This window comes from Falco biarmicus, chromosome 9, assembly GCF_023638135.1.
Source record: "Falco biarmicus isolate bFalBia1 chromosome 9, bFalBia1.pri, whole genome shotgun sequence".
NCBI classification, from domain to species: Eukaryota; Metazoa; Chordata; class Aves; order Falconiformes; family Falconidae; genus Falco; species Falco biarmicus.
The window spans coordinates 4056324-4178219 of record NC_079296.1 but is presented as its reverse complement, the minus strand read 5'-3'; the positions used below and the strand labels follow the sequence as shown (position 1 = coordinate 4178219).

Sequence of the window (121896 nt, the reverse complement as noted above, 5' to 3'; positions counted from 1 at the left end):
AGCCACCAAGTGAGTTTGGGCACGTTCAGGCTAAATACAAGCCTGCAGGGAATGGGGATGTCTGGATTGAAACTCCGGGCTCGCTTGCCTCAAATCTTCCTTGGATGACTTACACCCGGTGAGGAATACCAGACCCAGTGCGTCTGATAATGCGAAATATTTCACCGCTATGCAATCTTCATATACTATGTCATAAATGGAACAGGGAGTGCTGTGTTGTTCTCTAAAAAGAATATATAGAAAAGCACTATTAAAAAAACAACTATCAACTACTACCTTTCATGTATTGTTTCTTTTGCTAGAAAGCTACCTCACAGGATGAACAGATTATCAGTGCATTAGCATTTTTGTTCTGAATAAAGTGCCTGGTCATTTTTTTGCGTGTGCACAGACTGGTAACTTAAGGGCTATGTGAAATTGCCTTGGATGCTAAATAACATTCAGAGGAAATTGCATTAGATGGGAGAGAAGAGAAATGTGAGTTCGCCATTAAATCTCTAAAGTACACTCGTGTTTTATCCCCGCTCTCCCCCTGAGAACAGTATGGCATTCAATTTTCTAATTACATAAATACATGAACACTGGATTACTAGAGGCAGAAAATTGAATATTTGCACTATTCTACAAGGGACCCTTCATATTTGAAGTGCGAAATAAATAGGGCATACTGCATCAGACTGCATATGCACAGGCTATAAAAATCTGTAATAGATCCAGAGAATATAAAGATCTCCAAAATATAGAGAGATCTTACCAGTGTTCATTATATACAATAGTTAATTTATTCCACTGATATCAGGGTAACTTACACAACAGCAAAACTTGGATATTTTGGGCCATAGATTGTACTACTTGAAAGCTGTAAGGAAAGGCATTTGCAGCTGTAGCATTTCAAATCCGACTCTTATAACTCTGTCTTTACAGGACATCAATCACAACATGAGAGAAACTGTAAGCTATTTTCTAGTAACACACTGCCAATCGCAAGACAAATGTCAGATGTCACAAAACAAGAAGTAACCATTTTTCAACTTGTGAATGTCTTCAAATATATTACAATGAAAGTGTGAGGGGGGGGGGGGGGGGGGGGGGGGAAAAAAAAAAAAGACTTTCGGCTTCATTTGTTCTGACAGATGCCAGACCTTGGAGTTTGGCATTTTATCTTCATACTGCAATAACCTTTATGAAACTTAAACAAGGCTGAGGGGCAGTGGCATTAGTTACAATTGTTGTCCTATGTACAATAGGTAAAATTTCAAACAGTCTAGGCATTGAACTAAAAAAGATCATCTACTCCCACTCCTATGGATGTTGCAGAAAAAGACGAAGAGAAGGGACAGCCAGATCTGCTATTAACACATGCTAGGTAGTAGTTTTCTTGTGGGCTCAGCTTGACTTCTGCATCGTATTGCCATGCTGCTGATTGCCACTTAGGAAAAACGCATGCTGCTTAAAACTAAAATCAGGAAAGAAACCCTAAACTTCTCCTGAAGTAAAAACTCCCTCAATACCACGTGTGCATTTAGTCCACGGCATTAAATGGGTGGGCCCCCTCTGCACCTGACAGCATCATTCCTGTAAGGTCACCTTTCCGATACACCAGCCATTGGAACATTTTGACATCGAGCTCCAGCAATGTTCTTCAATCCCAAAACTAAATACCCAGATGCTGTGCCATCTTACTCCTTCGCAATTTTTGACAGTATGAAGAACACTAGAACATAAGCAGATTCATTTACATTAAAGAATAGAACAGAGGAGGAAAATCAAAACTCTGATGTAGACACACATTATTATAATAATATGAGACCAAAAAGAATTTGACTGAACAGCCCTGAAGTTCCAAGTTATTCCTGTCCTTTCAGCCAGTCCTCATGTCCTGATTAGCTGCGCCCCCCCCCCCCCCCCCCCCCCCCCCCCCCCCCCCCCCCCGCAAAGAATGTGATTATGGAAGTCATGGTTCATTTCTTGAAAAATAAGGACTGCTCAGTACAACTCCAGTGGTACAGCCAGCATTCTTGACAAAATACCCTGTTAAATAATACAGATCTCATTTGTACAAAGTTATACTGTTATTTAAGGGAAAAAATTAAGAATATGTGCAAAGACAAAAAATACAATAAAATCTACTCTAGATGTTACTGCAGGTCCAAATAGGATAACAGACACACAAAAGGCAAAAAACAAGCAAGCCTAGAATACAATTAGTTTAGCCTAAAGCCAGTGGCAGGATTGGTTTCACTGGAATTTCAATAATGTCTTAGGCCTTTACACCGTAAAACTTTTTACAGAAGCAGTGCTTAGTACCTGAAGACAAAACCACCACTTAGTTCACCAAATTTGACTTAATGAAGTAATTTTTTTCTGTGAATAAGTGTGAGCTTATTGGTTCTGTGGAAGCAAAAGGATAAACATCTTTAGTTTCTTTAAAAAATTAACAGTTCTTGTCATGGCAAAGACGTGTACAAAGAAGTAGAAGCCAAAATATGATTTCACTGTGTTTCAAGACTGACTTTAAAAAAATTTTAAGTACATAGAAAATGACCAACTCCATATTGATTCCAACATGTGCAGTCCAAGCCACTGAAAGAAGAGGGTCAAAGCCTGAAGTCTGACCACAAACGTAATTCCAGGTTAGTTTTCCGAAGTCCACAACTGGTATTGGAGGCTGCAGCTCCTTACTAGATTTCCATGATACATCTAGTGCATACAAAGCAGCGTAATTCCTTTGATATGAGCATTACTCTCCACCAGTACAACCAATCCCATGATGCTGGTTATCATCCCACTGTATTTTGGTCCTTATCTTCACAGTCATTCTCTATACACTCGGGATAAAAGCAGAATTTGTCACCTGAGGTGTGCTGTAGGTCCAACAGAGGAGTAAATAAATAGCCATCACCAGGATCATTATTTGAGAATGGGAGCTTGCAGTAGACTTTTTTGAAGAGTGTTAATAATTAAAAAAAGCTGAAATAAATAATTGCAACTATCAGCTGAGGGAATTCAGGAGTCTGTCTTTCCTCCTGCAATATACGTACGTACCCGGGGATTCATTCTCAATTCTGTCCTGGTAAATCAGCACCATTAATAGCGATGATTTTTACAATCTGCAAATTTACTAGCCGCAGCCGTGCGATTCAAGAGGGGTGCATGTGCAGCTGGTGCAAGGTGAAGTCCATCTGTCTGACAAGGAACTACTGCACTTCGGCGCTCCACAATCCCCCAGCCACAAACCAGGCGCTTTTCATCCAGGGCAGCCAGCTGATACTCACAAAAATCGATCAGCGACGCCACTTGCTCGTGTAGTGGGAGGGACTTGTATTTTTTCTGAGCCAGACAGAAGAAAGCTTCGACAAAGGCTTGCAAACACATTCCTGCAAGCAAAAGGCTCTTTTATAAGAGATCCATAGCACAGCGTTTTCTAGCAAACTACATTCTTTAGACGTAACACTATCTGGTTTCTTTTGGCAGCAAGGCCAAATGTGTATGTGCTGGGTGTGGACACATAAAATCATGTTTAGTTAACATCTTTTAACTTAAACAGCAGCCACCTAGAGTGCTCACTTAGAAAAGAAATTGTTCTTCAAAGACCAAAAGAGGTTTTATTTGTGTGTAACACACATGAGGTCACTTAGTGTTTTAGTACAGGGTAAGCCCCAGCCCGGTTACAGACAGGCGATACTCTCCATCACCAAGGCTATTTCTGGCTTTGCAGACAGCAGCCTGACCAGCAGCCTGGCATCCAGAGGCAAACCGGTACAGCAACAACCAATTTTAAGATATTGTACAATTAAACTGATGTAATATCAGCCTTGATTTCTGCTGCCTCAAATATTAAACTGAAACCAAATCAGGTGCACAGTAACATATTGAGCTTCAAGAAAAACAATCTACCTTGGAGAGAAAAACAAGTTTATAATCAGCAACTGAACTGGTTTATTTAGATGGACCTAAAACAAAAGTTCAAGTGTAGAAATACTGAAATAGTATGTCATTTCAGTCTGTAGCACTATAAAGATAACCCCATTACCAAGTATCACCTTATCACAAAAGTGAGTTTATTTGATCTTCTCTCCTGCAAAGACCATACCAGGTCCAAATCCTTAGCCTTCCTTTTGAAGGTGAAGAGGCTTTTTTCCCAGCCATCCCCAGTAACTCTACAATAGTAGTTTTGTTTCAACTGAATGAAAAAACAAACAGCTGAAGTGTGTACGAAGGGAAAGCAGTGCAGTGCCAAAAAATTTCTCTGCTATAATAAAACTCCCCGCTCTGCTCCCTCACCAACAAAAGTCCCCTGCAGAAGCCACATGCTGCAGTACAAGCTCTTCAGGGTGTTGTCTGAGCACATCTCACTAGTGATACATTACCACAGCCAATGGAAAGAAGGGCTGCATATTAACACTAATTATTGTATTTAAAACTTGAAGTAATACCTACTTTAATTCTTAATTAAGAAGGCAGATCACAATTGGTTTTGCAGAATGCCAGCAACAAGGAACCGTTATAGCTGCTTTGTGCTTTTAACTGGCTCTCCCAGTTTAAACATACACTTAAAATTCTTTTAGGAGGAGATACTGAAAGGTTTGGGGTTTTTAACTTAATGTGGGCTTATTGATGCTACAGGAAAAACATCTTTTCAAAATATTACAATTAGATTCTGAAGTATAATTTCTCTCAACGAAGGCTGCAGCTGGGGTCGCTCACAATCTTGGCTGTAAAATAACTTGCAAAGGAATCGTTGAGTTATCTGAAAGCAGCAGCTGCCAGCTCAGTAAATTATTTTATCAGTCACGGTGAGCTGCAGGCAAAGAAAGCACCTTTGGTAACATACACACTTTCTCCTCCATAAGTGACACTGTGGCGAAACATACAATCAAAAAAGTTAGAAGCTGCTGGTTTACAACAGCAGCAATAGTTACCGTATTGGTTACGGCTGGAGTGGGCAAAACACAAAGCCAAGAGAAATCATTGGACATTTTGTGTTTCAACACCTAGGAAACACCTCATTCATTGAGACTGTCAACAAGTTGCTTGATTTCTGAAAGCCTGAAGATTCACTTGCATTTCTATTATTTTTGCTAGTCAGATTCTATCAGCTAACCACATAAATGACTTGACACCCACACTGAAAGGGTATATGCAAATACTCAAATTTTACATACCTGTGAAACTAAGGTGACCCTAAAGTAGTACAGGAGGTCATGCATAATAAGCCATACTATCTCTTCTACACTATACATTCATTTTCTCCCTTTTAATCTTAGGTCTGGATTTATTCTTTTTATCAGCCATGTGAAAAGTCTATTTTACTTGTTCTCCTTTTGCCTTACCTTATCTCACTTTGTACACACAGACTCTACAGGATATTATAGGATACCTAAGTTCAAGCAAGACAAAATAATACTTACTTACCTGTTTCATACAAATACAAGCTTCATTAACATTTCTGAAGCACAATCAAATATTCAAAACAATTCTACTGCTATGATACCTGATCATACTCTCACAAATTATGTGTATCACTGATTGTTGATATCTATGCAGGAGGTAACTGCAGATATATTTTAGGGGGGTGGGATAACAATAGAAAAGTCAGTCTCAACTTGGAGACTACTTTTGATTCTTCTGCTATTATAGCATTTAAAAAAAAATGCAGGAGTACATACATTGATGTCCATGTTCAGCTTCTATATAAAAACATATTTTGAACCAATTTCTGGGCAAATGCCAGCCTGCAGCTCTGTGACCTGCATGCTAGTTTACACCAGCAGCGCTGAGGTGGATTTCTTCATCCCACACTGATTTAAAGGGAACCTTAACAATACTTGATGGCCACAAGGCACAGTGGCATAAAACCTTTCAGAATACTGCAGCTGCTGTTTCCCTGCTATAAATGGCTCCAAAAAATGTCATCAGGAACATTCTATTTCTTTTTTTTAGATGGGAATACTAGTGCAATTGAAATTATCCAATGTTTTGCAAAAGCTATGGAAAAGTTGCCAAATTTATGGACTCAATTTCATATAGAAATGTAACAGCAATTTTAGAAATTAAGTTATATATTAAATGGTGTATTGAGGCCATCAATATAATAAGAAAACAATCCCTGCACTCTGCCATTTGATAGATTACTGTCTCAGATCTAAAAATGTGACCAAGCAGATGGGGAGGTAATTCACTACTGAAGGTTAGGTTGGCTGTTCGACCTAGCTCCTGTATGAAAAATCAATTTACAGCAAGGGGTGCTTGTTGCAACTCGTCCTTAGTAAGAACCTATTTAAATAGCACTGTGGAAGTTTGTGAAAAAACCCAATTGTCCTTTCTTCACCCATCACAAAGACAACAAACATGAAAAAAAGAAGCATACTGTTGGGTGGTGGGGTGGGGATGACACAACTCTCTGGGAAATGAAAAGTAATACAGGTAGTTTCGTTTGTCCCCAAAGTAATCTTGCCGGGGAACACAAATCAAAGAGAAGTTAAGCATATTTATTTCTAGCTCCTGCACAGCTTTTGGTATGGTTGGGTTTTGCTAAACCACATAAGCTACTCTAATATGGGCGTAATTTCTTAACACTGCATTAAGTTGAAGGTTCCAGTGGGAATAGTTTTAAATGCTTCTCTGCAAATAGCAACAAGTCTTCCAAATGCAAAATTGTAAGCATAAAAATGGGTTTGAGGAAGACTTGTTCCAATAAATAAACTGAAAACTAAGAGTTATCAGTTCTGTAGATAAAGGGAAACTGCCACAGAACTAAACAGAAGAATTTGTTGTACATGTACATGCTTCAGATGTACATGCCTTGTTCCCATTTTTTTTAATTGAACATTTGAGGTGTGCTTCAGCTACCAAAATGGCCAACCCCACCTCCCCTGGCTTCCATAGTCTTGAACTACAAAACAGTGTTACCTGATTCTTTGTGGTCGATTCCCATGCTGTTCCACCTTCTTGTGATATCAATATATAAGATATCTACAGAAGCCATTGAAAAATTGCTGTTGCTCAGTTTGCAGTTTCTGTTAAAAACAGACAAAATGAAGAAGAAATTCTGATTACATCTGAACTTCCAAGTTAGGGAAAATTCTGCAAGGGCAACTGAGAGAACACTGGGAGAAAAGTTTAGCAATGTCATATGTACACACCCACTGTAACATGTTTAGGCTAATAACGCATATACAGCAGAGAGCAAACAAACCGGAGTTCATAAAGTGCACGTATCTGAAATGGTACAGGCCCTGCATGCCTGGGAAAAAAAAAAAAAAAAAAAAAAAAAAATCACATGCAGAACTTGTATGTACCTAGCACTGCTGCCTGTCCAGATCACACTGGTGGCATAGAGGCATGCACCCAAATACAAACTGCACATGCAAAGTCACATTGATCTCCAGACACAAAAGGGCAGCAGATGAGATTACAGATTAACTGGTTTATTTTGATTTTGTGACAAAACAGAAAAAAAAAGAAAAAGGAAGAAAAAAAAAACCCCTAAATATTTCAATTAAAAATGACTTGACTGTTACACACAGCTTCTCCTAGGCTGTACTCTAACGGTACATTGTGAAAGCCAACACAAATCTGCACAGACTATCTACATGAGGCAGAGTTTGCACAGAGAACTACTTTTTTGTTTGACTGACTGATCCTGTTTGAAAAAGGTTGGAGGAAAGCTTTCAGACACAGAATTACTTCTTCATGCCTGAAGGCCTAACAGATTTACCCTGTACGTTACTGAACACTGCATGGAAAAGAGCAGCATCTCGGGATGTATCTCAGGCATCTGGTGATAAGCACATGTAGGAAATCTGACACTTGTGTGGTCTGAGCCTGCAGTGTAGTGTTGATCTGTGTATGAGAATTAGCCATCTGTCCAGAATTTCCAGATGTCTGGCAGCCTGGCTAGAACCAGTGCACATGCCAAAGAGCTGGCCAAAATTTGTAGCCAGAAAAGAAAGAAAACAAAAAAAAGAGGGGGTGGGGGGTGGGAGGTGGAGATAAAACCCCAACAAAAATACCCTACCTGGATAGTTGAAAAGAATCTTAATTTTCAGTAGTCTAAGCAGAGGTCCCTTAAAACAGAGTTAAGGTCTAGCCTAGATCCCAAAAAAATCTTTGGCAGCATCCAAGCAAGGACTAGAGACACATTCGGTATTTCCCTTTTAGTTCTTGTTTTAGAATGAAGAAATTATCAAAGGGGAACAGATTTTGAGTAGCCAAAATTTGAGTGGATAGTCTCTGTGACCACTTGCCGACACACACATGCACGCACACACACAATCACACTTGTGTACCATCTTATTCTTGAAAAGTGATACAGCTCATGTCTTAAAAACATGGCCTTATTTCTGAAATGAGTAGTAGTGACAGCATTTCAGAGAAGGGCCATAGAGTTGGTATAGATCCTCTGGGGGCAGGGGGAAGGGGGGAAGACTGTATTTAAAAGTTTAATTTAACATGCATTAAGAAACTGCAAACACCATTTCATTGGGATATGGCAATTTATTTTAATATTCTTAAAAGAAAACGCTGGCATTTATTCTGTGTTCCTCTGTCAAGTGCCAAATACAGGCTGGACTAAACAATAGAAAATACAGAACTGGAAACAATCCTGTACTGGTCTGCGGATAGAGCAGATGTCTTCAGTCATTTTCTATATATTGTCATTTGTATAAGTCAAATTGTTTATATTCATTCCTGAATGCAAAATGCATCTGCATAGAAACAGGATCTGTATTTTAAGAATACATCTGCTGCTGCTTATTTCTTTTGTCATTGTCAACGAAAAACAGAAAATGAGATATTGGTACCATGACTAGAACAGATATATCCATAAAAAACAATGAAAAAAACAACCCCTCACAAATAAAAAGTATGTGAAAAAATAAATTGAGTTCCTTGCCATTGCAAGTTGCAATTTCACAATGCAAATCCTTAGTGCACAGTGCATCAGCAACTGGCATTTGGAAATCCTTTCCTGTGGCCTGGGGCAGATGGCTGTGTCCCCACAGCCAACAGAATCAGATGAAGTGACCCAATTTCAGTTGTCACTTTCTCACAGTACTATTCCTACAATTTACTAGGAGCATGACATGTTGACTGCAAATAGTATCTCCCAAAGCATCGCGGTTCTGCTGCAGAATAAAGAACCCTAGGATCCTACCAGACACAGTTTCACAGAGGTCAGGTGTTTTGGGAGCTTGGAATGACAAAAATACACCTTTTTTTATAAAAATGGTCTGATGGAACTTATGGGGAAAAGTTTTTTTGGAAGGCACTACTAAACCTACAAGCTAAAAGCGTACCACTGTTAGGACCTGCTTTTATTCAACAAAACTTAAGATAAGCTCAGGGACAGCAGTGCTAGCCCAAGGACCAGGAGCTTCTAACACTTTGATGATGCTTTAAGCAATTTCTAAAGAAACCTTCAGTTTACTAACCTTATAAACGTTCGGAAACCTGTCGGCCCCAACTTTGTCGTCCCTTTTACACCAAGAAATCGGATAAACAACGCAGCCACTCTGTCCACAAGCCGCAGATAGTTAAACTGCTTTGCGTACTTGGGGAACACTTGCTTGAGGCAAAGGGAGGGGAGGCCAGGCTCTGGACTCCTGGGGGCATCAGATTCAGGTCTCTCTGCTGCTCCAGCATCTAACAGCTCTTCATTTGCTTCTGAGACATGCTCCAAAGGCTGACACCTGTGGCACATAGAACAATTGTATCTCACATTAACTTTATTCTTACAAGAGTCAATATTCTGAGGTTTTGTGGTTGTTTTAAATTATAAAACATTATTTTATGTGATCTTTACAATAATAAAAAAAAAAAAATCAAGAACAAATACTAAGGTTCCCTAGGGCAGAAATCACGTTATAGGAGTTAAAAGGATAACAAGCAGACCATTCTCTGATGCTAAAAGTCACACCTATAAATATGATTGACAGAGATGCCCCATCATTACCAGGTTAATTGTGAGAACTACTGTTAACTCATCACTCCCCTTGAAAGGACTGGGAGCTGGGCACCATCATACTATTTTTCTGTAAGTTTTGAGATTTTGTCTTTTATACTAAACTTCTCCTTTGTCCAAATCTTCGGTTACTCCTTCAACAAGGTAAGAGCAGGTGCCTGCTCAGCACACCACCACACAGTCACCCTGGCCCTGCGTGGCTCCTTTTACATGGACCTTTGGCTATTGTCTCCTAGGAAGGGTCAGCAGTTTTCTACACAGGTATTAAATTGCCACAGATTCTATAGCACTGCCCAAGCTATAGAAACAGATGGAAAACATTACCAGTGTTCAGAAATTCAGGGAGCTGGCTATCAATCCAGCTACCGAATTATATAAATGAATATTTTTTGGATAGGTGATCTTAGGACTTCAAAATTATGACAGTTTAAGACATTTTCCACATGACTCCTCAGCATTTTCTGAAAGTCCTATTCCTTTGAATTTATTTCACCTAAAACATTCCAAAAGTGAAACACTGACAACAAGGTACACCTCCCTGATACCCTTACAATGCTTAAAAAAAAAATATAGTGCACTCATTGATAAAGACATTTTAGTTTCTCTTTCATCACAGAAAGCCGGGATGGACATCAGATTGTGTTACTCCTTTCTGCATCCCTGATCTGGAACAATATTTTTCCCCCCCCACTTCCCTTCTTACTTTTCCTTGTCCTAACCCGTAATGCTCCTTGGATCACTTAAAACAGCTCAGGTAACAACAGGTTCTCAAAGAATCAGGCCCTACTGAGTTATTTTTTTTCTAGAATGGCAGATATTTCTTTTTAATCCAAACAGCTAAACATTAAAAGCCATACATCTCAACTTTCCCCTCCCATAACACAGAAACAGTGCTCCTCAATGTAGATTCCTTGTGATGCTGTAAAATATCCTAGTCTTTTCAATAAATCTTTACAACCTCACAAAAGATAACAGGCTAACTTCCTCCGCATACCAAAGGAACCATCAGATAGTACCAACATGCAGTTACCATTAGCATCAAACAAAATTAGGTATGTAGAAAAAAGATAACTTGCATGGAATTTCATGGAATACTTAATGGGAAATGCTGAGAGACTGTAATAATCTAAGACTAAACTTATTTTCCAATAATGATTAGAAGCCTTCACCTTCCCTGACAAGTAAGGTACAAGAAATACAGTAAGGAACATCAGCAAAGAAGGAACTCTAACAATACATACAGAAGCAACAAGGTTCACACAAATGCATACTGGCACTATTCACAAGGCAAACTTCTGAGCAATCCCATTATTTTTTCTTCAAATCCTCTGTGCATACTGTCAAAATACATTATTTCATCTTCATTGTTGCCAAATTCCCTAAATAAAGCCGATCAAGATAATGGTGTTCTGAAATAAATGTTACATGTTTATTCAGCATGACATGTTTACTTTTTCTCTGCATTTGACAGATCTAGATAAAATTAAGGATTGCTGTTCTCATAAGTTCAGAAAGTCCAATAGCTGACGGTAATTATTTGGCACACACTAAGCACATGCAGGTTTTCATTTTCTTTCCAGTGATTTTCCTAAGTACCCATCATGAAGAGTAAGTATAATTCACACTAGGTACTAAAAAAATTAGTGTTTTTACTACGTTGATCTTTCGTGTTCCTGAGCAGATTTAGTATCCTTCTGAAAGTTCTGTTCCAGCAGAGGACAAAAATCAACATAGTTATTATCCACCCACAGCACTGTAAAAGTTAGGTCAAATCCACAGTAAATCTGTACCTTCTGACTTAGCAAAAGGCAGATTTCCTTACCCCTCTTGCAGCCATCCTGCAGCCAATCATCCGTAAAAAGTATCCCCATGGGATTTGTAGGCTCTCTTTTCTACGAAATTTCCCTAAAAGACATTAATCCATTGCCACACTGTGTCCCCTTTTAGTGTGGAATACTTTGAAGTTATACCTTTACCTCCTAGCAAGAGCTATGTTGAAAATAAATGTATGGCAACAGGAAGACAAAGAGCCCTTACGGGGGGGGGGGGGGGGGGGGGGGGGCGGGGGGAAGGCAAGAACAGCAAAAAAGTTTTCAGTACTATGAACCAAATTGCAAAATCTAATTTCTGAAAGACATTTTTGGGGCCAAGTTTTCAACCCTGCTTGAATCTGGGCTCTGAACTCATTCATACCTCCCAATGTTACCTGCAAACGGCAGCAGCTCACCACCCACTGCAGCCCCTGCCCAAACTGTAACCACCACATGCCAGCTCCAAGTTTACAGAGATGAACTTTGAACGTTCACAGCTGTTGCAACAGTTCTTTGTACAAAGCATTTGTGTTCAGTGTCTTTGGTGTTTAAGTCCTCCAAACTGCCAAGCCCTGGCTGCTTGGATGGGACTGTCACGCTGCGATTCACAAAGCATCTGCTTTTTTAAGACTATTGTTACAAAACTTGAAAATAACAGTACTTCTTTTGTACCCACACTTAACTTCACTGATGTTGAATATCTATAAATAAATGTGATCATTTTTCAGATAAAATATTCTAAAAAGTCTTTAAAAAATAAATACAAATCTTAGGTAGTGCTTTGATAATGTTCCTCTGCTGTAAATAGCAAAGTAGAAAAATAATGTTATTTTTGCCATTAGTTAAGTAAAGCTTAAAGTAATAAATTATTAGTTTGGATGGTGGTTTCACTGCCACCAAGTACCCTCAGGTTGCCAAAAGAGTGAGTACAGCCAAAGAACAATAAGCACACAGGCTTCTATTTTTGTTCTTAAAAGGTCTGCTCGTGAATTTAGAAATTCAAATTTTCAGCCAGTTGAACTAGACCTTGACCAAATGTGAAAACTTGTACTCAGTAGGAGAGAAGGTTGTGTTGTTTGAAACACAACTCTTGTGTTAATGACGCCTGGAAGCCCTGAACCCTTTATCATTCTAAATTCAAGAGTTTTTTCAACTGCACATTACTCATTCATCAGTAACATTCTCAGTTAAAAAAAGTATAAAGCTTTACTTTAAAAGATGCAAGCAGAGCTGAGGAGATTTCATTAGATTTCATTTTTCACAGAAAACATTGAAGAGACTGTTAAAAGGGATCGGCTTCAGAGAAATTCATTACAGCGCCAGTGCTTTTGGTGCCTGTGCTGCCCAGCCACAGAAGGGACGCTGGAGTGTTGTCCATCTGCTCCACACTCCTGAGACAGGTCTGACCTGTGGAGCAGCATCTCTCAGCGTACCCTTCAGCTGCAGACCTGGGCTTCCTTCACAAATCCTCTTTCCTGCAGAAGTAAAAGTCCCTGGAACTTCTGAGGAAGTACAGTAGTTTAAAAGAGGTTTTTTCCAGCCTTCTGCTTTTCAACCCCTACCCTCAAAAGAAATGTGAAATGGTCATGAAGAGAACACCCAACCCATAATTGTAAAGAAATACTCTGGACACGTTACTGCTGGGAGTCACAGAAGACACTCTGCCTGCTTAAGGGGGAATGGACATATGTCAAATTATTAAACTATGTTTGGGTTGTATTAGGGTCATAGAAAATTGTGTTTATAGACACCACCCTGTATTATGGTTAAAAAAAAAAATCTGAATGTAATAAAGCAGAGGCTCTACACTACCACTTAGAACTTCCTTCTTCCCCTCCTTTCTAGGGAGAAAAGCCTACAGCTGCCTTTGAGGTCATGGATAAAAACCTCAAAACCAGCATCTCATTTCAAACTAACTGAACTAGGTCTTAAAACCGTATTTCTTATTAGAAAAGTATTTTAAAAATAAACCCAGCTTTTTTGTATCCTACTGCATCTCTCATTCCTTTCCACTTACACATTGGGAAAGTCTACAAAATATTTAAATCAGAACAAGTAAACTTAATTCTAATCTTTATTGACAAATCTTGTACTTCCATTAAGTAAAAAAAGAGAATATTTGCTTTTACAGGTTACTGCTTTTATGAAGTGTAATGATTTGTTTTCATTCTTTATCTTCCCCCCCTCCCTCAAGGTTTCCTTTCCTAATGCTTACAGCTTAATTAATTTGATCATATAATTTGGATTAAAGTGAAAGTTATATTTTGCACTTTTATTAAAACCTCAGACTCTCCAAACCAAACCTGCACAAGAACTTGTGCAGATCTGTAAAACTGAACTGATACATAGACTTGCCTACTCTGCACACTCACCTTAACTGCAGGTATTTACGCTGACTCTATTCAGAGTGTAATTCTCCACAGACACTACTTCAACACGAGTTTATTTTCTGTAGATCTATTCAACACACTTGTATGCACCCAATCCCAGTGTGGGCTCACCACGAGCAATTAAGAACAACTGCCTAGCTGGGTATTACAGCCAGGCTCTCTATCTATAAAAACAGAGTTTTACTGTGATCTGCACATCTTTACAAGGAAAGAGTGCACAACCAGTTTTTTGCCCTAGCACTAGATAAATGCTACTCACTTGCAATGCACCATTACATTTTCTTTTGTGTTTCGCTGCCATCTGCCATCACCACACCATAAGGGTGAGGCGGATGCATAACTCCCCAAGGGTCGTGCAATCAAAGATCGGTATAAGCACTGGCAGTACAGCTACACACAGCCCAAAGCCCAGCAATAATGAAAACGTAAGAGTGATTTTCACCTCCATTCCTACCATTAACTCATCGGTCAATTGGAAAATACAGAAGTACACATTTTTGTAGTGTTACCTGCCAGATTCAAAGTGTTGCTGAAAACTCCTACACATACTTATCATCCAGTTCTTTCTTACTCCAGAATGTGCCTTCCAAGAAATTCTTACATACGCTGTCTCTTTCAGGGCTTCACCTTGGGAGTCTGGGTACAACACCCAGGGTTCTCACCCTTGGCCCTAGTCTCCCTGAAAACCTTGAAAAAATGTCTATGGACAAGTGCCACAGGGGAGTTGTGGGGAAGGGACGAGAAACTCCAAAATGCTAAACAAATGTCCAGAAAGCGAATTTGCGCAGGCTCCCTCCATTAGCTCCTTTCTCACAGGATTTCCAACAGGCGAGGGGAGGAGAAGCAAGCTGAGCCCCACACTTTAAAGCTGCTCCTTCGAATTAATTGTGTTGACTGACACAGCTGAGTCAGGCTAAATGAATGAAAGGTCAAATATAAGGTAATGCTTCTGTTGCCATACAGAATAAAAGCAAAGCTTAATTTACATACTAATGTCTGACCTCAATACATTAATTTCTCTAATTCCGCAGCTCATGACAGATCTCTCTTTAGAAATTATCAACTGTGCAGAAAATATTAACTGCATCTTTAAAAAAAGAATTTCAATTTTAATAAAGCTTATGGAAATGACATCTAAGACTACTTATCTTTTATACATGATTACTAATTTATTAATGTTTCCTCCATCTATGTTTTATCCCTTTCATTCTGACCGGCCTTAATCTTTATGCAAATACAAGTTGCTAAGGGACAAACAAATTTGCAACTACTAATTAAAGGCTTCAAAATTTGCAGCATTTTGTATACTTGTATATAAAATTTAGCTGTCAAGTTCAGTGTAAAATAGGGTAAGAACTGCAGTATTAATATTTCTAAGAATGCTCACTTGATACATTTAACATTTAGGGCATTGCTAGAAGTATATATTAAGCAATTTTGGTATCAGCTGACAACTGCTTACCTAATAAAAGAAAATATTAGGTTCTGAATTCTGAAGCTATAATTATTCCCTCAGCTGAGCCTCTATTCTCAAAGCAAGGACTATGTTAACATAGTTAAAAGCAGAGAGTATTTTGCATGACTAATCTATCTATCCACCCATTTATCACCACAGTATATGGACCTCCCAAGAAATTGGTGTTTGTTACTGGCTTGTGTAGGTATGAAGTATGTTTCTGTGCTCATTCTCAGAAATAAATTGTTTAGGAAACTAAGCCAAAGCCAGAGCAGTGTCTCTGCATTATCAACCATTCATTACTTTTCTTTTATGAAGTAATCCAGTTAATTTTATTAACAGAGACTTCCAGTACTTGCAGTACACGATAGCAAGAAGTTTCATAGTTGAACTGCATGTTGTGTGAATAATCAGCATCTTTTGTTTTATACCAGCCACTTGTGAGTTTCATTTGAAGAAACTGAATATTCATCTCCTCTTCACCCCCTGGCAAAGTAAAAAACATCAATAGCAGTAGCATTTCCTCCTTTCAAAATAATAATAAAGTTGCACAAAAACAAAAGAATATTGAACCCCACAGAGTAAGAGATTTTTGAAATTCTGCTAGAAACATTATTGCTCTTACGTATAGTTTATTCAACACTTCCAAGAATGCTTTGAGGCAGTCAAAGCAACCACAATAAAGAGTCCATATTTCAAAGAGCTGAATCAATCACATTAAGAATAAGGATTGATAATCACCACGTTGTTGGCAGACAACTAACTTCACATCATACAAAAAACAATTTGAAAATGCAGCAGCTGTCCTGTCTCCTGGAAGCAGAAAGTGCTGAAAACAATCAGAATTTCCATATCTCTCTCAGAAAAAAGAATCCTTATCTCAGAGAAATAAAGCTGTTAAATCACCTCACTTAGATTTTAACCTTATTGAGAACATGACCATGTCTAACTTTGCCTGCACCTTCAAGGCCCAACATTGCATTCATTCTGGAAGGGGGGAAGAAAAGGAGCGTACCAAGTTTTTTTTCTGAGAGTTGGCCAACACATTTTAGGTGAACCCAAGGTTAAATTAAAAAATATACTCCATAGCTTTGCCATTTGCTTAACGAAACCAAAATAATTTAGCAGATTCTTGAAAAAGTTAAATCGAAGTCCCTGCAGTCAATCATCAACAACCACAGCACCTCTCACACACAGCATCTGCTCGCTGCAGACTTCCCATTTTCTGTCCCATGAGTGTTATTTGCTCACCATGTGCCATACTCAAGCTCCACAGACATCCGTCCCCTGAGAAGGATGGCTCGCTGCCTCTTGAGATTAGGTGGACTTATTATAAAAATAAGCACATCTCATTAAAGATTGAGTAGCTTTTGAAAGAAAATGGAAGATTGCGAAAGTTTGCCACCTGAACACATTGTTAATGAGTCTTTCCAAGACGTAGAAACCTAGTGGTGGTCCCGACTTGCTCCACGTCAAGGGCACAAAGCGATGAGTGAGAATATTACTGACATTTTCATATCATATGCAGGAAAGACTAAGCCTTCACTTCAAACTTGAAACCCAAGACAAGCTAACGTCCTGTCCTACACATTTTGTCTAGGAAGAAATGCAGTTTGTATCGGGAAACATGTCCAATAGCCACGCAAGCAACGCTACGCTTACTGCAGTTATCGACAAGTATTATTCAAGGATTAATACTTCCCTTTCAAAGGAGTTGTACAGAGTCTTTCCTGTCTGAATCGTGCATCGATCAGAGGAATTTCTGAAACAGGAGACGGTGCAGAGGCAAACCGTGCCCAGCTTCCCACTTTTAGCCTATACAAATGCGGCCGTGTCTGTTCACTCCTAGATGAAAGCATTCAAGAAGCTGTTGTCCACTCTTATGTGGAGAACGCTACAGAAATAGCTTCAAATATCCTGTAATGTAAATAAGCTTTCAGATTCCATTGAAAAAAATCACAATATGGGCAACAGCTAACACAGTTGTGGCCATCCATAAAGTACCAGAGCATGGGGAACAAGATATTTACATCCCTCCCTTGACAACAGGGCTGTGGAAGGATTTCAGAAGATGAACCCAGACAGAGAAACCACCGGTTCACAGAAACCCGAGAAGCCCAGAAGTCTGGAACGGATCTTACCCGCCCTCATTAATAAGCGAGGATTTGTTCCACTATCCTCTGAAAAATGTATCCTTCTAGACAATATAGGCATTTGTGATCTTAGTATCTTCCGGATCAGAAAGTGCTTAATTTTAGGGTGTTTTAAGGAGACACATGTATGAAATGAAGTGTTTAGGTTTTCAACAAGCCTATTACATAAATCAAAAGTCAGAAAGGCTGTGTTAATTCCCTTGTATTTTAAAGTAAAGCTCAATCCAATAAACAGTTTCAAACCTGATATCCAATGCTCTAAGTGTTCACCAGTGATACTGTGATTAAATCTAGTTTTGTTAAACTCCACCTTATTCAGTGATGACTGGAATCAGTACAGCAGTACACCAGGGAGAGGAGACGTCCTTTAGAGATACAGCGCAGATCCTGCACACCTGAGCTGAACATCCAGCTGTATGTAATGGTTGCACTTGAGCTCTGTTTTTATTTCTACAGCACCCCCTAATACATAGTTTAAACCATTAAAGTGAAGAAATGCATTTGAGGGGTCTCAGGTGCAATGTGCCAGGAAAAAAGCTATTTCCTAATTATTAATTGAGATTCTTTATTTCCAACTTTCTCTTTTTAAGAATAATGGTAAAATTAGTCTGCATTAGCTAAAGATTTATTATTTTTAACATAACAGAAGCATGACTGCTTATGCTATTACCTATATTATCTATTTGAATGCTGCAGAAAATACGGCATTAGTAAAATGAAATAATGGATAAGCAATGCAAAACCTGCATTGAAAGAGTTTGTTCCACTGTAGCAAAAAATTATTATAGAACAAAGATCATTAAATATAGTCCCAAATTCTGTATTTTTTGTGGAGGTAGCTTTTATTATTCCTAGTAGATTTATTTGTGTTCACTATTTGCTTTTAAAGGTACTTACGTGCCTCATTATTTCTCTAGAGCTTCCTTTGTTCCATTAGAAAACTGCCTTAAAAATAGTAATACAGGATACTGCAAAGGCAAACCTGTTGTAAAGCCTGGTAATATATTGAAACCAACATTAAATTAGACCACCAAGTGTCTTACAGTAGAGTAGAAAAAAAACTAAACCCCATGGTATTTCTCCCCATGTGGAAAATCATTCTTAGAAAGCAGTCATGATTATGTTAGGATAGAAAAGGAGCTTTACCCTGTCATCCAATAGAGTAGAAAGCAGAAGTGCAATTGCATTTTATCAGCAGTAATCCTCCTATTAAAGCAGGTGAATTCTACATACACAAAATAACACCACTGATGATTACACTGCTGTTAAGTAATATGGCTTTATGCTTTCATTTTCTGGCAACTGGGTGCTAGGCAGTTTTATTGCTTTCTCATTTTTTCAGAGACTGGAGACCAATTATTACTTAAAAATAAGCCAATCATCTCTCTTGCTAAAAGATGACTAGCAGCAGAAGTTAAATTATAGAGAACATCACTGCCCCCAATACATTAATTTCTGTCACTCTGTCACTGTAAAAATTTACAGCAGATATAATCTCTTTGAAGGGGGATCAAGTCATAGAAAGTACGAGCCTAGTTTTAAATAGAATTTTAATGAAAGCTTCGGGGAATGATGTTTATGCTGCTTATCTTTCATACCTGGTGATTAAGTTAATTTATACTTAATGGAAGAGGATATTTCTAATCCCCAGACAGGCTCAACATCTGTCTGTGACTATGTTTTTGGAAGCCTTAAGCTGCTTGTGATTGATGTAATAAAACCAGGATCCTGCAGAACTGACACCTGAAGGATATCTGTAAGAGGGAAAATGTTATTTTTCTGCTCAGTGCCTGCACTTAAGTCAAGCCAAAAACCCAAGCACTTAATCTTGCTGTCCCTTAAAAACCTGTTTTGCCATTATTATGTGAGCATAAACAGGGGAATAAGCAAACAGTTCTCATATACAGTTATGATCTAATATTCATACTCATTATGTGCAGTGGCTGAGAACACGTAACTTTCTGATGGCCTGAAGCTAATGAGAATAAAGCTCCTGCAAAAAAATCAGAGAAATAACCTCCTTCCTTCACTTCTTACTCATGTCTATTCAAGACCAAATGCTAGCAAAATAAATGCTTGTATTTACCCTATAGTTATAACGGGGTGGGGGGGAAGTCTTGAAAAGCAAACATCTTGCCAGAAAAAGATCATTTTCAACTTTGTCTCAACAAATCACAGAATTCCTGCAGAAGGAAAAAAAGCAAACAAACAAGAAAATTTTTATTTCCAGCTGCTATGTGTATCCATGTTATTTTAACATGGTGCTTTTCCAGACAGGAAAGCAGCTGCCAGACAGTATTACAGAGCAGGTCATCAATACTGTCACTGGAAAAGTCTAAAGAAGTTCAAAGCGCCACAGAACAGAGGGAGGACCACCCTGCGGGTCTGAGTGTTTAACGTAAAACTTTCTGAACAGGGATAAGATAGCACCCACACCTGCCCAAATAAAGTCTCCCTGGAACAACCAGCAGCTACACGTTAACCAGTAACACTGGAAACATGTTCAAGGAGTGCAGTAGTATTTAAACTCCAATACTGTATCAGGTGTAAGAATGCCTGATATGAATTGCTATCATCTCCCCAGGCCTAAAACCCCCTTGTTATAGTAAAAATACCCTCAAAAATCTTATTGTTTACATATCAATTTCATTTTTAGTATAAATTATAAAATTTTCTCTCCAGTAAAGAAGTTTAACACTTTGAACATATTAGCAGTACAAGCTGGACCCATTTCATGGCTCTGGTCTCTGACATACTGGTTGCACAGCCACCGACTGGGACCATCCTGGCACAGATGATGCCCTGGCGACTGGGGAAAAGGCAGCACAGACACGATGCTCACTTAAAGCAAGGCTCCAGATGTAGAACAGTGAACACACGTGTAATGTAGCACCATACCAACCAACATACAAAGCATGGAACAGTGAACGTACTTAAGCACGTCCCAACAGAGCGCAGTGAAGTTTGCTTTCGCAAATTAGGACCCTGCATTTGAACTCCAGCACTTTCTAGCCACGCAACATAAGGAACAATTTCAAGCTGAGCATCCACACATAAATGTCTACTCAACAGGGAAGTCTCACATTTTCCTATTCTCTCAGGTTTTAGCTCAGGGAATCTCTATCTTATTCAGGTCTCCCTGCCTTCTACTTCTGTGATCCCTGAGGTTGATTTTGCTTCTCCATCTGGTTATTCTCCAAGGATTACCATGCACCTTGCCTTTTACAGAACATACTTGTACAGAGTCTGTAATCCCTCTGGTTTTGGTATTTTCTTGGGAAGGAAAAAGACCCTACAACACATTTGATATTCCACTTCAGAGGTTATTTGGGTGAAGAAAAACCTAGCAGTTCTTTATTTTATTCTAAAGCAATTAAGGTATCAGCAACTTCAGTTGAAAAAAAAAAAACCTAATGACTGCATGTGAAAACCAGCAAAATTAAATTTGCAATAAAAAACAGGATCCTTTCTATCTCCCTCCAAGCATCTTAACAGGTTTACTCAAAACCTTGTAAAAGCAAGGGGGCTTTTTCAAAATAAACTCTTCAAACTGAAAAGAATGTAACAACCTCATTCAAAAAATACTGTCGCATTTTTAATATTTAGAAATACCTAAAAATCATACAGAAAAAATTTACTTCCATTAAAATTCCAATTTATGTTAGAATTGAGCTGACCTTTTCAAGCGCTCTCTCCAAACCATGCATCCAAATTAGCGAAACCTGCCAGCCGAGACACACTTTGCAGTCAATGAGAAGTACTATCAGTTACTTCAGTCTGTCAAAAAAAAATGGAGTGGTTTTTGTTCAAACTAACAGTACCAAACTTGGGCTTCCGTGTTACTGTACAGAGAATTAACAGTTTGCACCAAGTGAAAAATACATAAATGAACTGTGTTATTTCTTATAATGACATGCAGTAATTAGATCATTAAATCCGCTCTATAATTCATTACTGCACCAAGACTGACAACTATTTGCTATGAGTCCTCCCATTCTTAACCTCAACATCCACATACATTGCAAATAAATAATTCTTAGGAGGTATTTGCACGTAAGAACTTTCCACTGGTGTTCAGGGTTATAATCCATGTGTATGCATTCATTTATTCCATTTTACTGTTACCTTAATAAAACACTGACTGTTACGTGGCCCAGGAGCCCTACTCCACAGAAATTACTTGTTTCTTTTATTGGTAAGGTGATGTACCTTAGCATGCCCTTGGCTGATCGATTTGTTATAACATCTTCTAGGTTGCATGAAATCTTGTTTTTTTAAATCCGTTTGTTCATGGGCCGTGCTCTTCTGGAGGGAACATAAAGTACATATTGCAACTCAGCAGTTGCATGAAGAACTTAAAAGATATAACTGGAAACCAAGTAAAAGTATTCAAGGCTCACCCCATGGATTTCATGCAATCAAAACTATCACAGTTGGTCATAGTTTTAGCTACACAAACATATATATTGTGAAGATGGCAAGGAGACAGGTAAGAAGTAAGACATTTTTATACTATATACAAATACACTTATGGGTAGGCATGCTGTATATACAGACTTACACACCCAAATACACACTATATTACACTATAATTTACAGTAAACACTTGTGCGCTTATTTCTTGAAAACTATCTGTTGGGAAGCAATTTATCAGAAAGAATACATAAAATTAGAAGTTACTGGAGTTGACCTTATAGACCAACCGGAAGAAATAATTTAAAAGCAGAGTTGCTTCTGTACGGCACAAACATACATTGCAAAAGGTAAAAAGGAAAAAATGTCAAATTAAATAAACATTTATCCTTCATTTTAGACAAGCCAATTAAGCTAATATTCTGAGAACCAATTTTATTCAAGAAGTGTTTAACTGCAGGTTAGTAATGGAAACTGTGCCTTACACAAAAGCCATGAAAAAGCTCTATACCGAGGGGTGCAGCTGGATCAGGGCTCCTGCAGTAAGTCAAGATACCACCCAAACCCCAGAGTATGTTAGCAAGCTGCAGGGTAAGCAGAGGTGAAAATTTTGCTGATAGCAAAAAATCAGCTCAAATTATTAACATATTGAAGCATCAGGAAAAAAACAATCTGCACTCAAGCCTAACAACTGATCACCTTGCCTGTATGAACATGCAAATTCAGTGAACCCACTTGGCCAGAGAAGGCACACAGATGTTGTCTCAGCACCGTACTTTTAACACAAAGAAGAAAAAAAAAGCGGTTTTAACTTCAAACCATAACAGCTTTCCTGTATTGAAAACTAAAGAGGAAATTATAGCAAATCCAAAGAAAGAAGATGTAGTATTCTCTTAAAAACATACTTGAAAAAAATTAAGTAGTTTCCTTAACAAAGGAAACAACTGCTCATTTTCCTCCTCTTTGCACTAGACAGGCTGCGACTAAGGCAGTCTAGCACAGGAAGGAAGGAGACTGCAACTGTAGAAGAGAAGACAGAATAAACTTTCTTTCCCTACATGAAGAACAAATTAACTTCAATTAAATCAATTTTATAATCAGAAAGTTACTTCTTCACGCAAAGCATTTCCGAACAGCCTGTTTTCCAGTTAGACAGCACACTAAACCGTGTCCTCCTCTGCCCTGGTACTCTAATCAGTGGATTCACTATACACAAATATATTTGTTTAGCTTTTACTACATGACAGTTTTTCAACTTAAAGAGTGAGTATGGATTAACACTCTCTGACAAAATGTATTGCACTTTCAGAGCTGGATGGATGCCTAGATCACTGAGGCAGAGAAGCCCAAAACAACCTGAGCCAAGTACCGAAAATTAGTTGGAAATTAAGCTCTTGTTCAACAGAAAAACACTAACCTCAGGCTGAAGAGATGTCAGCTCTGAAGGCTACACATGAGAAGCCCTGAACAGTGGAAAAAACACTTAAAAACACTGACTTCTCTACCACGTTATTTCTGCAAGCCAGTTTATCTCTGAGGTAAAAGAAAAAGGTGAGCAACCTCAACAAGTACAGTAATTTCACTCTCTCAAAGGTACAGAGAGCTAACTCTACAAAACACTTAAGTGTACACTTAAGCACTTGATGAGTTAGATCAAAATTCCTGTTTGTTTTATATCTTATCCAATGTAACCTGAGCAAATTTCTGACCATGCTTAATCTTAATTTTCACTGCTTTGAGCAGAAGTTTGCCAGCAGCAATGGCTGGATACAGCAAACATCTGTGCGCAACAAAGCTCCCAGGGATGCTTTGAAGTATTGCCGAGTTTATGTTTAAAAAAAAAAACCCCAACCAAACAAAGAAAATCCCACCACAACAGAACAAAACAATACAAGAGAAGCTTACTTCATCAGAATTCAGTCAAAGCAGGAGCTCACACCAAAGGAGCTCCAACACATATGCTGTCAGTTACGGAACAAGGCTTGAGCAGCCGCCTTGCTGTTGGGCTTTTTGTTCTGGCTCAGTGAAGTCCAAGGGACTCCTCTTGCCCCAGCCATTAACTGCAGGTTACGAGGGATGCAAAACAGAGCGTGCCTTAAGCCAGACTCTATTACCAGACTCACTTATAATCTCTAATCAAATAACTAAATTCGAAAACATATTTAGACCCACTGCTCCACGTTCATTTTTATGCCATTTGGAAGGAGACAAAGCAGCCACCTAACTTTATGCCTGACCTCCCTTCTTTTAGGGCACACCTTGAAGATCACAGCAACTTCTGTGGCTGCAGTACAAAGACTAGAGGAAAGTGACATATTCTGATAAAAGCTTCCTTTTCTCAGTGTTTTCTTTTCATTTAAGAATCATCATAAGGAAAAAAAAAGCGCAAAGGCTTCTTAATGATCAACTTAAAATGTAATACTGTGTGAGTAAGATGTAATTGCTATAGCTCATTATGATATATTAGAATGTTTGGAAAGTTCAGATTTTATGGAAACACTCTTGACAGGTCACATTCCTCAGCTGATTTCCAGTCCTTCCTCTGCTGCTCACTAGAAATTTTAGAGAGCAAAAAGAAAGAAAAGCGATGTCAATAAAAATGTAATTAGATTAGCTGCATCTCATACCACTCTGATTCAAGTCTAATTGGACAAACCCGTCTCCATTCGCCATTTGATAACATAAAACCAGACTTCACACTGGAGCTAGGGGCACTGCAGCACACCAATTACTGCAAAAGCATGCTATGGTTTTGGACCAATTAATTTCACAGTGCTGAAAATGAAGCCTTTCAAAATTATGCAACCCATATCAGTTCTTGTCCCTCAAAATTTTTAAAGGAACTGGGCCTGTCATCATCTTGTTTGCTTAGTACATTCTAAGCACTTCCAGCTGTCCCTCAATATGGGGTCATTTCAAGACATTCAAACTAAGACCGAATTCACTCTTTATGTGGAAGTTAAAATACAGTCTTTACATTCAAGACGTTAGTGCTTAGATTACAATATATGAGCAAAGGCAGACCAACCTGCAAACCTAGACTAACAGCAGTTTCTTCAGTGGTGAAGGTTAAAATGGGAACAATCATAAATTAATCTGTTGTCAAGCATGGGGTTTAGTGCTGGTTTGTGTGCATTCCAATGATATTCTAGAAATTCTCCATTTTATTACAAAGGACTGTAAAAATGAGAAGAAAGATGAAAATAACATCATGAAAGAATGACATTGAGAAAACCTCTTTTCAAAATCCTAATATCCTGAATATTCAAATAGCACACCATGCACCAAGTTATGATACTGCATAGAAAATGCACTCTATGCAGTCTGTATGGGAGAAAGTAAAAGATGAAGAGATCACTAATGACAATCAGGCTGGCAAGAGGTGAAGAATGCTTTGGAAACCTTAGTAACCACCAGGGGTATTTACTGAAAAGTATAGCATCAGACCTAGAGTCTTCCAGAGAAGAAAACCGAAGCTCTTCTGTAATATTGTTACGTAACAATACATAAACTGGCCTCGTATACTACAAAGCATAATAATAGGTCATATCCTGAACATTATTAATTCAGAAAGACTGGCAATGCATGGGAGAAGCAAGGCACCATCCTCTTTTCACACAATGAAAATGGTAGCAAAAGGAAAATGGTTTGTCTAAAGGTCACTGAGTAAACTGGCTGAATTGGAAATGGAAACTGCATCTTTTATGCCCTATGCCAGAGTTATTTTCACAAGACTTAACTTTTCCTCTAATGGTTTGATAGAGAAAAACATTTATGTGAATTACTGAATTCCTACTGTATCTATGCTAGGGATACGGGTTTAGCCATTTTTGAAGAAAAGTTATTATTGCTCATGCATTTACACATTTTTAGTCAATTAAAACATTTCAGATTATGTGTGAAATAGAGCCACTTACAAACTAAAAGATCTGACCTTATTTCTATCAGCAGATTTTATTTTCTCTTCTATGTGAGGACTGCTGCCACAGCACATTCAAATTATTTGCCCCTGTTCTGCACTCAGTATTCTATTTTCTGTTGTAGTAAACACTCTTGTGGCACTTTCCTCTAAGTGGCTCTTAAAACCAATGGAGAACTATTCTGTGAATCAAACATTACCAGCTCCTTCCCTTCCCTTTGTGGGGGGACGTCTCACATTGTAGTCTGCAGAATTTCCAACACAATCTGCCATAATCGACAGGAGAAAGGTTAAAAGCTCTTAAGGATGAAGCAGCTAAACAACTGGAAAAGCAAGAACAGAGAGCAAAGACCAAGGCACCTGTAACATTTGCTTTACAAAACCCAGAGTAGTTGAGGCTAGTTCTTCTTGAGCAGAGTGAGAAATAGCAGTAGAAATAAATACTCTCCAACTACAGAAAAACAAAGTTAATGTTTCAGTAATCTAAACTGAAGTAACATTGACAAACATCACATTTAAAGTCTCCCTCACATGTCTAACTCATCAAAAGCCGCATGGGCTAACGTAACAGACAAGAATTGATACTGAAGCTGGCAGATTGCCTGATGAAGGAATAAACCAAAAAGCCCTCTAGGAAAGAGAAAGGGTCTAATTCAATGTACTTTCAAAGGGCTTTGGCAGAATGATCCTCAATATGAATGTTGGGTCATTTTGACTGATGGAGAAAAAAATTGTGTCAGCCTCCAAAGTGAATCACAGTAGAAAGATCAATCTCAAGAAAGCCGCACATATGAGTTCATACACTCTCGGGCAGAAATAAGGCTTGGAATGAAGAGGTGGTGCCTGAGAAGCATTTGAATAGCTGAAAACCTGACCAGACTTCCAAGTGATCACAAAGGGATACAGGAATCAGCCTAAAGCTCTAGCAGTCAGCTCATCAAGTCAATTAGCAAACGGAAACCAGAATAGTGATACTACCATAGCTAGGTGTATTAGGTGCTTATTTTTATAAGTGCTAAACTCACCATATATTACACAAAAGGCGCTGACAACCCTGAGTTATTAATTCTTGTGGAACATAACACACTTACTCACAGAAGCAGAAACTAAGATAGAACAAGACCAAGGAACAGTCATTATTTCCTGATCAGGGATAGCTGCAATGCCAGTATTCTCCCATTCAGTATTTCCATATGTTTGCACACTGAGTTTCTGACCCTCTTAAACCACTCCATCACACAATCATAAGCTTAGCATAAATACAGTGAGATAAACACAGTAATCAATGGCAAGTATGACTTTATCATCATCAAAATCTACGATAAACATACTCTCGACATCTTTGCACAGTATATTTTCATATGTCCATTAAACATGACAACCATCAGGGGAGGTTACCAAAATGAATACGAAATACTTGGAAAATAAATGGAATACAGCTCCACAGCTGATTCCCTGACTTGGTTTTCCTTCTTTAAGGAAGTACAAAATTGCTCCTCAATATCAAGAAATTCAAAATAGCATTACGATTTGGAAAATGTCTTTGAAACGTACAAAAGAGAAGCATTACTGAAAAGCCTGTTTAAGTAAAGACCCACATTCCTCTTGCAGGTTAGTAGGCACAGTTAGACACATGGGTTGCTAGCACAGCAGGAGACACCTCCTGAAGAAGTTGCCACTTCAACGTAAGTTACATTTAAGGCAGAAAATACATAAGTAGAATATCCAGAAATTAATTCACATTTTCATTTAATACAGATCACATATTCTCCACATAGAAACTATTAATTTTACCCTGCATCAGAGAAAGAAATCTTAAAGTGAGAAAGATGTGTAATTCGCACAGTAGAAAAAGTTACCTATCTTGTTCTGTGCAGAATTTCTTGCTAACTACATAACACTTAGAGATAAAAAGTCAAACTGACATACATTAATATTTACAGGGTGCTCTCTGAAGAGAGTGACATTAGCCAGCGTTTGCATGCTGATCTTGCAAAAATTTGAGAGAGACCACATTGGGGTTCTTCCTGCTCAGAAAATTAGTTAATCATATTTGACATTTGCTAGAGCAATGAGACATTTGCTAGAGAATCCAGAGATCTGTCAGAAAGAACAAAAAAATACTCAGAACATCACAACTAAGTTTCAAGACTGAACTCAAATAGACAAACACTATTTTTCAATTTCTAACACAAAGAAGTGGCATGTACAGAGAGTATCACCCAAGAAAAGGAAAACTAGGAATGCAACAGCAATACCATAAGAGGTAATAAAACAAAAGCACTCATTTTTGTGGGCACAATGAATTGATTGGTTTTGTAACAGCCACAGATTAAATTACATTTCATTTCCAAAGCATTTCAATTCTTTCTTCTGTCAATGGCTATTTCAGTGCTGAATAAAAGTAATTACATTACTTAGGAGGCTGCACCTTCACCATCTTCAGCAAGTCAAAAGCAGATTTTATTCCATGAGCAACTCATATTTCTAATGACAAGCATGTCACACTACTATGCTTTCTTTGTCAAAAGAACAAAATGCTGATTTTCTGTCTTGAAGTATGTAAGAAACTAGGCATGTAAATGCAAGAGGACATACTGGGATAAAGAATAAAAAACAGCAACAAAAATATAAAGAAGTTGCTTATTATTGCTGGATTAATTAGCATTAGTAAACTAGAACACATATTTTTGACAGGACAGGAAAGCAGGCCATTAGCATTGATGAGATGATATAAATGATCTTCCCATGACATTTAGAACAGACCCACTCCAAACGATACTCACAGCTTGCAATTACACCACCAGTCAAATAGTTTAAATCTAACATCTAGTTATAGATTATAGATCCAGTGAATAATATAGTATTTGCACACAAGACTGAGACTCTTTTGCTCCTCAAATCTAATGCAATTTTAAGAAGAATAAATTGCTAATAACTAAACAAACACTGAAACTGAAACCTTTTCCTACTATAAGGATTCAAAACTAGGCAAAAAAAAAAGTTTGTGAAGCCTTGTAAAACACATCTTCTGTTGGAGGCATAACATCAACAATGATTTGCATCAGTGATTATCTTAATTAAACACTGCTGTTTACACAAGTAACGTTGATTTACTTTAAATGCTGTTCGGTGTTATTAGACCATTCACTTAATAGTACAAATTTCCTTTAGCTGAAGTCTTGTCCCACCTTCAGCAGGCTGTGAACAGTACCCTCTGCCGCAAGAAGTAAATCCAGAGCAAATTTAACACTATACAAGCTTTATACAAGTTTCTTTGTAGAAACGTTATTAAGCACAGTTCAGCCCCTTATCCTATATTACTACTACGTGACAAGTACATCGCTCTTCAAGTCAGGTGTAGGCAACATGGTTAGAAAATTTGGCAATTACAGGCTTGGATAAAAATGCACACTGTCATCCTATGAAGGGACACGCACCACCCCTATTATACACAATGCTTTGAATATCTTAAAAAGAAACTACATCCATTCCCCCTCTTTTTCTTTTTTAACATTATATTTCTCACTCAAGGAGGAACGCTACCTCCTGATGACACAGTGACCAGCTGGTTAAATTGGTAGTGAAGGTCTTCACTAGATCACAAATTCAAGTCAAAAGAGCTACCGTGGCTGAAAGAATGTTAGATGGAAAAACCACCACAATAATTCCAGAATTAGCAGTAACAGATGTTCAGAACAGAGATTAAGATTACTGGCCATCACTACCCCCCTGAATTCACTCTGTAGTAACGCTAGAAGAAAGTAAACTTTGATAATATTTAACAGATTGACAGAGGAGTTTAAAATCCCATCTTTCCAGGAAAACAATTCAGCCACAAATAATTGTGTTTGTTCCAGCATGTCATCATGCCTGGATAATTGCAATGATCTACTGAAGCCTTAAAATCCACGAAACAGTACTGCCACACAAACAGAAGCAAAGAGTTAGTAACTTACATTTTATTTCATTAAATGTTTTAATTTCTCAATGATATGCGAAATGAGTTCCAAATTAAGGATGCCTACAGAAAATAGGACTAGTCTAGGAACCAAAGCCAGGGCAAAAAAGGTTCTACATAAATCAGAAACCCTCTTTTTATAACAGTGCACTTTAGCTGATTTAAAAAAAAAAAAAAAAAAAAAGAAAAAGAAAAAAAAGTAAACCAAAACACACAACATTTACTTGATTAGCTGCCGCCTTTAATTTCAGAAAGGGCTACCGAGACTGTACTTGATCAGGCAAAGCCAGACACCACTCACCCTCTGGGTTACAGAATGGCTTGAAAACAGTCTAACAAAGTAACCAGCAGAGTCACTTTCAGATTCTCCTCTTGGGAGGCTCTGACCCATTGACATACATCTCCAGCCTGCAAAGCAGTACAGGGCTCTAAATCTCTCTATTAATAGGTATTTGGAAACTGCTGTCATCTGACTTTGGCTACAATTGCACTAAGGCAGAGGATTTGGAAGCAACAATTAAATTAATGCAGCAAAGCAGGACATTAACCTTTATAGGGATACCTACTGCTATCAGGATCCTGACATCCAGAATAGGTCTTCTGTGTACATCCGAGGTATACAGGATTTGTCCAGCGGGGCAAAGCCGGTGCTGTGCAGTACCCACCCTGCTCATCCTTCCCAAAAGCCTCATATGTGGCTGTGTCACTTTTTATTCTGTTTTAATTCCCTATGTTTTTTGCACCACAGAATAACACAGGCTTCCCTCATCTCTACAAAAGAAGGTATTTCCTCTATTAAAAAAAATAAACCTTTGCATGAATTTGAAGTTTCTGTTTAAACATGTTACGTGCACAAATTATTAACTACACACCTCAGTATGTAAATGGCCAGGACAAATTCTGAAAACCAAGAAAAGATCATTATACTGTGGAACAACAGCCATTAAGTATATTTAAGTACGTTCACTTGGACTTGTGTCACTGCAGAGTTTCAATGACTACTTATTGGCAGTGGCAAGATAATTACTAGTGATCGGTGCATGTAAGGACTGGAATTGTCTTGGAAAAATTAAGAGATATGTATGGCACAATAAACTGATCTTATTCAACTTTTATTTCAGTATTATGTCACATGAAGGAGAAAAAAAATCATAACTCCATAAAGATGAGAAAAAAATAAACTAAAAAAAAAAATCTCTGAACTATTTATCTTTCCTGATAATAAAGTACTTCAGGATGACTTCTAAAACTCACTTTTGTTTATATGCTTCATTTATTTTAATCTGGGAGATAGAGGGAAATCAAATCCATCTCCATAGCAGAATATTTACCCGAGATGCTGCTCAGACTTCTCAGCATTCCCCCTGTGTGTTCAAACTCAGCGTTATATATATCATCAAAACTTTGTGTCCATTACTTCATTAACATCAAAACTAGAGTCTACAATGTTTGCTGCTGGTTAGCTGTCAGAATAGGAACTCTTCCAGTTGTTTCGGGTTTTTTTACATTAATAGGCCAAATTTTGCTTGCCCTGCCGCCAAGCACAATTAGACTAGCAAAAGTGTAACAATGGATAGGTACACTGTCAGTTTTCTATCTCCAGTCAATTATTTAGTGATAATCTTTGTCCTGCAAACAGGAATGATGCCATTTCTCTGTGATTACTGGTAGGAGTGTTTGGAGAAGGAACACAGGAGCACATGTTAGAACTGGTTGAAACGCACTGAAATGAGCGAGAGCCAGGACACAAGGCGAAAGCATTGCAAAACCTTTGCTAGGGAAAGGGGTGGCAAAAGCAACTGGTGCTCAGTTCCTCCCTCAAATGCTTTTGCTTTGGTGTAAATCTCCATAGGTGATCACAATGAGGTCCTTTACTTGAAGCTGACAGTAATATCATGTCTCCCTCAAGAAGTTCCATGCAACATCCCCAGTTCAATAAAAAGTACTTGGAAGTAGAAGGGGTTAATCTCAGCTGAACAGGCAGGCACTTGTCACACAAGAGTTCCCGTATATCCACACAAAAAGTTATCAGAATAGTGCTCTTTGCAGCAAGAAACAGGATTGACTTATGGTGAAGAAATGTAGATACTCATCAGAAAGATGCTCTGTTAACCAGATTATCCTGGAAAAAAAGCTGCATCACAGCAAGAATTCCTGCTGTAAAGAGCCAATAGTTTATCTCACCACCAACTAATCCTGTTATAAATTATTTAGTACTCAAAATGTACCAGAGAAGAATCCTCAGTTGAATGAGCATTCCACACACTGGCATTCTCCAAGAATTTATGTGTAATCACCATTTGCCTTTTTTCCATATCTAATATGTAGTTAATGAATGCCTGACATAACTTCAGCACACAGAAAAAAAAAAAAGACATGACTAGTTACATAATTACAGGTTAAAAAATTATCTTTTTTCAGCTCCATGCACTGAAGTAATCTTAAGGGTGAAGGTTAAGTACAGGCAACACGCAGTATAGATTGCTTTGAAAAATGTTCTGTATACTGGCCACAGCAACCTTTATGTGTGCCACTGCCTCTGAAAAAAGTCTGATCTTATAATAATATTGAATAATACGGAACTTGTAAATATTATCAGTCATGTCTTGTTCATGGGACTGTCTACAAACGGACAGCAGATCTGTACTTGAGATCATTATAGAACATGAATAACGTATTTAAGATTGCCACTAAGTGCCAAGAGAAGAAACAAGATAGATATTCTAGTATGGAGGCAAGCCTATGAGCAAGACTTTCTAGGGACAGGGAAAATAAATAAATAAATTAAAAAAATCTCCCTTTCATGTCTCCAAGGAACTGCTTAAAACAAGGTCTTTCATCAAAAAAGAAGATACTATTTCTCTCAGCCTGCCTGCAACAAGCATTTCTGTGCAAGCTGCTTCAGGCAGTTCCTCTCATTTCTAGATTTCATAGATTTAACTATGTTTATTATCACAGATCAAGGAAGCAATTTCTAAATACAGTATTCATACTTTTCAGCTCCAATGGGGCAATTCATGCAGAGTAATTTGTGTCTTTCAAGCAGATTAACACACAAATTACATCTCATGACTGTTCTGAATTAAAAATAAAAAAGTCCTCAAGTAAAAGTACAAATAAATAAATCTGGGCTACTAAATTGTTTGTACCAGTTCTGAATCAAAGGTAGGATGTTCCAGGGGAACTGAAAAAGCCTAATTTACTGTCAGTTTGTGGACTCCTTCAATTCCTTGAGCTAGAGCACTTGCATGGCTCCCTCCACACTTCCACCAACCCTGTAGGAAAGCAGCATGTGAAACTCTCAGTGCCGAGCTGTGAGAATACCACACTTCGGGGACTTGCTGCTACTAAACAGAACGTACAATAAAATGGGTTTTTTTTCCCTGACCTTCCTCTGGCAGATTTACAAATCCAGGTACTCTTTTTGTGCCATGCCACCAATAAATATCCTAAAAGCTTTTCTGAAACAGTTAACACTTGTAGATGCAAAAGGAGTTACACAGACAGTTGGGAACTCATTGTCCTGGATAAACCAACATAACAGGAAAAAAATACTTTACACTTTGCAAGGCACTGATGCAAAAAACAGACAGTGAACACACTTACTGGGTATCTTTTCTCTTTTTTTTCTGAGGGTCCACTAGACGAAGAGTGTCTCTGATAACAGCCACTTTCACTTCTTCATCAACAGGGCTTGGGACATTTTCAAATACTCCAGGAGAAAGCTTTAAATTACAAAGGGATACAATTACTCAGTATAGAACTAAGGATTATTTATTCCACATTTGCACAAACTTCATCCATGTCATACGTGTTTTAGATACACGATGATAGATTACAAAATACTTCCTAAAGGATACACAAATACAAAACTGAAAATGTTGAGGTATTACAGCGATTTTTGGCAAGTTTCTCTAGTAAATTGAAATATTAAAAAAAAAAAGATTGTTGCCAATGTTATCTTTATATTATATATACAAACATGAAAAAAAAAATATTAGCAAACCCCCAAACACAATTAACTCAACTGCAGGGGATGATGAATAAATGTATTTATGACAAAGATGATGGAGAGCTTTCACAATTCCAATAAATCATATTTCCACTTTATAAGATTAGCAACGATTTCAAAGCAGAAAATTACAGAGAACCATGGAGGTTTCATATTATCAGACAGCATTCATCTTTCAAACAAGGAAAAGGACCAGAAAACGAAACCTAAACAATTTTATTCCAGTATCACTATCGTGTTGAGAGGTCTTACCTCCTGCTCATGTTCTATTCTCATGCTGGGGTTTGCATTTACTTCTAGTAACATGGGCTTCAAGTTTTTCATTAGGAGAATGTCAAACCCTAAAATCTGTGCAAAACAAGCAATGTGTTACTGCAGTTCTACTCTGTGTCCTAGAGAACGCAATGGTCATCCATACATCAACATTCAGGAGGAAGAAACATTTGAGGGACAAAAGAGAAATAACTGAGCAACACGCTATATTGTTGAATTAATTACTGAAACTGTTTGTCTTCAATACTGATGGCTAATTTCACACCATCCCTATCTCTAAATGCTGCATCTGTCAACGTGGAATCTTAGCACCTATGACAAGTGGCTCTTAAAACTGCCATCATCATAGCTGCATTAGGAAGCTGCAAAGCTTCATAGTTACAACACCCAGAAGATGGAACGAATACTGCTACTAATGACTGATACCCATTGAAAATTCCCCGTATATGCTTATGGCTATTAGGTCAGGAGACTGAGATTTGTAGGGCAAAACTTGCGTGAGGAGAACCTAAGCTCTTATCTCACACAGTGCTATTCAGTCTGTGCACTATACCCAACCAGTGTTCAGCAACATAACTAGAGAAAGCTTTTAGAAAATTAATTGAACACTCAGAAAATTAACCCACGCATAGAAATAACTGCATTTCTGGCAGAAATTCCAGCCTACCTGGAAGCAAGTTGGCCCAGGCTTTCCTGCTGGTATGTCAGACTGATAGTAAACCTTCAGTTCTGGTGTCAGTGCAATAATGGTTTTAATCACCAGTGATATTATATCTGACCACAGCTTTTTGACATCAGCTCCTCTGGAAGACAGTCTGCACAGAATGCTTGAAAAAGTCCTCTTGCTGCCAGTGTTCACATTATCAGAATGGATGAAATTACCACTATGGATATTTAGTGAATAATTGGTTAAGTGCATGAAAACCTGGTGCAAATTTTTTAGACTGGGTTCTTGATAGGGCTCTGTACAAAATCTAGAAAGTCCATCTTTGGCTATATAAATCTCTAAGGGTTCTAAAGATTTCAGTAAGACATAAAGTCGAATATCAAATTTCAGTTTGTCAACAAGCAGTGGTTTGCAAATATATTCCTGGACCACAGCTGGCCGGCTCTGGATGCTTCCCGTCAGTCTGATGTCACTTGGGTCTTTAATGAGGTAGATACCATCCCCCTGGCACCCTCCATCAGGTTTTACAATAAAAGTGGGCTTCCAGGATGGATCGCTGTCTTTCATCATACGGACCTAGAAGGAAAAGAACTGCACTGAAAGACACTAAATGGAGGGGAGAAGACTAGCTGATACTGTGAAAATCAACGAACTGCATTCATTAACAAAAATACATAAAAATAACATGATCACTATAGTAGTAAACACTGTGCAAAAAAGGTAAAAGATAAACAGTGCCAACAAGCACAAAGACAACAAAAAAGCATGAGTAGGGAATTACTAGTGCAGGCAAAAGGTCATTTTATTTAACAAACCATTGTATAAACGATTTCAAGATCTTCTTTTCAATGTTATGTACCAATTTACAAAATGAAATGCTGTATATCTCATGAGCTCCATTTCATTAGTCAACAATATATATGAAACCGCAAAGTTAAACTTTCATGCTGCATTTTGAATGACTAAAATGACAAAGATAATCATTAACCCAAGGAAAGGCACCTTATTTATTGAGATATGAATGCAGACAGAACAGTATGGGAAGAAGAAAAGATAAAGTAAAAATCTGGCACTGATAATACCTTTTTCCACCACTGAGTATTTTTCACAATCAGATACCCAGTGTTAGTAAAACTAGGGAATGTTGAACCAAATGTACAAAAACTTAGAACATGTATAGATATTAAGCAAATACCACTAATTTACTAAGCAAAGCACAGTGTTTATGCTGAAGTTGTTACCTACCAGTTTTCCAAAACGAAGGGTTTTCTAAATTATACCAGAATTCCCTTCAAGCCTGACATGCAATTACAACTTCTCTATCCAATGCAAGAAAGAAAATTTGATCACGATTTCAGTAACTCTTCTCAGTGGCTTTGATTTGTTTAAGGAAGATCTGTTCATGACAATTCAAATACTTTCTTTAGATGTACCTAGTGTAAAATCAAGAAAGGCAAGAAAATCGGCAGAGAATGTGAGGTGTCTAGTACCAAATCTAAACTTTTGGATGAATCTACAAAGCACTCCACACCTGGCCTGTCATTTCCTCAAGACAGTGCATGTGTTCAGATGTTCACCACTGCTGTGCTGGTTCAGCATGAAATACGGTGCACTCTAGCGTACGAGCTCACGAACAGCCAGCACCAGCATCTACACAGCATAATGCATTTTAATATGCAAAACGCTTAGAAAAGCCACTAGACAAGATACATTTCACCTCTTTTACAGAGAAATGTTTGCAGATTTCTTAAAAAGTTGTATCAAATACTCTTTACTGCTAACAAATTAGATCAATAGAATAATTCTGGAAAACGTTTTTTCCAAAGACACATACTGACAATTGAACTTACTATGTACGGGATGGTGGGAGATGGCCCCCCACTAGAAAGGAACTAGCAGGTAAAACATTTTCACACCTAATACACTGTGAGGATATGTATAAAGATCATCAAGACACAGAAAGAGCAAGAGAGGGGCAGGGGAAAGAGGAACAATTAGCAAACCAGTACCTTTCAGTATCAGTTTCTATCCATTGTTTATAGTGCCTTGCCACGAAAGATCTCTGTTTGTTACAGCAAATTTAATACTTTGTAAGACTGTCACTGGAGGACTGTATGACCTATTTCTGCATTGTTTACAGCAGCATGAGCCTCGATACTTGTGTATCCAGTTCTCTCACTGCTTTGTAGATATCCCCGAGTACATTATAAGCCGTTATAGCCATACCTTGAGGTTTTTTTCCACATCGTGCCCTTAATTCTTGGGGCATGCAAGGGAAGTGGTTTACCACAAACAGAAATTGTAACAGTGATGGGGAAGTATGTAGCTGTCCTACAGAATCCTAGATGTGGCCTTAGTAAGATGAAACACAAAAGTAAATTATAGGGAATTATAATACTAGAGAGAGGTGTCTGCATCCTCACTCAGAAAGTGAGAAGAATAAAAAGGAAGAAAGTTCTAAAACTCTGATCTAGATCCAAATGTCTCAAATTCAAAAGGCAATTGAATCTGAACTTTTTGCTCAATCCCACCATTGTTTCTACACACCAACATCAGCAGCTTGATTTCTGGAGCATAAACAGGGCTTGGCACTGTAAGAGACAACAGCCTTTTATAGAAACTAGCTTCTTGGAAGCAACGATAAACATCTTTGGAGATTTTGGTTTTAACAAACTAATAGGAGGTACATAAAGAATTATAAAAAAAAAAAAAAAAAAGAAATGCCCATTTTTCTTTCCAAAAGAATCAGTTATTTTATCTGTGAGAAAATTAAACAAACACACCTGTAACAGCCTGTTAATAGTTGGTAGTCCAAAACATGATTATCGTAATAAGGTTGTTTTGGCCTTTGAACATGTTAAACTGACACATTCATTTAGCAGGGAATGTTTGGAGACTAATGTCATTCCCAACTGGATACAGTGAGTCAGAATTAAACATGGCACCAAGAACTAATCACTGGATTCAAATGTGCACTTTTGTAAACTGCATATAATCACTCAAAACTCTCTCAAAAAAAAACCCCACCACCCAAACCAAATATATTAAGGAATCTTTTTACATCAGATAAAAGAGCAATTACACAATCTAAATTGTCTACAAAACTCACATTCCCAAGAAGCAAACCTTAAGTTTGCAAGCTTCAATGCATTTTATTTGAGGACACAAAAAAACCAGGAAGACAGTAACTAGGTCACCATAAGGGCCTGACACATCTGCTGAATATCTTTCATGTACATGCATATCTCCTCCTGCCTAAATAAATTTTAGTTTATTTACTACTTATATAGCAAAAATAAGAACTGCAGAGATTTGGCTGCCCCAATTATAAGTAGTGAAATTGAGAAAGAAAGTCAGGAAGGATTTAGAGTTATCTTAGAATAATTTTTTTAAATTCATAAAATATGGCATGTTTTACAACATGTAGAAAGGAAAGAATATAACCATGACTGTAGCTCATGAAATTCCTAACGGCACTGGCACAGGGACTCCTAACAGAGAATGCAGCTAAAGAAAACACAGGATGTAGGCTAACACCTTTATCAGCTACTGAGGGGATTCAGAAGAGTAAAGCACTTAAAATCTCTTGTCAAAATGGAGGGATGTCACAGTACAGATCATACTTTTCTTGCATACACGTTGTACCGCGCCAGACCTGCAGCTGCTATTCTCTCCATTCAGCCAGACACATGCTAAACGAAGTCTGTGATCTGGTTTTACGCAGCCCTGCGGCTCACCAGCAACAACCAGAGATTGACTTTAAGAAGCCTCAGGACACAAGCTAACAAAGAAAAACCAATCAATTGCCACCATCACCCCTGGCACTGCAGAATGAAAGAGAAAAAATGAGCACACTGGAGCAGGCTGAGCACCGGTCAGATCGTCGTGACTTCTAGAGAGCACCCCTGTGCCTACATCAGGCTGCTGACCCGCATGTAAGGCACAGCTCTGCTAGCGGCGATGTTCCCAAGGCCTGAAGGACTTCTGGCTCCATCCCATCCAGTTATGTAGCTCATCGAGAACCACACCGCTAAAAGCCTTCCTTCTAACTACAGCAGAAATTCAAGAGTAATTATTGAGACCAGGATTTCTCTCACAGACAAATGTCATACTAACTCAATGAAAGATCCTTCTTACAAAGAGGTCACCTTGAGGGATAAAATGCCACAACAGAGATCAGGCTTACATAAACAGCACATGCATAAATAGGTCCAAGTAGATCAGCAGGCCTACATATGCAAAGAAGGAAAATCAGGATTTATGCCCTAGTCTTTTTATCGCTAAAGAATAATCTTCCCCTGACATGACATTACTCTGCATACTAAAGGAGCTTCTCTGGTTCACCATTGCTAAAGTCAGCATCCCAGAAAGGCACTTAGTTATCAAACCTCCATGACCAAACATACCCTACTATGACTCTAGTTGTGCATACGAAGTGCCCATCATGGTCTACTAGTGCAGAAAGTAACAAAGACCCTCTATGACACCAGCCAGGGCATCACCTGCCTCCCATTCCCATTTCTGTCGTTCATGCCTCGGGCTCCTTCTGCTCTGCTACAGCAGCACTTTTTCAAAAAAGATAACGCCTTCCAAGGACTATTGTTAAAGAAGCAACAGCAACCTGCTTTTGAAGTACTGCATTTTAACAATCATTGGTCTCATAGATCTCATAGTTAACTCCTTCCATTTAGCTGCAAAGGAAGTTATATTCTCCATCATTTTCTAGTCCTTTTTTTGATGGACTAGAAGGCCTGGATATTATTCAGGCCTTCTAGTCCATCAAAACTTACACATGACAGATGAAGACAGGAGGGTGGGGAACGGGGGAATAGTAATCCTGAGCCAGTTTGTTTTGCAGCAGATTGACTGTCTTGAAGAAAACAGATGGTTTCTTGATCTTCAAGGAAATTCCTGACAGCAGTCTTCAAATTCTCCACAATCCCCTCAACTATATTCTTTCACATTCTCATTATGAGGAGGCTTGTCCAGACTCAGACAATTCAGTCATGTAGGAAAATTAGTTCACACAGAATGAGATATTTCTGTGTACTTCGCTTGACAGAAGGAAGTTATCTTTAAAAACATGTTAACTGTTTACAGTCAACAGCAAGAGGAGAGTATGACGTCTAACGGTAGGAAAATCTGATCCATTTACAGGTTTGCCCTTCATGAGGGAGCACAGGCTGAATGAATTGAGTGTTACATTTTATGGGCTATAAGATTTGACAGCACAAAGACTAGAACATTCATGTCTATGCCTAAGAGGTATCCAAAAGCTAAAAACCTGATTAAACCACAAAAAAAATGCTGCGCTGAAAATTAGACTGTCCAAATTAGATTCTTATTAAAAATTAATCATACTAGGCCTATTCATCATCCTCACAGACGACACAAAGAAGGCAGTATGAGAACAATCAAGGTCCTGGTTTGAATCCCAAGCTAGTTACTTTTCAGAAATTGGAATTTTCTATTAGAAATAAATTCTTAGCACATAGATTCCAACAGATTCTTCTCTGTTAGTGAAGGGGTGATTACTGTAGCACCTGAGAAATTTGCTTGTCCGCAATTTATCATCTGTTACAGTGACATGTTAATACAAAATGGTTTAGGAGATAAAAAAAACCCCAAAGGTGAATACTGAAAATAGTTAAGTATTATTTACTTAGTAAAATGAACTTTTAAGCCTTTGTTAGAAATACCTATCACTGTTTCATTTCAATACAAATGACACTAAGGGAACCACCATTTTGTTGGTATTTCCCAATATGAAGCTCATCCACAACAAATTCAAGAGTGCAGCTTTCTCATCAATTGCTGGCTTTTAAAGGACAGAAGATTAACATTGGATTAGCTGTAGTGTCTTCTACCTGGATTTAGGTATAGGGGAAACTGGGAAAAGCTGACAGCATTTGATGTAGTTATTGATACAAAGGTATGACAAAAGTTCTTGATCATGTCTACAGAAGTGAGGCAAAATAAGGATACTTGAGAAAAGTGTTTTGAAACGTTACAGTGCTTCAGCAGGTAGCCATGAGAGTTAAATTCTCAAGGAGTTTCTTCTTTCAGTAGTCATTTCTATCACAAATAAAACCTCTTAGGTGTTCACTTCTTAGTCCAGCTCTGTGTGACAAAATCTTACACTACAAACAGCACCATCTTCTCATGTCTAACCTATACCTACACAGACACAGAATCTGACTTGTGGTAGTTAACTGTGCCCTAAAGGACTTGAATACTAGTACCAGTAGAGGTGCAGCAACATGAGTTTCAGCATGACAGATCTAGAGCTACGTGCTTAGTAGCTGCAGCCCATGACAATACAGCTTTAATTCCAGAAGTGCCAGAGAGAGATGGTTAAAACGATGGTCATCTTTTGCTCAGGTAAATGTACAGATGGCACTCATATTCAAGTATATGCCAGGTCCTATACAGGTATGTCTAACATGCAGGCACTGCCAACGCTGTATTGTACTCATTTATTAATAACCTGAAAATTCAGTCTCTGAGCACTGGCATTTTTAGCAGCATTAGGATACCTTGGTTCTAAAGCAAACAAAACCATATATAAACAAATAACAGGAAAGACTGGAGAGGCCCTACTGAGAGCTCATGAAACTGCAAATGAAAGTGTTCTGAACCATTTATAGTTCACAGCGGATTTGGAATTTTTTGTTTTGTATTTTTTCTTGTTTTGGAGGGGTTACATTACAAACTTGTGTTAAGTAGAACATAAACTCTTACAGCATAAAATATAATGTTTGATAACAAGAACTATGCTTTTCTCAAACACAGATGGAAGAACATATGCAAAGGAAACTCCTAGGAGCATGCTACCGGACATCTGTTATTCTTGGAACAAAAACCGAATCATTTTCACTCCAGTAACTGCTCAACCAGAGAAAAGTATTTATTTGCAGTGCCACCTGCTGACAGCGTGCGGGTCCGTGCGTTTAACCTGCTGTACGGACCACACGGCTACGCGCTCTCAGTTCAGTGCCTTGTAACCAAGACAGGCACAACTCCCAAAACAGTCATTGCTGGGGCCCCAGTGCACCATTTTGAAAGTTCACTTCCAAGTTATTTTCACTTATCTACCTGTCACTGCTAAATTGATCGGATAACTTATACTCCTTTTACAAATTGGTCTTACATCTAAAGCAATAAGGCTAAAGTACTGTTGGGATTTTATTCATTTTTGCTGTTAACTAGCAGTGCCATGGCAGTGACCCAGGACACTTGAAGAGTATATATTAGAAGATGTTCATGAATTTAATTGGATTGTGGATATGGCAATTATCTAAAAAGTGACACACAATATAGAAGTCTATTAAAGTCCATACCTTTTTCTCTCACTTTTCCAAGCAGAGGATACTGGAGAATACAAAAAGGCACTGGGCGAGTCAGACAGGGTTAAAACAAATACATACAATATTTAAAAAAATATATATTTGTAATAACAGAACCAAACGCCAACACACAGCATCACTTTTTTGGAAAAAAATAAAGCTGAAAAAGAATGGCATTTTATTACATTCTGAATATTTAAACAAAGCAACAGTCTGACAAGAGATTCAAACAAACAATTATTCAGGGAGATGCGAGTATACCTAATGATGCACAGTCCAAAATGCTCTTTTGAAGGATTTGGATAGAACAGGCCAAACGGACTAAAAAGACTTCAGTGAGAGTGAACATGGTGAAGTACCACGCTGCACACACTGTACTGGAACCTCCTCAGCCCTTTTAAACTCAGTGGAATATGGAAGGAAAGGGCTTATGATTCTACCATGTTTAATTTTCAGACATCTCTCCTGGCATTGCAGAGAAGCATTATTGCTTTTAAGTTTACTCTAGAACATAACAAACAAAAGCAGTTCATCCAGACTATGTCTGATCTCAGGCAAATTGAAAAACATGTAATCTAAAGCACCCAAGTGTGATTTTAAATAATCTGGTAGGTATGAAAGACTAAGAACTAACAACAAATAACAACAAATAACTAACAAATGGCAACAATATCCAACAAGTTATACTGTTCTGAGAGTAAAAGTAATCTACCTCAGCCACAAAGAGGGGAAATTCTTCTGGCAGAATCCAGGATCGAGGATAGAAATTATATTCAAGAGGAAACAGATCTTGCATTGTTCGCACTGCCCGACTCAGTGTAATTTTTCGTACCATCTCTGTCATGCCTAGGAAAAGAATAGAGAGTGTCTAGAAGTCATGAAAAACCTGCACTGTAGTTCATCCTAGAAGTAAATTGTGATATTATTGCTCACCCTACTAGTAAGGCACTCTAGTCATTGCTTTCAATAAAGCTGAAAACCTTTCAAAATTTTTAAGATCTGACAAAGTATTTGTAGCATTCTCCTGCCCTATTTCATATTGTATGTATTACTGTATCATATTAAAAAAATAATTAGGAAAAATACAGCTCAGAATAATAGAGGGAAAGCTTTCATCAAATAGTGACTACTGCCTTTACCGTAATCCAAAATTATTGCCCTAGCCTGCTATCATTCCAGGACAGATAAAAATTTCCTTTAAATATAATCAACCACTTCATGTTTACTTTGCATTCATTTAAGTAACTACATCAGAAAGAATAAGTTATTTTGTGAGCAGACAAACTTAGCTGCTTTCCTGCAGCTTTGAATCTCATGCCTGGACCAAGCCACACGCAGATCTGTGTGAGCTCTGGCAGAAGTTTTTCGCAAGGGCTGAGGCAGTCAGAGTTACTGTTGAGTTGTTTGTACGCTTTCAGATATTACAGCTTACAAGGTTCATGCTGCAGCTTCTTTCTCAATGAGAACATCATCTGTGGGCTTCTTCCCTACAAGGTCAGCAAGTTTCCACAAAACCTACGGGAACACAGCAGTCTGAGACTGCAGATCTTTCTTTATTGAGTGTGGTTGATTTTGGCCAGAAGATTCCAAAGGTACAAGGAGGACATAATGGGCAACACACACACAATTGCTGAGTCTTGTTTCCATTGGGAATGAGACTAAAAAGCTATTTTTATGGAAAAGTTTTAAGTCTTCTTGCAGACCAACCCTTTCAGATTCTTTGAATCCTCTCACAAGTGACTAAGAAAAGCATCCAGATCTCTTTTGGAAAAGAAAAAATATAGTAAAACCCAGCATCAAGTTAGCACGATGTTCCTGGAAGCCAGGTCTAGTTCTGAAGGACTCTGTTTTTGACTACCATGCGGGCCACTTGCTTACCATGTTCACCTGGCACAGATTTAAACCACCAGAAAACTACACCATCCAACACCTGAACGTGAATTTCCTCCAGACAGGAGAAAGTCAGGGTAAACAAAGCATAAAGTTCAATATCTGAGGGTTCTTCTCACAGCATACTAACAGCAGCAATAAATCTGAAGTAAAGGGCTTTGGTAAGTCAATACCTAAGCTCTTAGGTCTTATTTAGAGAGATATCAACAGGGATTAAATGAGAAAAAAGGGAGCTTAAAAAAGTAGAAGAGTCATCATAAGATGAGGACTGACGTGAACTCTTCAATATTAAAAAAATCCATTTGAGGAACTCTGCTTCGAGCTTCTCCCTGAGATAGGCCAGAGTACGAAACAAAACAGACTCTTGCCACTTTGAATCAAAACCAAATCCAAAGATACAGCGCTGTTATCAGTGCTAGATGACCAACAAGAATTGCATACGTCACTTAAATTGTAGCCTAACACTCTTTATTTTTCCTTAAGTCATACATACGAAGCATTTTCTTCACCAAAACCACTTTCTCTCCGAAACAAATTTCATTTCAGATACTGTTCAAGACACCCATTCTGATATTCTTACCCCCTAAGCAGAAGCCACCTACCAGAAACAGTAATATGCTAAAAATGCTAGCAGCTGATTAGGCAGATAATTCACATTAAAAAACAGTAAAACACAGAAACAGTTAAAATCATCATGTTTTTAAAGCAGTTGTTTAAACTCTAAACAGAAGTAACATACCTGGAAACTTGTTGACTTGACCTGAGAATATATTATTATCATGAAATGATACCCCATGCCAATAGATATCGCACGGCAAGCGTCTGCCAAAAGGAAACTGGAAAAGAGACAAGAGACAAGTTTTGAAGCAATCTGGCAATACCCATTCATTCCTTACTTTTCTAAATGCTCATGTTAAGCATAAACCATTCAGGAACAGTCTTCTGACTGTCAAAAGAAAATATGCTCTATATTTTGGTTGCAAAACTAAGAATATTTTGATCAGTTCAAGACTCTAAAGCTCAAGATGTTAACAAACCAGGAAAGGTTTCTAAAACTAAAAACAAATAACTGAGAGACATGATCTGTACTGAGAAACTCTAAGCTTGTTATCAACCACAATTAAGGCATGACTCATTTGTCATTTAAAATACTATTACAGGGAATAAAATTTCATTAAGCAGCACTTAATTCCAGCACATGAAGGCACAGCAATAGCAAGTGTTACAGCTGGGAAGTAAACAAAGTGTGACAGTGTTTTGCATTGGGTTGGTTTTTTTTTCTCCCCCGTTTCAGGGATGATAATCAACCATCACGGGAAAAAAAAAAAACACTAGAGGTCATGGAGGAATTGTCATTACTGGCAGTTACTAAATCGACTCCTAGTCTTAAAAAGATCACCATTTAATGCAAAGTCCTATGCCCTATATTTACACTCCCTCTCTGCAGCTTGGTAACCCACAGCCTTCTCCCAGATTGCACCCATACCCGTGGTGGCCCTTCACCCCCAACCACGTGGCATCTCCATGTGCTCCCAGTTTCCCATCAGCACGAAACATTTCTGCTAGTAACTCATTTCAGGAAATACATATAGTTAGTAACATCATTGTAAATTAATAGTAGGTTGTAACTGCAAAGCACTTTCCGAGCAAGCTGATTTACATTGGTGTCTAAGCTGCAATAAATTTAAAATGGATATTCAAAGCAAGATATTTAAGTGAAATAACTGTATTATTCATTTATGCGTATTCAGTTATATGTATTAGTTTATACAGTATTAATTCCTTTCTGGTACTAATAGCCTGCAATTAACAGAAAACCTCGCAATTCAATTAATCATTTGTTGAGCATATATATTTAAGCTATTAATAACGAATGCAATTATTTCAACAGTGTTAAGTATTCCAGCCTCTTCTCCCATTCACACAAGGTTTCACCATAATTGGAAAACTGTATAGGTTTTTTTTTCTATTAGCAAAAAGATCAACCTTTTTTTAAGCAGTCTGAAGAGCTCTGAAACAGCACTGCCAATTACTGATAGCAGCAGGTTCTAGTAGTGGTAAAGTGGGTTTAAAAAACCAAGAAGCTACCAGCAATAAGACCAAAAGCCCCATGAATTAGCAGTATCCAAAGATTAAAAAAAAAAAAAAATTACTAAGTTAAAACCCAAACATTTGTAATCCATGTTATAATAAATATTTTTGTGTGTGTGTGTAAAAAAGGATACTCTTCTTTTTCACACTTGTTCTCTTAGACACAGTCCCATTTAGCAATCAAAACCCCCATTATATCTGCAACTCCATGTAGATACCATTTAAATACCACAGAGAATATATACACAGGAATCTCTTCTATTATTAGGCTACATCTTTTTCAAATAAATATGCTGTATTTCTGACCACAGCATTTTTAGGACACATTTGTATTAAATATCTACCACCCTCATTACACAGCAACTTCCATACTATTCACTTATTGAAAGAACCACAGTATTTTGCAGAAACCACTTGTTCTTTACTCGAAATGTAAATTTTCTTGCTTTAAAACATTTCTTTAAGCATTGGATTTTTTTCAATATGACAGAAAAGTCTCATAAAGCTTTTGAGTGAATTACTTTATTTGCTACTCTAATTAAAATTTCAGTTTCCTCAGTAAATAGCCTTGAAAAATTAATTTAAAATGCTAATTGAGCAATGCATCCTTCCTCTGTTTCCTTACTCATAGGGATGAGATACCCAATTTAACAGAGCCAGTGGATTCTTCACTTATTTCATTATTATTCAGCCTGCAAAATCTGTTTCTGTACAAGTGAAAATTAATTCTGTTAGGCTCTGAAAGACAATCAGTGGCCTTAACCTCTCTCCACAGGTACATCCAGAATACAGATGCAGCATTAGGTCTCAGAGTGCCCTCCCCACTAAAACCTGAACAATTTATTTATTTATTAAATGAAACTGAAATGAAAGGAATGAAATTTGCATTTATATAACACCTTTCATCTACAGAGGATATCAAAGCACTTTACAAACACTGTGCAGAAATCATTTCACAACAGATGAAAAGTGAGCAGCTCTGGACTGGAAAATGGAAGCACTGCACCCCTGCATCACCGACTAAGATAGCATAGCTACTTCCCTGCTCCTGACAAATCAAGATTATTTGGATTTATCCAACAAAGGGATCAAATGCACCTCCTGAATGAGCTGGGAAGGATTCTTTACCATCTGCAATATACTTTTACATAAGAATAGTGTTTGGAAAGGAACAAACAAGTTCGATTTTTTGGCTCCCTCTGGCAGCGCCAGGCAGATATAGATTAATCTTAATGGTGATAAAAGAGGCCTTTCTGCCACCTCCCCAGCTCCTGCTGCAGGGGACTAACTAAAAGGAGAAAGCTGGACAATTGAAGCAGCCTGCTGTTCTCGTAACAACTTCTGTCTTCAGCTACCTTGTGTCAGCTGCAATAACCCCAGATCTGCACTAACCTGTGCCAAAGCCAAGATGCTCGCAGCCACGGGGAATGGAGGCCATAAACATGGGGCCATCCTTGCTACAGCAGGCCCATCCTGTACAGAAAAACTCAGCCTGGTCCTCGGATCAGTCACTGCAAACAACTTGCAGGTTGCAATCAATTCACTAACTCTTCAAACAATTTATTTTAAATCTTTTTCATCTAGATTTGAGCAACACTTGTCAGAACAAATAAACAAGGAGCCACAATGAGAACAGAATTGTTTCCACAACTTTGACACAATTAATCACAGTCAGATTTGTCTGACAGGTCATTTCTACCTTTTGATTAGAAGCCAATAATTTAAATTGTCTCATGGGTCACATCAGTCTGTTCCATCATGTTTAATGACAAGTTAAATGACTTGTCTTCTAGTCAGGTTTTCCCAGCATAAAATTTCAAACTATTTCTACACTTCCATGCAGCTACTGAACAGCGAGACAAATGAAACGCTTAACGCTGGGATATTTGATGCCCAAGACATCTGCTTCTTCCATTTTCCTAGTAATTGAAAGCTAGCCGAAGAAATAATTTATTAAGTGATGAATAAACTCAGGATGCAAGCTCAATTTGTGCCTATTATTTCATTTGGCATATCATGTTCATTTAAAGAATCTGACACACCAAATCAGATAGTCCAATCTAGTGATGGGAGTAATTGCTTCACTGGCATGCACATTAAAATTCTGCAATGCTTTTTAAAAGGTCCTCCCCTGCACGTTGCCCAGGCAAAACTATCATGGTTGATAATTTAATTTACTCAAAATTCCTACAGCTGGAAAAAAAACCAACTTTTTTTACTGTGTTTTGCTTTTGATAACAGAATCTCAACAGTCAAATCATGCTCTCTCAGACTTACACCTCTTCCTCATGTATCAGTGCCATAGAACAAACTGTTGATCAATATTAGCCATGTTTAGAGTATTGGGATTTTTTTGGTTTGTTTTTTTTTTTTTTGTGTCTTGTAATGGCATTTACCATATGTTAGTTTACTAAAATGAACTACTACCATGTGGACAATTCTGTACTCACATGGTGTGTTATGTCATACTTCTACAAATTATCAGGGAACATACTATTACTCAAACAAAGCTCTTCCAGCAAGTCAGCGTAACTACTGCAAGGAGATTCCAGAACATACAACTTAAAACAAACAAACAAACAAAAACCCAAAAAAAACCCCCCACCAACCAAAAGCCTGTATGACACTGTAATGATGGTATCCATTAGACAGAAAAAGTTATCAATAAAAAGGAGCTCGCTTTAAAAAGCCTAGCATAATGTCTCCTGCCCCACAAAACGTTCAAGCCAACACAACCAGCAGCAAACACAGAGAAAAACAGAAACAAAGCAAAAGCAGCAATGGGGAAAAAAACAGTGAGGCAGAAGGAGGATCAAATATACTACATCAAACCCCAAGACACAATCACCTTGAAAAGTATTATACAAGGGATGACAAGTACAATACCAGTCCCTGAAACATCAGTATTAACAATATGTGCATCTCATTACCACTTTAAGATTTTTTTCAAATTATTTTTATGGATCCTGCAAGAGACATCATGTGTCCCCTCTGCTGGTACTGCTGGAACAGTGCAACTATTTCCAAGGCTCTCCGGCACCAACGATAGCTGTTTGAACAAATACTTCAGTGCTATAAAACATTTGAAAGGGAGAGCTTTCAAAATTATATGTAACTTGAATAAAAGAGTTTTCCTTTGATTTCTCTTCTTAGTGTTATTTTCCTCTTCAAATCTAGATGAGATTTTGCCTACTGATTCCCTGTGTCTACTCAAAGTCTGCTAGCCTGAAGTCAACAGTCTGCCTTGCTCCCATCCTAGAAGACTTTTACCCTCACACTTTCCACAATATAAAAACTACTGGTTAAGAATCATAGCTAATATCAGTTCCCCTTTCATTACTCTTCCCACCTTTGGGGCGGGGTGGGTAGGTAGGAGGGAAATAAAGAAAAAAACAAAACACTTCCTTGAGAAATATCACGTTCATACTTATTAACCTATTTATAAGCTGAAAAATATACAGCAATACATTACAGTGACTTGTTTACAGGGAATGAATTGCTGGCCACCTAGATGGTACAGTCTAGCATTGCAAAATTCCTTATTAGGTCTCTTTATTAAGAGTATGAAGTGGCCAGAAGAGGAAGCAACAGACTAAACGAAAAAATATTGACCAAGCTAATGGATGGAGGAGACGGGATATTGAGGGAGACAGTAAACTAAAAAAGATGAAGTAAAAGCAATTGCTGTTGGGGGACGCAGAGCAGGAAGGAGAATGCTGGTTAATACAGTGCAGATACTCAAAAGAGGAACAAGAGCACATGAAACAAATCAATTTGTAGGACAGAATACCAAGTGCAAGACAGATATGCAAAACAGTAAAACCTCAGGAAACAGAAAAGACAAAATTAACCACTAAGTATGGCTCATTACCAACATAACTTGTGAGGCTAACTTAAATCAGTAATTCAGAAACACTCACTGGAATGGTACCAGGCACTCTGAACGTAAAACTTGACAATAAGTAAGAAGAAATTATGTGTGAAGTCCCCCTTGCTCTGTATGCCACAGAGCAGAACATGGAGCAAGGCTGCTGACAGACACTCCACAGGTACTCTGAGGGCTAAAAGAGGTAAGCGTAACAGGTTTTAATGTCACGCCTCCGCTGTCTCCTTACTACTTTGCTCTAAGACCAGGAGTTGAGAACTGGAGCATTTGTGCAACGAGATTTTTATATTCTCCCACTGGATTTAAGTAACAAAAATCTTGAAATAAAATTTTACGAAAACAGAGAATGAGAAAGCATTACTCTACCTGGCGAGAAGCATCTATGTCTTTGTGGTACTAGTATTTAGGACATTACAAATAAACTTCGGTAATATTTACTGCCACTCAACCCTCCAGAAAATAAATTTGTGGCATTTAACTCTGAGGTTAGGCACAACACAGACTGTCTACCCCAAGACCATAGAAATTTCATTAAAAAAGCCTCAGGTACACAGAAATATTTGTATCTTGTGAGCAGGCATCCCAGAGGCAGCTTTGTTAAGTGGAGCAGGTGCCCAGATGACGCAGCTGTACCCTAGTTCTGCACATGAAGAAACAACTCATCCTCAGGTTTTATCCTTCCAGTTTATGTCCCCTCCAGCTTCCCTCTTCTAAATGGATTACAAGTACCCTTTTTCTTACAGTAGCTCCTCAAAAGGCTCCTACAAGCCATCTCAACTTCTATAAAGCCATTTATAAAGTTATTATGGAAATAAAATCTTTACAATTTGAGTATGATTTAGCATCTATAGTAAGATATACATTAGAAATCTCTTCAGAGTTTTAAATAAGGAGTTCAAAAGCATCAGTTTTGTGCCAGCTCCTGTACTGTCATCACCCCAGCTCGCCACTGACAGGCAGACGCTGAATCCACACATCACAAAAAGAACACATGACTCAAGCTGTAGGGGGGGAAAAAAAGCCTGTCTTCTCTACATACAATAATTTAGAAGGCTAAAGCCCGTTATGTATGCGTTATTAGGAGGTTTAATATTTCATTCATATGCAGTGCTCTTTGACACGTCTCCAGGATAATCCGCGACGCGGAGGCTTTGCCATGGATTAGCCAGCTGATCTGGCAGGTTATACCTTTCCCTCCACGCTCACGAGCCTGATTTCTGTACGCGCATTGTGCGGGAAGGGTGAAAGGAAAGAAACGGAAAGGGACACAACACGCCAAACATTTATGCAGAGGGGCAGGTTTCTTTCTAGCCCTTTCCAATGATCAGTTCAAGCTTTAAACCGTAACATCCGACTACCCCCATTTTGGCTTGCATAACTGACGATGGCAATCTTGATCATGAATCACATCAGCCTCCAGAGGTGACAGTGAATTAGAGAAGCCCCGGGCCGGGGTGACACCAGCCGGGCCCCAGCAGCCTGCTCCTGCCCGGCCGGGGAGGCGGAGGAGGAGCAGAGGCGCCTGGCCGCGGCAGAGCCCACGGCACCGGGGGGTGGGCTGCCCCGGCGGCAGCGCCGCGGGCGGAGCGGAGGGCAGGGCCGGGGCCCTGCCGCAGCCAGGGGCAGGCGGGGAAGGGGAGGGCGGCCCCGGCAGCCTCCCGCGGGCCGGGCGGACGCTCACCTCCCTCCAGCGCAGCTGCCGCAGGCTGATCTTCAGCGCCTCCAGCGAGGTCTTGGCCTTGGAGCTGTCCACCGTGACGCGGGGCCGCCGGGCGGCCCGGACCCCTTCCTCCCCGCCGCGCCGGCCCGGCGCCCGCCGCCCCCTGCCCCGCGCCGCCCGCCCCGGCGGGCCCTGCGGGCCGGCCCCTCGGCAGCCCCGCTCCCGGCCGGCCGCGGCGGGCAGCGCCTCTTCCCCCGGGGGCTGCCTGGCTGGCTGGTCGCCCTGCAGCTCCTCAGGGGGGAGGGCCGGGGACCCCGGGGGCTCCTCCGCCTCCCGGGCAGGGCCGCAGCCCTGCGGCGGGGCCCCGGCCGGCTCCATCCCGCGGCGCGCTGCCTCGGCCCGACCGCCACCCCCGCTCCCCGCCCGTTGCCATGAGAGCGGAGCTGGCGGACGGGCCGCGCGAGGGGCCAATCGCCGTGAGGCGGTGACACGCCTCGCTCCGCCCCGCCGGTAATGACGCGCTGCGGCCGCCTCGGCCATTTTGGGAGCGGGCAGGGCCGCCGGCCTACTTCCGGGGAGGCCATTTCGGAACAGGCTCGGGGTGGGGCGCGGCGGCCATCTTGGAAGCGGGCGGCGCTGGGCGGGAAGTCGCCGCCGGGGGTGGCGGTGTCCGCCTAGGGGCGGGCGTGCGGCTCTTGCCGCGCCTGAGGGCCGCTGACTTCGCTACCGCTGCCCCTGCCCGCGCGGTTTAGAAATTAAATCCATTTTTTTTCGTGTGGCGGGGTGATTTTCCTGTGAGGTGGGGGTCCTGCCGCCGTTAGGCCGGGACAAAACCTTGCTGCTCTGCTTCGGACCGGCGTCGCTTGAGTTTCCTCACCCTCGTCCAGTCATGACCGGCTTAGTGCCCTGGACTGGTGTCTGCTGTATGCTTTGATTGGTTTCTGTATTTTATTGAATTATTTATAATCAAAAGCCGCGGGGAATGGGCGCGCAGTGAGTCAAACGCACAGCAAGAAAATACAAAAACTGCTTTACAATGCAGATAGCTGAATCCCTCCCAGTATTGATGTGTGGAATTAAACTCAATAAGTTAAAAAGCAGACATGTTTGTTGCGGTGCCAGGTGCAAGGGGGATGGCTCCTATCTTGCACACCGAGTTGTACTCACAGTACGTATTTATACAGTGAAGTTGGTTAGTTCTGCCCAAAGTCTACACCTACTAATTACTGGTTACTTTTTTCCTTCAATTTAAAGGTACAGTTCATTAATTAACTGGGCATGCTCCCAGAGCAGGGGATTCACTCTCTTCGGGGGGGCCATTTGAGTAGGACATGATCTCACACTACCACAATTATTTTATCCTAGTGTCCTTGAGTCTTATCACTTCAGTAGTTTTTCTTTTAGCAATTAGCACGTCCTTGTCAGAAGGGTACTGATTTACGTTCTTGTGGAGCTCACCAACATCTGTACTAACTGTCCCTTCTGAAGTGCTGAGCGGGCCAAGCCCCAGACCTTCTCTCCAGGCAGTGAGGCCCCTGCCTGCCTGGTGATGGTTCCTGTTATCTGTGCAGCTCCTGCCGGTAGAGTTTTAGGTTTCTCACTGTATTTTCTCGCATCGGTATCAGTTAAAATTGGCGCACATGTGAGCGAGGGGGCGCTACCTGCAGGGCAGGCCCGCGGAGCGGGGTGGGGAAGCGGCGGCAGCGCGGTGGCGCTGCGCCCTGGGAAATGCGGCCGGGCGGGCGGGGGAAGGGGCGGGGGAAGGGGCGGGGGAAGGGGCGGGGGGAGGGGCGGGGGGAGGGGCGGGGGAAGGGGCGGGGGAAGGGGCGGGGGAAGGGGCGGGGGAAGGGGCGGGGGAAGGGGCGGGGGAAGGGGCGGGGGAAGGGGCGGGGGAAGGCAGGGATAATCAGAATTCTGTGTGAAGGAGCTGTCACTAGGGTCGTGCGCCTGGCGTAGAGCAGGACTGAAACGGGACATCGGAAGAAAACATTGGAATGAAAGCAAAATTTAAATGAATGCAGCAACATTTGGGACTTCCAGTTAGCTGCATGTTAAAATTAAAAGGTTACATCAAGATTAAGTGCCAGACTGTGGAACTCCTCAGACCAGGAGGAGATACGAATGTATCTTTCACCCTGCTAGATCAGGTTTCAGGAACATCTGGATTAATCTTTCATTCTCACCTCACATGCTCCCTGGTGTTTTATAGAAACCAAGACATGAGACACAATGTGCCCGTAACTGTGGTCCCACACGTGTGGACCCTTTTCCGGAAGTCAGCAGTTGTTTATGAAGAAGAAAGTTTAATCACCAAGATACTGTCTTATTTCAACAGCAAACTAGAGCTTCACCTGCAATCCTAACACTACAAATATTTTTTCAGTGCATCCCCTATCTTCTGCCATATACTTTTGTGGACAATGAAGAAACAAAATTAATTAATTAATTAATTACAGTGCTGTGTCTTACAATGTGAAGTGACCAGGAAAGCTGAGGTCATGTAGTTTGCTCTTGGTGGTTTTTATTAAGTGATTTATTAAGCTATTAAGTGATGTACCTTTTTTTTTTTTTTTTTTGGTATAGCTGTGACAATTCTTTTATTAAAAACTTGGGAGCATTCCCCTGTGCCAGCAGGATCTCAGACGGGTCTGTAATTCCAGCAAGTACGATCTGTTGTCAGCAGTGCTGAAGTAATGAAATAGTTAAGATGGGCCATGGCACTAACAGGCTTTGGAGCACGGGAAATACCAAACAAAATGATTGCAAAGGGAAAATATTTTTATATCTAATTATGATATATCCACATTTCTTACAGGCTAATAATATACTAGTTGTTTCTCTACCAGAGAAACTAATATATCAGATACCTGGTTTATACTGTATTGTAAGGATAAAACCTTCATTTCATGTTGAGATAAACAGAGATGGTCTGTAGTGTTCAGCATGAAGTCAGGCTGTGCATGGTGTTCAGGTACTGCAAGGTAGAGAAGTAAAGTATAGGTTGAGTAGTAATAAGGTAGCAAGGTAATGCAGAAGGAGAGTGTATCCCACTGAATACTGCAAACTGGATCTAGCAGCAGGAGAGAAATACAAAACTTCAGATCATCTGTCCCCTGTGAAGAGGGCAAATGTAAAGTTACTGTGTGTTCTCAAACACAAGCTTATTTCCCCAGACCCTTGCTCAGAGGGAATTGTCGATAAGATCAAATTGTTACTATCTTGTGACATTAAGTGCAAAAGAATGTGTATTCTATCTAGGAGAACTGTACATCTGTTAAGTGCTGGGAAAAATATCGATTAATTTTTTTTTCTGAATCATCTTCCAGGGTCACAGTGGTGATGGTATTTGTAGGCAGGACAGAACAAAGTGTGTTTTCTTACACAGGAGGGAATTTGGAAGAGTATTGTTATACATGTACATTTACCGGTACAGTATCACATACCTTCAAGAGATGTTTCAATTTCAACCGCAGTATTTTGGCCTTGTAAGAGCCCTGATCTGACTGCTAATGTAATGCCCCTGTACTTTCATCAGTTAAAACCAGGATATCAAACATAACAGAGTTGCTAGTCTAATTTTATGGGAATGGGGAAGGATACTGTTTGATGGTACCGTATTTATACAGATATGTACATCTCTTAAGCCAACAAGTTCACTCTCATTTATCCTAAATTGTAAGTTACTGGGTCCTTATACCATGACATGGTTAACCTGACGTTTGTGTGTGCAAATACACACCTTCCCATGATGTGCCTAGGTAACTGTCAGATCCAAGGATCAGTCTGTTAATAAAGCAATTTTACAGATGCAGACCACTGATGCATAACATACGGCGTATCACTCCAGAGATCAGCTTGTTTCCCTGAACTGTGCTAACAGGTGCTCTGCATGTATTTGCAGGGATATTCTCACTGAAAACCTAATTCTAAGAATTACACTTTCCCAGACAGTGAACTGAACAGTGAGAGTTTCACATCATGATACCGTGCTGATCCAAGTAACTCATACTGAGGTGAACTGTACTGCCAACTTGTGGTATACAGAATCCATGAGTTAGATGTGCAAACACATCAAGCTGATGGGTTAAATAAGTAACATTTTTCTTAAATAATAAATTTAATTTCTTCTAGTAAGCTTTTTGGTTACTGAGTCTGCATCAAATTTTCTTTTACCTAGCATCATAAAGACAATAAATGTATTCTTTTCTATATTTTTCTTTTTTAAAGATAGCCAAGACAAGGAAAACACTAAGTAGCATGGCAAAATAACAATTATTTCCTGAAATACTTTAATGTACCATTTTGAGAAAGAACTCATTCCTGAAGCTATTATAATAAAAAAAAAGTTACTCATTAAGAACTATCCATCCATGTCTGAAGTTAATAATTCCTTTTCAATGATAGCATCTTCTGTCAGTTGTACCTTCACAAATCAATAAGCAAGCAATGCTTTATAAAATGAAAAATCAGAAGAAAACATATCTAGTAAAGAGACTGCACTTGGAAAATGTCAGTGGTGGTGGTATGCTTCAGACTGGGTTTAAATCAGTATACATCAACCTATGCTTCCAATGTTTATGTTAGACCACTGAAGATTTGTAGTTGACCTACATATGCAAACAAAACATTTGCTGCACACTTGGGGTGAGGGGATTTGCATGATAGAAGATGATGAAAATATGCATAATTGTAGATGACATTTTTCATTCCTAAATCCTGCTGCACAGAACTTTGGAACTGGCCATGCATGAAAGAGGCTTGCAATTCTAATGGGCAGATTGCCTGGCCACAATGCTAAGCTGAGCCTTCAAGACATGAAGCTTCCATTTCTTCTTAAGCAACAGTCTAATCATCCAACCAAGCAGACCCTGTACTTTCAGAGGACACATATGAGGCTGAGGGGTCTGAAACAATGACAGTTCCACATGGCACGTCCGAGTTCACGTCATGTGGCAGCTTCAGAGACTCACTTAAAGCTTTTGCTTGGGAGTTTTCTGTTTTCGTCAAATCCTCAATACAACAGAGAGCAACATCACACAATTTCCGTGAACAGTACCTAATTTATCTATTCTTGCCTCTGTATGTCATCATACAGCAGCATTTATAGGACATGCTTGATGCCCCCAGGCTTACCTGGTTAAACTAAGATATTAGTTTATCACCTCATGATCTTGAGTGATAGTTACCTGATGTGAAGCAAACAAGAGGAACTGCAGGTCAAAACACATTTCTGAACTACTTTATCCATCTGTATTTTGATAGTTTACCTACACAGAAAAGTTCAGATTTGGCAATGTTTAGGGCTTCTGATTTCTCCCCATTTTTTCTGTTAAATAGAAGCTCAAGATCAATTCATTTAAATGAAGGTTGGGCAGTTACATAGTGGGGAATATAAATCTTTACCTCCCTTTGCTACCAGATCTTTTTTTCACTAGGGGAGAGCACAGCTTGCTAGAACGGGGACACGGACACACACACATAACCTTCTGACCTTACAGCAACTTTGTATGACAGTTTCATGAAGTTGTGGAAAACTCCTGACACACTGTTCCCCACTAAGTCAGTGTCATAACACTGACTGTCTTAAGATATCAAGAAAAGGCAACATTTTGCTTTGTAGTAATACTGTTTAATTTTGCTTCCCTGAGTGAAGAAAGCAATTGTAAGGGAAGCAGAATATGTCTGAAATTCTGGAAATCCAACTGCAATATACAATTTTCTGCCTCCACTAACATGCTGTCCTCCCCTTCCTCCACATCAGCTCATCCAGTTCTGTAGGAGGAGGGGACAGAAGCTGGTTGTTAGTATCATGCATTAAAAAAAACTCCCAAACTCTTAAACAACTATTCTATATAACTGAGATAAAATTCGAAGTCATTGAAATTAGAGAAAGGATTTATTGCTTTGATGCATACCCCATATGATTCACCTGTATTCATCCCTCTGTCCTATAAAGCCATCAGTAAGTCAGTTAAGTCTCTTTGGTCTTAACTGTTGAAACTTTACAGGAGTAACTGCTGTTTCTGAGTAACTATGAATTAGGCATACTTTGCTTCATTCTGCCACTTTATTAAATGTATACAGAAATGTTCTGCTTTCAAGAAAATGCACATCTCCTGAAGAATGGCAAGTGAATTCAGCCGCTAAATCTCAAAGGGATGTCCACCGGCACACTGCAGTGGTACTGCTGGCATGATAGTACACTGGAAACTTCACCCTAAAAATTGCACCAGCACAAATTAGTATTAATATTGTTGATAAAGTTGCACAACAAAACCAGATCTGCTAAGACAGTAAACATGCACAGACCTCTCAGATCTTACAAGTATGATTTGGAAGTGATTTCCTGTAACGGAGGTTTTGTCTGCCATTACTGGATGTCTGTCTGGTTGTTTTTGATACGTCGCATCTTTATCATTTAAAATCTTTGCAGCTCTGCTGTGCAGAAATAAGTGCTTAAAATGGTTAGCAAAAGGGAGGAAAAATTCTTGGCATCAAGACCAGTTCTCCTTTGAGAAGCGTGCATTGCCTCTGTGACTCTTGAGTTGTGAAAGTTGGTTTGGAAGACACCTGACAGGATCAGGCAGGAGCAACAGCTATACCTTCCCTGCAAACAACTGACAAAACAATTAAAGAACACCCTGCACGTAATACCCACTACCTGATGTACACCACATTTGAGGTCCCTTCAAAAACCGAAGCTATATAGGAAGAGGGATTTACATGCAGAGTAAATGTCAGTGCAGACAGAAATGTGCATCCCTGTGACAGAAAGGGAAGGAAAGAAATCTTGCTGCCTCTGCCTGAAAAAGAAAGCTGATACAAACCTGTTCTCTGCAAAAACACTTGAAGCTCTGAGCCAAGAAGCTGTCTTTGGTGCTTCACTCCTACTGTGTTCAGAGAAATGGGACTTTCTATGTGCTTTGCACATCAAAGGAATAACTAGCTCAGTACCTCCATCTGATGCAAACACCCACTATGAAGTTTGGCTAACTGTTCACGTCAAGAAGGAGTAATGCTAGTAGGGGTTTGTTTATACTAAATCCATGACGATGCACTGTGTAACTGTTTAATTCCACATATTTGCGCAGTTTTATTATCCAGAAGAAAAGGCATATAGCTTTCTTACCTTCAATGGAGTCAAAGAATTTTATTTGCCCAAAAAACAGCCTAGAAAGTTAACAGCTTTTTAAGTTTAGCAGCCCTCAAACTCAATTCTCAAACACAGATCCAAACCATTAGCCTTAGAAGAGCTAAGCCCTATGAAAAGTTCACAGAAGTTAATGAACATGGAATATTAAACACCTCCATTCAATTGTGATCTAACAGAGTCTGGCACTGCAAGCTTTATTAAATCACAGATGCCTTATTTTTCTCAGGGTTCCCATGAGATGTTTCTTGCCCCCTACCCAAAGGATTTTATAAGCTGCGGGATACTGGAGAGCACCAGAACAGAAATAAAGAGACCATTATTGTTATTTCATCCTGTTCTTTCTATCAGATTTAAAAATGTAACTATCCCAAGCGAAGTCCAGATGCTCCCACTTATATAGGAATGCTCTTGTGGCAACGGGAGGGTAATGAGGAGAAATTGTCAGCAGCCCAGCACAATGACAGGTTCATGCATGCCTCAGTTAAAACGCAGTATTGCAGAATCGATGCAGAGACTCACCAGTAGTGGCTGTGTTAGGGTTTTTTCCCTTACTAGTTGAGCTTTGCTGGCATTAGCATCAAAGGAAGCACAAGCATAGGCTGACTGGGTGGCATCTCCTCCTCTTTGGGCTTAGGAGAACCAGAAGCCTGAATCTTGCTCAATCAGTCCAAGGACATTTGCACACAAAATCTAGGTTATTAATTCAGGTCAACAGGTATTTTTTAAATAGAGATTCGTACAAGGTAAAAGGTGCCATGAAATGTCCTAAGTACACACGAAAAAACAGCATAAAGACCACACAAAAGATCCCCAACAAAGAACTAAACGGATGAATGTGCAGGTGAGATGTGTATCTAGAGCAACATATTGGACAGAAACAAATAGGTGGATTTACATACCTGAAACAAAGCCCATTTTGAGTTACGCTGTATAAAAGAGGGATTAGCATAAATATGTGAATATTTAAATAGGAAGGTAATGCAAAGTTATAACTTGGAAGAAAAAAAAGGAAGCCTACCTGGAAACAGAAAAACTTGGCAAAGACAGGAGGCTGACCACAGAACCCATCCCAGCGTAAGTGCCAGAATGAGCTGCTAATACCACAAAATACTTGAACATGTAGGGTCGCAGTCAGTGAACCAATATTAATTCTCTGGGATTTTTTCTCCCTCTCTTAATTACATGTTTCTGGATTTTTGGCTCTTGCCCATCTCCCACTGACTTACAAGTACTCAGAGATGCCAAGAAACTCAGGACGATTACGCTCCTGAAATGGAGACAGGGAGTTGTGCACTGTCCACCTGTGGCCAAAATTTTGCCTTGCTGATGTGAAAGTCACATAAAGGGTCCTGTCCAACAACGTTCAAAAATCCAGCTGCGGAATTATCTGTATCACAAAAAATCACAATTGATCACTCAAAAATTATTGGAGGGAACCCAGATGAGATCACTTGGAGCACACATAAACCTCTACCCCTTGGATTCTACACAATTCACATTTCTGATCACTCCTGTAAACAGCAAAGAGCATGGCTGTACGAACAGTTGGAAGACAAGCACTGGGCCTTGCCATTGCAGCCGTGCGTGTACCTCACCCCTTCCCCGTGCCAGTGCCTGCTGAGAACATCGGCACGCTCAGGCACGTCGGGCATCCCGGAGTGGCGTCCACAGGGGCTCACCCGGGAGAAAAGGACACCCTGAGCACACAGGGGGCCAAAAGCCCTGACAGGGTGCTGAGTTGGTCAGTGGGCATCAGCTGTGTGACAGGCTCCTGACAGAGGTCACGGGCTAATGACTAGCAGAGCTGTACATCACGCTAACGCTGCTCAGACACAATGGTTTTTGTGGACCACCCTCGCGCCGGAGCTGCAGTGAGATCCCAGGTCACTGTGCACACCGCCTTGTTAGCAGTTCTAACAGGGAAACGGCTAGGGCGCTGCTGCCGTGACACGGCGTCACTTACACCGCCCAAAAAAGCCACTCGGTTCAGACGCGACCGCACCGGGGAGCCGGGCCGCGGGGAGCTGCCGCTGGCGAGCCCGGCCACGCCACCGGGGACGCCTCCTGGCCACACAGCCACAGCCCCGCGGGGGTCACGACACGGTGTTACCGCTCCTCCGTGCGAAAACGGACCGCCAGGCCGGGCCGGCCCCGCCTTGTGCCGGGCGCCGCCGGTGCCTCACTGCCGCGCACGGCGAGGCTGCAGGGCAGCACTTCGCCGGGCCGGGGCCGGCGCTCGGCGGCCGCCCCGCCGCCCAGCTCGGGCTGCCGCAGCCGAGGTGCGCCCAGCCCGCGGCTCCGGTGCGCGGACCCCCGCACCGAGGCGGAGCCCTGGCCGGCACCGGGGCCGGCGGCGCGGCCGGGCGGGGCGGGGCGGGCTCCCGCCGCCCTCCGCATCACATGAGGGAACTTCGGGCCAATGGCGCCGCGGCGGGGCCGGGGCCCCGCTCGCACCCGCGGACGCTCATTCAAAACGCGGCCGCGCTCGGGCGCCCGCAGCCCCGCACCCCGGCCCCGCGCCGCCCGCCCCGCGGCCGGGTGCTGCCGGCGGGGATGCCCGGCGGGGCCGCGGCCTGAGGCGGCCGCCCGCCCGCCGCCATGCCGGTGAAGAACCGGTACAACCTGGTGGACGATGGCTGCGACTCCCGCGTCCCGCTGCACAACGAGGAGGCCTTCCAGCACGGCATCCACTTCCAGGCCAAGGTGAGCCCCGGCCGCGCTCCCCCAGCCCCGGGCGGCGGCGGCGGGCCCGGCGGGCCCCCCAGCCCCGGGGAGAGCCCCCAGCCCCTTCTCGGCTCCGGCGGGGGGCTCCGGCAGAGGCCGCGGTGCCCCGGGCAGGCGCCCCCTCGCCGCGCTGGGCCCCCTTGCTCTCGCCTGGCGCAGGCCGGCGCGGGGTCCCCGCGGGCTGGGGGTCCTGGGCCGGCAGCAGCCGCTGCTGGGGCATGTGGTGGGCACCGGTCTCGCTGTGCCCCTCCAGCCCTGCCCGCCGTGGGCTTCTGCAGCTCTGGAGGCGCCCCCAGCCCGTGCAACTGCGCGCCGGACCTAAGGGAGTCTAAAGAAAACACCAACAAATTATGAAAGCCTCGCACTTAATTATCACAATCAAACAGGTTCCTGTTCTTCTCCTAGTGGTGTTTTCAGCTGTTTAATCCTCAGAAGCTGCCTTGCATGCTTCGTCTGAGAACTGATCTGGAAAGACCCCTCTGGACAGTGCCAGGGATGCTGCCTGTGCAGGTGCACACGCGTGTCCTTGCTCCATCTGCTGCCTGTCCCGTCCCCAGTCGGGCAGGACCCCGCTCCTGCCATGGGCCCCCCGGAAACCAGCAGGCTGTTACCTGCTGCTTACAAACAGTGTTAAGTGCCTTGTTCCATCTGACCTGTTCCCTGCGTGAAAAGCTGAGCAGGCAAGGCCTTCGTTGAAATGCATGCGCCCTTCAGGTATCAGAAAAAAACACTGGTCAGAAATTTCATATTGATCATGAAGAACAGTCTGGCAGTGAGCGCAGCATCGCTCTCAGAAAGTGACTCCATTGGAATTGACATTCTGTAGACAGCACAGGGAATGGGTTCATAATTCAGCTGACAAGAAGAATTGCATTTTGCTGGAGCAACTCTAGGTTTCCCTTCCCCTCTTTGCAGGTGGCCTAACAGATTAGAAATGGAATTCACGCCTGCTGTCTCCTGAGCTGGAAAGAAGGGGCACATATATTCAAATAAAGCTTTGAAATGTGGATTTTGTACATTCCGTTTTTTTCCTGCTGAAAGAGCTGTAAGACTTAAGCAGGATATAGGATGGATCTGAATAGACAGTTAATCACATATTTTAAAAAATCTCTTTCTTAGGGGAGAAAAAAAAATATTTTTTTTTACATTAACATTTGCTGTGCCACAGACTGTACTGAGAAGAAAAATCCTTATTTTGACTTTTTTAAAGGTTTTGAAGGAATTATACCTTTAACTGAGTGAAACTGGCTTCTTCAGATTGACAGCTTCAGACATCCAGAGCTATTCAGAGAGTGGATAACATGCTGTTAAGATGTGTGGGTCTGAGATGGGGTTTGCATTACCTTAGTAACATGCTTGCTTGGCTCTGCTGTGAAGTCTGTCTCTTGCAATTTGGATGCTCATTGTGGGCACATCAGTCAGCTGCAACTCTGACAATGACAAGGCTGTAACTGGCTGCCAGGTGTCTCGCACCAGGCAATCTGACTGACCACATTTGGTCTCTAATCTCCACATACCAAACTGTCTTACTTGCCCTATAATCTTCAGGGACAAACTTCAGGAGGTCAATACTGGGAGCTGCTTGTGGAAAAGTGGCTGTTTGTGCAGAGCTTCATGAGCTGGCAGGGCTCTGCATGGGAGCATGAGTACCCAGACTCTGCAGCAAGGCCAAAGCAGGGAGCTTGGGAGAATATCTTCTGGCTTGGCAGTCACCAGCTCTCCTCTTGCCCACACCTATCAATTTATCTTTGGTAGCATGGCCTGTTCCCCACTGCAGCTCTGTTTGCAGACAAAAGGCCAGCCAGCTGGACTGAATTAATCTGGATTACCTGTGACTGTACTTGACAGCCACCACAGAGCGGGGAAGGAGATGCCTGCAAACCAAAGAGACCGCAGATCGGGAGCGATACAGATAATGCCCTCACCATGAGGGCAGAGGGGAATCCTGGCTCTGTCGCTCCCTCCCCTGCTGCCCTCAAGCTTTTGTGGTCTGAGCAGTCTGACTCTCCTGTGGTTTACCAAAGGCTATAGCTGAACTTAACTGCTCTTAAAAATGCCATTTTGCAAAGGCATTCACAGAAACATCAGAAAAGCTAGATGACCTTTCAGATTGCTTGCGGTGTTTATTTCAAAGCAGGCAAAAAAGCAGTAAATAGTGAGACAGGAGAACTCATCTCTGAAAGCCCTGTTAAGTAGTTTTTCACAATAAAACCCATTGCTAGCATTACAGTAGAGAAATAAAACCAGAACTATGTCAGTAACAGCGATAGCTATGGGGCTGCACTGGGGGAATTATTTTGTCTCCGTCCATATGTATATTAATTATCACTCTGTTTAGCTGCCCCTTCTCCTCCTCCCCTCTCTACAGGGGAACAACTTCCAAGAAAAATCCCACAACTTGAAACCACACACTCAAAAAGCACATGCAATTCATGAACCAAATGCTCTTGGGAGGGTGACTAAGCTTTGTAAGCTGCCCAGTGCACACACAGCCCCAATAACCTGCCTGTGACACTGTGCAGAGATGGGCTGTGTGACACTGGGGGAGCTGACGGACCCTGCTGGGAAGGCGCCAGCGCTGAGTCCAGCATCCTGCCCTCAGCTGCCAGAGCCGCGGGCCCAGGACCGCACCCGGTATAGCCCATGTTGGCAGGACACTGGCATTTCTCACTGGGCTGCTCGCCCTCTTACTCAGATGGTATTTTTCTTGCCCTCGCCAACATGCCCTTGACATGCAAGTCTTTCCTCAGCGCTGTGAGCCACGCCACTTTACAACATTCACGGTCTTTGCCCAGGATGCTGCGTATTTTCCTCATTCCCAAGGCTGAGCTGGCAGCTTTGTGCCTCCTCTGCTTGGCAGCAGCACGGGCAACACTCCTGTACATCTGTGCCACGTGTGCTACCACAGGTACCACCACGTTGCAGCAGCTGCCTCCTGCCAACAGGTGCACAACCAGAGTCTGCTTTGGCACACAAGCGTTACAACCCAGTGTAAGGGGAGAGTACAGGCAGCTCAGGGAACAGCACACGGGAGGGAGAGACAGCAGCAGTGGGAAGCTGTCTGCTTGCAGGTCTTCCCTAACAACGCGTGTGGCGTCAGCAGCACATTGCCATTGCATGCAAGAGAACAGTCAAGCGATCCGCAGAAAGCTGTAGGTGTGGTGAAGCGGCGGAGGCGGAGGTGCTGGGAACCTGCTGTCTGCCCACGTCTCAGCCCCCCCAGGACTGGTGCTTACACCGAAATGCAGGCACCCGATGCCAAGGGCAGCCGCTAGCTCAGCTCAGCCAGGCATCTCGTTTAGGACTGCAGCTCCCCTAAGCATCGTTAAAAACAGCTGGTGTAGGATGCAGATTTGAGTGGGTTTAACAGGATTCTGCAGGCAGCTAAGCTGATCCAACCAAGCAGGCACAGTGATGTCCTGAGGGAAGATGGTCCAAGCTGAAAAGTTAGGGCAGAATCACGAGCCTTTTCTGGGAAAGTTAGTTGTTGCACATCCTGGCAATTTTCCAACTCTTGTGTGCTTTTAGCTTTGAGTCTTTTAAAAGCAGGTGTAGTGAGGAGTGAGAAAGGATGGACAGTCCCATTTTCAGACCATGACTTGATTAGCAACAGGCATTACCCTGCAAAGCACTGGAAAAGGTGCACCCAGAATCTGAATGAGGTCAGAGGCTCACACCCGATGTTACAAATCCATTAACTTCTCCCTGACTTACAATATTATCCAAAACAGATACTCCTATCGTGTCCTGCATCAGGGAGAGTCTAACCAAGCAGGAACTAAATTAATGAGAGATGCTGTTTGTTTTGAAGAAGCCTACACCAGTAATTTGGGCATTGCTTTACAGACATCTCACTGTTCTGTCTTTCAGTACATCGGTAGCTTGGATGTACCCAGGCCCAACAGCCGTGTGGAGATTGTGGCAGCCATGAGAAGGATTAGGGTAAGTTCAAAAGAGCTGAACCCCATGTGGAATAAAAGGTTACGTTCACTGGAGTGACTTGGTTGCAGTGTGCTGTTCTGCATCCCCACTTCCTATCTGGAGCTCAAATTTCAAGCACAATCAGGATCGTAACAAGCTTCTCCAGAAATTCCCACAGCATCTTAGTATAGACTCATCCCTGGCTCTTTGCAAAGGTATCAGTTAGCAAAACTCAAACATAAAACCCTAGTCTTTGCTGAGCAGGTATGGGGATTCTCCTGGAACCCAAGCGATTTATTCAGCCTGTTTGGGGTTTTGTGTGTGTGAAAAATGAGATATATACAATCTGCTCCACAAAAGCACTTGAATTCATTGACAGTTTCAGATATATTATGTTATGTATTGAGATTTCAGTGGCCTGGCAGATGTTACGAATGTAAATCCCATCAGACTAGACTTCATGGATCCTGCTGCTCATGGAATAATTTGCTGCTTTCTCCCATCCTCCAATACAGTTTTACAGTTCCTGTTTCTCATCATCCAGTCTGCACTCATCCTCCCCTAACCCTTTATTCCTTAGGACAGCTTATGAATGGTCACCAGATTTAGCTACGATTAGGGGGGTGGCTAGCTTACATCTGCTTCACGTATAACGAGTTCAAGTTTATCTACCCCAAAAGGCACTGCAGCTGTTGTGCCTGGCTGAAGTTTTGCAGGGGTCTTAATTCTGAGGCTGTTCGTATGTCTCACATCAGCTAAAGCAGGTTTGAGAATCTTCCATTTAAAGCTTTGAGGGGATTATCCTATTTCCCCCCTCCCCCCACAGTGTTTAACCATCTAATTTTCATTTAGAATAGCACTTTTTAAACTTAGCCTGTAACTGGCTGGGGAGCTGATGTATTCATCTCCAGCCAAGCTCAGAAATGACATTCCCCTGCCTTTGCCTGCTCAGACTATTAGCACAGCTCTTGCTCAGAACGCAGTGCAGCAGCTATCTAAATTGCCTGGTTATTTATGGAACAGGTGAACATCTATAGGAAGAAAAAGCAGTAGGTGAGGGCTACTGGAGCAGTTTAGATGCTGGTGTAACTGCTGGTAGTTTTTTATCTGAATCGATATTTAGCGTCAGATTTGACACTGCGCTTCTGCTGATCTTTGACTGGATAACACCCCTGCAAGAAAAAGCAGACAGTATTTTAATAGTGGTTTCTAGAAAGTGTTGTGTTCTGTTTTCACACCTGCTATTGCCACGATGGTATCTAGCTCAGTCTTGGCAGCGCAATAGGATGCTCGAGTGCTACGTGAAGCATATAAGAAACCACTCTGCATTCATGGATGCCATCAGTTAATCTTATCACACAATATTTTTAAAGTAGGCATCCTGTATTCTATACTGGGTTTTTAATCTTGGAAGCCCTTTCCAAAAAGGGAGGGCTCCCCTTTTCATGTGCGTATTGTACAGCAGGATCTTATTCAGACACTTCCTGGCTGCTGAGCGGAAGATGCTCCTCTATTGAAGATAGTTAATTGGCACTGATCCTTAATTAGAGCATAAAGAATGAACTGGGAGGTCTTTGAAGAGAATTCTAGTGCATGGAGTACACAACCTAGGAACTGAGGGAAGATGGGGGTTATTTATGTAGCATTCATTTGCATGCAGAAGCCTTGTTAATACTAGAGATTTTTCCCATGGACTCTCAGCAGCACCAGTTGCAACTGGGAGGAAATAGTGGAAGAAGCTATTGGTGGAAACTAGTATTTTGCTACTATCTTATTGTGAGTGGTAGTGCCTGTTTGCACTGCAAGAGCAAGAAGGGTCCTGCAGCCCTGCCAAGTGTTGGCAGGGGCACATTGTGCTGAAGCTTTCATCCTTTGTGCACTCCAGTGTTCCACTGGAATTCTCTACTGGAGCGGAAGAGAAAAGTTGCACAGTACAAGCCCCAGCACAGCATTTCCTATGCTGCTCTCTCTGCCCTGCGACATGGGAGGAGGCAGTGTGAGCCATCACGGGAGCTCCATCAGTGGCTGAGCCAGCTGAGCAGGGGCAGCCCACAGCACAGGCAGGCTGTTACTCATTGCTTCTGCCACTGCAGAAGGGCACCAGGGCGGAGGATGAGGAGTCACAGCTCTGTATTTTCCAGGCTCTGACAGAGCTGGTTACTCTAGTTTTTCATTAGTAAATTGATACAAGCTCTGAAACTGCCTTCCTACTCTGTCTGATTCTGGTCTGTAGTTAAAAGCGCTTGCCCCAGGGAAAAAAACCTTGAGCTAACTAGCACTCAGCGTTGTCCTCAGAGTGTGGTGGGAGAGAGAGGCGGGTAAATAACATAGCAGCTCCAGTTGCTAAGTCTACTCTTTGGCATCTTACTGTCCTATGCTTTGTACTGGCTCTTTTGCCAGTTGCATATGAATTATGCCAGCGAAGCTGGGAAGAGTTCAGTGGTATTCTCCATGCATTAGTAGAGCAGTCTGCCTCCAGACTTCAGGACATGCGGCATGCACAGACTATAAGATGTTACTCCCAGAGAGCCTCAGATGACATGTTTTAACATTAGTCTGCTGAAATCGCAATCTGATCTTTTGCAGTAGGTATTTAAGATGCATTCTCATAGTAAAGCGTAAATCCATATTCCTGACTGAATGAATGCTTTGTAGACTTGCTAGCAATACTCTATTAGTCACACATTAGATTCCCATTTCATAACAGACTGGAAAACCTTGTCCCATCCTGTTCTATGCTTCCACTGGAGGGAATGCAAATGCAATAGGTAGAACAGGGAAGCTGCTGTTCTTAGCTTCCCATTATGCAGAGCTAGACAACTTCAAGTTTGCTAATCCTCCTGGTGGATTATTAGCTGCATACAGCTGCCATGTTATTATATGATCATCAGAGTTCAGACTAATCCCCCTGCCTCCTCTTGCCCTGGCAGGGGAGGTGATGAAATTACTTTGCTACTTGAATAAATACACTGTGCTCTGACAAACACATCAAGTTGCTGTTCATGAGAGTCCAATTCATTGCGCAGCTCCAAGCACCCAGTGCAGGCAGGTGTTCCTCCGCCTCCCAGGCAGAAGCAGCGTGCTGCATCTGCTGTCTCCTGCTGCCTGAGGCCATCCAGGTCTGGGTGTCTGGCAGCACCCTCTCACACTCCTGAGTTCAGAGTCAGCATCCTGGTGGGGCTGGCTTTCTGCTGAAGTGGATGCATCTGCAAATATTTGAGCCTTCTCAGCGTTCTAGGGAGCTCATGTACAACACAAGATTCTTCTTCCTACAGAAGTCAAGTGGCAGCTAATTTGAAGAATGTGAAAGTCCTTCTTGAGGGCTTAAACGGCTCCTGGATTCAGCAGGGTCACCCTTTTCCTAGAAACACTGCTCCTGGCTGCCTGTTAGTGAACAGCTAAATAACCAAGTCTCCCCTTAGCCAGGTGAAGGCTCTCACTGAAGTTAAGAGGAAAGATGTGGAGCCCACACACACAATACTGCAACAGTAACAGGAAAGCTTTGGTAAGGATGCTTATGGTAATCAGGCCTAGGGGTAAAGTGGGGTCTGTAAAACACAACACATTTCCTTGAAGCTCCTCAGGTTGCTTGGGAAATCTTGCCCTGGGAGACCAGGGAATGGATGGCTTTATGTGAAGGATTAACATCACAATGTGTCCTGCATCCATTCCCCAGCTTCCACAGGGCTCGAACTGGCCAGAGGAGGAACAGTCAGCTGTTAACCTTCCTAGAGCAGCACTGCCTTCAGTCCAGCACTTCCAGCCAGTCAAGCAGCCCTAGTGAAATGCTGCTATTTTGAGTGGCAAATTGTACAAGGTCACAGTAGGAGTAAGTGTCAAAGCCTGTCATCCGCACAGGCAGCCTGCTGCCAGCAATTCCCCAAGTCACTCCATTTAATTACCTTTAAGGCACGGAATCAGTTTCCATAGAATTTGCGCTTCAGATTTGAAGAAGCCTAGAAATTTCAGGTCTGTTTGGAAGATCTAGCTTGGACATAAGCAGGTATTGACACTCAGAAAAGAGCCAGATGTTGGATTGTTTAATCATTTTGTAAGGGAACAGCCAAATGGTGCTGTGGTCATCCAAGCACCAGGATGAACAAACAGGAGGCAGGCATCCAGACTAATGTGTTTCTTCTGTTACCTCCATGTTTCTTGGGCTTAATTTAATTGAGAAGCCTTTTTCCCCAGAGGCCAGTGTGCCAGAGAAGCAGAAACATATATAAATGTTGATGCAGGATACATCAGAAATGCCTGAGCTGTCCTTGGCACAAGAACGGGGTTCTTGCTTCAGCCTCCCTCTTATCCTGATCATTCTTGCTGCATCCATGCTCTTAATAAGCAGAGCCTCAACGCTTTGCAATTTCTCCACGTGGTATCCCAGTGAGGAGGTGCGATCTAGCCACACTGTTAAGTCATATTGACTGCCAGATATCAACTGGCAGTGTTGAAGTGTGACATGACATCAGTTTAAACCAGGATGAGTAAAAGTTACAATCCTACAGCGCAGCCTTGTGAAGCAGCGGCCACAGGGACAGTCGCGCAGAACCTGCCTCTCCTGCACCCCAGCAGCTCCCAGTCTGATAGCTGGGCTGGCTTCATACAGCAGCTTGCACTTAAAGCCGTGTCAGGCTATAAATTGCAATGGTTCAGGAGCAGATATGGCTGTTATTTATCTGGTCTTGCTACAGGAGAGGAATCAGGTGGACAGCTGGCAGAGGGCAGGGTGACTGCCTTCAGCCGTCTCAGTTTAATCTGTCACTGTGTGGCAGACTTCAGAGGTAGAGATGTTTAATAGACTTGTTCATGAGATTCTGCTGGAACACAGTTCCTTCAGTTTTCCCAGACAGAAAGCCGCCTTATACAGAAGTTCACCAAGATAACTGCTGCATAGATTCCTCTGATATATCCTGCCTATAAGCCCTTCCTGAGCTGTGATGCTTGGAGCTGTTTTCCTGTCAGCTTCATGTTAATCTGAGCTGGAGTTGTGATCAATACTAAAAAAAAAAAATAGCTGCTGCGTTTCTTGGTTAGTCTTTGCAGCCTCTCCCACTGTAATGAAGTTATTTGGTCCCACTGCAGCTCAGGCACAGACTCAAATGTGGAAACGCAAACTGTTGGAGCACTTGCCCTGGTATAGACCTCTGTAGCTGCATGCCAGGATCTGTTGTTGTTGGATGGGATTTTGTTCTGCTGCAGTTACTGGAGGATTTTTCCTTTCAGCCTCTTTGGAAGAGCATCCAAATGCTCAGCTAATGACAGCCCTGGGCTATGAGAGAAAACAATCCTAGCATCTTAAAATACTTCAGCAGTCTTCAGACTGCTGGTGTGGACCTTTCTTTAGTTCTCAGAGTGCCACGCACCTTCCTTTCATTTACAGGAAGGTGCAGGAAAAGCAGATGACAGTTCTTACATGGTTAGTGTGAAACACAAGCGCGTTGTGTGCCTGCTCTAAACTGTTGGCACACCCTGAGCCAGCTGAGGGCACAGTTGATAGTACACAGTGATGGTGGACAAACATTCTGTGTTGGTAACTAAGTCTCATTTATTAGCTGCTTTACAGACAGGAGAGCTGGGCCATGTCAGCTCACCCAAGGCCTTTAAATAAATACTGTCATCACGTAGTGACACTCACTAGATCACATGAGGAGCAGTACTGTAGAAGATAGTCCCATGCTGCGGTCATGGGTGCAATCTGCCTGACAAGCAGACAGCAGACCTTATGGCAAGATGAGAGGAGGACTTCAGAGAGACAAGGTTCCCCCAACCTGTATGTTTCTCTTCCTCCTTCTCCCCCATGCCAAAAGGACTATGCATTTACCCCAAAGTGTGCTCCAAGAGTATCCTTCTCTAGGATGCCTTACCTCCTCTGGAGAACCATGCAAGGGTTGCTTACACTGATACATATTAGATGGAGCCTGTAGCCTCCAGGAGAGAGCAGAGGTTTTAGGTATCCACATCAAGTGTACATGAGCATGTACAAACTTGCTGTGATACCTTCTGCGGAAGGTCTGGTGTCAGTTTTGGCTCTTCTCCAAAGCAGAGACCTAAGAAAGCTCCATGCAGGCAGTACCTGATCAGGCTGTAATCAGTCCTCCTCAGCACAGCCTACAAGTCTACCCCCAAAAAAAACCTGAGGAACTTACACTAGTGACTTGGAACAAGATTTACAGGCAGTCATGGATGGCTTTCTGCCCTCTGCCTACTTGCTGGATCTTTCTGCACTTCTGCCGGCCTGCCTGCCCAGCAGCCCATGTACTTTGGCCTGCAGCCTTACCTGCCATCTGCTCTGCTAAGGGAAGATACCAGTCAGCACAGCAAAGCTGCAGGCGCAGAGAACAGTCTTGCAGACAAGCAGGCTAAGAAAACAGGGAATGGCACGAGGGCATCAAGAGCAGAGGGGATGACTTGGCTCAAGGCATTCTTGCCACGCAGCCCCTCTTCCCCAGGCACCTGGTGCCCCCAGCAGGGCTGTGTCCCATTACCTGACCTGCCTGCAGGACTGCTCAGCTCCAGGCACTATGGTCTCAGAAACACCAGTTAGTCCCAGCGTCCCATCCATGAGCCAGTTTAAGGTTTCTACCACACAAGATTAAGCTAATTGGTTTTATCTTTCCAGGCCCTGACAAAATACAGCAAGTGTTTTCAGGATGGTAATTAAGTGTTAATTGCAGCTAAGTTTAGCCCTAATGCCTCATTAGTTTGTTTTCCTCTATTTGTTGCAGCTACAGCAGCCTCCTGCACAGGGATGGGGATCAGGCTGGGCTTCCTGGGAGGCAGAGGTGTCCTGCAGTGTGCTCCGAGGGTCCTACCTGGGCCATGCCAGGAAGCCTCTCACCTCCTTCTACCCAAGGGGAGGAGATGTGGGTGTGCAGATACAGACCCTTGGACCTGAATGCTCTAATTAGCATCTAGGCAGCAGCTCTGCAGTGGTCTCTGGTGTGTCCAGACACACACATTAGCCCATTTTCATGATATGGTGGATTTTGCATCCTTTCCTATTACACCTCCACTGAAGCCTTCATCACCCCAACCCCCTTGGCCGGTTCTTTGCCCTTTCCCATGTCAGAGGACTAGTTAGTGGGTTTAACAAGGGCAGGCAGTACTGAAACTAATACTGTTCAATGCCCTGCTCTACTGAAAAGCATTTCACTGCTCCACAGTGCAAATGTCACCTGAGTTTGGTTCCCACAGTCTGTTTTCTGGTCTGTAAGAAGGTAACGGACCTGACAGATGCCCTTGGAGGGGAAGCCACCTTGCATTAGGAGGTGACAGTCACATTCCAGCTCTTGCCTTCCCACAGCACAGGCACTGCCAGGATGCTAAGGAGGGAGGTGATCCCTCCGGCAGAAGGTCTGGCGAGAATCCATCTCTCCAGGCAAAGGAGTGGTGTCAGCTGGAGGCTGCAGGGCCTCCCCTCACAACAGGCAGAGCTGTAGAGCGGTGACCTCCCAGCCGCTGCTCCTTATCCTGCTCCCACCCCCCTCCAGGAAGGGCTTCCTACCCTGCTGCTGGGTTTTACAGCCTCTCCCCTTTCCCGGTATGTCCTGCAGCCCTCATTAGACAGAACGCCAAGTGGGACAATGTCTCCCAAAGGTCCCTTGCCACGAAGGCCCAAAGAAGGGGGAAGGCTGGGGCTGGAAGGGTGGGTGATGGAGGTGCAGCTCCTTAAGCCTCTCCACACGTATCCATGGTCACCTTGGCAGGCTCAGGTGTGTTTGATGCATATGCCGCTTTACTAACCTTACGGAAAATTTAATTTTTATAAGCTGAAGAAATGGCTTTAAAGATGCAGAAGCTGCTTTCCTAAAAGAATTGAGTCTGCCTCATCTCAGACTAAGCCAAGCTTGTTTTATCCAGTTTCTGCTCTTCGTATTATCGTAATGCAAAGGGAAGAAGCTCTTAATGAGATGTTTTTGCAGTGGCGTCATGCACCGCGTTTCTAGGCAGCATTGTGTGGCTACGGTGGAGAACTGACAATGTTCTGCTCATACATCTTGAGTGGGAGGAGAGGAATAAACACCTCTGAGATTACACAAGAATCCGGCTTTCTGCTCGCTGGGGATGTCTCGCCCTGCCATAGAGCTGCCCCACTGGCTTGTAATCTCTTGCCAGTTTCCACCCTGCTCATCTCCAACCCTAAATCACCTTTGGACTTCTTGCCACAGAATAGTGATTAGTTATCTTCTGCCACTTAACTTCGGAGATGAAATGCGTGGGGACTGGTCTAGCTGCGAGTACAGGCCACCGTAACAGAAGACAGCTTAGAGCTTTTTCAGTAGCCACATGGCATGACCTAGTTTTTGAGAAGTGACTGGTGATAATAGATGCTTCAGTTCTTATACCCTGTTCAGAGAGTGCGCTATGTATGATTGATAACAGATGGATGGAGGGATCAGTCAGTGAAATGTGTCATCTCTAAGCAACAGTGACCTTTTATGCCTTCCTAAGTGCTGAAAACTGGATGGCTCCTCCAGTGAGGGGGTGGAACTAGTGAGGCATATTAATACTGTTTTGCCCAAGAGTCATAATGGATTGGAGTTTAGTTGAAAGCTAATAAAAGCAGTTAAACAGATACTACTAAATAGAACAAGACTGAGCTTTTTGTCTGATGCTAGATCTTGACAATGAGGCAGCTATCTTTTAATTGTAAAATAAAGTGGCTTTAACAGTATTAGTGCTATATTACTGAAGCATTTGATTTCACTAGCTAAAATGTCAGTGTACGAGATCTCTGCAAAGCTTTTACCTAGTTCAAAATAAAGTAGCTTTTTCAACAATTACATTACTGGTTGTAAAGTATTACAGAAATGAAATATAATGGCTTTCAAATTACATTCTGGTGTGGAACAATCAGCCACAACTCAGAGCTGCTTCTTTATTGGTGTCTGAAAAAAATGAAATTGAGATGGCAACCAGAGTGGTAGTGAGCAGATTAGGTTAGCTTGTTAACAAGGAGGTGCCTTAATCTGAGTGACCACTGCTTGGGCAAGGGCACAGAAACTGGGGTTGCCCACGGTGGGGAGTGCCTTTGCTGTGTTGGTGGAGCAGAGACCATCCTCATGCAGCAAATACAAGCACACACTTTGATTTCCACTAGAGCAGGCTGACATGTTTCAGGAACAAAGCAGAATGGTCCATGAAAGTACAAATGCTTAAATCTGTCCCATGGATGAAGCTAGCTACATGCGGGGGGGGGGGGGGGGGGGCGGGGAAGGAAACAAAAATCAGCTTTAACTGCAGTGCAACCTCATGTTTTGACCTCAGCCTTTCTGGTTCTTAGGTTTAGAGAGCCTGCACTGGACACAGGAGGAAGGCTAGACCCTGTGCCACAGCAGCAGGCGCCTTTGTAGATTCTGTCTTGCTTTTTGTCCAGTGCAAGAGCCCTTTGTACTTTACAGATCAGTGTTCTGAGGAGAGGGGGCCCTGAGGGACTGTGACCACAAAGCAGAATTCTGCATAGTAAAATAATATTTGCTAACAATAGTTTTGTTCTATGCTTGCTTTCTGCATTCTTCTTTTGCTGTGTACTAAATGACACCTGAAGGCAAACAGAATCGGTGCTACTTAACATAACGCTTTGACAAGCTACTTCATGTTTTGACCAAATAACTCTATGATAAATCTACAGAACAAAAAACTTGAATGGGTCCCTGGAGGGAAGGATACTTTGATGGGGGAGCAGGGATTTTTCAAAGACATTATGGAATGGTTTTCTTTCTTTCTTGCAACGGTGATTAGACATTTTCTAAATGGCCTTTCCCTGGGCCAGATGGGCTATTTGGACTAATTGGCAACTGCCTGACTGTTTTCAGGACACCCGAGTCACTTCCCTCTTTCTCCATCCTTCTGTCACTATGCTGCTGCAGAGATACTGCCATGCGGTGGGTCTGCTGATGGGGAGGATGGCCCTTTGCATTGCAGAGAGCATCATGGGCCAGGACCCCAAATCACCCTGCTGCTTGCACAGCCAGGTCCAGCATACCCCCAGGAATCTCACCAAACCCTCTGAGCTCCAGGGATTTCTTTCCAAGACCAAATCATTTTTATCATGATGCAGTGCGATGGAGAGCTAGGCATTTATAGCTGACTCCATGAGGGCATAAGACATGCAGTTACTCTTCAGGCACATGGATTCTTTGGCAGAACTGGCTCAAATGGTGGTGTCTGTCATAAACACCTGCTGCCTCTCCAAGTGCCCTGCACCTCTAGCCAAGCCCTAGGCAGTTCATGAAGCACTAAGGTTCAGTGATCCCAAGCCCTCATGGACCGGTTCAGTCCTGCTGCAGCCTATGCTCCTGCTGTTAATGATTATGGGGCCTAAACCTCCAGCCCAGGTACATTTTCTTATTTCCATGGTGTTGTCCCCCCAGGGCAATGCTGGTCTCCCACTTAATCTTGCTTCCTTGCACCCAAGCTGAGGGCAGGAGCAGCCATGGGCTGGGGCAGGGAACACTGTGGTTAATCATTGACCTGTATGCGAAAACAGCACAGAATGCATTAATGTCCACAACCTCACACCTAGCTACTGACCCCACTGCTAGCACAGGGAGCCAGGAATGGCACTGGGGAGCAGAGCAGGCGTCAGGACAGTGGAACTGAGCATCAGGCCTGAGGTGGCTGCCAGTCACTGCTGAGCAGGGGGACAACGCCATGCCATAGCTGCCTTGGCAGTGTGAACAGGGCACATGCAGGTGGGTTCCTGCTCTTTGTAGCTGCTTTCAGGGCTGTCTGTAACAAGTTCATCTTTATTTACCCATCTGTGAAGTAGCTGCATACCCAGCTGAGGACCCTGGCATGCCTCCAGGAGACCTGGGCACATACACTGCCCAGCACCATGAGCCTGCAAACCACTGACAAACAAATCATCCAGTAGTCTCTTGTCCAAGAGCCTGAAAGCCCAGTCCAGGCTGCTTGCCTCTGCCTCGGCACTTGGCTGTGATGCTCTGGTACAATTTTGATGACAAGACCTCTGTGGCAATAAATACTGATACCATAAAACCCTCTTTATCCATAATACCCACTAGCTAAACCCAGGCTGTTTCTCTCATCATGATTCACTAACCTCAGTAGCTCCCCTGAGGCTAGCAGAGTCCTTGAACTGCTTAATATTCTGGAGTTTTGGAAATGACACAATTAGCATTGAGTTTTCTTTCTTACAGCCACAGTCTTGTTTCCAGATTAGAGTAAGACTTTTATGGACAATTTGAGGACAACTCAAGAGACCTTCCTTTATAGATTTAGGGATTGCCACGGTCTATCGGCAGTTTGATTAGCATTCAATATTTTCTAACCAAGGATCACTTGGCACGAAGCAGCGTGCCAGCTGTGCTGTGCCTGGCTCTGCTCAGGTCTTCACATCTGGGTAATACCCAGGTGTGACCAACACCTGCCCAGGGGCAGCCTGGCAGGAAAGGGTTGAGCTCCCTTCTGTCTTTGCTTTTACTGTATTCCAGAAACACTTGTGATACAAGAGCTCTTGGGCGGATTTCAGGAGACATTTGTGCCCTGTGTGTTGTTCAGAATAACCAAGATTCTGTCTGAAGTCGATGGGAATCAGGAATCCTGTGCTTTAGAATATCCCTCTTAATAGCTGCATCTAAACATTGGACGTAACTGCTGATTCTACTGAGGTGGCAGGATCCTCCAGTGCTGTACACCAAGCCTTTGCTAACAGCCCTTTACATGCACATTCCTCACAGCCTTACTGCAACTGACCCCTCCAAGCTCAGTGGCCTGCTCCTGGCTGGAATTGCTGTACTGATGGTGCTCTCGGATCCAGACACATCCTTTCTGTGCAAGGCTTGGAGGCCGACTATAAGTCACTGGGCTTTCTGTAAGAAATGTTTTCTCAAGTGGAACTGTTGGAGATCAATAGTATTAACAGCTACACAGAATAAGTCTCCTTGCCAGGGAATAAAGCAGATTTCAGTCCCTGACTCTCAGGCTAATACATAGCAAAGCTGTTCGTGAAAGCTGCTGGCATTGAGAGAAGTAGAAAGGTCAGCTGCACCCAGGGCTTGCACTAACAAAGATTCCTCTACCATAAAAGAGAACGAAGCCTGATGGCATCTAGCAAACAAGGCATGAAACCTGGTCTGCATATAGCAGCATGCTAGGCAGCTCAGCATCCCTCTGATTTTCATTCTGGTCTAGTTTATAATCAAGAGCTGTTTCTGAATGCAAATGGAGATCAAGTCTTCATTCTAGCTTGAATTCTGCTTGCTCAAAAGATAAGAGGTGCCGAGTCCAGCTTCCTAACTGCTGTAGATACACAAAGAAAATACTGATTTCCCTCATAGGTAGCTAGGAGAAACCACGAGAGCGCGAGCTGGAGGACAGCACCCAAGGTGCATATGGTGTGTGATAGCACATTTAGAAGCCAAGAGATGGTCCCTCCCTGCAGCATTTAGCAAAAGCAGGTGTTAAGTCATGCAGATGTAGCTCCTCCAGATTCTCAACAGCAAACTACATTCCTCCTCCTCCTCCGGATAAGTATCCGCCCTGGGTGGACATGCTTAGCATCACTTTCCCCCACATGCTGAAGTCACAAGGCCTTAAGGAGGCTGCAGCCACAGGGTTTCTCCTGGCTGCAGAGGAGCACAGGTGCTGGAAAAGGAGAACCACAGTAGGTCACACCTGGCCCTCTTGGGAGCAGGGGATGGGTTGGCTTAGGTACTAGTTTGAACACCTGAACAGCCTTCTCTGCCTTCTACCTCTTAACCTCACCTGCCTGCAGTGAGCCTCAGGAGCACTGATGCTCCCTCCATCCCTGCACGCAGGGCATGGCTCACCCAACTTGCCTCTAGCTGGCTGCACCTCCAGTTGCCACCCTCCTCCTCTTGGACTACCTGCACTAGAATAGCAACAAGCATCGTTACGTAAATGAGGAGGGAAACGCTGCATTATTTAGAAGCCTGAAATCCTGGCACCTGTCTGTATCTGAGCCTCAGCATGGCAGTGGGACTAGGACATCTCCCCACCTTTGTGCTGCATGGATGTGAGCCCCCACCAGGGCCCTCGCTTAGCACCCCTGAAGCACACTCTAGCTCCCCCCACCCGCACAGCTGCACCATGGTGGGTCCTGCCCGGCTCCCGTGGCCGTAAACTGCTTGGTCTGAGCAGCTGCTCTGCTCCCTGGAGAGCAACTGTCACAAACGCTTCTGTGAAGGGTCACAGAAGAACTAAAAATCAGCTTTCTACTTTTATTCTCCCTCAATAAACACCAACTCCCAGAGACAGAGCAAAGCAGTGCTGTGAATCACCCGTGTCCCATCTTCCCCTCCTGCTTCCACAAGGGCACCAGCTCCTCTTTTCCCTCTGCACAGCTTAGCCATACCAAGGAGCATCTTCCAGGCTGCCAGGCTCACACAGTTCATCAATGTGCCACTGTGCCAGCGGCCTGTCAGGCTCACAGGGAGCAGAGGGAAGGGACCGACTCTACAACAGGGATTTTGGAGCGAGCAGCAGAAATCCTCGGTGGCTCCCTGCTCATGCCTTCATGCGAGCAGTATCTGGTGGTCTGGCCCTGCTGGCTAGGTGCTGGGGAGCTGTCACTTAGCAGGGGACTGGCTGTAACCAGAACAACTGAATGAATGAAGTAGAAAATGAACATCCTTGCTTTTTGGATGAGAAAGTGACACACAAAATACTCCGTTACCTTCCCACAGCCACGTAGGGGGTCTGAGGCTTTTTCATGGAGCTCTGAGCCTGCCACAGAGTCCTGGCTCCTGCTCTTCTAAGCTTTGTTGTTTGAACATTGATGAACAAGGTTTAAAACAATTCAGTCTACTAACTTGCCTCTTGTCCTACATACCAGGCTGGAGGGCAACTAGGATAAGAAACATCATGTGTACAAAACCAGGACCTTCTCTATGGGGCCTCTTGACACTGATGTTTATAGGGAAATACACAATTATTGAAGGTATCGCAGTGTATAATTGCAGTTTCACTTCTGAGGGTTATTTCAGGTGAATCTGACCTGCTTCTAATGAAATTAGCACTCTTTATCTGCAGTAACCTAGCAGCTCTTTGAGGCAGGGACCATTTTCACGCTCATGTGCACTCAGTGCCTGGTACATGAGACTGTTGAGGTGGGGTCCCAAGACGCTACTTCATTACTGAAACTAATTAATCATCCAGAGCACTGCAGACCGAAAAGGTAATTTGTTTTCTCCTGCAAAGTGAATAGAAGTAGGGAGTAAAATAAAACTCTGCTTCCCTGTGAGCTGGGGTTGGCCTGCCCGGGCAAGACAAGGGCTGAAGGGCTGCGTGTGGGAAAGCTCCCTATTAAACCTGGGGACAGCAGGGGGTTCCTGGAAGTGACAGTCACACAATGGTGCTTTTGTCAGAGAGGCAGCAAAGGCCAGATGATGTCACCTTGCACTGGGCTGCAAGGCTGCTTGTGCCTGTTGGGATGAAGCTCAGCAGTATTGCAGTATCTCTTTAACAGGGAGGAGGCAATGAAAAGGCTGCTTTTATCCCACTTTTTTAAAAGCGGGCGAAGAAGCTTTGTTCCAGAACAGTCTGCCTGTTTTCAGAGGTGGAAAAGACTAATTAAGAGCTACTGCCAGTGCTGGTGTCCCCACCAGCTGCCATCACCTGCAGGAGCTCAGCTCTCCCCATGGATGTAACTGACCACTTTCTGCTCCACATCCTTTTGACTGGCTCAGAGGAATATCTAAACTCCAGCCATGTCCTTTGCCACCTCACCTTTAGGTGGAAAGATTGAGCCATCCTTAAAGGCTGCCCGAGACTCAACAACTGAGACCTCCAAAGGATGAGATCTCCTGAAGATGGGGAGAAGGGGGGGATGAAGAAGGCCTATATTAACATGCCCATCTGAATGCTTTGCAAGGCCTCAGAAAGCAGGATTCCTCAGAGGCAAAAGAGACCTGGATAAAAGGCAGCTCTTTCCCCTGCCTCCCCCGTACCTGACCACCCTCCAGCCACTGCAGCCAGAGGCAGAGCCCTCACAGATCCCTGCGTGCAGGTGAGGCAGCACCACTGCCTGCCCGGTCCAAGCCCTAGCAGCATCTCTCCCAAACAGAGGGGTGAGAGGAGGTTCTGAAAGGTTTGGTGACCAGACTGAAGCACAGCCCACAACAATGCCCTCTCTGCTGGCAGTTAGGGCAGCCCTCCTAAAAACCCGTGTTTGTGGGGCCATCCTGTACGACTGATGGATCCCAGCCCTCCCAAGCAGGGAGGCATCAAGCAGATCTTTACCTGCTCCACGCACCTTGCTGCGGAGGAGCAGCCCTCGGTTCCTGCTGATGTAAGTGGGTGCCTGCTTGCGTTTCTCCATCCTCACGCTAAGGAGCGGTTCAGTGTTCCTCTCCAAGTCGATCTACATAGTAAATAGGCTCTCAAAGTCAGAGAGAGCGTGGCTCAAGGCTACAGGATGCAACAGGATCCTGACCTGCTCCGGAGGCGATTGCTGGGTGCCCATGGGGATCCCAGCCCTGCTGGGGATCACAAGTTTGTACATGCTGTGTGGTGGGGATGTGTAATCCTCACCATGAGCGAGGGCTGGAAACTTCTCATTTCAGCTGGCTGCTCTGCCTTGACTTGCCAGGTGAACTCCTGATGAATAAGCAAGCCTCAGTTCCCTGTGTTGGGACTCTGGCTAACGTCTGCCCACCTCAGGGAAACGTTACAGCTCAGGATTCATGTCTGTGAAAGAATTCGAAGCATGGAAAGCTCTTTTCAGGGAAGGTCTTCAGATTAGTCAGCTCCCAGTGCGGCTGGTTTTGAATATTTATGAAGGCAGAAAATTGTCAGGCATGTTTTGCTGAGCTGTACCGCTCCTTTCCTGAAAGAAACATTTTTCCCAAAACGGTGCTCAGAGGCTTGTTTACTTCAGTCTCTCCATGAACCATCACTCCACCAAGGTGACAGGCAGGAGGAGAAGCCTGGCATGATAGCAGGCAGGGTGTCTGCAAGGGAATGTAGAGAGAGCACACCAGCTGTTTGGGATGAAGCAACCTGTCAGTGCTTTATTTCAATAAAATCAGAGTCTTAAAGCTGTTTTGGGGAAGGAGCATCCAGAGAGCCTGGATCCACAGGTTGTTGTCCTCTTATCCACACACTGCTTCCCTGCAGCTTCCAAAACCCTGGCAGGGGAGTGGCACTTGGTACTGCTTCCTAGGGGTTTATTTTTTTTGCCTTAGACCCTAAGTACTGTTGTGGCTTCACTCACACCCATCACCCCAGCGCATCTCCAAAGCCAAACAGGAGGCAGCCAGGTCAGGCATGCCCAGCATTCCTGGTGTTGTCTGGTGAAACCTCTGTCCCTTAAAGGGCATCCTAAAGAGAGACAGAAAACACCTGCATGTCTGCAGAGAGCTGCCACATAGCCCAAGAGGACCGGGCCGAGCTCGCACTCCCTTTTCTATGTGCAGACAACTTTCAAGAAGCTACTTTTGGAGCCGCAGTTACAGGCTAAGCCAGGAACTAACTGAACACAGCTGAAGTGCCCTCGTGCCAACTGAGGGTTCGTGGGGCACGGGTCCACAAAGACCTGCAGATTAGACCAACTGAAATAGTGCTGACAATACCAAACAGGAGACTCCAGAAACACAAATATTTTCTTAGCTTAATTCAGGGTTTTTCAATTTCCTCTGATGCCTTTCATCCCTCCGCAACCCACAGCGCTGCTCAGCTCTGGTTGCAGTGAGGGGCTGACAGCAAGCTGGGGCATCAGTGAAGGCTTTGCCCACCAGACCTCTCATCAGTGAGGTGCTTGCGCATCTCCTTGCACCAAGGCAGCTGTGAGGGGCCACATGCTGCCCTGAGGTCAGGGAGCAGCAAGGGTGGCTTTGCTGCCTCAGTGAGGAGGAGCTGGAAGCCAAACACAGTAACGCGGCTGGCAGGGCAGGGGCCTTGTGGGCCAAGGCTTCATCCCATCATACCTGAGCAAGATGAGGAGAGCAGACCCTGGGTAGCAGCCAGGTTCATCCAAGAGTCCAGATCATTGGGCAGGTCCATGCTGATGAGACAGATCTGTGGCCCAGCTGGGCAGTCAGTCTTCAGGTTGGGATCAGCAGATCCATAGCCAGGCACAGCCATGGCTGAGCTGGAGACCAATGCTCTCTTGCACTGGAGCTCAGGAAGCAGTTCAAGGCCCAGAGCTGAGCTTAAATGCGATCCCTGTGCCCATGGGTGGGGGTGGAGGCCCCAGGTGAGGCTGGTCAGGACCGTTAACACCTCTTCACAGTTGGTCGCTGTGAAGTGGTCAAAGTGAGAAGAGCCAGAGGTGTCAGCACAGTTCATGAGAGATGGTCCCAGCAAGGCAGCTTGGCTTGGTGGGAGGCTGTAGAGCAGAAGGGCTGTCCTCTCGCTAGAGCCAAGTGCTGTGACTCCATAATCCTGGAGTCCATCCCATGCCCCTTGGCCAACCTTTGAGGACTTCTGCTTCCAGCTCCCAAAGAGCAGTTACCCACCTGCCTGGCCAAGCCGGTGTTGGGAAGCAGATATTTTGTGTACCTTAGATGTAGTCTGTTGGGGAGATTTTGAACACGTAGACTGGATTTTGCAGTTCTTCCTTCCCTCACAGCTATGCCACAAGTTGTTGCCAGCTCCTGCACCTGAAGCAGCATCTGAGACCTGCTGTGCACAGGGCACGGGCTCCGGGCTGGCTGCAGTAATCCTGTCAGTACACCATCAGGGGCCAGTCTGTCCCGTGGTGCTTTCCTTGCCAAGACTAATCAAAGCTCAGGCTGTCACCAAGGACATCGGCATTGCTGGCTGGGTTCTGTGGAGACAGTGGTTTAGGTGGAGTCCTCAGGAAGGAGCATGTGGAGCTCCCCAGGGACAGGGTGCTGTACTGGGGACCCTGCTGCTGCTGCCCGTGTCTCCTGGGGGTTATCTGCATGAACTGCCAGGCAGGAAAGGACCGATGCTCAGGGGTCCTGGGGAGGAGAGTGTGGTGGGACCTTCTGGTGCATGATCGCTGGGGTCCTGAACCCCCATGGGTGGTGCTGAGAGGGGCGAGGATGTGATGTCAGTCACCAGAGATTATGCTGAGGTTGAGAAGGGGACAGAGGGTTACACTCAAATGTGCAAACTCAGTCCTCCACCGGTCAGCTCCCGAGAACTGTAAAAGGAGGGAAGGGGATCATGGGGCCTGTCAAAGTCTGTGGCCACGAGCCCCAACCCGAGGTCTGGCACAGAAGCGCCCACAGGCAGCTGCTCCCCACAAACGAGCTGAAGCCACGTTGCAGCACCCCAGCCCCAGCGCCAGGGTGGGGGCACAAGCCTGCAGATGCTGTCCTACATCCACGGAGAAGTCAGGAGTCCTGCCTGGCTCCGCAGGCAGCGAGCACGGCTGCCAGAGCACAGAACTAGGAATGAATAAATAAATCCTGTGTGATGAACTATGGTCACATTTCCTTGCTGCCCTTCCAGGGACTCCCAGAAACCCAGCGGGGCCGGGAGGGCTCCTGAGCCCCCTTCAGCTCGCCACATGGGGAGCGGTCTGCGGTATCTACAGAGAATTTGTTGGATGGTTGAAGGAGCTAATTTAAATGAGAAAAAAAGACTTTGGGTACGTTGCCAGCATTTTCCTTGCCTATTGTACTCACCCTTCGGTTTCTGCTTTCCAGTGAACAGTTTTATGTTTCCAAGGATCATAAATCCTTGTTTCTGCACCGGGCAGGAGGTGCGCTCCTGGGCTCCGCTGCTTCCTGCGTTGCTTTTGTGTCCGTGTTGCCCAGTTACTGCAGCACAGACCCGGACTATGCCCAGCCGCATTCACACTGGCCACATCCCTGGGGGCGCGCACCCCTCCGCCGGGCACTGGGGGTTCATAGGATTCAGACAGGCACATGCTTTCCAAGGCGAACAAAGGAAAGGCCATAACCCAGTGGTTTCCAGCCAGAGGCCGCGATGGAGCGGCTGTGGCTGGCCAGTGACACCGCCGCTGTGCCGGGGCTGGCGCGGGAAGGTGTGATGTGATGCTGAAGGGGCTGTGGGGACCCATGGGGGCACTGGAGGCTGGAGCGCAGCCCACGGTCCAAAGGATGTGGGAACCGACACCACTCATTTGTTACCCTGAGGCCGCACGCAGCGCTTGGCTCTTGCTGGGAGAAGAAGTCAGGAGTTCTCTGTAGCATCAGTTCCAGGCAGCAGCACACTAAGCATCAGTAATTCAAACAGCAGTCAAGGTAACACTGTGTCCTCATGCCGTGCGGGTCAGTTTGGTTTGAAATTAATTACATTCCTGAACTTGAAATACTTGGATTCATCATGGCTTTAATTACTAAAATGGTGCTTATATGGTATCAGAGGTTGTGTGCTGCAGCAGGAGGGAAGGATACCTCCCTCGTGGCTGGGATGCGGCCGTGTGCCAGCCCAGGAGCGGCAGCAGGGACCAGTGGGTCTTGCCGGGGTCAGTCAGGGGGCAGAGCCGAGCAGATTCCCACCTCCTCATTGCCATGCTCCCTGTGTCCGCCTGGCGGGCCAGGTCTGGGAAGGGACTGGGACTGCTTATTGTTGAGGGGTTGTTTATGGACACATACATCCTGCAGCCTGCCAGGCCTGGACGGGGCAAGGGGAGGCTGGGGCAGGACAGCAGGCTAAGGGCTGGCTGGAGAATTTACAGCTGCACGAGGAAGTCTTCCATTTCCAAGCCTTTGGCACCTTCCTTTGGGCACGCAAACAAAGTACTTACCCGGCAGCAATTGGGAGCACTGATGTGCTCCTGTTCCAAAAATGTGGAGAGCCTCTGCCTTGATTTCCTTTAATACCACTTGGGCTGCAGCAGCAAACGCCGTTTGAACCATGGCAGGGAGCGTGTCCTGGTGCTGCCGGCTCCCTCGAGTCCCGCCCTTCTGCTCTTTGTTAATGAGGAAGATGCATTTTTTGGAAACACAGCCTGCCTCTAAGACCTGCAAACTCTCTGTTTTATGACAGTTTTCATTTGCATAATGAAGGCCCTGATACCTTCAGTAATTAATCACATTAAGAATTGCTTCCTTGAATAACTCTATTCATGCGAGTTGTTCTTAGTGTTGGAAACTGCATATGATTTCCAGTGTGCATTAGCCCATCTCTTTCATCAGCAGATGGAAGCTGGTAACTGCATGTGTAATTTATATCTGCTTGGGTGGAATTATCAGATGAAATATGCATTACACGGCACCATTAACATTTCTAGTCATACAGTCTTTAGCTCTTGGGTAAGTTAATATTGCATGCCAGCACTGTGTGGGACTGTATGAAAGGCAAGGACTTGAACACAGAGATTTAAAAGCAGAAATGGAAACTATTCCAGGTCAGACACATCAGATACAGAATTAATGACGCTGCTAAACTAAATGAGATGCGTTGCCCTTTTTTAACATGCATTTTTTTGTAAAATGTCCCATCTTGTTTCCATAGTTAGGAAAGGTGCCAGGCTTGCCTAGTGAATCGCCACATGTAAGGGCAGCTCCAAATCCCTTAACATCTGGAATGCTTTCCCCCATAGGATAGCACAAGCAGGAGGAGAATAACAACTGAATCTCAGAAGGCAGCAGAGAAGATGAGCGCTGCTCTGTGCGTTTGGATTTGTCGGTAACCTTGAAAAATTTGGGAAATAACATCATATCGATTCAATAGCAAGAAAAAAAATATCAGTGACTAGACTTTGCTCTCTGACGACAGTGCCAGGTTAGTCAGGAGCCTCGTGCTAAGGTGTATGTTGGTTTATGCGTGAACATTTTTACAGGAGATAAAGTCTGCTATCTTGGAGTGCATTTTTTCATGTGCTTTTTTGTCCTTATATAAATCACAGTTAATTAAAATACTGATTCCTGCTTGATAGGAAGCAATTAAATGACTGAAGCTGTATCCCATCTGCCTCTCCTGTGTAGAGATGCAGAGTCCGACCCAAGCTGGTGCGGTATGGGCTGGTGGGGCTTTCGCCCAGCACTGCGCCCTGGAGTGCAGCACTCGCACCCAGCTGGCATTACTGCTCTGCATGCTGAGCAGCCGCTGGGGGCTGGGCCACCCTACAGCTCCTGCTGCTTGAGGTTTTGCACCCTTTAGAAAGGATTTTGGGGCCCAGTAACTGTTTTCAGGCCAAGCTAATTCTGCCATGGCTGGGACCCTGGCACCTCTGCTGTAGGGAGCATGCTGGCCCTTTGCAGATGCTCTGACAAGGATGCAGCAGCAAGGCACAAGCATCAGCGGCCGCGAGCTGCACGGAGCAAGCAGGACTGGCAAACTGCTCGGCCTCCTTCCTCACTGACCATGTTGTGGCAAAGGGCTGCATCAAGAGCAGAGCCTCAGGGCACTGCCTGCAGATTGCAAGGGTCAAAACTGCTTCAGACACTGTGTGTAGGGTGTATGTGTCGCCAGGGTGGGGGAGAAGCTCTGAGCTCTGCTCCCACCTGCCCCGTGTGCCTCCCCAGCCCCGGCTGCCCCAGCATGGCTCAGCAGCTCAGCACCGGCCACAGCAGGGGCAAGGGCAGAGTGTGCCAGGCGCTCGCAGCGGCTCTACAGCTCTGCTTGGAGCTGAAGCCCCCCCATACCTGTCCCAGAGTCAGGCTGGGGTAATGCGGTGTGGTAGCTGGCTGGAGCTCCCTGGCTTTACAGAGACTTGCCATCACTCCTGGCAGCACCCGGAGATGCACTGCCACTGCTCCCGGTTGTTCCTTTCTGTCCAAGAGAGAAAGAAAAAGCATCTCTGCAAATTCCAGACTTGGACTTTGCTTAAAGCCTTTGAGTAAAGAGCCTTGTTTGAATGTAATTGCACCCCTGTTGCTACAAGGGGAAAATACACTGTGTTGCTCTTTCTTGGAAAGCTTGGCTAGTATTTTCCCAGCCATTTGTGTATAAAGAGAGATAAATAGCTCTTTAGCAGGCAGAACAATCTATCCCAGTTTTATTGACATTCATGCAAGCAGACAAGGAGAAACAGTTTGGTGGTGCTGAGCGCAGGGGAGGGGGAAGCTCCAGCTCCAGCCTGGCAGTGGGGCTGGGCTGGGGGCACTGGGCACCGACGGGCTGCCTGGCAGGAGGCTGGGAGAAGCCCCCCCAGGTGCCAAGGCTGGTGAGCGCAGCCACCCAGCCTCAGCCCCGCAGGCGTGTGTGTCCCCTGCTGGTCCCCCCCAGCCCGCGGCAGTCTGCGGGATGCATTCCCCACCTCACCCATCATTTCATTCCTCCCTATAAATAAAAAACGTGTATTGCAAATTTAGCTCTGGCTTTACACGCAACGGTGCTATAGATAGATTTTTTAAAGAGCTTGTCTCAGAGTAATAATTCATGGGGAGATCAAAAGGCTATGGTTTAATCCGGGGCCTGTCTGATACCATAAACCTTGCAGAGTGCTAAGAATTCAATGAGCAGCATCAAAAGCCTGATAAACATGAAAGCCACCCAATTTTCTGCCTATGAGGCTGGCATGGCTTACAATGGGCGCTGAGGAGCTGGAAAGACGCTTATCTTCTCTGCAGTGCTTGGGTGCCACGATGACACGGAGCCACACACCGAGTCCTTCAGCTTCAGGCTCCTGAAAGAGGTGCCTGGACTCCCTTAACATCTCAATTGCTACCTGCAGCTCTGCAGCAATAAGATTTCTAATTAGATGTCTAATTACACAGTGTAGGTAGGCTTCAGGCTGCACTCTGCTGCTTGGCATCACCTTGTCTTCCGTGTCTACAAATCGCAGCCTGCGATGATTCTCTAAAGCGATGTGGCAGAGGCATACCAAGGGATAGTGGAGGCTGGTGATGAACTGGTGATGAAGCGGAGGCACCTCCTGTCCCCACGAGCCTGTCAGGACAGCACAGGGATGGTTCGGTGGCATGGTGCTTGCTGGTGAGGTGGCTGGCTGCCCTCGGGGTGACAAGATGCCCAGAGGGGGCTGCATCACCCTGGCACCTTGGCAGGAAAAGCTTGCAAGCTGCTTCCAGTTTGACAGACTGATGGAAGATAGAGCCAGAGCCCATCTACAGCCAGTTTTCTGGCGGACCATAACTGACAGCATGCGGAGAGAGCCAAGAGCCGTTGGGGAGTGAGGGCAGAGCAGGCACTCGGCTTGGCCATGCTCACGTACGTTTATAGCCTTGCTGCGGCTGCTGGCAGCGCGAGCAGGCGGTGGTGTCCCCATGATGTCCCCTTTGTCAAGTCCCAGCACTGTTGACATTATTAGACTATTAAAACGGGGGATTTGTAACCTCTGCTTGCCAGCAATGATAACTGTACATAGAGTTAATCCAAGGGATTTCTTTTTTAATAGATGCATGGTGGCTGTCACTGTAGCTGCACTGCCAGTAATGGGTGTGCTGGTTTAGGTAACTTGAGGATCTGGCCCAGGAAAGCTGGATTTCAGATAGGGGCTGTGAAAAATATGGAATATCGAAGTGCTGTATTTGGAAGCCAAAAATAGTGCCTAAAATGGGGCCAGTAAGGATCAGCACTGTAAACACAGGTCTCCGTAGTGGAAGGGCTCTGCCGTGCTTCGATCTGTCAGCAAAAGCAACATTTAAAAGCCAGAGATTCAATTTTAAACATAAATGGAGGAGAGTTCAGGCTGCAGACACCTGCAGGTGAGGAGCTGGGTTTTCCTCCAGAGATACCAAGCCCACTGAGGTTAATGTGATTATGTAAACGACAGAGGTATAATTGCATTATTGCCACCCATCTGGCCCTCCCTGCAATTCGTAAGTCATTTTATATTCCCCGTGCATTGCAGCACTGAAGCACAAGGGCACTGGAGATGCCATAAATCACCGCTTGCTGTTTGCTGCAAGTGCCATCTCCCCGTCGGGCCTCTGGTGCCAAGTCCCTCTGGACTAGGCATGGCCAACACATCAGGAAAGTTCTTCCTGGATCCGGATTGACAATCTCTAGAAGTAGTCCAGAGGATCAAGCTCCACTTGTCCTCTCCCAGGGGATGGTCCTGAGAAAGCCAGGATCGTGCCCGGCATCCCAGCTATGGCAGCGGGTCCTTCCCAGCATGGATTTTCTTCACAGGATAAAACCAGTTCCCACTTCCCTCGGCAGGTGGGATTAACCCCAAACCCAACATTTTCATGCAAAACACTAATACCGCACGCTGTCCCAGGTTCCCCCCCAGCACTAGCCCTCTTCTAACCTGGGTTTTTCTTCCCACCAGTACGAATTCAAAGCCAAGAACATTAAGAAGAAGAAAGTGAGCATCATTGTGTCCGTGGATGGGGTGAAGGTGATTCTGCGCAAGAAGCAGAAGGTGAGACCTCCAGCCCAGCGGGGCCACTCGGGGCCGGAGCACCTGGGATGTTGGCTTTGGCCATGTCTGGCTGTTACTGCTGCTCGGGGTAGTCACTTTAACCAAAACTGGTCTTTTCTTAAAAACCACATGGAATTTTCACAAGAAAACACTCGATTTTTCATCAAATAACAAAACCTTGCTGAAAAAAGAGTGGGAAAACTACACTGTGGGAAGAGGATCTTTTTTCTATCAAAAACTATCAAGCTTTCAGGAAATACAGTTTCTTTTTCGTGTTAATACCAGTAGGCTTTTTCCGCACTGCCTGGGCTGAGCACCCCTCAGCTCGTCGCCCAGGCTCTGCTTCCCACCAGGCTGAGCCAGCAGCTGGATCCAGATCTCCTAAGCCCTAGCTCAGAGCCTTCTTCCCCAAAACCTGTTACTCTTCTGCATATTTGATGCTATAAATTAATCTTAGGGACCATTTTCAGCTCTGAAGGCTGTGATCAGATGACCAGATATGATAAATGATCAAAGAACTCTATTTTTATCCAAGACACTGATGAAACAGCCATTGCTTATATAGTCAAGTTGTCGCCTGGATTTTGGCTGGTGACAGACGCACCGTTCACCAGGGTTCCTGCCCATCACCATGGTGGAGCTTCATTTTTACCTGACTCACTGTAATTTTGTTTCTGCCCTCTGCTTGCAGAGAAAGGAGTGGACCTGGGATGAGAGTAAGATGGTGGTGATGCACGATCCTGTGTACAGGTACGTGGCAGGGGATTTACACCAGTTAGGTCCAGTCAGCCCCCAGCGATGCATGTCCATCCTCCCACTTGCTGAGTTACCTCCACCGAGGCTGACTTTCCAAAGGACTATGAAAAACTAACAAGGTTGCAGAATCACAGCTGATGGGGAATCCTTTTCATACATTTTTGAGAGTGAGATGGACTGATCCAGCTTTGAAGCTGGCTCTGCTGTGAGCAGGGTTAGTCTAGGTGACCCCCCAGAGGTGCCTTCAACCCGAATTACTCTCTGATTCTGACCCTGAAGACAGGCTTCCCACGGTTCTCCTTCAGAGCACAGCTCGCTGCGCGCTTCTGAAGGGCCTTACTCTAAGGTGTAAGTGCTTACGGGGAATTAACCCACACAGGACGTGGTAAGATAGCACTGACTTCCCATAGCACCTGCCATGGGATCTCAAAGTGTTTTGGAGACCACAAGCCCCACGCAGAGGTTTACACTAAACCTGATGCCTCAGGAGTCATCAGGGATGGCTTCCTTGAAGGCGATCCCAGCGATGGTGCGTAGCCTGTGGACACAGGTAAGAGCACAGGTTGCACCAGGGTGTCAGATCTCTCAAGGGAATAGTTGTACTGCCAGCGCGACACCCACAGCCCTGAGGACTGGGGTCACCAACACTGGTTTTCTGGGTCAGAGCCCTTGATGAGGAGACAGAAGAAGAGGATGTGCTGGTGTGTTATCCGTGCCTACCTCTTCTGATGTTCTTTAAAGATTATTACAAGATGTGGTACATCGGCAATAATTGCAAGTTCAACGCAAAAACATTTCCAGTGACAGGAAAGAGTAAAAGAAAAAAAGCATTTCAAGAATCCCTTTGGTTTCTTCTCTATTCAGAGCTGACCTCACTTGTCACATTTTTACCCAATTAAATCAAACATAGAAAAAGGTCTTTAAAAACGGTTTTACAGCACAGGGAGGAGAGGCAGCCTGAACAGAAGAGGGAGAAATCCCCTGAGTACACTCCTCATCCCTGGCAGAAGCATCCAGGGGACGCTGGCTTTGGTGCTGTGCCACCTGCCTGCTGCTGCGAGCAGCCCTGCGCCAGGTGCCGGGGTGGGCAGCACCTTCGCTGTGCAGGCAGGCACGCCACGCTGCAGCCTGGGCAGGGATTAATTGCTGGGACTAAAAATAGCCACGTGTTTTCCAATACTATAGATTTTTTAGCTTTCCCACAGCATCTTTAAAAAGCTTTTGCCTACTTCAGAAACCAGAAGGTTTTCCATCAAGCCAGAAACACTCTATAAATCCATCGCCTTGAAAACTGCAGGAAGGGCCACGCACCAGCACAGCCTGGGCGCTGTGAGCCAGCCCATCCTGGGGGCACACAGGAGCCTCCGAGGTTGTTGGGGGTGGGGGGGCCAGAGAGCCCCTCGGGTGTTTAATTCCCTTTGTCTCTCTCCCACCTAGAATCTTCTACGTGTCTCATGACTCACAAGACCTGAAAATATTTAGTTACATTGCAAGGGATGGCGCTAACAACTCCTTCAGGTGCAACGTCTTCAAATCGAAGAAGAAGGTAGGATGCTCCCGAGGCTACGGCTGGATCATCCCTGGGCGAGAGGTCTCCGGGGGGACCTCACACCTCCCCATGCAAATAACTGCTGGGTTGGAGGGTACCGATCCCTGGGGAGAGACTGAGGCAGCACCGGTGCTGAATGTCCACAAAAATCCATGCCTGGCGCCTGTCCCTTCTTGGCCAGCCCGGGCCGGGGGTGCAGTGCACCTGCCTCAGCCCACACGGAGATAAGAGCATCCATCTCCCGGATCGGGGCACCGAGGGCTGCCCAGGGTCATGTTTAGCAGTGGGCACTGCTGGAGCCCCCCCCCGCGCAGGCACAAACGTGGCAGCAGCCAGCGTGGGGCAGCCCCGGGGTGGGAAGCGGGGGGAAGGCTCCCAGTTTTGGTCCCATCGGCGGGGGGGCAGCAGCAGCGTGGCCACGGCAGGGCTGAGCACACCCGGGCTTGCTCCGCAGAGCCAGGCGATGCGGGTGGTGCGCACAGTGGGGCAGGCCTTCGAGGTGTGCCACAAGCTGAGCCTGCAGCACGCCCTGCAGAACGCCGACGGACAGGCGGATGGTGCCAGCGACAAGTCAGCTGAGGAGCAGCCGCTGGAAGGTGACACAAGGCTCCCGTGGGGTGCGGGCAGACCCTTCCCTCCACAGCAGGGATGCTTTGGGGTGGGGAACTGCAAGGTGGCGTGTCCTTCACAGGCCACCTTGTGACAGCTTCGGATGTGGGGCATGGGGAATCTGCCCTGTCTGCCCACTCACCCTGGGCACCAGGAGCCAGAGGCTGAGCCCCCGTGCCCAGCAGGCTGAGGGTCTGCAGGCACCAGCCCCTCGCCTGGCCCGTGCCCTTGCTCCTGCCCTTTTGCAGCACAGCGAGATCTGGAGCAGGTCCTGGCCATTGTCCCTGAGCTGTCATCCTGGCTGCCAGCCCTTCTTAGGGGGCCTGGCTTCTTGCTGCGATCCCACACGGGGCGGGGGGGCTTGGGTTTATTTATCTATCTCGTCTGAAGTTCACCAGATAAAGGGCTCCAAGGTCACGGATGCAGACAAGGTTGGCATCGACTCTGACGGCATCTGTGTGTCCGAGAGGGGACCTGGAGAGGTGCCAGGTGCCAGGGGGGACCTGGGCGTGCTGAAACCTGGGCAAGCCTCAAAGGATAAGAACTGCCAGGTAATGGGGGGTAGGCTGGGGGACAGTCCCTGCGCTCTGCCGCTGCTGGGGTCCCACTGCTTGGGGCCACTATATCACAGCTTGATTTGGAGGGACTTCCATGGCGACCCTGCTGCAGACCACCCTCCTGGCTCCCTGTTCTCGCAGCCCCCGTGGCAGGACAGGGTGCACAGCTTCCAGTTTACGCACAGCTAAGCTGCATCTCAGCGCTGGGGCAGGGAGGAGAGGCGAGAGGCATGGCGCATGGCTGAGTGGGTTTCAAATGCAACCCGGGAGAGCCCACCAGTGCAGGCAGGGCAGAGTGGAGCGGGGCTCTGCTGGAGCGATCGCACAGTGCTAGAAAGTGATGCAGGACGCCCCTCCCGCAGCAGCAGCTGCATAACAGGAGGAAACTAAGAGGAGGCATCTCTCTGGTGAGGTAACTGTATCCTCATCATGTGGGGTGGATTTCTGTGCCCCCAGCGCTGCTCTGTGGTGGTCACTTGTCCGACTGCCCCCAGCAGCGATCCCCAGCTCCCCTCGCCCCCCAGGTCCGGGGAGCAGCATCCCTGAAGGGAACGCAGGGCGCGTTCAGCATGAGCAGTGGGCTCGCAGCAATGAATAGCTGCTCTGCAGAGCTTCTCTGTGAGCGCTTCCCGGCGGCCTGAATAGCATCGCTTCATCTCACACAATCGTATCGCTTGCAGGGCCTGGCTGAAAACAGCTGCCGTGAAATGCACTCAATGGGACTCATTTCCGTGGCGGGAAAAGCGGGGCTGCCTGCGCTGGGTGCCGGAGCTGCCAGGCAGGGGCGGGCAGGGGGCAGGAAGGGCAGCGGCTGCGGGGCAGCTCCCGGGGGGCACATTGTGGAGGGCACTGTCCTAAACCAGCCCCACTGTCAGGGGGGATGCTGCCGGCTGCGGGGGGATGCACTCCCTGGCTCTGGGCTGTGTGCTGAGACCCCCAGTGCTACGGAGGGCCAGGTGAGCCACGCAGGGGGCCCCCGCATGGTCCCCAGGGCACGTGAGGTGGCTGCAAGGTCACCCACCCTGTGCCAAACTGGCAGAGCCTGAGCTCTGAGCACCGTGCTGGGGTGCAGGGGGCTCACGGCTGGGTTAGGAGCGGCTCTGAAAGCAGTCAGTGTGTGCACTGCCCTTCTCACGCCGGGTATCTCCGAGGGCTGGGGCCACTGCAGTGGCTTCATGTGCTGATGGCCCTGACGCTGAACTACTGCTGCCACTGGGAAATGCTTCAGGCAACAGGATATGGCCCAGCCTGGGCAGCTACCTCACAGGTGGGGTATCTGGGTCACTCCCTGCCATCTCCTCCCCGGGGACCTGCCCTCCCTGTTCCAAGCTACGGGCCAGACGCAGACGATGCAGCCTCTGCCAGCTCTCTGGGAGTGGGAAATGCGCTTTCCCAGACATCGCAGAGATGCAGAGCCTGACACCAAGCCCAGAACTGCCCCCGGCAACAGCCCCTTGGCGCCAGGGGTGCGGGGGTCACTGCCACGCTGGGGTCAGTGTGCTGGGGTCAGTGCCGTGGGGAGCCACAATCCAAATCCCAGCCTGAGCTGGCTGGTCCGCTCACCCTGCCCCGTTTCTTTGTGCCCAGGATGCTGAAAACTACTCCCTGCACCCAGCCAGCTCCCAGCAGCTGCTCAGCCCCAGCAGCCCCTGCTCCTCAGCCTCCATCACCCCACTGGCCTCCCAGCACTGCCTCCAGCTGCTCCAGCAGCAGCTTCTCCAGCAGCAGCAGCAGACGCAGGTGGCTGTGGCCCAGGTACACGTCCTGCCCCTCCTCGGGTAGCATCAGCCCTTCTCCCCTCCCTGCCCCAGCCTCCGGCCAGGCTGGGCTGACGGCGGTGCCAGGTGGGAGCAGTGCAGGGAGCTCGCAGCACAGCTCGCAGCATTGCTTACTGCATAGCTCGCAGCATCCCCTGCAGCATTGCTCACAGCATTGTTACAGCACAGCTTACACCGTTGCTGGCAGCGTAGCTCCCAGTGCAGCTCCCAACATAGCTCACAGTGTAGCTCACAGTGCAGCTGGCAGCATTGTTGGCAGCGCAGCATGCAGTGTAGCTTGCAGCATTGCTTGCAGCGTAGCTTGCAGCACAGCTTGCTGCATTTCTTGCAGCATAGCTCGCAGCGCAGCTCGGCCCCCGCCACGTTGCTGGCTGCACAGAGAAGCCCAGGCCACTCGAGCAGGGTCGCAGGGGGCGGCGGAGCCACCAGCCCCCGTCTCACCCCACTTTCGGCAGCCCCCCCCCGCGCCTGGCCCCCCCACCGGCCGCGGAGCCCGCTTCCCGCGCCGGGCCCCTCCGCAGCGCCGGGCCCCTCCGCAGCACCGCCCCCCCGGCCCCGGTGCACAGCGGAGCCCCTGCCCGCTCCCACCCGCCCCAGCTGGGGGACTCGGGGGCTCCGGGGGGAGGGGGTGCCGCAGCGGGACCGGCAGGGGGCGCCGGAGGGCCGCCGCGGCGGGGGTGGCGGGGCTGCCCGCACGGCCCCGGCCGCATCACCCCTGGTCCGCGTCACCCCTGCCCGCACGGCCCCGGCCCGCAGGTGCAGCTGCTGAAGGACCAGCTGGCGGCCGAGACGGCGGCGCGGATCGAGGCGCAGGCCCGGGTGCGGCAGCTCCTGCTGACCAACCGCGACCTGCTGCAGCACGTCTCGCTGCTGGTGCGGCAGCTGACGGCGCTGGAAGCCCGGGAGGAGCAGCGGCAGCCGGGTGAGCGCGGTGCCCCCCGCTGGCACGCAGCCTGGGGCGGTGGGTGAGACCCCCTCCAGCCTCACCCCGGGGCAGGGGGGGTTGGGTGCTGGGGTGCCCCCAGCACCATCCCTCTGGACCATCTCTGCACCCTCACGATCCTGGGGAGCAGTTGGGATGTTCCCAGCACCATTCCAGCAGGCTCGGGGAGGGAGGAGGCTTCAGGGCATCTCTGCACCCCTTGCTGTCACGGGGAGCAATTGGGGTGATACCAGCACCAGCCTACCGGGCTCTGGGGGACTTTGGAGCATCTCTGCACCCCCTAAGGTCCTGGGAAGCAGTAGTGGTGCTCCCAGCAGCATCCCTGCAGAGCATCTTTGCACTCCTCATGGTCCAGGGGAGCTGCTGGCTTGGAGGTCCCCAGCCCTTCACGCACCCCTCGTCCCTCTCTCGCCAGTTGACCGCTCCTTGCAAAACCTGTCCCTGGCTCAGTCCCTCTCCCTGAACCTGAAGAACCACTACAGCTTGGACATGCACCTGCCATCCACCTCCACCCCCGCCAGCATCCTGGGCAGCCCCGTGGCCCCCGGCTCGCTGCCAGCCCTGGGCCCCGGGGACTCCTACCTCAACCTCGTCAGCCTGGAGAGGGGCGGCCACCGCTACAGCAGCAAGGAGGGGGACGAGTGCCTGGCAGTACTGGAGGGGCAGGACGGGCTCAGCCGGCGCGTGGAGGGCTCCGAGGTCAGCGAGTTTGCACTGCTCAACGGGAGCAGCCGGCAGAAGGTGGACGAAACAGACAGAGGGGATGAGGACAGGTAGGATGTGCCACTTCTGTCTCCCCCTGGCTGGAGCGGGACCACCCTGAGCAGAGCCTCCCACTCCCCACTGCTGCCCTGGCAGGGCTCCCACAGTGTGGGCCACGTTTCAGAGGGCTGGCGGCAGCAGGGGCTGGGGAGGAATAACACCGCCGTGTTCTGGGTGCCCAGGGGCAGGGACAGGCAGCGAGGGACCGTGCGCTGGCTCGGGTGCAATAAGCTGGGGCAAGGAACCCACCGTGTCCCCTTGCGTGGTCGCTGCCTGCCCTGCACCCATCCCCCTGCCACCAAATGGTCGTTGCCACATCACCCCAACTCCAGCATTTGTAGGCAGTGGGTTGCACTGACGGGACCTAGCAAAGCTCTTCTGGAAAGCCTGGGGCAGCCAGCCCATGCCCCCCTGCAGGTAAGTACTCACCCATCACCTCCTCATTTTGCTTTTGCTTCCTAGGCGGCAGCAGCCCATTCCCAAGCTCAACCCGCCACCACCCATCCTACGCAAAAGGTCAAGCAAGACCTCCCCGAGCCTGGAAGTGGAGGTAAAGCCTGAGAGCACTGCCCACATGAGCCTGCCCAGCCCCAGCATCTCCAGCCTCACCAGCATCGCTGCCAGCTCACTCACCCTCTTGGACACTGAGGCAAGGACTCCTGCGCGGAGCGCTGCCTCCAGCATGGAACCCATCCCTGCTGGGACCTGCCAGCGCGCTCTGGGCAAGGACAGGACTGGAGAGAGAGGGCAGATGTCCCCCCTGACCAGCATCCACGACCCTGCAGCCAGCGAGGCCCTGGCCAAGGACTTGGTGGCCTTGGCCAGCCCCACGGACAGCATGCTGCCCTTCTCCCCTGCGGATGACACCTGCTTGCACATCAGCTTCTCTGAAGATGAGCTGCTTGAACCAGAGCTGGACACTGCCACGGGGCCCAGCAGGGTCCCCTCTTAGAGGGACCACAGTAGGTGGCAAGCTGTCCCTGCAAGCCTGTCCTGCCTGGCAAGCAGTCCCAGCAGCTCTGTCCACACTGCTCCGCTGGCCCGCGCTGGGGTTGGGGACCCCTGTGCCTGGGATGGGAGGCAGATCCCTTTGCTGTCCCCATCCCACGTAGCAGCACCTCTCACCGCATTCGGGGCTGCCACACAGGATGTGACCTGGCCAGCCCCTGCCCTCCATCTGCACCAGCTCACACTGCCTTCCTGCTGCCCTGTCCTCCCATCTGCTGCCTGTCCTGTCCCTGCTCACACAGCCAGGGGTGCCGCACAGGGTCCCTGCCTCTGGGCAGCTCTCTCCACTGCTGCCTGGCAGAGGCACAATTCGTGTTCATCACTACATCCCTTCTGCTGGCCTGGTGGCTGCAGGCAGCCCTGCACCAGCCCCAGCCTTCCCACAGCAGACGGGTGCCTTTCCCAGCCCCCGGCAGGGCATGTGCCATCCTGCCAGGCAGCTCAGGAGGGCAAGGAGCTGGCAGACAGCATTGCTGAAGAGCATGCTGCATGGGGGTGGCACTGGCTGGACTTGCTGTGAAGAGATTCCCACCCAGCCAACATTCCCCGTGGGATGCTCCACAGCAGAAATGTCCCTGGGAGCTGAGTGTCGGGAGCCCCTGGGCAGGGGCACAGCATGGCGCAGGGCTGCGACCACCCAGACACGAGGCTGCTGCGCTGTCACTAACCCCATTCAGCAGTTGCCGCCTGCAGCAGCAGTACAAGCAGGGCCATGTGGCACAGCCACGCTTCTGCTCCCTGCCCAGCTCCGCGAGGTGGCTGCCACCAGCCAGGTCTCTCCAGGGCAGCCTGTGCCCACCAGCACCACGCTGCATCCAGGCCAGCCTGGCTTTTGGGGACAGCAGCCCCAGCATCGCCTCCCCACGCAGCAAAGCCACCACTGCCTCCCTCCACAGGTGCCTTTTCCCATGCCCCAGCACCCACTGCCCGCGCAGGCTGGGACTACCCCCCAGAGACCACTAATGGGGTGCAGAGCTGGTCCTGGAAGCCCACAGCTGCTGCAGGTGAGCACCCAGAGGGAGGGTGCAACCCATGTCTTGGGGTCTGGGAGGGAGAGCCCTCCCGTACCTCTCTCCGAGCTGCTGGTGGCTGCAGGCAGGAGGCTGCTCCATCCAGCTGGTGTTAGGGTGTTACAGTGGGGTTTGGGTTTGGTTTTGGAAGCGTGAGTTTCCTGGGATGAGTTGGGATTTAAGAAAGAAGCCCAGCTCTGGGGGAAGGGCTGAGGTGAGGCCCTGGCGGGGCCACGTGTCCTCTTCAGCCTGGGCAGGTTTTGAGGAAAGAGCTGAGGAGATGCTTGTCCACCTCAGCTGTTTACAAGAAGGCATTGGGAAAGTGTTGGAGGGTCGAGTTGGGGAAGTGTGAAGCAGAAATGGAGACCCCGAGCGGCTGCGCTGCCTTTTCCTGGCACAGCGCTGCTCCCACGGGGGAGACGGGGGGTGACGGGATGTGCACCCCAGAGCCAGCCAGGGCCATGCTGGAGCTGGCCAGGAGGAGCCAGGTAGGGGCTGGTGGCATCACCACCGGGCCCTGTGCCCAGGGCTTGTAAAGCTGCAGCTGGGCTGTCCCGTAGTGCGATAGCGACAGACCAGCCCGTCGGTAGGAATGAAGTACACTGCAGTTCGGTAACTGACTTTTAAAGAAAGAAAAATAATAATAATAAAGGTGTCTGATTTGCAAAGCCAGTGCTGTGGTCTCTGCCCCAATGGGGCTGCACAGGGAGCCCCACCCCACGGCGCTGCCCCCAGGTGCCCACCGCCCTCCCCCCACCCCGGGTATTCCCAGAGAGGAAAGATCCCAACTGGGATGAAGGCTGTCCCTGAGCTGCCAGCCCGCTCCCTCCCTGTCCTACAGCCCCAGTTCAGACACAAGCCCCAGCAGCACCCCTATGCCGTGCCTGTGACAGCAGGGGGTCCTGTGTCCCCACGCACAGACCGGTCCCTCGGTCAGGGATGGGCCCATTTCCAGTGCCTGTCCTCTGCCCCAAGAGCAGCAGCACCTGCACCAGCCGCATGGCACCAAATGCTGCGGCAGCCCCTGCCCGGATGGGCAGCCCCTGCACACAGCCCTGCTCCCCGCATACCCCTCGGCCCTTTCTTGGCCCCGTTTCTGCTCCTGAAAAGTCCTGGCCCTGACACGCAGGGTGGGAGTGCAAGGGGGGGAGGAGGCAGGTCGCAGAGCCCGATGCTGTGGGATGGGGCCAGCCGTGTGCCAGAACCCCTGGCTGCCTGCAGCCGGGGGGGACAAGAGACCCCTTCCCCTGTGCGGCATCCTGGCCCTGGCCCCTCCGAGGTGAGGAAAGGATCACTCCGTGCCATGGGGAACCACGATCCAGCCATGTGATCCAGCACCAGCACAGAGGCTCCAGGATGGACGGGATCCCCAGCTGAAGGGACACAGCCCAACCCTGGGTGATGGATGGACCCAGGACCCCAGACCTCTGCAGGGGTCTTGGGGACCAGTCTCCATCCCTCCACAGAGTGGCTGCAGCCTCCAGCACGACGGAGCTGGGAGCCCTTTCCCCAAGCCCATTGCAGACATCTGCCGGGGGGGGCTGCCCACACGGGGAGGGGGCACTTCGAGCCCAGTGTCTTATTATGCTTCCTTCATGGGAAGAAACTTTTTCCTTTGCTGTCTGGTAAGCTGCTAGCAATCATCAGGCAGGCAGGTGGTAAAGATTCATATCCATCAAACAATGCCATTTAGTTTGTAACCTGTGACTAAATCTGGTGTTAGCTTTAATTTCAGAGTCTGCTTTAGGGCTCGCTTGTTAATCTCTATGCAAAGCAGATGAAATGAATATGCAGCATTTTGGATGTAATTGTACGGCTTCAATTCAGCACTATAATTTTCCAAACAGGATCTTGCAATCAAGCTTCTATTCATTAGTGTATAAACAATTTAGTTTCTCAGCTCTCCAGTATGCCAATCATCTCAATGGAGTGAGCATCTCCAACAAAAAGAGGAGGAAAGTTTCCTTTGTGTAACAGAGGTAAAAGTTGCTCTGTACTTCAGACAATTCCCGCCCGGCAGATCCAGGCTGTTCCCACGGAGGTGGCTGGCTCCTCACAACACTGACCGGCTGCAAATGGCATCCCAGGGAGGCGATGCCCCGGTGACTTCCCAGCCAGTGTAGCCCCAGGTACCCCAGCAGTTCTGCATGTGGGACCCCAGCGGGCAAGCCCAGACCCACAGGATCTGGCCATCCAGAGAGGTGCGACCCTACAACACCTCCAGCAACGCTCAGAGCTCCCCAGGAGCAGCCCACGGCTCTGGGGAGGGGACGGCCACTGCAGCCAAGCCCCCTGCATGTCCCCATCTCCCCCACACCTCACACCCCACGCCAGCTCAGCCTTCCCGGCCGGCACCACAAGACAGGGCACCGGGGAGACCCCATGCCCAGGCTGAGGGCAGCTCCCCTCATGGAGGGCAGGTCCAGCCTGGCACGGGGCTGGGCAGGGGGCTGCCTTCAGTCTCAGGGCCTCAGCCCACTGACGGCTGGGTGCTTTCCTCGGCGGGGACCCAAGGGTGCCCCGCACACAGTCGCATCCCCATCCCTCTGCACCCATTGCCGCTCCTCGGAGGCGAGGAGGGACCAGCCGAGAGCCTTGACAAAGGGAAGCGCAGTCGGCGGAGCTGCTCAGCGCGGTCTCCGTTTCCAAATGAATATCGACAGCGCTAATTACAGGCCGCCATGCAGACAGCTTATTAGCTTGTCACAAAAAGACGGTATTGAACTCAAAGCCCATGGTATTCACAGAGCGCAGCAAGACGCTCCCCAGACAGCACAGCGAACCAGGCAGGCGAACAACCTCCAGCAAAACTAATTACTTCCTGATTGTCTACGGCCACCCACTGGGTATAATAGTATAGACTAAATTTGGCATATACATAACTAAGCACTCAGCACCAATTTGGCGTACAATAATCATCCTCTGTGTTGCATAATTAAAATCTGATCATTTGGAATAATTATTTCATATTCCCAGTATCGGGTGAGGATTGCATAATGTGGTGTGGCAGGAGTGCGAGCCCGGGAACAAAACTGTCCGCTTTTACAAGTGTGAGCTCCCCGGGAAGGCCCTTGCAGCTCTGGGCTTGGTGAGGGACCTGCTCAGCTCCAGCTGCCTCCGACGGGCACAGATAACCTCATGGGCAAGGTGCTGTGATGCCCCAAGGCTGCTGGTCGGTGCTGGCTGCAGAGGAGCTGGAGGCACCTTAACTCTGTCCCTCTGTGGCAAAGAGCCAGTGCCGGGCACGGCCCTGCAAGCCCTCCCTGGCAAGGAAGGGCTATACCCACTCAGGACAGGCTGTCCCCATGTCCCCAAGCAAACACTCTCTGTATTGACCTTTCCAGGCAGGCTGCTGTCCCGCTACCCGCCCGGCCGGGATGCTCACCACCCGACCCCATTGTGCTTGCGCGTCTGCTAAAGGCATTTGGAAAGACACGGCAATAAAAAATAAAAATCAAGTGGAACGTGTGTGTCTAATCCATTAACTTCCTCTGGCAGCTCCCCGGGGACCCAGCGAGGAGGAGAAAGAATACGTGGATATTGCACGCGCCCTGGCACCTTGTCCCTGGGCCAGCCCCGCTGCTGGCTGCTGCCACGGGCTCATAAATCACGGCGGGCGACAGCGTTTCACAGCTTGCTTCCCAGCCAGGATATGGCCATTCCTGCTGATTACACAGCCAGCGCGCGGGGGAAGCTGCATCTCCCACTTCCAGGAAGGGAGGCTCCGCAAGGAAAGCACATTGATAAAAAGAAGAACGAAATCAGCTTTGTTCACGTTGCGAATCTCCCATTGTTCCTGCTGCGGCCATCAGCCCTTGCTGGAGAAAGTATTTCCTCAGCGATAAATCTCCTGGGCTCCTCGCAGCCCTCACCTTGGCACCAGACCCTCCTCGGGTTGTTTTGAAAGAAAAAGCAGCTTTTGCCACAGCCCCGCCACTGGGCAATCCACGGTGTGACTTGGGGACAAGGGACACCCCCGCAGTAGGGGAAGGGGGGCTGGTGCCAACCCTGGGTGTCCCTTCCCCGTGTCCCCGGCCAGAGTCACACCAGGGGACCCACACTGCTGCTCCCATCCTGCAGAGCCCTCCCCGCCAGCACGGCGCAATCCGGCACAGGGAGAGCCTGACGGGGCCAGCTAATCCCAGCGCCGAAACACAGAGCTGGAGGTGGCCAAGCACTTGAAATACAGGAGTCAGGCTGACAATCGTACAAGAAAAATAGATCAAGTTTCCAAGAAAATAGAGGCAAGCTGATCTGATTTTCATCAGCATCTTCAGCTGCCTTTCGGGAAGCCCCAGTCTGCTCCTCATTCCTGCTCTCTGCTTTACAAACCACTTAATTCCTTGTTGCTTTGGAAACCCTCACAAAGACCCTCTGCATCCCCCAAAATAACAAGCAACAGATGCTGCTTTGACCTCAGCAACTTCCTGGAAACATACATTTGTCAAAATAAAAATAAAAAGATTAATGTGAGGAAGGCTCTTAAACTATAAGGAAACAGAGAGAGAGAGAGCCTGGCTGTGCCTGGCCGCCACGGGCAACGGGCCCTCGGAGAGCGAAGAAACACGGGGCTGGCAGGGCCGGGGGTCCCTGTGCACCCTCAAGGGGCTGCAGCCATTGCAGGCTGAGCTGGCACCGTGGGTCCCTGCCACGCCGCACCTGGAGGGGCTTTGGTACAGCAGCGGCAATCCAGGGTCTTCCTTCAAGTCAGGTTTGCAAAAGAGTTGGAGAATAAATATGCAAACAAATGCTTTTGGCGTGAGCCCTCTCCCTGAGCAGTCCCCATCACCAGGAGGGCCCTGGCCTGGCAGCACCACCCGCAGCGCAAGTGACGCTGGCTGTGGGCTCAGTTCTCATCCCTCCCACGTTCCGACTTACAGGAGTAACTGGTCTCTCTTACGGAGCTCTGAACCCTCTGCTCGTCCTGCAGGGAGAGGGAGACGCGCAAACAGCAGGTAACCAGGAGCTGTTTGGTTATGAGCACAAGAGCACCAGGGGGTTTCAACCTCACGCTCTGGCTGCGGCCTCCCGGCGTGCCCCAGGGGCCAGGGCTAGCGCATGCAGACGAGCACTGGCCAGCAGCACGCAGGATGCCCACCAACAGACAGGGGCTCCTGCCAGGGCCTGTGACAGCCATGCTGGTGAGTGCTACAGCCCAACGCATGGCACAATGCACACACGCACACCCACCCCTACTGCAGCACTCACCAGAGCCCCAGGCAGGCAGGGAAGCTCTGCAGGCTCCACACAGGGGAAGCCCCTTTTTCCTCACAGCTTTATTGGATCAGCCCCAAACGAGCTGCTGGGAAGGGCCTGGTGTGTGGTGGGCTGGGTGGTCCTGGGGGTTTGGTGCACCTGGAGCAGTAGCATCATGAGCACGTTGGGCATTCCCATCCCCCTGCCCATCCCCATGCCCTGGTTGCACCCAGCTTTCTGCTGCCACAGGACAAGACTTGACCTTGGGACCTGAGGAACATCCCTCCCATGAGGGTGTTTTCACCCTGGGGATGCTGTGACCAGGCTGGGGTGCACCTGTCTTGGTGAGAGGCTGCAGCACCCCAGGTTGATGGTGTCGTGCAGCAGCTGGTGGGTGCAGGATGGTGAGCAGTGGGATGGTGTGCTGGGGGGCACTCCTGTTGCCCGTGTTGGGGACACGGCAGTGGCACAGGGCACAGCCCAGCCCGGCTGCTCCTGCACCAGCGCTGCGGGGTGTGCGGGGTGCTGCTGCGCCAGGAATGCAAATCCTGACCCGGGCTGGGCCGGGGGCTCTGCCTTCCCCAGCACCAGCCGGGATTCCTGCGGTAGCTATAGCAACAGCCATATACATTTACATATTCTTCCCGTTAATCACAGGGACATCCAGAGCAACTGTCTTCACCTGGGGTTGTTTCCATCCCGCTGAAGGAGGGCTGCAGTGTTCCCCACCTCATAGGCACAGCCACAGCAAACACTCCGCGTTGCCCCTTCCCCAGAGCCTGCCGAGCCCCTGCCTGCACAAGGTGCCTTGGGCAGCTCCCTGCATCCGGAGTCCTCAGTCACTGCGGCCACTTTCCTGCAAACCCCATGGCTGGTACAGGGCTGTCCCCAAACCCCACCAGGGTCAGCTGGTGGTGGGAGCAGCAGGAAACCCCTGGTGCAGCTGCGCCGGTTTGGCCCTGGGGTCCTGCTCCCCTCCGTGCCCACCAGCATCTTCAGGCAGCGATGTGGCAGATCAGCCAGACCCAGCACTGCCCTGGTACCAGCTCCCGCATGAAACCCCATCAAGAGGAAAATAATCAAACCCTTGGCTGCTCGGGATGTATTCGTCTGACCTCTGTCCTTGGTAAAGGCCCCAGAGCAGCTGGATGGGTTGGAGATGTCCACACTTCTTCACATCAACCCCACCTCAGGGATTTCGGTTCCCAAATTCCTCCATCGCAGCTGTCTGCCCATCGGTGCTTTGGGACCAAACACAACCCTCTAGCATGGAGGATGCAAAGATGCTCACCTCCGCGTGCAGCAACCAGAGCAGGCAGCAAAAGCTGGGCAGGGAGAGCATGAACCCCGTGCGAAGGAGGCAAAGCACAGCGGTGCCCGGGGAGCACATGCCGTGCGGGCACTGCGTTTCCCAGGGCCGGCGCAGCTGCGGGGCAGCCGCTCCCAGCGCGGGGACACCCTGAGCCCTGCGGCTCGTGGGGGGGGGTGGTGGTGGTGGTGGTGCTCGGCTGCTTCATAGAATAGTTTGTGTTGGAAGGGCTTTTCGAGGTCACCTAGTCCAACCTCCCCTGCAGTGAGCAGGGACATCTCCAGCTATCCTCAAGAATAACATCCAGGCAGTGATTAAGTGCTGGTGGGACTCAGAGGGTGCGGGCATGCCTCCCAAGCTGCAGCAGAGCTCAGCAGCCCTGTCTGCTACCCACAGGGAGCAGCTGGGAGCCAACTGCCTTTCTTGAAACAGAGATTCTTCTGTGTTATGTCCTGTGGCCTCTCCTCTGCGTGTTTTGCAGGGGGGTGGGCTGCCTTTCCAGGAAGGGAGAAGCTGCCCTGAGTGCACGCACCAGCCAGGGCAGGGTCCTGGAGCCCATGTGGGTGGCAGAGGGGAAAGAGCCCAAAAAATTACTTTTCATCATGTTAGTGAGAGCCAAGAAATTGCCGGTGAGCTTGTTGGTGCCTGCAGGTGCGTGTGGGTGCTGCCAGCTCCCGACACCACTGCCAGGGGACTCCTGTGCCAAGGGATAATGAGAGCCGTGCCGGAGCGCGGGTGCAGCCAGCCTCGCTGGCTTCAATAGCGGCATCATGTGCCGAGGATGCTGGCTGAGCCCTGGCTGCCTTCTGCCTTCCGCGCTGCTCACCCAGAAGGTTTTGCGTTGCAGGTTACAGCTGGCAGCACCTCTGCGCTGCCAGGAGCCGAGAGGTTTAGTCCTGTGCCAGGAAAGGGACCTCATGTGCTGAGTTACAGGGAGGAGAAAAGCCACAAGAGGGGATCATTGCAACCAACTGCTCCCTTGCACGGAGCACGGCACAGCCACAAGCACAGAGCGAAGCCAGCTCTGGCAGCAAGGTGTGAGGAGTCAAGCCCTGTGCAGGGACACTGTCCCCTTTGCTGCTGCCTGCCTGCCTCCCTCCCCAGCTCATGGGTGCTCGAGGGGCACCGCAGCACCAGGGGGGCACCACGGCGTGCTGTGGGCATGGCGTCACCTGCAGCACGGCCTCAGTTCCCAAAAGAACGGGCGGACACTACAGCTCCCCGTGCAAGTAGGCAGGTGCCACTTGCTGTCTGCACCGTCCCACAGGGCCACAAGCCACCGTGCTTGCACCAAGGGCACCCCAGGGCTTTCCACACTCTGCTCAGCACCATTGGGTGCGGCAGGGGTGCTGAAGCCAGGGCAGCCCTGCCCGCAGCATCACACCCCCAGGCGCTGCTGTGCCACGGCAAGAGCCCATGTCACCACCGGGCACCCTGAAGGGACACGTGGTGGCTGCTGCCCTGGCCCCGAGCTAGCAGTAGGCACCCTCACAGCCCCATGCGTGCAGGGTCTGCCGGGGGCTCAGAGCAGCCCTGCCCTGGCCCCGTGCCGCCAGGATTTAAGACCCACCAGTTTCCTCTGCCCTTTCCACTGAACCAACCCGCAGAAAGTTTTATAAACTTGAGGAAATGCGAGTCAAAGCAGAAGGAGCCCAAAGCTGAGGCAAAGCGTGACCTCAGCAACCTCCCCTCTTTGTCCAGCCAGGGACCTCGTTATTATCTGTCAGCATGTGCTGAGCCTCCTCCTGCGGGGGATGCACCAGGCCCTTCCGGAGGCACCGCAGCCCGCACTCCTCTGGTGACCGTGTTATCTCTGCCATTTCCAGCTCCGCTTCCCTCCACCGGCGGCGGGGGTGATGCCCTCCCCAGGCTGGCAGCCCCGGGGAAGCAGCGCCCCAGCCCACGCCTGCGTGGACCCCTCAAGGAGCAGATTCATCCCACCCGTCTGTGGGGTTTGGGTTGCCAAACGTGGGAGCCACGTCCTCCATGGGGCAATGAGACAGAGCTCTTCCCATGCTCCGTGGGGCTGTAGCAGGGATGAGGGTTTGATGGTGCAGCTCAAGCACTGCTGCAGGTCACAGCTGAGCATAAGGCTCAGCTCTGCCAACTAACACCATCCCATGGATACTACTCCCATCCCATCCCATCCCGTCCCGTCCCGTCCCTGCTCCAGGCCTGATGGAAGGGAAGCAGAGCCTGACAGAACAGGGGCCACGAGAAGATGGGCATAGTTTGCTGTCTGAAGCATTAACCTGCCTGTCTGACACAAGGGCAGTGACAGGCAGGGAGGGTTTGGTGCAAAGGAAGGAAGTGGAAGAATTAAATCCGCAGAACTTCCCTGCTTTTGTTCTCTCTCCCGCCCCCACTCTTCTCCTTGGCCGCTCACTCTTCTCGCTGGATATGTATGGCTTGATACTACCCAAGCAAGCTGGAAATGGGGTATATCAGCTGAAAGCAATTTACTTTGAAATCCAGCTGCCAGATTTTCCTTCATTTGTTTACTTTTAAATGCTTTTTTAAAAGCCAAAGTACACAAGGCAGCCAAATTGCTGACATGTGTGCTGGGCCGGTACCCCGCAAATGCCGCATTCTTTCATGTCCTCCTGGGCTCAAATCCACTCATGTTTATTTAAAATACGTAGAACACTTCAGCACTATTAAGAACCATGTTTTATTGTAAATGGAAAAAGATTTCCTCACAGGCCAGGGGGAGAGGAAAAGAATCACTTCAATTCAGTTTTGTTCCGACAGCACTTTCCCTGCCACACCAGGGCCCAGCCACCCACATCCCGCCAACGAGCTCGGCCCGGGGCCAGCACCCAGTAGCTCTGGTTGCTCCTCGGGAGCTGCTCTTACTCTGGAAATGTTGGAGACAGGTGGACACGGGGCTCCAGCAGCACTTGCAGCGCTTGGCCTTTCTCCCCCATAGATCCATGGGGCAGTTGGCCTGCGATGGCTGAAAGAAACCCCAGGAGGGGGTTTGAAGTCACCGAGGTTCTCCACGGCTTCAGAGTCTCGGGGGTGTCAAGCTGCCACCTCCTCCCACCAGCTTTCAACTTAGCTCAGATGCTCCCCTTGCATCACTTCCCCATGGCTATACATCCACCCCTCACAGCTTCTATTTGGTACACAGCATTTCACAGCTACAAACCGTGGATGCTAAAGCTATAGGTGTGATACCAACCTGTGTGACCCCAGCTACAGCTCCAGGGCAGCCCTTGCAAATTAACAAGACGGGAGATGGGATGGCAGTGCACGGGAGGCAGCTACAGGTCAGCAGGAACACTGAGATGTAACAGACTTGTATGCAGCAGAGAATGAGACACTTCAGACTCACTACAGACGACACGCAACGACACATCCTCTCAAAACCAGGATAAAGATGCTGGAATGGATGGCAAATAAATACCAGCTAAAGGACAATAACAGCTAAACAGGACTACATATGGAAGTAGATATTCAAATTCAGACTTTTTAAGTGCATTGTTAATATGGGTATTTTGGGAGAGAACAAGGGTGGAAGGGGCATTTCCAGCTGATGCTGCCTTTCGTCAGACTACCCCTCTGCGGCTGACACAAGCTGAACTCCACAGGGTAACATAAGGATGCGCATCAGAAAGTGAAAATGTCAACAAACAGCAAATAAATCCTGCAAGCTATTGTCGCTGCTCAAGCTGAAAGAAACACAGAAAGGCAACATACAGAGAAAGGAACAAGGAAGTGACTTATATTTTTAATCAAATTATCTGCTACCAGCAACACAGAGATGGACAGTGGCTTTGTGCAAATGTGTTACCGTGCCTTTGACCAACCTCCTTCCTAAAGGAATGGCCACTGATATAGCCAGAATTGCTGGGGGTTTTCCTAGCAAAAAGTACAAGAAAGCAGAAACCTCCACTTATTAACTGTTAATCATTTGGAGTGCAGCATCCTCATAGTTTTATTGTAATTAGACAGACTAGTAAATCTTCAAAAGGATTCCTCCAGTGGAGTCCCATACTCGGATTATGTCATGCCCTGAACACAACATCTCACAACTGGTTTCACTCATGAAGAAACAAAGGCTCCAAGCAAGTGATGATGGGGAGCAGAGCGGGGTTTGCAAGCACAAGCACTGTGTACTGCTGCTACATGTGTTTTGGGGCCTTTCACTCCTATACGCACCTCCCTTGCTCCTTGCATACGTTTCAATATGTTGCACTGCCACCGCTGCAAAGAACGGCTCAGGGCTGAAAGCAGGGTGTTGCCCTCACGATCTCTGAAAGTTGCAGGAGACCCCTGTGGTGGTCAGAATTGGGAATCACAGGATCACAGAATCATTTAGGTTAGAAAAGACCTTTAAGATCATCAAGTCCAACTGTTAACCCAGCACTGCCAAGCCCACCACTAAACCATGTCCCCAGGCGCTGCATCTATGCGGTTTTTAAACACCTCCAGGGATGGTGACTGCACCACCTCCCTGGGCAGCCTGTGCCAATGCTTGACAGCTCTTTCAGTGAAGAAATTTTTCCTAATACCCAAACTAAACCTCCCCTTTCAAGACTGCTCAGAAACACTTGTCATCTTCCATCCTTCAGACAGTAAGATCTCCAACTGCCCTCCCGATGACAGGGCTGCCTGCCTGCCGGCGTGCTTACGGAAGGCAGAACAGGCAGAGCCTGTAGAGGAAAGTGCTGGTGGGACTCCTCTGCCCACTGCACCCCCTCGCCATGCGTGGCTCCCACTGCTTGCTCTGGGGAAGGAGAACAGCGCTGGGCTGTGGCTCCCCTTGAGCGATGGGTCTGTGCCCACCACGGCCACGCAGAGCTTCCCCTAAGCCTCCTCCTAAGGCACTTCACAAGGACAAAGATGAATAAACAAGCAGGGAGTGCTCTGTTGGGTGGAACCACCCCACTGCACAGAGGAGCCAGGGCAGCGAGGGAAGTGACATGCCCCAAGGCCACACAATAAGATAGTGACAGGCAGGAAAGGGAAGCCAGGTTGCCTGTCCCCTAGTGCAGGGCTCTACCCTCTGGTCCCTGCTACTCCCGCGTACTGCTCCACTCTTTCCCCTCTGCAACGTGCTGGTGTAAAAGACAGAAAACAAACACATGAAAGCCTGTAAAAATAAAGAGCCAAATAACTGATAGTAAAGACTCCAGCAGCTGTAGGGAGCCAAAAGCTTCTTGGAGGGGGTTGGATGGAAGCTGAGTTTCCCTCCCTGCTTGTATTGTATTTCTTTCCTCTGCCAAAATGTGCTTCCTGAGCCTTGGGCAGAGCTCTCTGCTGCTGACCCTCACCTTCCTCTGTTTAGCCTGGAGCGCAGGCTTGCCACGAGCGCCTGAGGCCGCGCCTGGGGACAGGCAGAGCCTCCCGCTGCGTGCACATGGCCAGGGTCAGCCCCGCTGTCACCCGCTTCCTGAAAACGAAAGCCAAGTCGGGCCACACCTGACCGCGTCCCGCAGGAGCAGCTGGGCAGAGCTCAGACGCAGCAGTCTGGAGGGAGCTGTGGGCTGGGGACAGGAGGGCTGGCAGGGGGTGAGAGAGTCACAACTGATGTGACTCACGTTTAAGGGCTCCATCCAGTCCTTTTCTCCCAGGCAACGATGGGTCAGGTTCCACTCTCCACGCAGCTGTAAACGGGCAGCAGTGAGAACAAAGCAGAGGTCAGACGGTGCTCTAACCAAGGGGCAATTCTGACTCCATTAAAATTCTCGCTCCCGTTTGCATGGAAGCAGAAGGCTGTGCTGCTCCTTACAAAGAGCAGAACCACCCTCAGGGTGACTCATAGCCCTTAACAGAACTGCCATGCTGATTTTACAAATATTAGAGCAATACCTCAGAGTCACTGTTTTGTACGGTTTAACCTATCAACTCGGGAGCAGACCCATAGCTCTTTTACAAAGCTCCCCTTCCCTGTATTTCCTTTCTTGGTGCCAGAACTGGAGCCAAAGCCAAGCTTAACAAAGCAACAGGCATGGCTGTTCTTCCCAGCCCTCATTTCCCCTGGTGAGAAGGGAGAAATTAATTTAAACCCTATCAAAACAGCAAAAGCTGTTCGCCATTTTGTGCTGCAGAACACAGCGTGAATGAAACACTCACTTGAACCATCTGCATTTGCCAGCCCAGCCAAGAGCACAGGAACACGCAGGTTGGAATCCTTTTGTTCAGGCATCTGCAACAGACAAACGTGATCTAAGCTATTTCACAGGCAGCGAGGGCAGGAGCGATGGCGAGATGGTTGGGATGTCAGCAAGATATAAGAGCTTTTACCTTATGAAATGCTCTCATTTCTTTTCTTTGGGCCCTTATTCCTGGATCCAGACAGGTACAGCAAAGCTCTTCATGTCCCAGCAGCTTCTGCTTCTGTCCCAGCCCTGTGACAGCCTGGTGCAGCTCTCAACCAGCCAGGCAGACTTGGAGCGCACAGGCAATGCAGCTCTCCTCCTTGCCTGCTCTTGCTGCATTGCTCTCACATCACACACAAGAGGAACCTGCACCCATGCATGCATTAGGCTTACAAAAGCTTTTGCAGCATGTGTAAGTGAGTGGAGAAACCAAAACTGGGAATAACCCCTGCACCGCCAAGTGAGCTGTGCTGCTGACCTGCCTCTGGGGTCTGGGAGCCACCCCCCTTTCCACATCTGCTTCTGCTTGCGGGCCGATTTACTGCTTTAATATCCAAAATAACACTACAGACTTTTTGCTTCTGGTTTGCTGCTCTGTATTTTCTCAGATCATCTCCCTTTGCCAAAATACTATTTGTACACACTCAACTGTGAAGAAGGTGACTTAGATTCAGATTAAGTCCCCACCCAGCTCAAAGGGCTCACACGAAAAACCATAACCATAAAATTATTAACAGAAGCCCAGGGTTGCATTATTAAGACCATTTGGTAAGGCCACATCTATTCCTAATAAAGAGAAATAATGTGCTTTTACATGAAGTTAAATATTGCAGTTAACCTGCCTCCCATGTTTGCCTGTCACACACTGCTGGCACTGGTCCCACAGGTTCGGAACCATCCTGTTCTCCTCAGCACCAGGGACACCCTTTCTGCAGAGAAGCAAATACAATCCGCATCGGGATTTCCCAACCACCTCCCATCTCCTTTGGCTCTACGTTAACTTCCTCAAGCCACAGCAAACATGATTGAGGTGATCGGAACATTTTCAAACCATTTTTCTTCCTCTTCCCACTTCAAACTCAATTCAAGAGCTGTAGCAAAAATCAAGTTGAGACAATTTTCAAGTGAATTTCGTAGCAAAGACAAAAGACCTAATCAGGTTTCTATTACCAATACTGAAGTAGCCTTTGGACTTTCATGATGCCAGTATCTTCACACAGCTGCCCAAAATCAGCTTAATGCAGCCACAAGAGGGAGTCTTAAATCTCCTATTAATACCCAAATGGATTCTAGTTTCAAAACTCTTCCAGTACAAGAGTACACAGCAAGCTTTCAAAAGGATTTTACAAAGTTATCCTGAGCTCCAAATTTCTTCTCTAGTTTTATAGGAGTACCCTTGCTCTGAAGGCGAAGGTTCTTTAAAATTATGAAACCTTGGTATAAAATGCAGGTTTTTCTTCTCTTACGAATCAGGGTGGGGAAAATTATCTTATTTATCCATTCTAGAACTACATTGCAATTGAAGGCAGAGGAAGAGGAGTACATGAATGGGTTTTGCCCTAGCCAATCTCAACTTACAAATGCTCAAAAGTCTAGTTCCACCTGAACTGACTCCTAGAAGTGTATTTTATAGCAAGGATGATAATATGTATAACATGACATGCAACAGAATTACAAAACTAACAAGATTACTAAATAAAACCAATTACTTCCTGCCACTTCCTCAGATTTGGTGGCTGTGAGCAGCGAGAGCTGCTGGTGGCCTCCTGGCCTTTCTGGCTAACAGTACACCTCCAACCCTTTTGCCTTGGGAGTTAAACAAAATCATTTGAGACCAGGGCATGTCAAACTGCCAGATGTCTTGCACAGGGACTTTCCCTTGAGAAGGATGCTGTTGTACTAGTACCACACAATTCTGCTACACCAGAAATGCACACTCTCACCTTACTGAGACGAGAAATTACACTAGGTTGTTACTCTCCCCATCCATAATCTGAAAGGGCATAATCTGAGGGCAGGGTCTGCCTAATCTAACCCCATTGGTGTGGCAAGCTACGACACTGGCTTTAGATTTTGTTAGTTTGACATACGCGATTAGAAGCTCTGGCAGAGCTAAGAGCCTACAACATTACAAATAACACTTCTCACATCGCCAGTAAAATATCTATGTTGAATCTGTATGCGTCTGCTCTTCATTTGCCAAAAAAATGTCAAGACATATTCCTCAAAAATACTTTCATGGTCTTTACTCAATCTTGACATTCACTTTCTAAAGTTTCCCAGAAAACATTACAGCTCCGAAGGGGGCACTATGTTCAAGTAAAGCCACGCAACCATTTTGAACAGAAATGGCTCCACACAGGCACTGCCCAAAGTGCCAAGAAACAGACCCCTGGCAGCACTCTTTTGCAGAGATTCAGCTAAGAGGTAAAGACAAGCAGCAATTACCTCAGAGAGGTTAAGGAAATAAGTGCTCACAGTACAGCTCAATTCTACTTGACGTCATCACTTCATTGTCCCCCTCTGCTGTTCTCTTTTGTACATTCACCTGCCCACTCCCGCTTGAAACCGAATCTAGGAAATCTAGGCAAGCAGACAGTTAATTCTTACTTTTAAATGTGGCAAGTGTATCATTACTGGATCAACCACCTCTGACCCAAGAGGTAGGAGATGAACAGATGAACAATCTTAAACCTTTGAGGCTGCAGCATAAATCACTATTCTTTTTGCCTACAGTATTAGCCAACTTAAGGGTGGGGTTCATAAAAGACTGCTTAAGAAAAATTGCACCCCGATTTATGCATGTCATTCTTTTCAGAAAAAAATTAATAGGGAAAATACTCTTTAATTATGATTAGGGGCTGACTACTGGAATGCCCGTGCCTGTTTATTCAAAAGCAGATGTTCAGCAGTGCAGTGGTTTCATACATTGTGCTGACAATAGTTATTAGCAAAACATGGTAAGTAATATCTAAAAAGTGTTTCTGCAAGGTTGCCTAACTATTGGAGTGGTTCAGCAACAAAAGATCAGACGTGACACGTGCTAACGTCCCAGAACAATTTATCCTTTGCTTGGCCAAACCTCATTTCACTCACTCAGCTGAATGTAATTAGACCTCAAGCTTGTCCTAATTTCAGTCTCTGCAGAAAAGGGGTTATCCTTCAGCAGTACGTGGCTGCTCCAAAATGCTGGCAGTGATCTGCAAGGAGAAACTGCAAAGGTGCACACCATCTCACAAATCCAGACAAGGATCTGCTAATACAGTATGATATGTACATTAAAACACAAACACGTATGCCATAGCACCTGCCCCGAGCTTCAGTCAACACACCCAAGCAGAAAGTATCAAGAGCCCACAAGCCACACAGTGCATGAGCTATTTTTAGATAAACGTTACACAATTTTCCCTCTGGCTCTGTGGATCAGAAACATACACTGCAGCTACAGACCCATTACATTTTAATCCTACCCCAAACAAGGAGATGGTGACTCTTCACATCCTAGTAACAGTCAGCTACTCAAGGAGAAAAGCACTATTCGTCTTTGCTTTGGTTCACACTACACAGCCTGGCCCTGTAACATGCTGAACTACACGTGGCTTTGTGAAAAAAAAAGTCCATGTAATATTTTCTGACTTTTGTAATAAGGTTCTTGCTATTGGGTAGAAGTGGACAAAAGAGCAGATCTACTTCCTAAGAAACACAGCACTTTTATTATAGAAAAGATAAAGAAAGTTGATTTACTTCTCTGTCAAAAAGAGTATCAGTGAAACAGTGGGAAGGATTTGCCCCAAACCCTGCAAGTCAGGTCCTTGAGACAGAAGACAGGCCACTTCACCGTGTTACACTGCTTAATGGGACAAGAAGATCCTTTAGGAGGTCATTTTTCCTTAAAGTTGTTGAAAATTTAGTGTGATTTTTCTAATGAAGTAGCTTGTGTTCCCCCAATAAAAATGTAAAAAAATGGAAGCCACTAAACCTAGCTGCACACGGAATGAGTAGCTGGCAAGTAGAACAAGGATCTTTATTGCAGAAACAGTACTGACCTCATACCTAGCAAAAGCCACAGATTCCATGAAACCCTTACTCCGAGATAGATTTTAGGTTAAACCTATATAGGAGCCCCTTGGAAAAAAAAAAGCATAATTATCAGTTGCAAAACTAAGGGAAGACATTAACAACTTCTTTGTTCTCAAGGCTTCCTTGATCAAAGCGGCAAGTGATTCTCAATAAGCAGCAGTTAAAGACTCAAGCTACAGTTATATACATCTTGGACAAGCCCAGTAGTTACTATCAAACAACTAACATGGCAAGTGCTGAGAGGGTCCTAAGGGCTACACAACTGCACAGAGCGCCATGTAAAACAGGGAGATACATTTTCTTAGTTGCCATGATGTGTGAATATGTTTAAAGAAGTCTACTAAGCCATGTAACATTTTGGGAGTCTTTAATGATTAAAGTTATGTCCAGTGCGCACTGGACAATGTACATTCAGTGTATCTTTCCACTTCAGTCACAGCAGTCTGCCCACTTTACCAGGACCAGAAAAAGAGCCTACTGCCAAATTGAGAAGGCTTCAGCTCTCCTTCAATGGGTGGATTTGGCTCTGGTCTAGGTCTAGAGTGATAGGGATTCTCAGGTATAGGACGGTCTGTCTTCACTTTCGTAACCTGGAGAGAAGAAAGAAAAAATTACACAACTTCTCACAGCATTTAACAGAAAAGCGAGATTTCAGACAGAACTCAAAGGAAGAGCTACCATGAAGTACCAAAAGGCACACGTTGTTGATCTGATAAGAGCTCCTATCTCTACAGTACTACTAAAAAACAAACAAAAAAAAGAGGGGAGGGGAATTTCACTCATAACTACAGAGTAGTTTTACATGTGTGTGATCTTCACTCCTAAAGGAAAGGTCTCTGCGCCAGGAAAAGCAAAAAGTAAGGCTAAGCATCATTGTGTAAGAAAAGTGCAGGTCTCCTGGGATAGCAACCCTGGAGAATGCTGAGAGGATCCTGACTTCTGTTAAGTCCACAAGGTTCCAGTGCTGAATTCATGAATCGTCTTCTGGCCAGGAAAAGGGTTTGAGACCTGGTCTGGACAAAACATCCATAAAAAGGGAGAGAAGAATCTGGCAATCTGATCAAAACGTTATGAAGTTACCTTAGAGAGCTCTCCCAGATCAGGTCTCACCCAACCCAACTTCTCCAGCACACAGTTATCAAATACTGCCTGCTGCTTTCTGCATCGGCGGAGCTCCTGTAAGTTGGTGTAGTCAATGCACGTCCAGTACTCAGTAAATGGCTCTGCACAGTGCATCTTAACCTTCCTGTAAGAGATCACAGACAGAAAATCATTAGTAAGTGTTTCAATTTTAATGCTTTTCTCTCTTACTCATTCAAACCTCAACTTGTGATAAAGTGTTTTTTGTAGTTTTAAGTTCTCAGGAACATTTAAAGTCTTCAGAAAACTTAGTATTTGAAGCGTCTTTAAACAGAACTCGATACCAACACCAGTAAAAATTGTGTCATTGTAGCTACATAAGGATAGCAATAACTTAACTAATATGTGGAAGGTATTCTTACTAGGTAGATGTACACAACTCCTCCATATGAGATCCCTGTTTTGCCAAATAAATTATCCTACATTATACAACACTCTAATGCTTCCAAATTAATTTGATACCTTAAGCTCAAGAAGACATTCTTAGAACAGAGGCTTCTCATTAGTAGCTGCTAGACTGGAAGTGGGCATGCTTTGAGCTAATCAAACTTGGCCTTTTACTAATAACTTGAGAACATGATACTGGCACACACCTTGGACCTGCATTTTTGGTCAGAAGAGGTCAATGGTGTATCTACTCAAGCTTTCACAATAGGTTGCCCATGAAACAGAGACGGCAGACAACAAACACAAAGTTTGGGTTTGTTTCCTGCACTTCACAGTAAGTCGCAAGGTGCAGCTGCAAGCCTTCCACCTCCCTGCGCTCCTTTACTAACATGACAAAGGCCTAGGCCTCTCGCTCTGGGACAGAAGCCATAGAGCTTCCTGCAAAAGGATAAATTCACATATAAGTAAACAAAGCCAAACGGCCACGGCCTCAATCCCCAAGAGTTAAAAGTTTAAGAAGCAAGAATAAAGACTTCAAAGGCCACGACGGCGTTTTTACTTAAACCCAGTGCCTGGCAGCACACCGCACAGCCGGGCCCGCAGCTCCCCCGACACCGCCACCCTCGGGCGGCCGGGCCTGCCGGGCCCCGCTCACCTGAAGAAGTCGAGGGCGCACTGGTTGACCTGGCGGCCCTCCCGCAGGCACCTCCGCGGGTCCTTCTCCTCCCAGCGGCATAGCATGAACTCCTTGTTGGGGCGGTCGCACTGCGCGCCGTAGTGGTGGGCCGCGGCCTTCAGAACGGCCGAGCTGACTCGCACCTACAGCGGGGGCAGAGCGGCGATGGGGGCGGCCGCCTCGGCCCCGGCCCCGGCCCGCCGCGCTGCCCCGCGGGGAGAGGGCTCGGCGGCGGCGGCCGCTCACTCACCTCCTGCACGTCGAGCTCCTCCAGGGAGGGCACCTGCAGGGAGCCGGGCATGGCGCCGCCGCTCTCCTTGAGCTCCCCTCAGCGCCCGCCCGCCATCGCGCAGGCGCCGCCGGCAGGGGGCGGGAGCGCGCAGGCGCGCAGGCGGCGGGCGCAGGCGTTGCCATGGTGACGCGGCCGCGCCGTCGGGCCGGGCCGGGCCGCCATGGAGGCGTTGGGCGGCCGGTACTGCGGGGGCACCGTGCGCGGCAGGTGGGCCCGGCGGGGCGCGGGGGCGCGGGGCTGCCCGCCGCCCCCCGCCTGACCGCCCTATCCCTTCCAGGATGGAGGGACAGGGCTCCTACACGCTGCCGACGGGCACCGAGTACCGGGGAGCGCTGAGGGACGGGATGTTCGACGGTGAGGGAGAGCTGCTCTTCCCCAACGGCGGCAGATACCGGGCGGTCTGGCACCGCGGGGTGCCCACGCAGGTACCCCGGGCGGGGGAGCTCACCCCAGGGGCCTCTGCCGCTGCGGAGCGGCCTTGCCTGGAGGCCATGCTGTAGGGGAAGCGCTGGGGTGAAAGATGTGGATTTGTGAGCCAAGCCAATCTTTCATCCCCTCAGCGGCATCTTGCACCCCAGTGTGTGAGGGGAGGGCTGCTTGAGTGCTCGAGGTGGCATCTTGCACCCCAGTGTGTGAGGGGAGGGCTGCTTGAGTGCTCGAGGTGGCATCTTGCACCCCAGTGTGTGAGGGGAGGGCTGCTTGAGTGCTCGAGGTGGCAACTTGCACCGCAGTGTGTGAGAGGAAGGCTACATGAGGTGGCATCTTGCACCCCAATGTGTGAGGGGAAGGCTACGTGAGGTGGCATCTCACACCCTGATGTGCAAGGGGAGCTCACTGCTCGAGGCTGGGCATCCCGCAGACACTGTTCCCAACACTACTTGGACCCGAGCTGCACCACGCACTCACTCCACTCAGCTAACGCGCGGTTCTGGCAGCGGCAATGCTAGCCTTGTTTGTACTCAATCCATCCATCATGTTTATTAACTCTGTGCTTGAACATGTTTTGCAGGGGAAATACACTTTTGCAGATGGTCTTGAATACAAAGATAAAAAATGGCATTACTGTGATGGCTACGACAGAAGATTTTATACAGAAATCTGTTCTGGTCTTAAAACACCAGGTACTGAACTGCGTTTGCGATCCTAAGAGTCTGGAAGGAATTATACTAACAACTTTGCTTAAGAAAGATTAATTCAGCTACATGACTAACATGGAGCAGAACTGCTCTGGCTAATTTCAGGACCTGACCATACGACGCTGCCAGAAGAATGCTGACACCACCTTCCACCAGCGCAGTGTAGCACAGCGTGCAGCATTGCGTCCTCAGTGTGGTCTCTTCTGGAGTGATGACCTGCAGGACAGGCCTTTGTTATCTACAGCTTTTGATATCCTGATTAACCCTTTTATACATTTCACCTTCACTGCATTAGCAGTGTGCTTTTAATATAGAGAAGCTGAGCAAAAGCAATTAGTTTACATCCAGGACATCAAATAAAGTTTGAATGTCTGCCCCATGAGCTTTTTAGCAGATTGCAAAATAAACATTTGTGTCCAGTCTATATTTTTGCTAAATACTTTTATAATACTATAACTTGTCTGTTGTGGATAACTGACTAGCTGAAAAGGGTCACATAGACATAGTCCAGCTGGCTGGACAAAAATGCACATCGCTCTCAGCTTATCTGAAGTAAAGCAAAATACACTGTCTTTGGCTGTCCTTGTTACACAATAACAGGAAGATTTTGGTGGGAAAAGAATGTTGCAGGTGGGAACAGAAAACTACAGAAGAGAAACTAGGGGTGGGCTTGGTATTTAGGCAACTAACCAATAATGAGCTTAACTTTTGTAATATGTATGAGCTAATTATAAGAAGGCATAAAAGGTGACTGTAAGGTACAATAAACGAAGTCTGCTGATCACTCATATTGAGTGACTGTGTCTTCCCTCCGTCGCGACAGTCTGTAGTCAAAAGGTGGAAGGAACAAGTGACTAAAATACGTAATGTAATACATAAACTACTCTTCATTATACACTGAATATTTTAGTGATGACATGTAGTTCTATGAGGCCAGCAAGACTCTCCTGGCCCCATTTTTGGAGTTTGGGGGCATATTTGTAACGTTAGCTTAGTGGGGTGAATCACAGCTTAGTGGGTTGAATCACAGGACCATGACTGAGGAAATCAAAGTGACATTTTTATTGTACACTTTTTGTGCATGCATTTTTCCATTTTTAATTTCTCCATCTACAAAATTGACAAAATGTTTATAAAATTTATGGTAAGGTAACTGCATTGTTTTTATAGCAAATGCCATAGAGAGTAATATTTTTTAGTTTTCTTGATCAAAGGCACAAATAAAAAAAAAAAGCCAAATTAAAGAAAACCTTTTTTTTTTCCTTTAGGCATTTCTCAGCTTACAAATCTGGATCCTCACAAAAAAATCCCGGACTGTTGTTACGACTGTGGTAATGGACTCTATAATCCTGAAACCTAAGTTATTGTTGAGTACAAACTCAGGTATCATTAACTTCTTCTACAAGGTAAACTAAGATGAGTTTATTTGTCATATCTTCTAGGATGTGTGATTAAAGCTAAAACATTTTTAAAAATCCATGATTTGGTTCTGTTATTACTAAGCTAAAATATTTTCTACTTGTTTATTTTTATCAGCGATTTATGTATCCCCAGGGTTGTATAAATAATATTTTGCAAAATTATAATGAAGTATTCCCAAGCAGATAGGAATAAATATATTTTATTACCATTTGGTATGTTAATCTCAGAAAAACCTTCAATCTCTTCCATTATGATCTCAAGTATGGGAGTGGTTGTAAGGTGTACATCATTGATCCTGAAAGCTACTAAACTCTGTGTTGTGAATCAGCAAAGTGCTTAAGTATGTGCTTATCTCTGCATGTTAGAATAGCCCATTTTATTGAAATGAGTCTTAGGGCTATGTTTAAATAGCCCTTGCTGAACAAGGAACTTTCTTGTCACCTTGGAGAGCTGTGCTTTGAGTCTGGCAAATACTGGGTCTCATAGATAAGTCCCCAAATTTATAAGCCTTAGGGAAAATCAGTTCTCATCAAGCCAAAGGAGAAACTTTTCAAGCTAAAAAACACACAGAAGATCCCCAGATAGTTGACACTGGGATAATTCAAAAAATCTAACCTGACCTGAAACAAATGCTTTGTGTTCTGACTATTTAACCTTTTTAGTGCAGATTTTTTTTCAATGAAAATTATTTTTGAAAGCAACCACCCACCCCATTTTTTTCCTCAAAAAATGTCCAAATTTCAAACCCTGGTTTTTCTAGAAGAAAGAACATTTCATTTTCAATGCGCCACAGCTTAACAGTTTTGTTGCTTTGAAACTCCATTTTTCAGCAGATTTACTATTTGTTGAAAAAAAATTCTGCTCAGTTCTACTTTCAAGAGCTTTTATAAGTATGCACTGTGATATTGGAGGAGGGAAGTGAAGGGAGGGTTAAATGAATTGGAGATACCATCTGCTATAAAATATACCCTATGATACATGGCCTGTTTTATAAACGTTGAATAAAAACTGATCTAGATTATTACAAATGGCATTGATCCAAAATACTGGAATGCGGTGGGCCTACTGATGAGGAAGATAAGCAACATGCTTTCCAAAAACACAGGAACCTACACAGATTAGTACAGGAGGGAACGCCTTGGAATTCAATTTATTGTTTTTTAATCTGTTCTTTGAACTCATTGTCCTTTATGACATTTATCTCAAACCCTACAAATTATATCAATCAATATTCACTAACCAGACCAGTGCAGCGTGCAGTCTGATGGAGTCATCAGAGATGTGCTTTGT

The 121896-nt window shown here is 46.0% G+C and overlaps 4 protein-coding genes across 9 annotated transcripts in view; 2 read left to right on the top strand and 2 right to left on the bottom strand.

Annotated features, from left to right (window-relative positions):
• Nucleotides 1-2015: 2015 nt before the first annotated feature.
• On the bottom strand, nucleotides 2016-52378 carry TTLL11 (tubulin tyrosine ligase like 11). Of its 2 annotated transcripts, XM_056350812.1 has the most exons (9): nucleotides 51917-52378; nucleotides 44998-45094; nucleotides 43081-43214; nucleotides 35023-35598; nucleotides 34335-34430; nucleotides 33677-33795; nucleotides 9438-9695; nucleotides 6913-7019; nucleotides 2016-3377 (listed from the first exon to the last, which is right to left on the bottom strand). In XM_056350812.1, the coding sequence occupies exons 1-9, from the start codon at nucleotides 52271-52273 to the stop codon at nucleotides 3088-3090; spliced, it is 2034 nt and encodes a 677-aa protein (XP_056206787.1). In that variant the 5' UTR covers nucleotides 52274-52378; the 3' UTR covers nucleotides 2016-3087. The 2 variants fall into 2 exon arrangements, with proteins under 2 accessions (XP_056206787.1, XP_056206788.1); XM_056350813.1 differs by lacking the exons at nucleotides 33677-33795; nucleotides 34335-34430; nucleotides 35023-35598; ... (1 more) ...; nucleotides 44998-45094; nucleotides 51917-52378 and adding exons at nucleotides 21455-21554; nucleotides 21987-22664.
• Nucleotides 52379-61503: 9125 nt separating this feature from the next.
• LOC130155393 (carboxyl-terminal PDZ ligand of neuronal nitric oxide synthase protein-like) lies at nucleotides 61504-99519 on the top strand. 3 transcript variants are annotated; one of them, XM_056352563.1, is made up of 12 exons: nucleotides 61720-61751; nucleotides 65643-65714; nucleotides 84099-84237; nucleotides 89797-89889; nucleotides 90581-90639; nucleotides 92083-92191; nucleotides 92649-92790; nucleotides 93194-93354; nucleotides 94948-95115; nucleotides 95895-96060; nucleotides 96497-96854; nucleotides 97306-99519. In XM_056352563.1, exons 3-12 carry the CDS (start codon nucleotides 84157-84159, stop codon nucleotides 97793-97795), a joined length of 1827 nt encoding a protein of 608 aa, XP_056208538.1. In that variant the 5' UTR covers nucleotides 61720-61751; nucleotides 65643-65714; nucleotides 84099-84156; the 3' UTR covers nucleotides 97796-99519. The 3 variants fall into 3 exon arrangements, with proteins under 3 accessions (XP_056208537.1, XP_056208539.1, XP_056208538.1); XM_056352562.1 differs by lacking the exon at nucleotides 84099-84237 and having other exon boundaries at nucleotides 61504-61751; XM_056352564.1 differs by lacking the exons at nucleotides 84099-84237; nucleotides 94948-95115 and having other exon boundaries at nucleotides 61504-61751.
• A 16384-nt stretch (nucleotides 99520-115903) lies between these two features.
• On the bottom strand, nucleotides 115904-118196 carry NDUFA8 (NADH:ubiquinone oxidoreductase subunit A8). 2 transcript variants are annotated; one of them, XM_056352360.1, is made up of 4 exons: nucleotides 118007-118160; nucleotides 117736-117899; nucleotides 116634-116799; nucleotides 115904-116143 (listed from the first exon to the last, which is right to left on the bottom strand). In XM_056352360.1, the coding sequence occupies exons 1-4, from the start codon at nucleotides 118055-118057 to the stop codon at nucleotides 116006-116008; spliced, it is 519 nt and encodes a 172-aa protein (XP_056208335.1). In that variant the 5' UTR covers nucleotides 118058-118160; the 3' UTR covers nucleotides 115904-116005. The 2 variants fall into 2 exon arrangements, with proteins under 2 accessions (XP_056208335.1, XP_056208336.1); XM_056352361.1 differs by lacking the exon at nucleotides 117736-117899 and having other exon boundaries at nucleotides 118007-118196.
• MORN5 (MORN repeat containing 5) overlaps nucleotides 118158-121896 on the top strand; it is a 14799-nt gene continuing 11060 nt past the window's right edge. The window contains exons 1-4 of one of the 2 annotated variants that reach the window (XM_056352362.1): nucleotides 118158-118255; nucleotides 118326-118473; nucleotides 119058-119169; nucleotides 120453-120590. In XM_056352362.1, the coding sequence (XP_056208337.1) occupies nucleotides 118209-118255; nucleotides 118326-118473; nucleotides 119058-119169; nucleotides 120453-120544 (399 nt within the window). In that variant the 5' untranslated portion in view covers nucleotides 118158-118208 and the 3' untranslated portion in view covers nucleotides 120545-120590. Of the gene's footprint in view, nucleotides 118256-118325; nucleotides 118474-119057; nucleotides 119170-120452; nucleotides 120660-121896 lie in introns of those variants that run through there. The other variant, XM_056352363.1, reaches the window with a different exon arrangement.

Bases quoted from the DNA above. Each gene is read 5' to 3' on its own strand.
- TTLL11 (XM_056350812.1), bottom strand. From the start codon at position 52,273: ATGGAGCCGGCCGGGGCCCCGCCGCAGGGCTGCGGCCCTGCCCGGGAG. The intron at 35,599-43,080 runs GTAGATTACTTT...TTTTCCTTCTAG, and splicing joins TTCCCCTCTTTGTGGCTGAG to GTCCGTATGATGAAAGACAG. The intron at 3,378-6,912 runs GTAACACTGTTT...TTTTGCTTGCAG, and splicing joins AATCGACCACAAAGAATCAG to GAATGTGTTTGCAAGCCTTT.
- LOC130155393 (XM_056352562.1), top strand. From the start codon at position 61,647: ATGCCGGTGAAGAACCGGTACAACCTGGTGGACGATGGCTGCGACTCC. The intron at 92,192-92,648 runs GTAGGATGCTCC...CTTGCTCCGCAG, and splicing joins TCTTCAAATCGAAGAAGAAG to AGCCAGGCGATGCGGGTGGT. The intron at 92,791-93,193 runs GTGACACAAGGC...TCTCGTCTGAAG, and splicing joins TGAGGAGCAGCCGCTGGAAG to TTCACCAGATAAAGGGCTCC.
- NDUFA8 (XM_056352360.1), bottom strand. From the start codon at position 118,057: ATGCCCGGCTCCCTGCAGGTGCCCTCCCTGGAGGAGCTCGACGTGCAG. The intron at 117,900-118,006 runs GTGAGTGAGCGG...CCCCCGCTGTAG, and splicing joins AGGAGCTCGACGTGCAGGAG to GTGCGAGTCAGCTCGGCCGT. The intron at 116,144-116,633 runs GTAACTTCATAA...TCTTCTCTCCAG, and splicing joins ATCTGGGAGAGCTCTCTAAG to GTTACGAAAGTGAAGACAGA.